General features: G+C 40.5%; 2 protein-coding genes across 2 annotated transcripts; both read right to left on the bottom strand.

Annotated features, from left to right (window-relative positions):
- Positions 1–8469: 8469 nt before the first annotated feature.
- Positions 8470–13004, bottom strand: pdrg1 (p53 and DNA-damage regulated 1). Its single transcript, XM_033626010.2, has 5 exons — positions 12887–13004; positions 12272–12347; positions 11974–12048; positions 11771–11851; positions 8470–9763 (listed from the first exon to the last, which is right to left on the bottom strand). Exons 1-5 carry the CDS (start codon positions 12968–12970, stop codon positions 9681–9683), a joined length of 399 nt encoding a protein of 132 aa, XP_033481901.1. The 5' UTR covers positions 12971–13004; the 3' UTR covers positions 8470–9680.
- Positions 13005–13495: 491 nt separating this feature from the next.
- Positions 13496–81696, bottom strand: cdk18 (cyclin dependent kinase 18). Its single transcript, XM_033627500.2, has 16 exons — positions 81371–81696; positions 46441–46576; positions 38884–39020; positions 36201–36332; positions 34583–34639; positions 33003–33117; positions 32177–32271; positions 32029–32091; positions 31321–31444; positions 30576–30696; positions 28965–29062; positions 28774–28879; positions 25743–25785; positions 25547–25637; positions 24355–24432; positions 13496–20103 (listed from the first exon to the last, which is right to left on the bottom strand). Exons 2-16 carry the CDS (start codon positions 46556–46558, stop codon positions 20069–20071), a joined length of 1413 nt encoding a protein of 470 aa, XP_033483391.2. The 5' UTR covers positions 46559–46576; positions 81371–81696; the 3' UTR covers positions 13496–20068.
- Between the last annotated feature and the right edge of the window lie 26693 nt (positions 81697–108389).

The raw sequence follows: 108389 nt of genomic DNA, 5'->3' as shown, positions 1-108389 counted from the left end.
ACCAGATTTGCCATTATTACATGTCGTCCTATGTGCCTGTATTTGATATTAATTTTTATATCAATGAAAAAAACAAATCTGTATGACTAAATTCTTACATTTTTACATGTATCTCACCATAGCAAGTTGGAAAATGACATATTCTGCCATATATGAAGAGGGGAGACTCTCTGGAATCTGGCAATATAAGAACCATGATGGTGGGACATTCTGTAACTTCACAGTTGTCCAAAACATGTGGTTTGTGCCAGGCCGACATAATTGCCAGCATTTTTTTTATTATGGCAAGAAATTCCATTGACTCATTCACAAGTCAAAAATGTGTTTTATCTGAAAGAAACATGCAATATTTACATCTAAGATCATAGAAAAATAGTCAACCAAGTGCAATGATGTCCTCCAAGATAATATTTGTTTTTCACTTTCAGTTATATATTGGGGGGACATTTTGGGCATTGGTGGGGGGGCACGTGTCCCCCTCAATGTATATGGTGACTATGGCCCTGTCAGCATGCATAATTAGGCTACAGTTGTCTGGGTGCGTAAAGGTGAAGTGCGCTTGTCTTGTCATACAAAGTTTGATGGAGTGTCAACTGGACAATATGGAGATATTTGCATCTTGAAAGCTGGACTACAAATGTGGATAGACAGGGAGAAACACACACAAGCCTAAGACGTGGTAAGATACGATATTCCTCACTATATGAAGTGACTGATAACAAGATTTGTATAATGGATTGTAAAGAAATTCGTCAGGTTTTTATTTTGTAGACAGTTGATCTGTATTTATAGCATGATGGGATGACAGCACAATGATGTGTGTGGTATCACATGAAAGCTCTGCTCCTGCGCTTTCATGTGATATGCGTGGCATTTCTGTGCGAGCCTGCATTCGCAAGTAATGCATCCAAGAGTAATGTGTGTGCAGAGCTGTATGAAAGCTCTGTTATACATAATTTTAGAGTAACTTTATCATTTTTTTTCGCTGTGAAAACATTGGACTACCGACAAGTAGTCTTGTCTTGGTCTTCTCAGAAAGCTACAATTCCGCTGTTTCACGTGATATGCGTGGCTTCTCGCTATGATGAACGGTTGCGGAGAGAATCCATAGAAAAGAACAGGTGTGAATTTGGACGCACTATGCGTCGTTCGGGCCCATAGGGTTAATGAAGCTAAGCTCCAGAAGTTAACGTTAGCTTAACTAGAGCCCTTTGGACAACAGCTAACAATGATGTACGATCACCAAAGTACAAAACTAGAACAAAATAGGCTAATGAACTCCCAGCAAACAAGGTGACATGATGAACGGAATCATCCCTATGTTTCCAGGGTTCTATGTTTCCCGGGTTCTATGTTCCCCACTTAACCCTGCAAAAAAGCTTCTATGTTCCCCGCTTACACAAAAACAGTTCTATCTTTCCCGCAGGGTTAAGCGGGGAACATAGAACCTTTTTTACAGGGTTAAGTGGGGAATATAGAACCCGGGAAACATAGAATCCTGGAAACATAGATACGCTCCCGAGTTGATGTTGTGGTCTACCGCACAACTTTATCCAAAGGACTTTTCTCGGTTGAGATGTGGTTTAGGAAAGGGTATAAAATACACCCCGCTGTCCAGCCTCTCAGGATACCTTGTGTCGGAGTTGCATGTACCCCATGCACACCGTTTGACCATTTTAAACTTCAAATCTCAGAAAAAGCTCATAAAACTGAACAAAACCGACTCTGTGTAATGCATTTCAATGAATGTCCAGGCAGAGAATGTCCGAGTATATGGGAATGGCTATACGCACTGTGATTGGCTCATTGCGTTTGAGGGCGGGGCTTAGCCATTGGTCAATTGCAAATGCCTTTAGGAGCACTATATGAGGAGTCAGGGGAACATAATTTTTATTTGCAGATCATCTTTTTATTTTTGTATTATTATGGTAGTTGTAGATTTTCCACCTTTTGAGCAAAAGTTAATGCCACAGCCTTTGTTTTCTCTGGTCACATAGCACTAATTTTAGTAAGTACAGTATTTGCATCTTTCTACTATAGCAGCCCAGATTTATGAAAAGACCATCTTTCCAGCAGTGAAATACATAAGGCTGACAACAACACCAACAACTGCTGTACATCAATTTACGTATGACATAAAAAATACACTTAAGTTATATCAGGAGATGATGACACTTACTATTGGATGAATTGAAGGAATTTACAGAAAGTGTCTCTGTGCCTTACATACACAAAATGTATATTCTTTGTACAGCATTGGATGATATCCCCAGCTGAAGGACAGCTTTGAAAGAAAGAGCTTCCAAGATTGTCACTTCATTCCTTTGCTTTTAAGCATTTTTATTCTGTAATCCTGGATCCTGGAATTGGTACCTGCCTGCCTCCACCTTTTTCCTGTTTACCTTTGTACTCTCAATGGTGCACTTTAGTTTTGACCTTATACAGTACCCAGCCATTAGGACGATGTATGTACGCCTTTTTAATGAATCCCTGGACTTTTTCTGTCTGCCTAGTCTGTCTGCGCTTGGGCTCTCCTCCCTTTGTTGCCGGAATCCTCTGGACGTGACAGTTTGGGCAGGAAGTGTTATACAAAACAGCCTTGCATCATCTCATTCTAATTAGGTGTGTACATATTTGTCTAAATGTGTTGGAAACTGCCGAAAAGGTCAGAGGGGTTAGTCAGAAACAGACTGAACCTAAAAGCTGTCTGCAAAAGAGAAAGAGAAAGAGACTTTAAAAGTCATAAGTGGGAGTGAGGGACTGTTACGGGACTGTTTCTGATTTACTCGTAACACCAGCAGTGTGGTTTTATCACAGCTGTCAAAAGCCTGCTGGGTTGCCAAAGAATGTGAAGCACCTACCACACACAGACAACACTGGCCTGAAAACAAGAAACTAATCTGACATAAATGTCAAATGAAGTTCAGCTACTTCCTGTATTAAACTGCTGTATCTGATAACACTGGCAAGTCTGATTCTGTCACATTAATTAGCCTTATCTACTAATTAAAAAATGTTATCAGGTCAGTTCCACATCACAATAGGACCGGAGTAAACTTTTCATAGTTCTAGGAACCCCCTTTTTTTCTTAGAACACTCTTTTGAGGGACTTTTTAACTCCTATTTCAGAGTACTCCCAACACAAGAGGAACCTTGAGTTAAGGAAGTGTACGGCGATTGGTTTAACACATGAGCCAATGCAGCAACCACAATTTTTAAAAACCTGTCAACCGTGTAGACAGCAGATAACAAAAAAGGCAAACAACAGCTTGACACACTGCCATGCTTACATCGCTTCAGTGTTTTTTGGTGGTGCGTATGTTAACCCCCCCAAAAAATGCCTTTGAAGGTATGTAGGCTAGTTCTCAGAGGAGCTCCCCAGTGGGCAGTTCTTGTCAGGGAATCCCCAGAACTGTTAAATTCAAAAACACTTCAAAAACAGTGACGTCTGGTGATAACTGAAAGTAATGGGAAACTGTTTCCGAAAAGAGTCAGTGTCATTTTGAGTGAATGTCATTTTTCACAAACAGAATTCACTTCCATTGTACTGAGACGGTGGCAGAAGTAGGGCTAATACGATACCATGTTTTCTGGTCAATAACAACACAAAATTATCTTTGAGACCTTTTGACAAACCCTTTTTTGTTTTTTTCATTTTGCAGAACATGTCAAACTTATCTGGTACACAAGCAGACACACAATAACCTGAATAATACAATCCAAAGTTGACAAAATATTTTTTATATGATTAAAAGCTGCATTAATCAGTTTTACTTTGGCCACGTTGTGACAGTTCTTTACCACAAGCTGAAATCACACATTAAATCCTGATAAAGTTGATATGGTGAAACCTGTAAGCAAAGATTTGCCTGTTTACACATTCAGCAGACATGGATATTAGCATCTTATGATATTTAAGTCTAAATCTCTCCTTTTAACTCTGTTTTGGTCTCCACCAACTCCTAAGATAGCTAGTTAGCTGCTAAATGCTTCACTATATTTACCAGCTACTCCCTGGCCTTGCAGGCTGTTTGGTGCCAGGCAGGTACTGTACAGCTTATCGGAAATTTTTTCACTGAAAACAGCTGCTGGGATCAAAGCTGTGACAGTGAGTGAGTGTGACCCAAACCGTCAAGCTGTGGGCCATACAACCAAATTAACACACTGAATGATGCTATAAAGCTCTACTACGAGTCACACCTTTAACATTACTCGTTCTTTTGATTAATTGTTCATAGACAAATATTGATAAGATCAGCTTCACAAATCACACACTTGTGATTAAAGTGACTATAATCAGTATTTTTTAATGTATACATGACAGTGTGGGGTTCTCGCTTTGATGAACTTACAGATGATTATAATTGTTTTATAGAGCTCTATCGTGAGTTCAGGCCATAGACTGTAAAAATAATGGACATAGCCACCGTGACGTCATCCATTGGTTTGTGGACTCCAATTTTGAAGCTTTAAGTTCAGCATTTCAGTTGTCTCCATCTTGTTTTTTGGAGCCAGAAGTGACCATATTTGGGTAAGAGGCTGGAGCTGTGGAGGAGAGAGGGGTGGATCTGACTGAGAAGCCAAGGACACTATCCGCAGACAGCCCGTCACTCAGTGTGGCCACGCAGTTAATATGCATAGCTTTAAGCCTTAATAATATGTGAATAGGTGAGTGATAAAAAAATTCACAGGAAAATTAGCTATAGAGACCAAAACCGTTTTTTCTACCAGGCTGTAAACACGTTTGTTTTGGCTGTAAAGTTGGGCATTTTAACATGGTGGTCTATGGGGATTGGCTGGCTTCTGGAGTCAGCCTCAAGTGGCCATTAGAGGAACTACAGTTTTTGATACCTCTATGTTGGACTGATTTTTGTCAGCCCTGGAGGCTGCTTCTTGGTTTGGGCTCATTATTTAGCTGTCCGACCCACAACTTACTCTACTGTTTTGGCTCACTCCCACCGCTCTCATGGTGCCGTGTTCGACCACAAGCAGCTGTTTTCAGAGGAAAAGCTTTTAAAACCTTATATAAAACCAGCTGGTGAATGCACAGACATGTAGTAGTTAGCTGCTGGTGAACATAGTGGAACATTTAGCATAAGAGACAAATATTTTGCAGAGTTGGTAAAGACCAAAAACAGCATTAAAAGACAGTTATTATTGGTCTTTCATTGATCAGGTGGTCGAAACATGACTCCAGATAGGATAATGTTAATGCTTGTTAACTGCTGGATGTGTAAAAAACAACCGTTTGCTAACAACTTTGCTATCTCAACTTTAAAGGCGATAATATGGTATGGTTACGTTCACAATTACTTTGTGACCCAAGTGGCCAAAAAAATCAGTTACTGCAGGTTTAAAGAATATGCTAAGAGAAGTGAATGAATCTGGTCAAGCAGATACCACCTTTCAATACTTGCAGCTTGATACGTATTTCTGTCTGCACCCAAAAAGTAGTAGTTGTTTGTTTGCCTCCTCACTTCTGTTTCTCATGTGTGCTAAGCTGAACTGTCAGTCAGTGACAGGCTCTGTTGTCTCCAATGCTGATTGCTGAATCGGTCAAAAAACGGCTGATGCAATTGACGAGGGCTGAAGGTGCGGAACGTACCACAAAAACTAGGGCAACAGATGCTTACTAACGGCCCACCATTGACCATTAGCTTGGTGTGACAGGGAGTGTGAGCGGAAACTTTTTTAGTTATTTGGATGGACCAACACTTCACCTGAACTGCTGAGAATTCAGACTGACATTATTGGGAGCAGCAAGAAATACAGCACTCCAGGACAAATTATTTTAACCAGCTTTCTAACTTCACACCCTCTCACTAACTAATGAGAATGAATGTCTCCAGCCAAGTCTGTCAAAATAAGCATATCTGCCCCACACATGAAATTGATCCCCTGACTTATTTCATCAAGATCTGACTCCTCATTTACATCTGCAGCTCTGTGACAGCACATATTGTGAGGTTTCTGCACGCACTCACAAACAACTTCCAGTAAATCTAGTTCTGTAAATTACAATGACAGCTAAATTAGAGCTTTTTTTTCTAGGAAACCAAAATACATTTCAGCCTCACAGCAGGAAGGAACATAGCCACACACACACTCTGCAAACATACCAAGAACTCAAAAGCCATCCAAGCGAGTAGTTAAGAACTTTACTAATTAATGCCGATAGATTTTCTCCCAGAGTGGCAGCTGTTGGATGTGTTCAATAAATACCTTGGTAATACAACTGTTGCAGCTTTATAGAAAACATGCTGGTGACTGGCCTTCATGCTGTGATTAATGTCAGCAGTGTTTAAGCACACGTTTGGCCTTTGATACATATCCACGCTGTCAAACCCACTATAATTACACATAGTTTATGGATTAATTTTTATTGCTCTTGTGTGAATAATTAGCTATTGTAGTCTAGCAGAGGCAAACATGTCTAATCAATCATCAGTGTGTACTTTCACAGGTGGGGGACAAATGCTGTGCATCAGTGAGTCATTTTCTTAACATAGCACTGTTGCGTGCCTTGTTGGGTATAATTGTCTAACAATTGAGATGATCAGCAGGTTCCCATCCTTTGACTCATAAATTCATCACTCTTAGACAGTTCCAGGTCTGAGAGCAGTGGCACGCAACCAAAGTCTGAGGAGAGAGTGAAACAAAACCACCACCACCTCCGCACACACAACACTGTGACTGCTGTTTCTTTCTCCCGTCACCCGAGGCTATCCGTGTCTTCTCATGCTCAACGGCCTGTCGGACAGGGGAATTACACGAAATACACAGGACAGCACACTGGTTGTTTATCACTCACGCTGTTTACTCAGTGTGTTTGGTATGTCTCAGTCAGAGAGAAAAAAAAAGAGAAAACAAAAACACATACTGAAGGCAAAGTGATTAACTGTGAGGTCTGAAAAATACAAATCACGCACAATCATTAACATATTGAATACATTTTTTTTTTACATTGCTTTGCTCTATACTCAATTCTGACTGATCAATTACTGTGTAGTACATTCGGTGACATCTGAATACGAGGTTTGTGACACTTTTTTATCTTAACAAATTCCACACATTTCTAGACTCAAAATCCCAAACTTCTCTGGAATTGATTTTTCAGATCATATTTGACATCTAAGCACAAATAGCTAGACTGTTTTTATGTGAATAAATGGTTTTAGAATCCAACTGTTATGTTACATGACTACACTCACCAGCCATTTTATGAGGTACACCTTGCTAGTACTTGGTTGTACTCCTTTTGCCTTCAGAACTGCCTTGATTTTTTGAGGCACAGATGCAACAAGGTGCTGGAAACATTCCTCAGAGATTTTGGTCCATATTGACATGATAGCATCACTCAGTTGCTGCAGATTTGTCAGCTGTGCATCCATGATGTGAATCTCCCGTTCCATCAATAGATCTGGGGATCTGGTGACTGTGGAGGCCATTGGAGAACAGTGAAGTGTCATGTTCAAAAGACCAGTTTGAGATGATTTGAGTTTTGTGACATGGCGCGTTATCCTGCTGGAAGTAGCCATCAGAAGATGGGTACACTGTGGTCATAAAGGGATGGACACGGTCAGCAACAATACTCAGGTAGACTGTGGCGTTTAAACCATGCTCAGTTGGTACTGAGGGGCCCAAAGTGTGCCAAGTAAATATCCCCCACACCATTACACCACCACCAGCAGCCTGAACCTGTGATACAAGGCAGGATGGATCCATGCTTTCATGTTGTTTACACCAAATTCTGACCCTACTGTCTGAATGTTGCAGCAGAAATCGAGACTCGTCGGACCAGGCACTGTTTTTACAATCTTCTATTGTCCAAGTGAGACCATATGAACTGTAGCCTCAGTTTCCTGTTCTTAGCTGACAGCAGTGGCACCTGGTGTCCAAAGCTTCGACGTGTTGTTGGCTCAGAGATGGTCTTCTGCAGACCTTGGTTGTAACCAGTGGTTATTTGAGTTACTGTTGCCTTTCTATCATCTTGAACCAGTCTGGCCATTCTCCTCTGACCTCTGGCATCAACAAGGCATTTTCACCCAGAGAACTGCTGCTCTCTGGATATTTTCTCTGTAAACCCTAGAGATGGTTGTGCATGAAAATCCCACTTGATCAGCAGTTTCTGAAATACTCAGACCAGCCTGTCTGGCACCAACAACCATGCTACATCCAAAGTCACTTAAATCACCTTTCTTCCCCATTCTGATGCTCAGTTTGAACTGCAGCAGGTCACCGATGTCCAGATTTGGTGCAGTTACAAGGCACTCAGGGTGGAGGTGTTTTGCAGGATGACGTACAGGCGTAGAAGCTGCTCTGCAAAGGACTGTGTGTAGTTGCACATCACACCTCTTGCCTTGCTTTCGACAACTGCAAGCTCGCTCAGGCCAGCACGCTCTCACAGTGTTTAACTCTTTGGCTGTGCTGCCTGCTCCAAACACCATGAAAAACACTCTGCTTGTATGATTCATTTATTTTTTTTATTTTTATTTTTTTAGAAATTCTGAATTTCATATTAAAAAACAGAATAGGGGCAATAGTCTGAAAATACAAATATTTTTACAATTCTTTTTGCAATAGTTGTTCAGACCTTGAAATGAACTAAATCAAATTCCATACTTTTCCATGCTGCACAGGAGCCCTGTGAATAGCAGACTGTTGCTATGGACGCAGTTCTGATGATAGACAGGAAGCAGAAGCAACAAAAACTTTCAAATGAATATTTTGTCTCAAATGACTGATTTGATGAGCAAGGATATAACAAGTGGGTCATTACTGCAAAATTAACACCTTCAGGGTGATAAAAGACCCCTCCTCCATCACTGTGGTGAGATTTTTTTTTTCAGAATAATGACCTGCTCACTGTACAGTGTCCCTTACTTACTCAAAGACGAGATGGTTAAGAAAGGACATAAAAAGTTAAACAACATGAAAACAAATATTTCACATTATGCATAGGTAAACACGCTGCAAAAAATCAAACTTTCAAGAACCAAGTCTGTGTTACATAGCCTTTTATACGGCAGTGCTGCATTAGTGCCGGGGTATCTGAAGGTTGGTTGTGAGGCTGGGGAGGCAGCAAGTGAAGCAAACCTCTGTCCTTCTGTTGTACACTTGCACTGCACTGCCACCTTGTGGCCATTTACCAACCACACTGCCTGAGTTCCTACTCAGACACTACAGGAGGTCATATCAAACAGTCCTTGTGTCCAATCTCACAGAACAATCTGCATTTATGTTATTACTAAAGATCGTTTAAAGGAGAGCTGTAGGTTATAACAACTTGGGTTTTATCTTCATACCACAGCCTCTGGGTAGAGGCGGTTTTAAAGCAGACAGCTCATCAAGGGGGCTGAAAAATGTCAGAGTGGAACTTAACGAGAAAAAAGAGGGAAGGGCAAAATACACTTTCTGTCTTGACTTTGCTTTTTGAAGATTTAAGACCTAGAATGCAATGTTTGGCAAGAATTTCAAAAATGCCCTTAAGGTGGGTGATGAAGATGTCCTTTACATCCATGTCGTAAATCATCCAGTGGGCTAATGTGTCATCGGGTCATCCAGAAGTTAGCATGTTACAGTACCATCTGCTGTTGCAGGCAAGGCTCTTCAGCACCTTGTCAACATGTTGTCTTTGCACTTATGTCCTTACAAGTAGTATGCAATTAGTAGATCTGATGTCATCTCTTTAAGAGGCTGTTAACAGCTTTGAGTTCATCAGTTGACAGTGGAGAAAGATTGTAGCCTCTCAGCTCAGGTTTCCCTGCAAATGAACAAAAAGACACATCATGCACACACTGCTGGGAAGACATTTAGTGTGATGGCAGACCAGCTCTCACTTCAGCTATTATGAAATTTTTTTTAAAGATATTTTTTGGGCTTTTTGGCCTTTAATTGATAGGACAGACTAGTGTGAAAGGGGGGGAGAGAGAGAGAGAGAGAGAGGGAGTGACATGCAGCAAAGGGCCACAGGCTGGAGTCGAGCCCGGGCCGCTGCAGCAACAGCCTTGTACATGGGGCGCCTGCTCTACCACTAAGCCACCGACACCCCCCTAAGGAGATAGTGTTAAAAAAATAGTAGCAACTGACACTGTTCCACTTGGATTGGATTTTAATGAAGGACTTCCCCTTTTCAACTGGTTATCAGAGGACTAATTATTGAGGGGCAATCCCTCCCTGAACCACTGGGAGACAGTCAGAGTTCAAGGACATGTCAGCATCTATGAGAGATTGAACAGAAATTACTGGAGACATTCTGCCAGAGTGTGAGTGACTGCAGACATATTTTTAGAGATCATAACATGTGTTTTCTATTTCTGTTTTCCTATAATAGTATTGCTGCCTATTAAAAGCTTTAATTAGAAGCATTTCCAAACAACATCCCTCCAGATCTTACCTCATATCCCTTCTGTTGATTTGGGCCCTAATCAGTTCATGTGCAGAGGTGCCATTAGCATATTACGAACTGTGCTCCCAACGCATTCCTGCATTTAGCTAACGAGTGCAGCCTTCACCACCAGCATCAGTGGAAGTGAACTGACTTCTAACACAGCAAAGAATAAACAACAGTGTTGTAACAGAAACACCTTTACAATATATTATGGCCTAATTTAACCCCACAAACATCTACAGCCTTCAAAATGAATCAATGCCTCTCCAACAGTCTAACCAAAAGCTAAACATGTTCAAGAAGAAGCACTTACTGTAAAGCTGTGGGACTGCAGCAGACTGTAAAGGTGTTCAGGGTGTAATATAAAAGTAGCCTACTAACATTGGCTGTTACATTATAGCTTTGCACCCCAATCCTGAACCAAATAGTTTGATATGTGGGATACACTTTCTCACAGTTTATCCATATCTGTTTTTACACCGTCGATTAGTCTGCTCAGTAGTGACAGGCGGATATGATTGAACAAATTTTTGTGAACAGCTCTTTTCAGTTTTAGACTCAAATTTCTGAGTTCTGAGTGTGAGTAACGAATAAACTAGATTTGATTCCAAACAGCCTGGCAGCTACTCTTGGTCTGACAAGACCAAATCAAAGTGGTGCATCTGTTGCTTGTCCCTAAAAAGAACAACAGATCCTTGATCAGTGACATTTCTGTAACATTGTATTGAGCTTACATAGCCTACCTACGTGCAAGTGGGATGTGGAATCGGTGCTTTAAAACTAATATTCTATTTTTATTTATTTAAATTTGATGACTTTAATGGACTGAAGAGAAGAAGTTTTGTGGGGCAGGTGGCAACAGCTGTTGAACATGCATGTAATATAACAGAGTGTCGCGGGGAAACTGGCAACATATCTTTGCAAAAAGTATCAAAACTTGAAAAGTTCAATACATTTACATTGTATCAACTTGAAGGAACTACACTGTGAAAACAACTGGTCCTCCCGTCACTACCACTGTGCAGCGTCTCTGCTGGTTGCCCGACTGCATCACAATGACAACACAGTGACAGTGACTATGGGAAGCCACCGTGTCTGGCTGCTGTTGTTGTTGTAGATGCTCCATGCAACAGCTCACAAAATCACAGTGTTGTTTTCACATAGTAAATGTACAATAAAACAGAAAGATACAATTGGTAATGAGTGGGTTTTAAATGTGCTTCCAGTCTAACGCTAAACTAACTGCTTCCTCCTCCAACATACATGAGTATCAATCTTCTCAGCAAGAAGCACACAAGTGTATTTCCCAAAATGTCAAACTATCTCTTTAAATGAGCACGTTGCAGTGGTCCAACTGATCAACTGAAATGTTCTTCATACCTTGTATCTCATTTAGACGATTGACTTTTGCTTTCAGTCCTTTGCGAAGGTCGTTTATCTCCTTGTCCAGCTGCTCTTGATCTGCAGATGACAAAGTCACAGAGTCAGAATGATCTCATATGCAGCTACAACATGTGTACAACAAATCTAGTTATATTCAAATTTATGTTGAAAATCTATCCAGTAAATTTAGATTTTATTACCTTTCTGAATCATATCTCTCGTCTTCGATTTGGGAAATTTGATGAACATGTTTCCGAAACAAACCTTAACTTTCTCTGCAAATGAGAACAGTGTTTCGTCAACAGCTTGAAGTACAACTATACACCATCTGACTCACTCCCATTATGAAATCACTGGGATAATTGTTTTCACAATCTAAGCCAATGTGTCCATGGTGTTACTGTTTGAATATCAGAGCCACGATGTGCATGAATACACTGACACTTCACATAACGAAGCCTTTTCTCTGAAAACATTCTGTCACGAGGGGTCACTCACCCGAATCTGGTATTTCATGTTTCAGTGCATTAAGTGCCTCTCTGTTCCTGTTTCTCTTTGTGTCCAGGTCCACTATCTGAAACATCAACAGAGAGAACATTCATTCTCAGCATTATACAGTAGGTGATGCTGCAACATCAATTTGGGTTTTAATTACGGAGTGTGGGGAAGTCAAAGCAAGCTAATATTAATCGTAAACTAGTGGGGACTTGAAGACTAAAACAGAATCAGAATCATAGTTGGTTATGTTGATTAGTTAAACAGAGGTTTTGTATCATAAATAGGCAATATCCTACAGTGTTTATGGGGGAGAAAATGACTGTAATACTGCCATGGGGCATTTGTCAGATGCCATTATTTTAAATGTCTGTTACTGTTGTATTGCAATGTACTGAGTGACCATCAAAATAGAAACTTTAGGTTGTTTTTTTTCTACGACAGACAATGAACTGTAAATGTAGCTGAAGCTAAACAGAATGTGAACCAGGAGTTAGCCTAGCTGCTAACAGCTAGCTAGCTTCTCAGTAGCATTAGCTGATATATGGGTCCTCCTTATGGCCCTTCTCTGCTTATTATTATCAACAGCTTATTGTTGCCATGTAATTATTTAGTTACCTGCTGTTTAGTGGTGAGAACATCCTCAGCTGCCTCCTCTACTTCTGTCAAATAATCCAAAGCACGCTGGGATTCAGCGTCCATGGTGGCTGTGTCGCTATGAAAAATACGTCCGGTCTGAAACGACGATCTGAAATGGAAAGTTCCGCTTAAATAATCCCCTATGTTTCGTGTACCCTCCGTCCAAAGATGTGTTCAGCTTTTAATAACAGTTAATCTCATCTGTAATTACTTTACATCTTAGTTTAATAGGTTTTCCCTTTAGGTCACTGCAATAAGCCTTGAACTGAGTAATGATGTAGTTACATCAACAGATAGATAGATAGATAGATAGATAGATAGATAATTTATTTATTTATGTTCTGGATATGATGTTATAACTATTGGTGCTGCTATACATTTTGTACTGCTGCCTCTATCATTTGCGATGCATCACATGAAAAAAGTGAGATGACATCCTGCACTGACACACAGTAGGCCGATAGCACCATCTTCTGTTCATCTATGTTATTGTTCATCTGTCTTTGTACTGTACCCTCCAAGAAACACATCAGATTCTCACAATGAACAATGTTAGTAGTCAGGGAAAAAAGACAGTGGGCAGGTAAGTGTATGCCATGATTTCAATAGTTTATTTATTCATTAATTAATCAGTTATTCAATCAATTTTATGCCTGTTGGCAGTCACAGTACATTCAATTTCTCATTTCATAACAGTGTAGACAAATCACACAAAATATCACATCTCATACAAAATCTAAACTTATCTTTTATAAAACATTTAGACATCTGTGGGGTTTTTTTCTTTATTTTATTTTAAATACAGTATTCTATTTTTTTAACGGCATAAAACTCACTGAGAAAGATGAAAACATCTGTTAAAATACATATATATTATTTCTTTTGTCATTACAGTATTTAAAATAGCTTCATTTACCACAACTAAATGCACAGTAATACTTCTGCCACTGAGGGAAAGAAGGGGGAGGATGGAAGAATAACATCCACAGCTATACATCCCTCTGAAGTCCCAGCAGGTTCACCCTATATTTCTCTCCTCACTGCCTTTATCTTTGCTTGTACTCAGTGATAGGTGAAAAGGGTTAAATGGTCACAACACAATTCTTCCATCAGCGTCATTCACTTTGAGAGGTAGAAAAATCTTTCAGGGGCCATTTAACTTTCACTGACATTCGTCACTTCACTCAAACACAAACTCTCGACTGCAATGGAGGGCTTTGGGGGTTCACTGTCTGGCTTACGAGCAATTTGGACGCACTCTGCTTTTGAGGTCAAATCAACAACTCTCTGGTTACTGATTAGCTTCTTTACCTCTGTTTTCCTTAAAGGAAAACTTCGGTATTTTTCAACCTGGGCTCTATTTCCCCATGTGTATGTGTGCGTATGATTCATGGGTACCACTTGTTCTAAAATTGGTTCCGTATTGAGGCACGAAACGAGCTAAAACGGTAATGGGGGCAAATGCGTCCCGTATAAAAGTGCTTTTTTTTCGTCACTGACCAGTTCAGATCGCCAGTGTTATCTCTGTAGATAGCATATTGTAGCGGCCCTGGGGCAGTGGTGACTGTGAATGAGTGGAGTCAGCTGTCAGTCAGTATTGGAGCAGAGAGGTCCCCGCTGGGTACTGTAAGTGAGTATGTGTGTGTGAAGTGTATGTTACGCTAGAAGAGTCAGAGGACGGAGTCTTTTACGTGCTACCCCCTGGAGTGTTACTGGAGTTTTTGGAGTGCTCATATGAACGGGCCTTTTTCCCGAACGCAAGAACAGGATGTCGCGCAACACCCCGTACAGCTTTCATAGGCTGCCTTTGTCGGAAGGCGAGATGCTGAAGTTGTGGCTAGTTGTGCTACAAATGGATGCTAACACTCCTCTGCAGACACTGCGCCTTGCAGACCATCGGCTCTGCAGTGCTCACTTCTCCCAAGATGACTACTGCCAGCCGAAGAAGAGAAGACATCCAATCCCGAAACACCTTCCTCAAGAAAACGGCTGTCCCACAAGTAGAGAGCTACAGACACAGTGGAGCAAAGATTGTGACATCACACAGCCCAGAGGTAAGGGAAAGGCTAACTTAGTATGCTATTTACAGAGATAGCACTGGCGATCTGAACCGGTCAGTGGCGAAAAAACACACGCTTCATACACACATACTCACTTACAGTAAGTTACCAAGTGGGGACGCCCTCCCCCTCTCTGCTCCAACACTGACTGACAGCTGACTCCACTCATTCACAGTCACCACTGCCCCAGGGCCGCTACCATATGCTATCTACAGAGATAGCACTGGCGATCTGAACCGGTCAGTGCCGAAAAAAGCACTTTTATACGGGACGCATTTGCCCCCATTACTGTTTTAGCTCGTTTCGCGCCTCAATACTGAACCAATTTTAGAACGAGTGGTACCCATGAATCATACGCACACATACACATGGGGAAATAGAGCCCAGGTTGAAAAATACTGAAGTTGTCCTTTAACAATATCAAGGCATCGTTCATCTGCTCAGTTCTGTGGATTGGATTCAGTCATCTAGGGTGCAAAACCAACGGCAACTGTAGACACACAATATATTTCTTGAAGATATTTTAGCTCTTATCTGAAAGACTTCCTCAGTTCTGACAAACTTGTTGGGAGTGCCACACATTGAACCTCTGCTGGGGTCAGAGTCTTCCTAATCTTATCAAAATCCAACCATGTTTTCTTTCTGTAAAAATGTGCTTATGTTACCAGTTATATCATGACATCCACCCATCAACAATCTGCAAGATTACGTTAGCTAGCAAAAATGTGGTACATCAGTGTGTCATTTTTTCACAAATAAAGTTTCCCCAAAAATGGTCATGGGGCCGCTGCTCTAGCATTTATTCACTCTGAGGGAGGTGGTATCTGTGACAGCTTTAGATTATGTGCAAGGCATTTTAGAGTGGACTGCTTCAGCAAAGAACATTACACAGAGCAAACGATGGACTTCGTTTCTCTCCCCCCGATGGATACTGCTATAAAATCGGCAGTACACCGTTGCAGCGTCACTGTTATGACACGCCCACTTTTCAACCATCAAGGCAAATTCCTTCCAACATTATATTCCACCTGCCTATCCTTAAATATGTCACAATACTGACACTAGATACTCTTGGAATGTTGTTTGAACTGGGCTTTAATTCAGGTCCCCAGGAAGTTGGCAGAGCTCTGAAGTAAATTATCCTAGTGGCCAAAAAATATAATTACATCTGTCGTCTGACGCTGCTATGTGGCCCATAAGACTTTTTTTACATTGATTTAAATGGCAAAGGAGATGACTATATACATTTTCTTGAGCATCACACCCCCACAAAATGACTTGTTTGATTGGTACAATAACATTTGGAAGGTCTAGAGGAAACCCATGATTAAATCACTTTATCTTTATTCAAGTTAGCTGATCCCTAACCTGGAAGTAGCTGACTTTGCAGGCATGGCTGCTCTTTAGACTGCACACAGTGGAATCAGTGCTGATCATCTGGATGATTTTATATGCAGCAGTTGAACCTTTCTGGCTTCATACGCCACTGAGCAACCTTTATTGGAAAGAAGTGAGCCCTGCCTCCAATGCTCTATCCCTTACTCTTTATACATCCATGATTTAGGTTCCCAAGTGGACCATGTGGCAACATGGCAGCCACGTGAGAGTAGTTCAGCTATCAGTATTGTCCGTGTGGCAACCATTGCCATTGCTATCTCGCTCGGAATATAGAGGGCGCTGTGGACTTCTTCAAACAAAGTAATTGACGGATCAGATCTACACCAGGGTTGCATTTGTCTGTAACTCTCCAAAGCCAACAACCTGAGAAGCATGTATGATTCACACATAAATCGACCGGATGTGCAGACATGAGAGAATACGTAAGATTTGAACTTCTCTCACTGCTCTCTTTTTCTTCACACAACTACTTTGTAATTCTTCTTTGTCTTCAAACATATATCAGAGGACAGTCTTTCCTCTGATATCCCCATTGGAACTATTATCGCATCTTTTCTCTCCCTATGACTGCACGCTACTTTTGAGTGTGGTTGTTCAGAATAGCTTTTGCCCTCAGATGTGGTTGAAGCAGTTGAAGCAGTTTGTTTCAACCTTACCCCAGACTTACTCCCCACAAGTCTGAACTGAGGAAGCATTTTAGATGGAAGACTAAACGCCTTCAAAGCCACTTCTGGATATCATATGACCTGGATGACTGAGAATATTCATAGATATACTGGGGATGGAAAGGGGGTAAAGGCAGATTAAGGAGAGACAGAGAGCAGTTTAGCCACAAGCCCCCATCACTATTGTGTCTGCACATTGTTTTATCTTCTGTAGCATACAGTAAGCATAACCTCTGGGCTCAGTCACAAGGGAACTGTGAAGGACAATAAATACGTAAGATTTCACTTCTGCAGATCTATGCTTTCTAAGTTATACTGTAGCCTATGTGCTGTAATACACTGTCTATTATGGTCCAACAGCCGAAAGCTGCTTCCTGGCAATAGGTGTAGTAGAGCTGTGCAAAATATAAGGGGTAGTGGTGAGTTCTACTGAAAGTAGTTTGCTACCAGAAAGTACTTGTAGGACATACTTTCCCAGTTTAGGGTTAAGGGGTTTGGGTACAATATAGGGTCATATTTTGGAGCCATGTAAGGTAAGAAACAAAGGGAAGGGAGCCGGCTTCAGAGGACACTTCTGGTTTGTGCAAATAGGAGACTAAGAATACACACACTCATGGTGAGTTATTTACACACACAAAGCAACTGCCTCCTAACACGTTGGCTACACTAGATCAAATATAGATTCTTCACAAGCCGAAAATATCATGCACATTTTACTAAGGCAACTTCAAAAACTGGAGTGAAAGTCAGCTCTTAACACTGTTTGGAACAAAACCCCACACTGAGTTGAAACACAGGGGCACTGTAGCAAGGCAAGCCTGTCGACATGAATTCATTTTACAACAGAGTTTTGTATGATGGAGTCAGATTTGATGGTACTTTCAATGTTTGCTTCATGTGAGTAGAATTACTGTAAATGAACAGTGTGTTGCTACTTCTCCAGTGTTCAGACTATTTGTGTATGTACAACTTCAAGACTGCAGGGTGACATAGCACACACCTAGCTGCTATATTGGTGACTCTTTTGACAGGGATCTAATAATTTCATCATGGATAAATCCTTTAAATTGTTTAAATAATGTCAGTTTCTTAGCTAGCTGGCAGATCCTGGTAGCTAGTGATTTGTTTGAAGAGAGATATCCGCACATCCAACTGTCTCAGTAGCAGGTGCGTTGGAAAATATCACTTGAGTCTTTGAACAGAAAATCCTGCACACTGCTCTTGCTCAGCTTCATAATTTATAAGTAACACTAACGTTTCGATCCTACTGGACCTTTGTCAAGAGCGTTCCTGGAAACTAACCATCATAACCTCCATCTTAAGAGCTGGCAGCCTCATGATGTCCAAAATGTCCATCCCAATTGCCAGAATACATGTTGGAATTGTATGTTTCTGCAAACCACAAATATGTTTCATTTGTCTGTATTATGTAGTGGATACAATGAAAACTATCTTTTAACAACACTGTGGTTAATGTGTGGTTAGGTTTAGACACAAAAACCACTTTGTTATAGTTAGGAAAAGTATCGTTGGCACAATCCTGGCTGGATACGCAGCTATATCCCTGTATATATCACTTTATCTTTATGCGGCACTATCCCCAATGGAAACACAGCAACAGGTTGCTAAAAATCCACCATATTTGGTGGCTAAAAAGCCACTGGAAACACAGCAATGAGTCGCTAAATAACAAGAGGTTCTGTTGTTTGTTGGTCTCGAACAGTGGTTTGCAGCTTGGCAGGTGTCTCGCCGTGTCACACCATTCCCTGTACCCTCCAGCTCCCGATGACAAAGTCATATAATACGTCATTTTAGAAACATTGATATGATACAAATGAAATGTATAAATGTAACGTATCAGTGGCTTGCAGAAACCTACAATGTCAACATTTTCTTTTGGTGACTGGGCTGACATTTTACTGCTTAAGTAGCCTGTTAACTCATTTATAGCTATCAAAGACATAAATTGTTTAAATGCTCACGCTCTTTGTTATTTAGCAAGTGCCTATCAGCATTCAAGGCCCTAGCCACCATTACCATGTTCCTTCTGTGAATTTGAAGGGTTACAGCAACCTGAGGGAACTTTTGGCATTTTATAAGCTGGTATTGTGTGTTTAAATGTGCCCAAAATAATAGAATATTTAGCATTTCTCCCACTGAGTTTTGTCCTGGCATAACCTTTGAATCACCATTTAGACTTTAAGATGAGGATACATATAGCACTACTTAACAGTTTATTGAGAAAAAAAAAAAATTGAAACCTTTTCTTTGGTTTCTGGTCATATTTTTCTAAAGAGCTGCCATGGCTGCATTTGAAGAATTTATGACCTCAGAACTTCTTAAATTTTGAGCTGGGAGGACATTTTACAATTCGGAGGTGCCACAATAAAATCAGAGAGTGTACCTTTAAGCTACATTTTGGTGTAGAGACAAGCTTAAAATTTAGTAGCACAAACATTCAGCAAAATTTGGAAACAAGTTGACGTCAGTGGACTTTACGACCTCCACTGACACCTCACCCCTTACGTCTGTACTCCTGTGATTATATTTAATGGTTCCACATATGGTAGCTACCTTAAATGGCTAGAGCCCTGGGTGTGCTCTGAATGGAAATTATACAAGTTTGCGTATATGTGTACACTACAGAAGAGCAGCTTTACTTAGGAGCCTAATGGTTGAGATCTTGGCTTGAAATGCCTGATGTTGTCAGCAGGATACTTACAAATCTCTGGTGTGTGCAGCTAAGTAATGGCAGCATGTTCAGTGTCGCTGATTGTGCAAATGTGTGCAAGCATGTACTGCATGCATGTGGAGGAAGATTATATCTCATCTCAGTCATTTCAAGTGCAGTACAAGTTTGTATCCAGGAACCCTGTGTGTCTCCATGGTCAGCTGCCTTAGAAATGAGCGTGTGCACATGAGTTTGCGTGTACATGCAGGTGTGTGCACACAGGTGAGCATGCTTGTGAGTGTGCTGAGCTGTGGTCTGAAAAGGCAGCTCCTCTTCTCTGTCTCTCTCTGATCCTCCTCTGTGACCACTAGAAGATGCTTTGTCTGCGGTTCTTTCCTCGACCTGAAGAGAGACAAATTGAGATTGTACACTTCAAATGATGATTATTCAGTGTTAACAGGCACCAACTGCAACTGATGACACAGTAATGGGAAGCAGTGACTCATGCTTTTATCTCAAAGAGGCCTTTATGCTCATTTTCAAGTCCATACTTGTATTTAAAAGGGTGCTTCACCAATTTTCAACCAGCTTTGTATCAACAATGTGACTAGTATGTGTAAATGCACTATGGAAAGCTTCCCTCCACTGAACCTAGTTCTTCCTGCTTATCTTTCAACCAAACACAATTTTCATATTGCCCACCACCCATGCGTCCACCACAGACACAAAGAGTATAGAAGTGGGTCAAGAGACAGATGTTCCTTGGAAACATATTTAGTGCCCTGTTTATCTGTAATAGCAAGAGTTTGTGAACAGGAAGTGAGCGCCATACTGTTTCCTGCACAGTATAAAACAAAGGCTGAAAAACGCGACCCCAAAGGGTAAAACTGTCCTCAATTTTAAACCAAGATTCTCTTACTGTGTAGCCTTTTTCTTTACTCAAATGTTTTCATTGACATGTTTTAGCTTACTGTGTGACTGTAATACACCATAGTTTGTTACCAGCCAGCCACCATTGTGTCAATCTGATGAGGTGACATTACGTCAACCACCAGTACGGATGTTTATTGGTCGCTCAGTGCACTCTGGTAGTTGCATGTTTTTTTTACCTCTTGGGCAAAAGCAGTGTCCTTTTTCTCCTTTTTCCACAGCCTAGTTCTATAAAAAGGCTTTCTTTCCAGTGGTGAAATACTTCTCTAAGGTTTCTACTAGAATATGTTTACATGTTAATACATCAAAACACTTTATTTTCCTCAAACTGTCTGTGCTAGCACACCTGTATTCACCCTCTGCCTGAAACGCTCTTTTTTTAGCGCCTGTCTCTTTAACCCCCCCCCACCCCAAAACCGAAAAAGCCAAGTCTGCTCTTAGTGGTCAGCATTTCCAGGTCTTCCTTATTTCACTGTCTATGCACCATCATTACAGCCAGGGCATTAGCATGTAGCCGTTAGCATGTAGCTTCATTTAGCAGTGATGGCTATGAAATGTAAACAGTCACAGTAGCATGCCTGGAGCAGATGACTATGTAACATCATGACATCATACTATAGCCTGAGTAGAAAAAACTGGTGGAAACAAGACACAGAGAAGCATAATAGGTCCCCTTTAAAAAACTTACTCTCACCTTCATCAGTTGGATGCTACTTCCTAGCATAAGTTTAGAAGTTTGGTCTTAAAGAGTTATATGAGCCTAATTAGGGGAAAATCAAGTGAAACTTCTTAGGTAAGAGCTTATCAGAGTACATACATGGGTGACAGTACTCTGCATTAAATTTATGGACAACTCAACTGTTTATTTTCATTTTATTTTCAGTTCCTCTGAGACTCTTCTCTGTGGTATTTTTATTTGTGTCACAATAAACAAAGTCAGTGAGCTGGCTTCTTACAGGGCTTTGCTAATTAGCAAAATACATCTACAGACACGTCAGTATTTCACATGATGTAGTCAGGAACAAAACAGCTGGATTTAATTCTGTTTCTTTTAGACATTTCAGGAAACTTGCAGTGATAGTGTCTAAACCACAATTATTATTAAAGTCACAAAACTTTTAATTATTATGAGTTCTGTAAAACTATTGAATATAAGAAGGAAATAAGGAAAAACAAATGTGAATACTAAGCATACTGCTGCAAACAACCTCCTGCACACTGTTTTACTTGCACAGACACTTTTATTTGCAACATATCGGTGCTACTGCTTTATCACTTTTATCACTGACCTTGACATTTGACCTTCAATCAACAAATTCTAACCAGTTTATTTTTCAGTTTAAGTTGATGTTTGTGTCAGATTTGAAGAAATCCCCTGAAGGTGTTCTTGAGATATTGTGTTCACAAGAATGAGACAAACAAGGTCACAGTGACCTTGACCTTTGACCACCAAATTCTAATCAGTTCATTGTTGAGTCCAAGTGAACATTTCCGCCAAATACGAAGAAATTCCTTCAAGGTGTTCTTGAGATATTGCGTTCAAAAGACTGAGACAGACAAGGTCACAGTGACCCTGACCTTTGACCAGCAAAATCATATCAGTTCATCCTCGAGTGAACATTTGTGCTAAGTTTGAAAAAAATTTCCATTGGGTGTTCCTGAGATATCACATTCATGAGAATGAGACAGATGAGGTCACAGTAATCTTAACCTTAGATCTTCGACCACCAAAAACTATTTAGTTCTTTGTCCAGTCCAAGTGGACATTTGTGCCAAATTTGAAGAAATTTCTTCCAGGCATTCTTGAGATATCGCGTTCACAAGAATGGGACGGACGGATGGATATACGGACAACCCGTAACCATAATGCCTCTGGCCATGGGTATCACTGGTGTGGAGGTATAAAAATGCACACAGAAAACAATGTACCGAAAATATAGAGAATATTCAACATAAGGGCTCACAAGAAAAAGTAATTCATCATTCAGTCCCTTAGGAGCCTACGTATGAAGAGTTTGAGTCCAGTACACCTGACGCTGTTTGAGTAGTTTGTTATGGTCACCACCCCTGGGTGGTTGGGTGATCTTTTCAATACCTCAGACACTTCATGAGGAGATGTCATGGGAGCTATGGGATAATCCCAATCGTTTCTGTGTATTGTGTTTTTGTGCTCACTGATCCTTTGTTTCAGTTTTCTGGATTTCTTTTTCAGGTTTTCCCACAGGTACAGTGTGTGTGGATGCACAAGTAATGACTCTGTTGATGGGAAACATTTTACCTGTGTGGGGATGGCAGAAATGATTATGTTTTCATGGTGTTATTGCACTGCCGCAGCGGTAGTTGCCCTTGGGAAGATGGTGCGATGTTCAGTCCATAACTGTGCATTTCTCGAGTGAAACTACCTCCTGGGGCCTACAGGATCTATTAATAGGGAGCTACTCAATTTAATGTATGCAGTCTTGATAGGTTAGAGGTAAATTTGATTATTGTTACTTAACACATGATGTAATGTTTGCCCACTGGAATTTTGTGCGGTATTTAGTATGAGGGTTTCTATTTATTTATTTATTGCTACTGATTTTCACTTGCTATGTAAATGTAACGCTACAGGTTCATCTACACATGTAACCTGCATATTTGAGAATGAATCTTTTTGAGAATGCAGTTTAGCCTTTGGGGGCTTTACATATATTCATTATAGGAATCCACCCCTTTAATGTAACTACTCTGGGAAACATTGTGTATGGGGTGCTTTACTTTTCAAGCTCCATGTATAATACTAGAGATGATCATAATAGTAAATTAATGTTTAGTATTTAAGGCTTCATATTGATGTGGGAATGTGATTTGCTGCAGACTTATTATCAGAAACCACTTGCCTGATGAAGGTCAAGCACTAAAACATCCAGATAAATATATTTTTGCAAGTTTGACAGTACGAGGGAATTAGTCAGATGTCTTGTCTGATGAAATAGTTTAAAGAGAGCAAATTGCTCCTCTATTCTAATGCACTGCATACACTCAGGCAACGTACCCTCATACAATGGTTCATATGAAGTTGAATCCGGCTTGCGACCCTTTCTGCATGTCATCCCCCCACTCACTCCCTCTCTTTCTCTCTGCCCATATCACCCTGTCTCTGTCCATTAAAGGCAAAAAGCCCTGAAAAAATAATCTTTAAAAAAATTAGCACTTCTTCTTGTTAGATTTAAAAAAGGAATCATGGTTGGGCATCACGTTATGTACTTAATGTAAGGTTATGTACTTAATATAACGTGACAGCGTACTTTAAAATAACATAAAGTGACTTGGTTTTATACGGGACACAAACACCCATCTCCTGGGGGAATGTCTGTGTTTGATTGACCCGTTCACCACCCCAACCTACCTCCTTGTGTGTACTTTCACTCTTTATACTACTTTCTTCTACTATCTTTTTCACCCCTGTCAGCGTATTGGTCACATGATTGCAGCCTTCATGATTACGTGAGTTATACAAATTCTGATGCATGACTTTCTGTAGGTATACATATGAACAGTGCATGAGAACAGCCTGATCCAGGATACGCATCTTGTGCACCACATTCTCGTGACCAGGTCTAAAGCTGTACCCACATCATGTGCAGAACATTCATAGCTCCCCACTATGTGGAGAAATGAATGGCATTCAGTAATGGTAGTAAAGTCACACCATGTTGTGAGATTGTGTGGCAGAAACCTTACTTAAAGGCTGAAACACTGAGCTGCGATGGCCTGGGTCCTTCTGGAGCTGCACCTCCCTGAGGGAAAACACTGAAGCAGCTAAAAAAAAGGGGGGAGAGAGAGAACGACTTAAAGGCACAGAAAAAAAGATAGATAAACAAAATATCTGTAATTGAACAGAGATTGTTTCCCCCTGCTTTCTTCATGATTGCTAGTATTTTAATAGTAATACTAGAAAAGCACTCGGAGAGCGCAGACTTCCGCCAAGCAGCTCGGATTTCCCGCCATTTTATTATTTTATCCACTTCGCTTCAACTGATCAGCACCAAAATTTTATCATCTGTTCCTTGTCCCATTTCATCAAAATCCGTTCAGAACTTTTTGAGTTATTTTGCAGACAAACAGACAAACAGACCAACGCTGGCGAAAACATAACCTCCTTGCTGGAGGTAACTACATGCAGGCTACATGCAAATTATGGGAACTTTTGAACACTTAAATAAGGCAAATAAGTAGCCACATGCAAGGTTGTAAGGGTTGTCCATGCTGGCACAATATATAGTAAGAGCAGTGGTGAGATCAGCTCTTTAATTCATTACAATCAGTGTAACCATTTCTGGACCTTTTTCTTTGTTAGGAGTGGGCACATGTTGTGCAGTTTTTGACTTAAGTGTGCAAATTGCCCAGACATTACATGATTCAACTCTGGATTTTAGAAATGCATGGCTGAGATAGCTGAGTAGCACAGTTACAGTATAAGTAAAGTGTGCTGTTCACAGCCACAGCTGCCAAAAGCTTTAGACCTAAAATACACCCAGGAAGCTTGTAAGGTGTGCTCACACTGTATGTGTGTGTGTATGTGTGTGTGTGTCTTAGGTTGCATTCACACCAAATCCGGTGTTGTAGTGACTAGCCACAGGGCTGTGTGGTGGTGTAAGAGTTACATTTAAATGGCCCATTTGTGGGGGAGTGAAGGAGTATTTTTTTCTCTAGTAACTTTGTTTGTGTTGACTTAAAAGATCTGTAGAATTCCTTTTGTAGTATCTTTACTGCCACAAAATACACATGTGCACGCATACAAAAACAAAGTGAGTGCTCTCCTTTGTAAGATAGGAGGACTTTGAACAACATACTTTGTCCAGCCCCACCGCTACAGCCTAGATACACTAGCACCATTCAAATAAAAGGTAGGACGGTGTGAATGCAGCCTTACTGTCTGACAAATTGTGTATGTTATCCCCCAGACTCAGGAAGTAGGGATGATGTAGAGCGGCTTCGGAGGAGATTCTGCTCCTGGTGTCATACTGCGAACACACCACAAAAGCAGCATGTTAGACCGTCTCTGAAATCACTGTTCCATTCTGTCTCATATCCAGATATGTGAATATCATTGTGCTGTGTTCTCATACCAGCAGCAGAGCAGACAGCAGCTCGATCCCCTCTGTGTCCAACCTGATGTAGAAAAAAAACCCATTTGTGTTATAACAAAATTGTTTGGGGAAAAATTACACACTGATACTGATAATAAAAGCAAATACAGAGGGTGTGCTTTGCTTTAATTGTTATTCTTTCTCAAATGACCCCCAATATGGTCTACATTTTTTTAGTAAAAGCAATATTCAGCATAACTGCTAATCTAAATGGAGCAGAAAACAGCTAATATTTCTCAGCTCTTTAACAGAACTGAATACAACTTAATTATCCCCCAGAATGGTAATTGGTCTCTAGCTCACCAAAACATAAAAGCGTCATTATAGCATGCAACTTAATATACAAGATTTATGGCTCAGTTTTTTTTAGCTTTTAATATAAAATGTATATTTGGTTGCTGAAGGCAACTTATAGAGCCTCTAAGTGTTAAATAAAAGCAGTGTCTGTCAGAGTGATCATTTATTTTATCTCTTGTTCTGAACATGTACATAAAATCTGGAGCTTTCAAATTATTATATCAACCATACCACGTATTCTAGATAGCTTAATACGAAGTCTACAGTTCAGGTTACCAAACCATTATGAGAATTATAATGTTAAAACACTCTCAATCACAGGTTTGTAAACTATTTGACTCACTAAATTTACAACGGTTGGGTGTCCTAAGAAGATAAAGCCATTGTGTGTAATACTGGAAAATAAACAGTTCTGAGCAGCCAATTGAGATTCTCTGAAAATACCAAGACCTTTGAAACTTTCAACAGTTTCAAGTAGGTCAGTCGGGCCAAATAGTCTGCTTCACTGTTTTTTAAAGAAGGCCAACTAAAGCCATGTCATCAGAACACTTTAACAACAGGTTTGCTCATTAATCATGAATCCATTTGTGTAGAAGTACAACAGCACAGGAAAACTAGAGACCATCTTATTTTTGGCACTCCAGGGCCTTGGTGGAGCACCAGCAATATCTTCTCACCTCAATTATTGCAACTCGCTATATTTTGGGATCATCCAGTCTGGTTAATCCTGTCTCCAACTAGTTCAAAAAGGATCCCCTCCTACACTGGCTGAAAATCCTTATGTTTGTTTGCAAGGTGTTAAATGGTTTTGTTCCATCTTACATTACATTACAGAGCTCCTGTAAGTGTTATGGGGACAAGGCCTTCTCTATATCTGCACCAAAACTATGGAATTCTCTTCCTCCCACCATCCATTTCTCCCCGACTATTGAGATCTTCAAGAGTAATCTTAAAACACACTTCGACTCATTATAATTTAACCATGCATAACTTAACAGTGTATCCTCAAACAACAGTTTATCATATCTAATGAATTAGCGCCCAATGAATAGCGTTGTCATGTTACGTACTTAGTGTACACTTACATAGGTTAGGTTTAGGCAAGCAAAGTTACATGGGCTAGGTTTAGGAAAAGAATCACAGTTGGGCATCATCACGTTAAGTACTTAACATAAAGTTAAGTATTTAGTCAAGAGTTATGTGGGTTAGATTTAGGAAAGGAAACATGATTGGGTGTCATCACTTTATGCACATAACATAAAGTTACCTATTAGCCCAGAGATACGTGGGATAGGTTTGAGAGAAGAAACATGATTGGGCAATGTTACTTTACGTACTTAATGTCAAGTTACTTAGCTAGCCTAGAGTTACGTGGGTTATGTTTAGGAAAAGAAACATGATTGGTCATTGTCAATTTACGTACCTAATGTTATGTACTTAGCTTAGATTTAAGTGGGTTAGTTTCAGGAAACTAAATAAATCCAAATGTCAGCACTCACAAATATTATATATATCAGTCTTTTAATAACGCACAGCAGTATCACATACGGATGCATTTCAGCACTTGACTTTCCTCAGTGTTAATGCACAAAGTGGGTATAACCCACATATCTAACAGACAGGACCATTTTAATTAAATTAAAATTAAAATAAATTAAAATTAAAATAATCAGATGACATCATCTGATTATTTTAATTTTAAGTTAATTGGATTGTAGGCTCAGTATACCTACTGGCCACTCTTTGTATTGTCTTTACATCTTGCTCTGTGGATCTCTGGATCCGATTGGTTGATTGACTGATTCATGCCAGCTGGAGTGATTCAGCAAGGTCCTGTCTGTTAGATATGTGGGTTATACCCACTTTGTGCATTAACGCTGAGGAAAGCCAAGTGCTGAAACGCGTCCGTTTGTGATACTGCTGTGCGTTATTCAAAGACTGATATATATAATATTTGTGAGTGCTGACATTTGGATTTATTTAGTTTGTGAATTTTGGGTCGGCACCCTGTGATTTTTCAAACGGCGAGTCGAGCACGTCAATTCTTTTGCTTTAGTTTCAGGAAAAGAATCATGTTTGGGCGTTGTCACTTTATGTACTTAATGTAAACTTACGTTGGGTAGGTTTAGAAAAAGAAACATGATTGTGCATTGTCACTTTGTGTACTTAAAGTAAAGTTATGTACTTCGTCTAGAGTTACATGGGTTAGGTTCAGGAAAAGAATCATGTTTGGGTGTTGTCACTTTACGTACTTAACGTAAACTTACGTAAGGTAGGGTTAGGAAAAGACACATGGTGGTAATCTACCTTGAAATAAATAAATTCACATGGGACATGAACACTGGTTTCCTGAGGAAAAGGGTTTTTTTTTTTTTTTACCCATCCACCACCAAAACCTGTGTCCATACACAAACGTTTGCTTTATAGAACTTCCTTCTTTACTCCTGTCAGCACATTGGTCATGTGATCACAACCTTCCCAATTACGTGGGTTATAAATTAATTGTGATGCATTATTTTCATAGATATATGTACAATCAATACATGGGAACAGCCTGAAATGAACCAGCTCAGGTATTTCCCCTGAAGTCTCCGTAGGTCTGTGTTGTTACTATGGGCTCAGTGTTACCATGTGCTTTTACACTTGGGACCGACTTTGGTATGTGTAAAGTAGCATAAATAAAGCTGAGTTGAGTTAAAACTGTTGGTGTTACCTGGGCACATGGTTGATGAGAGCTTGAGGTCTGTATTGAGGAAAGAGGTAAGAGCGAAACTCGTCATTACTGCTGATACCAGGCCAAGTCTCTTCTGTTGCAGTGCCTGGAAGACAAAGAAACAAAGAAATGTATGGCTGCCCGCTGTCACTATTCTTACTTAACATATTAATGCTGTGTTACTATCTTACCCAGAAGCCTAAAAATTAAGTGTAGCTCCTCTTTCACTGTGGCGCCAGGAAACATGGGACGACCTGTTGCCATCTCATACAAGATACAACCCACGCCCCTGGAAGAGGAGGGAGGAGATACAGTGACGACGAGCCAACAACAAAAGTCCTTCAACATTATGGAACTCTAGGTGCGGCCATGTTCAACAAACACACACACACACACACACACACACACACACTTCAAAGAGCACTGATCAGAAGTGCAAACATGTGTAGAGTGAGTGGGCACAGTGCAGCCTTTTGTTCCACCCAGGGCGTCGTGTTGAAGAGGTGCCCAGTGGTCTGATAAGAGGGCATATAGCTAGGTGATGCTAGAGAGCCACATTTATTCTTCAGTGAGTTGTGTGGGTTTTCTCACAATGGCAGACTGCTAATGAGCAAAAATACATAGGGAAAGTGAATTCTCATCTCCCGGCTAATAACCGGGGAGCTTTTAATAGACATGTATTATTCATGGTAGTCCTGGACAATTCTAAAGTAAGACATTCATCTGATTCACCAAGTAAACAGCAGTGCACAGTACCAGGGCTGACACCAGGGTCTTGGGGACATATAATATGCTTTGGGGTTCTCTGAAAGAGTTCAGCTTTGTTCAGATCCAGATCAAGGATGAGACGGCAGTCAGGTTACACAAAATATCCCAATCCAAGTAAAATTGGTGTAGTTTACAGTATTTTTTGCTTTCAGCCAATTTGGTCTTGGCGTTACTGGGTCAGATGAGGTGATTAGTAGAGTCAAAAATGTCGAATTTCTACACATATGGATTTTAAGATCTTAGTTCTCAACTTGCAAACTAATATGGTAGTACAAAAGCATCAGTATGACAGAGTAAATCCAACAATAAAAAATATTATATATGTGGCAACAATTAGCCCTGACCCGCATCACTAAGTGGCTGATAAAATCAGTAAATGGATTGTATTAAATACTGTTGAAATACAAACTCAGGACGGTAGGGCAATTTCTAAGACTTATAAAATTATACTCTCCAACCAAGAAAGTTTTCTTCTTTTGCACTGTTGATCAGCACACTGTGTTGGTAACAAGCTGCAGCCTCTAGAGCTGAAAAAATGAAGCCAACACAGAAGTGCCAAAAACTGCAGTTCCTTTACTGGCCACTTGGGGCTGACTCTAAAGGTGAGTCAATCCCCATAGACCCCCATGTTAAAATGCCCAACTTTACAGCAAAAATAAACGAAATGTTTTTGGTACCAAAAAAAATGGTTTTAGGAAATTTCCCTGTCATGGCAATTGTACAGTGGGTAAATTTATCTATAACTCACCCGTTTATATTTTAGGCTAATAGTTATGCATAATTAAGGGTGTGGCAGCTCTGAGCAACAAGCTGTCTGTGAGGCATCACCACAGTCTGAGTCAGATCCACCCCACCCTGTCCAAATTTGTTCACTTCTCCAATAATCCAAAATGGCAACAGCCAAAATGCCAAACTCAAGGTATCGAAACGTGAGTTTACAGACCAATGGGTGATGTCAAGGTGGCTATGTCAATTATTTTATACAGTCTATGGCTGGGAGGCAAGTACATAAATATCTATATTGCACTACTCACCACATATCGATGGGTGTGGAGTATTCTGTTGAGCCCAGCAGCACGTCAGGGGGTCGATACCATAGAGTTACCACCTCATTGGAGTAGGTCTTTGTGGGGACAGACTTGGCCCTCGCCAGACCTGGACAACACAGCACAGTTGGGGTTTAATGATGTGAGACCTCAGTAACAACTGTTTTTCTCAGACTATTGAAGCAAGCCTGCTTTTTGTGGAAATATTGATTCTCTGTCACATTGATAGCGCCTTTGTACTGAAATTCCCTCAAAATAACAAGTATTGTGTGTCTCCACAGGTGTAATGTGACACAGTACAATGCAGAAAGTCACATATAGCGGGGTAAAACTGTATCAGAGCATCGGTCTCTTTTGAAGTTTGGTCAGTTACAACTTATAGCATCTTAGCTCTAACATTGTGTTCTCATAAAAACTTTAGAATAGCCCCTCTGTTACTTCATGTGCTGTCTATAGTTAAAACTATTAAAAATAGTCAGGGAATCCTTGTGGCTTTTTATACTCACTTCTAGCACAAAATTGAGAAAACTCAGAGAAAGGGGCACAGTTGCTAGGATACAGCAAGTAAGAATGCTAAAGTAACCAGGACAGAAGAAGTGGCAGTAAAATATAATTGAAAAGCAATCGTGGCAGGAAACGTGCTATCTTATACCTAAGTGCTTGTGTCTTTACGACCACATTTGCATTTGTTGATGTTCATGTATGCTGTATGTGAGCGTACTGTTTTTCCTACCAAAGTCAGCCAGTTTCAGCTCGCCCTTGTCGTTGATGAGCAGGTTCTGAGGTTTTAGGTCTCTGTGGAGGATTTTCCTCTTGTGACAGTAGGACAGACCGCGCAGCAGCTGGAACATGAAGATCTGTAGGAGAAAAATTAAAATTAGGAGGATTAAAAATTAGACATCTGTTTGATAACAATGGAATATGGATCATCAGCTGCTTAGGGAATGATTGGCTGTCAGGGTTTCTATTGTTCATAAAATCACTCAGTGACTCTTCCAACCATTAGGATAGGAAAAAGTTTTTAACCAAGTTCTTATTTTTCAGGAAATCACATGCTTAGCTGTGTGACTAACAATTTGTAATACACATTAAACATTTGTTTAATGATTCTGTCAGATTTCTGCTCTGATTCTCTGAATAACTCCTCTGTTCAGACTGTGAATTAATTTCATTGTTTCAATTCCAGGCCTCCATGGCTCCATACCACAAATAATTCTGATTAATTAGTTGCTTTTTGGCTTGAAAACAAGCAGCTGCAAACCTTTAAGCTGTGTATGCATGGTGGGGCACTTGAGAATGTTTGTTATGTGAGTGAAACAGATGTATGATATGGGTTATTTTATGTATTTGTACAGATGTAAATTAATACAAGTCCCTCTCTTGGGTACGTAGTCAGTAGTGTTGCTGCTGCTGCTGAGTCATTTTCATGCATCTGGCTCACCTTGACATTATGCATGCTCATGAGATTCCCGCAGTTGTCCAGGTACTGTTTAAGGTCACTGTCCTGGAAGACACAACAGCCACAGAGTCAGATGTATCTAGGTCAACACCTTGTGAACATCTGCACGCTGAACTGTCAATGTACTCACTAGATACTCAAACACCAGAGTGAGGCAGCGGTCGGTGTGGATGATGTCGTGCAGCGTGACGATGTTGGCATGTTTCAGGTTCTTCAGCAGAGAAACTGAGTTGAAAGAAGAAGGAGAAATGAGTTGTGCTGTTTTCTGCAGGAGCCTAAAACGTGACTCCAGCTCAATGACAGCAACAGTAGACACTAATATAAAACAGTCTACTGACAGCCTGGAGCTGCTGCTCTGACAATAGCTACGACTTCAGGTTAAATACAGCTTTAAACTTGTGTTGTCTGAGAAAAATAATCACCTGCTCTCTTAAACTTATAGTTGTGTCCTCAAGAAGCTGCAGTTTAAACTGCATCTGTGGTTCAGTCTAAACTCAGCTGCTGTGTCCTGGAGAAATCACCTTACTGCCACTGGAGGTCACTGTTTCTGAGGTTGAACTTAATCCTACTGCAGATATGTCTCAATTTCACACTATACTAATCCTGTACAGTATATAATAATCTTTATGGTAGAGTCAATGTCAGAACATTGTATATTATTATACAGTGTGTAATAGCAACTGTGTAATTACATGTAAGAGGTGTCACATCTGCATAATTTGTGATTTTAGACAAAGGATTAACCATGTATTAATTAACGCAGCTCATAATGCAGCAATAATTAAGCTATATGTGAGTGAAAATTGGAGATTAAATTATGATTCACTCACTTCCTTGTAGTAGGGCTTTACCTAAAATAGAATTATTATCCACCTGAGGGCAACCCACCTAGACTGGAAAATGTGTGTGTGTGTGTGTGTGTGTGTGTGTTTGTGTTTGCTGATGTGTGTGTGTACCCTCTCTGATAGCAGTGCAAGGTGCTCCCTCCTCGTGCTCCAGCCGAATCTCCTTTAATGCCACCAGGTTCTCTGTTAGTTTGCTTCGCCCTTTGAACACTGTGGCATACGTCCCCTATTAAAACACACACACACACACACACACACACACACACACTGCTATCACAGTCCAGTCACTGATGTTGGCATTTTACATTTCTTGAAATCACAAATATGTTATATTTGTATGTTTCATACATATCACATCAAATTTTTAACTAAGTAATGTAGTTGTTTTTTAAGTGAGTCATCACTGCATTTTTTGTGTCTTTTTAAGCCACCATACATGGGAGTGTTTTAGGGACCTGTTGATATTTTTTCACTGGGAAGAGTACCGCCAAAAGTGGTTGTTCTTTAATGAGACATCTCTGCGCTTCCTGGCAGGATTGTGCCACCAATTTAGACAAATCATGATCTTTTCCTAACCACAACCAAGTGGTCTTTGTGCCTTAACCCAACCACACGTTAACCACAGTGTCTTTGAAACCTAAAGCTATGTTAAGTTTCAACGTATCCACTACATACTAACATACAAATGTAATGTATCCGCGGTGTGCACAAACATGCAATGCCAACATTTATTCTGGTGATTGGGTTGATTAGCAGCCTCAGATCATAACATGCTTGCAAGCTTCTCAAACAGGCTTTGACTTAATCCATTAATTCAGTGCTTATTTATTTCACTGAGGGCTGATAATTTCTAATTACTGACTATAACAGCTGAGGTGATTATCCTTCATATACCCTGCAGTAGCTTTTAACTGCTTAAAATCCTTCTATCATTATGCAGTTGACTGTAGGTGTCCTAATAACTACTAAGGGTGCAAAACTTTTCAGATATTAATAAAAGGAACAGCAGCAAATGACGTACTTTTATGATGGCCAAATGCGGAAACCTTTCACTGCCTGTAAACCAACCATGCCTTTGTGAATCACAAGTTATTTTAATTGACTACAAGAGCCGCTCTATTCAATCCCTCATCACTGCTGTTATCTGCTGCTGAGCCTTGTGACTGAGACTAAGGCAGACAGCTTCCGCCACTAATCATTCCTAACTCCTTCAGGCAATAACTGTTCTCAGATAAATGGTGTGGGATTTAGGTGCACTGGCCGTATCATGCAATCTGTACAGTCCTCCTCAACCAAACGTGACACTACAGAGTACCATATATCTGAGTACATGGTGGGACTGCAGTTTTAATACTTGCCAGGCTGCGCCAGCCAAGCAGTTTTTCTTGTTCAGGCATATAAACCAACCTGTATGTGTTGTACCCACTTTGAGGGGCCCTTGGGGCTTGGGGCACAACATGCCTGATAACTATAATTAAGATTCGCAGACAACTTGTGGTCAGCGTGGTCGACATTATACACTAGAGAGATGGTCCATCGTGTCTGATAAATGTCTATCTAGCTTCCAGTTATTGCTGCAGTGGGTGTAGCAGTCGTACACTCATCTCTCACAGGGCTGCATGTCAGCTGTTTCCATCAACCCTCTGAAAACTGTTCAAAGTGGAATGTGTGAGTTATTGGTAGAGACTTACCTCACCCAGTTTGCCGAGCTTCACGTATGTCTCCAGTTTCCCAAAGCCTATATCAGACTGGAGGCAAGAAGAAAAAGGCAGACTGATCTCACAGTGTTCACTGTTATGATTCTCTCCTCTGATTAAACCACGGAGCAGTCAAAAGATCATATTTCCAAACACTGCTTAATTATTTCTAAAGTTAATTAAGTACAAATCCTTTCTTACTCTGTCAACTTGGTATGAAAAACAAACACCTCTTAATGGAGAACTGGAATGGGAAATAGCAAAGAAAATAAGAGACTAATTATGGTGACACTTTATTTGATTAGTCTGCCTGCAGATATTTGTAACATGAGTATTTGTAAAATTTCAAGTTTATTAGTTGAGATTCAACAAGCTTTGTCTGTAGATGTGATAATTCATGTACAAAATCCAATAAAAAGATCCATCACAGTATGATATTAAATTGACTCTTAGATTCTCAGAATGGCATTAATGCTCTTTGCAGATGATGTGGTTCTGTTGGCTTCATCACACTGTGACTTCCAGCATGCACCAGGGCGGATTGCGGTTTGCAGCCAGAGTGCGAAATGGTTGGGATGAGAGTCAGTACCTTCAAGTCTGAGAGAGTTACTGCCTCAAGCTAAGGAATTCAAGTATCTCAGGTCTTGTTTCCGAGTGAGGGTAAAGTGGAGTGAGAGATGGATCGGTGGTTTGGCAAGGTGTCTGCAGTGATGTGCAGCGTCCTTTACCTCACCTATGGTATGAGCTTTGGGTAGTGACCGAAAGAATGAGATTGCTGATACAAGCAGCCGAAATGAGTTTCCTCCATAGGGTGGCTGGGCTCAGCCTTAGAGACAGGGTGAGGAGCTCAGACATCCAGAGGGAGCTCGGAGTAAACTTGCTGCTGCTTTGCGTCGAAAGGGGCCAGTCGAGGTGGTTCTGGCATCTGTTTAGGATGCTTCCTGGGGGCCTCCTGTTAGAGATGTTCCAGGCATGTCCAAATGGTAGAAGGCCCCGGAGCAGACCCAGAAAATGCTGCAGGGATTATATATCTTAATCTGGCCGGGGAACACCTTGGCTTCCCCCAGGAGGAGCTGGAAAGTGTCGCTGGGGAGAGGGACATTTAGAGTACTTTGCTTAGCTTGCTGCCCCCATAATCCAGCCCCGAATAAGATGAAAATGGATGAATGCACAATGATACAGCTGACATCACAAAGTCTGCTATGATACAACTTTGAGCTGTTCTACTGACAAAGTGATACAGTTGAATTGTTGAATCTCAACTAATAAGCTGTTAAAATTTTACAAATACTCTTTAACCTATCTGTAGGTGGACTATTAAAATAAAGTGTTACCTAATAATACAGAAGGACAAAAATAATAATAATAGCAGAAAAGCAAGATAAGAGGACTAGTAATTTGTGGAGAGAAAATATGCTTTGTAACATGAGCCGAGACATTCACTGGTTCAGAGAGACTATAGATTTTAAAATAAACAAGGAGCCAATATGGTTGCTAAAATGAGATTTACAGTTAGTTAGATTAGATCAACAAACAGTCTTACAGTGGTTATTTGAATATTATAATATATTTTTGATAGATCGATAAGTATGAAGTAATAAAAAGCACTAACCAGTGAAGCACGTCGAGACATGCGACTGAGAGGTTTGCAGAGCGGTGAGTTTTCACTCTCCAGCTGCAGTTTCTTGAGAAACTCTGGGGGCAGGCGGATGTCCATGGGCAGAGACATGCGCTTACTGACGTCCTGCAGGATTGTGGGTGTAGAGTTTAGCCATATTTACAAACTATACATCTCTAGATAACCAAATCATGACATATGGCCAAGAACTAGCTTTCCCCCTACATGCACATAAATACAGGTACTGACATCTTGTCTACATAGAAGGTGTTTCTGTTGCATATGTCAGTGTACGCAGGCATCTGTTGGAACACATACGCTCCTATTTTAATCAATACAGCTGTTTGCAGTAACAACTTGTGTTTTACTTTACAAGTCTTTTTTTTTCCATTTGATGTCTGCACCTACAATGTTTGTGTAATGGGTTCTGAGCACTGCCAAAATGTGAATGACCTACACTAAACACAGTGCCTGGAGGCATCTTGCATAGACACAGACTGTTCTGGTAACAAGCTGCTTTCACTACCCAGCCTGTGCAGACATTGTGTTAAAGTCCAGCTAAAATCCCTTTAGGTAATTTCTCTTTGTAGTCAAAAATAAGGGCAGTCTTTAAAAATGTATTATTACCTGTTTTTGTATTATTAAAATGAAGACAAAGGGTCTTTGAAGAAATAATCAGACATGCTCCTTTTTGTCTCAGCTGGCAATGCGGTCTCACTCCCAACTCGTCAAAAACTGATGCTTGGTCAGTGGTCCTCTGCATCTAAGACCGATGCACCGAGGCACCCTTTAGTGGTGGTATGAGATGCACCAGGTGGCAAGATCAGTTGCTTGGGCTCCAAGCAACTGGCATATTAAGAAAGTCCTCATGGAGCAGGCAGGCAGGATGGTGTATGGGTCAAACAAGCCCTGGACTTTCACCCGAAAGACCACTGTTGACACGCTGTCCATGATCATCCAAAACTGATGCAGTAGAGGTTCCTTAAGCATCATACCTTGACCTGTAGGGGCACTGACCGAGCGTTGGTATTTGACAAGTTGGTAGTAAGACTGTGTTGACATGTTAGCCTGGTTCCAGATCATAGACCCCGCCCACTCAACTGAGTAGGCTTGCATCCCTGGTCTGGCATACTGCAATGAATTTGCGATTTATCTCGTCCAAACGATCGAAGGACCAATGAACGCCGGGGGTGGGGGCAGGTCTAGCGATTAGCCAATCAGCGCCACGCTGATGTCAAGCTGTGCGTCGGTGGGTAACTGGTGAGGATAGCAACAATGGCGACTGCTACGGATCCTACAGACCACATTAACGATGCTATCGAGGTATTTCGCCACTACTCGCGTTAATGGAGGACCAAATTAAGGAAGCTGCTAAACTGGATTTAACGGCGATGCAGCTGGGTGTGCACAACGATGGAGACATTTTAAACGGGCAATACTTGCTTGTTTTCAGCACCCCCGAGGCATGGATACTAATGACGTCAGATTCTGGGTGAGTTGTTGATCTCTACTGATTGGTTAGGGAAAAATCAAATTCCCTCCACCTTGTAAATCGCCTTCAATGGAGGCGATGTCTGACTGAAGGTTCTGGGAGCTTCAGTCAGACACTCAGGCTATTGACATGTGACAATCTGTTCACACCACAGTCTGGAAATGAGGCTAGTCAGTCAAAAGTGAAATCACCTGTGTGGGTGTACCATGGATGTGCAGGGCCTTTAAATGTTAAGGAGTCATTAATTAATGAAGGGCTCTTCCATTTGCCTAATAAGTCAAGTCTGGGCTTGTAAATGTTAATGAGTTAATAAACCCATTTTGGTCTTAATGCTCTGTGGCTCTTTTCCAGAAGATAAATGGTTGAACTGTCCATTGGAAAGGTCGTCCTGATGAATTAGCAAAAGCTCTAGCTGAAGAGACAACGTTATATACACCAGCTTATGAGATTTTTCACATCCTGGCAAGCATAAAATTGTCCTTATTAATGGATTACTGATTTGCAGTAGCATAAATTAATCATACAGCTGTAGTAACAACTTGTAAACTCTTTAATAGAAAGAGGTACATACTGTACATATCCTATGCCTGCTGAATAAAGCCATCCAGATAGTCTAGCTCCCAGACCTCTCACTGTTACAACATTATTTCTGTCATCACAGTACCACGTCCTTCCTGAGCACTCACTTCCCTCTGGCATAGCTTCACTTGACTGTCTGCTACGAGCTGTGTGGAGCATGAGACAGACTCGAAGTGAATCACACTCACTCCACAGGGACTTTTTCTGAAAAGGTGGAACTGTGAACTCTCTCACATTTCCAATAAAAAGTCTGGTGCTTTGGCAAGAGAACAAAAGCCTCGGAGGTTACTCATCTCATTGAGCTGGCAGAGGTGGAAATGAAGAAATGACTCCTGGGGAAGAGTTTAAACAGAAGAACAAACTACACAGGCCACCGCTGAGATCTATGTTAAACTTTCTTTTAATGCTTTAAATGTGCAGTTGAACCATGACAGTTTCTAATTAGTGCTTAATTGGCAACACACAAATTACTGTGGAAGAAAAACTTGTCAGCATGTAACTCCAGCATGACCGAAAACCAAGGGGAACACTTAAGCTGTTAACCTGTTCATCTGTGATATTAACCTGTGTCCTCCTACAGTTGCTCCTTGAGCCTCTGCTACTTACCTCCATGGAGAAACGTCTGTGCTGGGCCTTGCTGTGGAAGTGGAGGTGGGACGGAGACTGAGCTCCCGGTGTTGTTGGCTCAGGGCTTGAAGGACTGGCATCATGAAATGGAGGGCCCAGCCTGTCTGGAGTCAGGCCTGACAGAGCAGAAACATTATCACTTAACATTTGCACATGTACAGATGGGTGACAAAGGTAAACCCAACTGTGTGTGTTCCAGAACAGCTGAAATAAACAGTAAATTTTCCCTGCAGAACACAGGAGCTGCTGGTCTACTGCTGCCTCAGTCAGTTAGTTAGGTTGTGTTATTGTGTGACTTTGGTGTTTTAAAGGGTTAGTTCAGATTCACCTAAGTCACACAATGGCTTGGCAGTGGTAGAACAGTGGCTCCCGTGGTCTGCAAGGTAAAATTGTGTTTTTTGTCAATAGCATGTGGCTTTGAAGAGAGCGAAATGACGGTTTCAGTTAGATGCTCAAAAGGGCTGTCTGACAGCAAGGTAAAGCCATGGAAATATTCTAAATATAGCATACACCTAAACTGATACAGATCTTTTTTTAGGTAGAACTTTTCTTTGATGGCTAAAATATGTTTTGCTGCATCTGTCCACACAACCCTATCTCCTGGAAATTCTGTTTGCATGTTACTAAACTGCCCCCTTAATCATTTTCTTTTGGTTGAGTAATTTCTGCCTGGATTATGTTCAGAGACAAAGTTTCTTTCAGGTAACGAAACACTAGGTTAATGTGTCGTACAGGCATTTGAAAGAGGTTGTTGGGGAGAATGGCGGGCATAAAAGTGCAGGACCTTGGCACCAGAACTTTATGTTTGTGTCCAGACTCATGTCTTAGGTTTAGGCAAGAAAAGCACTTTGTTCAAGGCTAGGAAAGATAGTACTTCTGGTGAAATATTAAAAAATAATGCCGTGGTCACTATGAGTGGATACTGTGTTGCTAGATTGCCTATTTTGGCAGAAAACAGCCGGAATTTGAACATTGAACATTTTGCTGAAATACATTACATTACTCTTTATGTCAATAGGAAATTCTCTTGACATTACATCTCCCTTATAAACGTATTTGCTGTTTCAAATTAGTTGTATATAAAGATAATTTTAGAGATAAGGAACTCATCCACAACAGTACATTGCTTAGCTTCTGTGGTGGTACTCTGCCTGCTTCTCCGAACCGGCATTGCCTGACTGACATCTAGTGTATGTAATACACTGACTATGGATAAGTACCTCATGCAACCCCACTTCAAAAGATCCAAACCAACCCCTTATGGGGTAGCCTCTGTAGTTGACATGCCCCTTTTATAAGAGACAATTACAGTACATGTAGAGCCACCTGGAGACTGCAAGAACTGTGACGGGTCAGTTTTGGCTGCATGCTTTTTTGTCTACAAAGTGCTGTTTGAGATTGCTGATTGTTGGAATGGACTTTGAGCTTCTTGTTTTCAGAGACGAGGCTCATCAAGACTATAGAGGAGATTATTGTTAAGCCAGCTGAAGCAAACATAACACACTATTATACTCTGTGAGCACACCAGCATTTCAGTGTGACAGCTATCCAGCCACTGTAATGGGAAGAATGGATTTTGATCCTCATAATACAACACTGACTGTGATGTGTGTTTGATGCCTGGTCGGCGTCTTTTGAATGCTACCTGCTGTGAGGATTCAGCTGCAGTTTGATCTCCAGTTTCAATACTGAGTGTTGGCCGCTTCACCGGTACGGCAAGTGTGGGGTGTTAAGTGGACATGTGTCCCCATTTTATTGGCAGCTTTCAGGTGTGCATATGTCTGTGTTACAACTGTTCCCTGCTGGGGTGAAGCACAAAGCTCTTTAACTCCTTGTTTCCATGGGGATGATGGCTAACAAGGGAAGCGGGTCTCAGTGTTAAGGGGTAAATCTCCTATACTGTATCTCCGTAAAGCCTCCCCCCAATAACGCACACTTTATATACATGAACATGAATATTAACTGCATGACCTCCACACACATACATGTACAATACATAACCTATAACAAGCAATGACAAAAAAATATAAAGGAAGCAGACAAATAGAGGCCAAGGGGGCTGTCAGATTTTAAAATGCTTGGATGAGTTTAACAAGGCGTTTGTAACAGCGCTACAGAGAGGCTTCTAACAGGCCACTTGGCATGAGATTGATTGACAGTCTAAATGGGCTGGGAGGATGAGATGACAACCTGTTTGCTAGTCATTTGAATATCACAGCTACAGCGCTCCTTTGATCTCCAGACGCTAATTAGGGTCAGTGAATGTGACGCTGATATGAGCTTACACACACACAGTGTCTGATTGCTGAGATATGGATGAATGCCTGTTAGACATCTTATTAGGAATAAAAAGCAATCCAATATCGTATGCGGCATGATGTTTTTGTAGCGTATCCATCTGGAGCTGTGGTTACAGGGAGCGGGAAACAGAGGTAGAGAGGACTCAGAAATAACTGTGGAATTGTGTTGGGAAATAACCTTCACAAATATTGGCAGAATTAACACCCAGTCTGTTTGAACCGACAAGCTGGTCAATGCCGTTAATGAGCCTTCGTCAAGGACAGACATTTTCCAAACACTATAAAACTCATGTTACAAACCTTGATGAAAAATCCTGAGAGTACTTAACAAGACTAGGAGTTTACAGCCATGCTACTGTGTCGCTTTGCCTGTACTGGAGTTTTTGGCTAAATGCTAACACTGGCATGCTAACAGGTTCACAACAACAATACTAACATGCTCATGTTTTATCGCGCCCGTCCCCTAGTTGTCAAATACCCACGCTTTGTCACTACCCTTGGTGTGTGGTAAAGGTGCCAAAGGCACTCTAGCATATGTATGAGATGTGCAGGGCTTTCAGCTTATCCAGTGTAAACCCATCCACAGCCATACTTGACACTGTGACCAACTGACTCAGTATAAAGAGCACAGTAAAAGCAGCAGCACATTTACATTGTGTTATATTATCGTTATGTAACAAACATATCTTAACCCAAAACATAATCTTTTTTCTACACCTTGTCAAGTAGTTTTGTTGCCTAAATCTAACCGAGACCCTTTCACAACATTAACCCAAGTTACAATGTGTTTCACCTGCGCGTCACATAGAGACACTGGAGGGTGCCCTGTGTGTCGCTATCAGACGCTGAACGCCATGACAAAGCGTCAGCATCTGACGACTTGAGAATAAGGACAGGTTAGTTTAGCTGGTGTAATGTTTACTATGATCACCACTGCAGTTTGGTGTGATAGCATGCTAACATTTGCTAATTAGCATTTAACACATAGAACAGCTGAGGGTGATGGGAAATTATTTGTAAACCAAAGTGTTAGATACAATAAGGAGACTTTAATAAAACATAAGGGATCACCAAAGTTATTTCAAAGTTAGCGACAAGCTAGTGAATGAAATGGAGTACTTAGCTGCTAAAGAGATTTTTCAGGAGTTGGTGGAGACAAAAACAGAGCTAAAAAAGATGATTGGACTTTGGATTGGATTGACCAGAAACAGGACTTCACATAAAAGCTAATTTTGATGTGTGTCTGCTGGATGTAGTCATCTGTTTGCTAACACTTTGACCATAACAGCTTTACAAGGTGCATAGTATACTGCTTATATCTTGCTACGTTGCTCACATCTGACAAAGACAAAAAAAAAAAAAAATCTGATTCATAAGAAAACTCTGTAGAGTAGCTTTAACTGAGGCACAGCTAAAACTGTCATGTGGTCAACAGGTTATGCGGTAGGTTTATGGGAACAGTAGCTAATGGTGTTTTTCCTGTAAAATCAAATGGCAGTGTGTTTTGGCCAACAGCCAGTCAACATAACCAAGATAAGAGAATCTCACCTGCTTGGTAATAAAGGTTATTTTTTCTGCCACTGTGTGCCAGAGGGTTCTATAATTTAAAATGGCTTAATGAAAACCAACAAAGTCAACACTGGTGCTACTTTTATTTAATTTAATTGTATCATTTGACTATTTTATCCACTTATGTTGTTTAACTATATTGTATATGCTTAGCTTGTATATGTTTAACTGTATTGTGTGTATGTCTTTTTACCACGTTTTTAACTATTGCAGCATACATATTGAATTAATTCATAAAATATCAGGCAAAGGAACTGCCAATAGCCTTTCAGCAAACAGGTGCATTTGTTTGAATGTCGATTAATCTACATTGTATCTTTTTTAAATAAAACATAAATTAAATCGATTCAATTGAAGACTCAACCAACCCACTGTCATGTGTTAGCGATTCAAATCAACAGACTTTAATAACTGATTTGTTATCCCTTTAATCAGGATTTGTTTCTTCTCTGCAGAGAATTTTTGGTATCAACTGTGATTAAGAAAAATCTCTCATCAGAGCGCTGATGTGTCACCGTGGCATATGTGATTACTCTCATGTTCATATTGGAGCTCAGTAAAACAGCTTAATGGACTAATATATGGAAAGCAAACAAGGGGATTGAGCCTAATGTGAAATATTAGCAGTTAGTCAGGCAGGAAGTCCTGGCTACCTCTAACACTGACTGATACACAGACGCACACACCTTCACATATACACTTTGAAGCTAGAGCAGCTTATTTTTGTGCTCATGTGTCGCTGTATCTTATGTGTGTATCTCTGTGTGCCTAAGGGAATGCCCATTAGTTCATCGGGCTCATTGATCTGAGACTGATTGACTTTCTTTGTGTGTCAGCGTCTCCCAGCTGCACGTGTTTTTAAATGTGAGAGATGATATGAGAGAATCCAGTAATCTGATGAGTGAAGTTAAAGTCACTCGAGCATGAGCTGCATATTTAATAAGATTTGTTTGCACAGTTGTGAACAATTTTCTGTAAAAGCAGGGGAAACAGGTAGCCTGGCTCAAAAATCAGCCTACCTGCCTCTCTAAAGCTCGCTAACTAACACGTTGCATGATTACCAACTCTCTGCAATCAAGCCAATTAGCATATTTCCAAAAATGTCAAATGACAGCCTGTTCTCATTCCCAGGTTGTCAAACAGCAATTCTTTGTCTCGCCCCTTGGCGTTTGATATTGACACTAAAGGCACACTTCAATCTTGATGAGACGCATCGGGTTGCAGTTAACTCCACTGTAGACTTATCCATAGCAAACACCTAATGCTGAGAGCAACCGACATAGTATAAGGAGCAAGAAAGTCTGTATAGCATGGGAGGGAGGGGAGGTGGATGGGTCAAAGAAACCAAGATGTGACCCTGGAGACTGCAGTTCATGTCCCATGTGAAACCAAAAGTCAATGTTAATGGTGTATATGTGCTCCAAATAATGCCTTTACCAAACATTAGCCTCAATATTCACTGGATCTACTGACAAAACATGCATGGACCACATGTTGTGTTCAGATCATTATATCCTTGCAAAAATGTCAGAGGATGTTTTCCATTTAAACAGCAGTATGATGTAAGCAGCATGATATAATCCCTCACATGGGACAGAAGAGTGCAAGACAGAAAAGAGAAATGAACAGGGAAAAGGTGAGTGTAAACATCAGCTGGATTTAGGTCAAATGCTCTGTCTTTCTTTGTGTCTCCTTTCTGTCTCTTCACTCAGTTGTTTACCTCCATGTCTTTGTCCTCTTCCCCCCTTTCTCTCTCTCTCTCTGCCTGTCTGTCTGTCCCTGTCTGGTTACCTCTTTCCTGACCTTCAGGAACAGACAGTGATGCAGACAGATGTACTCTGGGGGGTTAAACTACATATCCAGCTGTTTCTCTCTGCCAGGCAGCCGAATAACAGCCTCACTTTACAGAACTCTATGTTCACACAAGAGGCAGCGGCTTTAATTGCCTGATTATGATTAGTTGATGTGATAAACAAACAGGTCTGATGAAACCACAGTACATAGTGCTTACTTTAATGCTTGTGCACCGGTCTTGGCATAAAATCTAATCGTTATTTTCCAGCTTAAAGCAATTAAAGAACAATGCACAGTGATGACATCATGCAAGATGAAGCAGTTAAACATCCTAGTAACTCTGCAATCTAATGGTACATATGTATTAATGCAATTCATTCATGTTATTCCATCTCATTGTACTATCTTCACAGTCAAACTTTGCATCATAAAGCAGAGACACTCAAAGAACCTAATTCTGAGTGCACTCAGTTCCTTTGCATTATCTACTACCACTTATCCCACCATAACCCTCATTTCCCTTTGAAGCCTGCTGATCCTCTGTGACTAAGCTTCGGTGGTGGTACCAGTCGTAGCCGGAAAAACCCCAGTTAATCTGCGAGGGTCCGCTACAGACACGGAAGGAAGGGAGGCTTTTGTATTTGGCATTAAAACCCAGAATGAGATTGCAGTTGTGCTCTATTATTAGACCTGAGCTGTTCATTCACACAGGGACCAAAAGATACAAGGAAGTAGAGGAGCTCAGGGTTTAGGACTTTGAACATGCTTAATTAACCAATGGTTTATTGGTTACAAAATTGTTTTCTTAGCCACTGTGGCCAACCTGTCAAACACTGAACTCATTGAAATGGAGTTACAAAAAACATTTCTATATGGTATCCTACACAACCAAAATACCTGCAAACTGTAACAGGAGAGACATTCTGTAGGCTTAAAGGGATACTCTGCTGAATTTCAACCAGCTTTGTGTCATAATAATCTGGGTCATAAGTGTAAATGAACTGTTTCCTCTATCATGCCAGAGTCCCTATCTTTTTTCACTAATTTGGCAGCAAAAATCTGCCCGAGGACGGATTTTGCTTCACTCAGAAAATAAATAACTATATTCTGTCACAGTTACAGTTTTAATTGAAGTTTAAATTCTGAATACAATTACTGTCTTTAAAAATACTTAAAGGGATGACTTTCTTTGTTCTGTTTCACTGGTTCTAACACCGTGTCCTCACTGAATGCAACATGAGCGAGCATCAAGTTTGATTACAATGTTTTCTACTGGAATGTTCTAACTGGCTGCAAGCGACACAGCGCTGCTGGTTTGAGCTGAACTTTTGTTGCCCTGTTTCTATTTATTCCTGTTGCCAGTTTTTAAAGCTCCACAGTGGATAAAGAATTTACGCAACATCTCCTCATTTAACTACAAAAACCTAAATGAGGTGGCAACAGACTGAACAAAGATCACCAAAGAGCTGTAAATGACCAGTGCTAAGAACAACCTACTTACTGCTGGCTATATTGTTTGTCATTTCCAGTAAATCCCAATAGAAAAAGAGTCTTCTGTCTAAAAAGTGCAAATGTAAAGAGATAAAAAGCTCTCACTCTCCATTTCTATAGTCTTTGTGTCTGTGGTGACGGCAGGCATACAAAAATGAGTGAGAACAATCTATAGTTCAAGCAACAGCCCAAGTTTTAATTTAAAATTTTAACTAGACCTTAACCATTGTACTAACAACCCAACACAGTTTAATGTCAAAAACTTTAACAACAATTTGGAGGAATTTCTTTAAATTTGGGACCCACACAGTATATCATTAAGGTTACCAAGAGGTCCCCCATGGCTGAATGACACTTAAGTTAGTGACATGCAGGTTCTTACCCTGAGTGTGCTGTATGTTGAGCTGGTTTATCTGCTCAGTGAACTCATTCTCCTCAATGGTCTCAGTGCGAGGAACAGAAAAAGAAAAACGCCTCTTAAAGTTCTTCATCTTGTGCATGTTGCTGAGGAACAGACTCTGGGAGAAGAGAGAGACAAAAAGAGTGACATTCATCAAAAGGTGTACTATTAATTCTCCAATCCATCAATTCATGCAGCATATGCATCAAAACAGTCTTTGATGCTTTTCTCAAAGAAAAATATGAAAGGTGCAATATTTGTTATATATATATATATATATATATATATATATATATATATTTATACAACAGTTAGTTCCGGCCCTGCAATCTGATTGGTCGAGAGACAGTAAAACCGTGACGATATTGGAGTACAACATCACGGTTATTTCACTGTGTATGTATCACTCCGCCTCACAGCTGATTGCAATCAACAATCAAATCAAAACTGACGGTTAGTGTCAGTTAGGTCAGCAGTTGCGTTGTAGGCTAATTAATTCATCCACTGTCAAACAGCCAAAAATATGGATTTATTTCCTAAAATAAGTTTTGAATTGAACTATGAATGGTCATCAGAGGAAGATGAGGGAGAGAAGAAGCTGAGTCCATCTGAGCACACATTCAGGTTTGTCAGTGTTTCATCAGCGGAGCTCAATGACTTGGAGAAAAGCAACATACTGTCAGATCAGAAGGCAGAGTCAGCTGTGCCTGTGAAGCGACAGTCCACCATGCAGTCACCAGAGACTTATTTCACCGGCTGCACAATTAATGGAAATGTGCAGATAAATGTGTATAAAGAGTAAGTGCCTGGTGCACCATGTCTGCGTTACATAGCAACCGTGACAGCGGAGTCCTGAGGGAACTATTTTTGTTGGCGGAAGACAAATAAAACGCTTAAATTATCTATTTTGTCCTAATTTTTCAACATTTCTTAATCAGCCTTGCTTATTTAACTGTTGAACTGTTGTATAAAAGCAATATCACACTCGAGCTTGTGATGTTGTACTGTGATATCGTCACAGCTGTGATTGTCTTCGGCACTTGGCCTGCGGCCTCGTCGGCCTGCGGCCTTGTGCCTACGACCAAATCACAGCCGTGACGATATCACAGTACAACATCACTCCCTCTCGTGTGATATTGCTTAAATATATATATATATATATATATCCTGTATGCAAAGCATTCAGAAAAATACTTCTGAACTTTTCCTCATGTACAGAGCATACACCACAAATTAAAGAAACTAAAGTGTAAACACTCCCCAGTTCACTGCCTACATAACACGAGCTGCAGACCATGTTGTGCCTCTGTGATGGACCTTTATTTGCATCTTAACCAAAGACAGTCTTGTGTTTCTGATAATGAGGTAGAAAACAGCAGGAAAGCAGCTGATCAATATGCTCTCTTCCCCCAGTAGGTTACATAACGACAGCCAGCCAGTTATCATTCTACTGCACTCTTTTTCCAACTCATCTTTTTGTTCTCTTTTTCTCTGGTCTGTCTGATACAGAGGCGGGTTTCACGGGGCCTCTATGATTCTGTTACTGACACAAATTTGTGCATATGTGTGTGTGCTTCTGCTCATTATTGTGAAAGCCCGAAGAGATGTCTGTGGTTGGTTCAATTACAGCAAGACTGCACATTCCCTACTGTTATTTTTAGGCCTCAATAACCCATCAGGATATTACTATGTCTGAGCAATCCCAGTGTATTCATATCAGATGACCCTTTCTGCGGTGATACCTGCACAGTGCAAGTCAGATGGCTGCCTGAGCCCTATCAGGAACATGTCATACACGTGTCTGTGTGCAGCCTCCAGATCTGCAATGATAATCCATCCCAACGATACCCAGTAGCTCCCACTAGCGACAGTAACCTTCCAACCCACTCCATAATACAACTGGAAACATAATACAGCATTGTCAAGTAATGGGATTTTAAAATACAGCTCATGGTTTAATACACTGACGATTATTATTGTTTCCTGACACTGGATGAATCGCAAATGCAATGGTGAGAAAATGTTCAATTTCCCACAAAGGAAACCTCCCTGATATCTAACTTATAGTCACACTTCAGATAGATGTCTTAATTTGTCTGTGGTACAAAGCTGTCTAGTTCTTTTAAGGAGGACTGATTTGCAATGAATTCTGGGTAAATTAGGGCTTTTTTTTAAACTAAAATTTTTGGCATGTCAACCCAGTCAGCTCCCTTCACTGTGGCTGAAAATGTTTGCCTTGATAAATAATAAATGTTGCCTTCTAAGTACGAGATTGCAAGTACTGCACATAATTGTAACACTTATAATGTGGTACATTCCCACACACATCTATAGCGATGTAGCGTAACATTTGCTCCAGTGCAGATGATGGGAGGGCTGGACAAAACACTTCATCAGATAGATCGACTTCTGCCCTGGACAACACAACCGGCCCTCAGGAAGCGTGCCAAACTTAACATAGCCAATTTGACATAGTGGCCAAATCATGTAACTACACCATCTAGGCCAGTCTTGTGATACCATTGGGCCCCAGAGGACTTTTTCCCATAGACTTAATTTGGGAAAGACATGTCTGTAAATTAGTGGATGCATTTTTGTGAGGGCCACAACCTCCAGGAAATGACTTGTTTTATTATCAAGGTTTGATCCATTTGGTCAAAGAACATTTTGAAAGTCTAGAAGAGACGCACAATTGAACTTTTTTTGTCTCCATTCAAGTTAGCAGATCGCTAAACCTGAAGTTAGCCACTTAGCCAGTGGAAGTCTCTAGTGCGCTTGCTCTATGGGCCAAATGATTCAGAAGATCCAGGTCATTTTATATCTGGAAAGTCGAACTTTTTTGGCTTTAAACGCCACTGAGAAACTTTTGTATGAATTAATGGGGCCCCGCCTCCAATGCTGTTCTCTTTATACATTCATGCAACACGCCTGGTGCGTCTCTCCCTCTCTCTGTTAACAATGGTAATTCTAACGATCCTCAGACAGTAACATTACTAAAGCAAAGCAGCAGTCCAAAGACACGTCTCAGGCTAACTGGCTCAGAATATATCCATGACTGGAACTTAATGACGGTGAAATGAGCTGCTTGATTTGTGAATGTCCCCTGCTGCGCCTTTTACCAGCAGTTGTTACACAGTCAACTCTAGCTCACCACTCAGATGACTAAGGACAATGCTGCAGCTCAATGACATGAGGAGAAAAAGACAATAAATTGCAGTGCTGTAGAGAATCCTGAGGACAGTGACAACATGCAACCTAAAGTAAGAATAAGACAAGGTAGCAGTAAGTGCAGCACCTCAGCATGTATATGAAACATTTCTGGAATTCTCCCCCATTTTGAAAAACCAATTTCAGTCACTGAAGAGTTCACCAGTAACAAGGATCATTTACTGGGAAAATTCAGCAGGCGATGACAGTCAATATTCCCACAGACAGTTTCCTTAGGCAAACAGAGATGACTGACAGTGTCCTCACTGCTCTATATTTCCAAGGTCTCTCCCCTCTTATTGCTTGCTTCACAACCCTATTACCAAGCCACAAATCATGAGACATATCTTCCTCTTTTTTTGTCATTTGGTGCCCCTGGTCAGCAGGTGTCACTTGCTGTTGCCATGGAAGCAAGGCTCTTAGTTCAGAGTTAGCCTGGAGGTAGAGTGGCTAACTGTAGGCTTAAATAAGTCCTGCAAATCAGATATTTCTGGCCTTGTGCTTGCTATTTCGAGTGCATAAGTGCATTCACACTTTGAAATATAGCAAAATAAAGCGCATTCATAGACTATACAAATAACGGAAGTGATGTCATCTATTGGACTGCTGTTCTGAAGCATCGAGTTTGGGAATTCAGCCATGGCCATCTTGGTTTTCGGTGCCAGAATTGACCATATTTGGATGAGAGGGTGGAGCTGTTTTGGCAGTTTTTTGGCTCTTCCACATAGGCTTCTTTTTCAGCCTTGGAGGTTGCTGCTTGAATGATCAGAAAGTTGAATGTGGAACATAACACACTTCTCACCCTCAATGGTTGCCATTTTGCCTATGTCACAGAGGAAGCAAGACCATAAACCCATTTCAAACTTGTGAAATGTCGGCCAATGACCATGGACAACACTGTAGCATAGTGCAAATACATGTGTACTTTTTACTGCCACTATACTGTTCTCAGGTATAAAGCTATGTACTAATATTATATATTTGGAGACAGGACATCAGTCTGTTTATTGGGTTAATTCTGTAATAATTTGGTATCACAAAAAAAATTACACAAACGCTAACGCTAGCTTGCTATTTAGCTAATAGTGGCACATTTCTTGATCAGGCACTGACGTTACATGTGTTCTGGCGCAGGCAAAATGATCTGTGGGCATAGTGTGGTTTGGTGTTTAAGCATGTTAAATTGCAAGTGAAGATTTTAGTGTTAGATTATCATATACTATCATAAACTTGGTAGATCATCTGGGGCCTCATTTATAAAAGAGTGCTTAGGATTCATACTAAAAGTTGACGTGCGCCCAAAAGCTGAAAATGGCGTGCGCCAAAAAATAATCTGATTTATAAAACCGTGCACACGCACACTTGCACGCAATGTTCTCTTTATAAATCACAGACCTCCTGGAGTTGTGCGCACCCAGATCCGCCTCATATTCCGCCCTCTACACGCCCTAGTTCAACCATAAATGGTCATGGAAATCACCTCATGAATGCGATCTGCATATAAATAAGCCGGCATGCGAGTGTTGTGTGAGTCAAGGCGAGGGGTGAGAAACGAACCAAAAAACGGAATTTCTCTGAGACTGAGCTAGAGACCCTTTAACGGGAGGTGGAGGACTGAAGAAAGATTTTATTTGGTGGCCACAGCAGCGGGATCACATAATAAAAGAAAGCGAAAAAAAGTGGCAACACATCAATACTGCTGATGCTGTCAGCTGTGTCTGTGTGACTGCATGGACAGTGACAGAACAAAAAAAAAAGTGGTCTGATCTAAAGGTAGACCAAATATTTCTACTCCTTTACCAACATGTAGTTAGTGTTGCTTTTAAATTTGAGGATGTTTGACATTGATGTGCGACATAAAGAATCACATTTATTTAAGGTGGAGGCAAAAAGGAGTATGTGCCAGTGCCATCTTGCGCAATTACGCACGAGGGTCACCACAGTATTTATATGTTTATGGCAATTAGTCTGATCAGACTCCCGGCCTGAATTACAGCATGAACCAGTGGTATCCCTGTCCCAAAATACAACGTGTAATTTGAAATACAATTCAAAGATTAAAGTGTAATAGGCGAACACGTTTCTTCATGCCGGTTTTGTCATGAATAGCACATGTCTAAGTAGGGCTGATGAAATGAATGTAACAGTTGTGCTTAATGGCTGTATTTCGAGACATGATAAATGCACTGGAAATATTTAGCTAAATAAATAAATATATTCCATGCAGTCACGCCGTCCTCTCCCCCTCCTGCGCTCACAGAGTGGACAATGAGACGTTAGAGGCAGTGCGGATTAAATACGTATTTAGAAAGAATTTCAATTCAGGATTTGAGTTGGATTTTACAACGTTTTTATGAAACAATTATCACTCACTCCAAGCACAAAATAAGGCTGCTGGATTTAATTTCAATGATAACGTGGATCTAAGGTGGATATAGCGTGACATTAAATTTGTGTGAGACATAATAAAATCTGACTCCACTTCTCCACCTCGCTGTCTGCGTCGCCACTTCCCAGTGTCTTCCAAAATGTGTGCACACATGACTCAGAGTTTGCTTACAGGTGCGCACATTCTCCCGCCAAGTTTATTTTTATGAATCACAACCTTTGCGTGGTAAGTGGCGTACGCCACTTTCAAGCCCTGTTTTGTGTAAGCAAGCTTTATAAATGAGGCCCCTGGTGACAGAGCCAGCCAGTACAGGACATTCATAGACATAGAAACGTGCCATGAAGGCTTGTTAATTGTTAATACAATAATTTAATAAATAGGCCTACAGAGGAAGTCCAGTGAGCACACAAGCAGATACAGCAAACACAGACCGCAAACAACCTGACTGAAATTTGCCAAGCACAAGAAAAAAGTCTTTTAAATCTTGTGATCATCATTTCCGTTACGCATCAGCCTTATTTAATTTGAGACAACACTACTCTGTCAAAATCTATTTCTAGTGAACTGAGACAGTTTCAGTTTAAGCTAATAATACATTGTGACATTGTAGCTGCAAGCACATCAATGAATTTGTAACCCTTCATTTGGAAAAAACATTTTTTTAACAGAAAAGAAGTGAATGAATAGCATGAGCTGGATGAAAGGAGGGAGTCAAACAGAGTCTGGATTAAAAAAGCAAAGGGAAAAGTTTTCAAAGTTATTGTTTTAATGGCTCTGAAACTAAGTAAGACAGCAATTTGATTTGCGGTCTCCTCAGCACAGCCGGTCAGCTCTGGTTGAATGACTCTGTGTTACTTTACAACCAAAGAGCTTTACAGGTTCCCTGTGGGATGCTGAATCTCCAGTAGTCCTAAGGAGCTGTTTTTCTCTGAGTGGGTCCCCATTTTGTTTATCTCACGCACAGGATGCATATGCATGTAAGCAGCTGACGCAGTACACCATCCTGCCAATGGTTTCACACTACAGTATTTTACTGAACAATGCTGGATTTGGAATACTCAGAAACTGGCTTTGAAATGTCTTATGAGAAAGGAAAAACACTCAATGTCAAGGATACACACAGTGTGTTTTGGTGAGTAACACTGACTGTAATAACCCCATGGGACACCTTTAATCAATGAAAGGTTTTGTTACAAAACCCTTTTAGATTTTACTACAGGTGGTTTAATTGAAAAGGTTAAATAATAGTGACTTATATTACGGAACCAAATTAATTATGCACTTTTATTTCTAGAGGTGAAATCTACATATATAAAGGTGTTACATATGCACAAAGGCCCGGGAGTTCAGGGAAAATACCAAAGGCATCCTCACAGTCAGAAAAGTGTGGGTGGCAGCCATAAATTGAACAGTGAGCGGAGGAGGCAGCTCAAAAGGCAATGGTGGAAGCAAATAATCCCCAGATCAGTACAGAGAAAAGGAGGATTTCTAATTCTGAAAAGGAGAAGCCTTTAGAGATCAATCAAATTCAGCTCATGTGATTCCTCAGTGGCAGGGAAACATGCTTTTGGTAGAAAAAAGCAGCTGCTACACAACACTGCTAAAAGTGTATGGCAACCTTTTAGTGTTGTTAATAACACACAATCATGGCCCAGTAATGACCAATTTCATCCATCACGACAATAAAGGTACCGCTAACATTTATATCGACTATAAAGCTGTCTTAACAGCAATAATTTACTGCAGCATGCAGTTTTCTTTCAGCTCACTGCAGATATTCTAGTAATGATACTATGTGATAAAAGCCAGAGTGAATAGAAAAACCTGACCTCAGTTAACTGTGTCAGACAAAATATACAATATCAGTGAAGCCTATAAGTTTAGGGAACTGGTAGCCTAAAAAGCAATCAGATAAAGCAGAATTACACGTTGAGAATGGAGGAGGAAAGAGGCTTACTGTGCAGAGAGAAATCAATACTACTAGGCTGGCTAAAGTGCTGTTGTGTTTGTGGCTGATGTTTTTCCCTTTGAGAATTCGTTAGGCGGCCTTTATGACGGCAGACTTCCTAGTGTCTCAGCTGGATATTGCTATACTGTAGGAAGGGGGTACTTCCAGCACACATTTAAGAGCTGAAATGAACAATAGTACACTGCATTTGACACCGGTCTAAAACAGACATGTAATCCACTCAAGCAAATTGGCTTCTGCATTGAAAAACAACAATACAAAGACCTCTTTGTGCCGCAAGCTGAGTAACAGTGCTGGGTCCTTTTACTATTTTGGTTTGTTGTGATCTGCTGGAGGACTGTGTTTGTTATGATGAGGATGAAAAGTGACCTTTACTCTTCTGTTCCAGCATCTTTTCACCGGTGCTGTGCTTTATTTTCTATTCAGTGATCTCAGTCAAATAGGAGTTATTGAATCTGAGGGTGCTTTTGCACCTGTAGTTCGGTTCATTTGGTCGCACCAGAGGGAAAAAATGACACATTGTTGCATTTCAGTTCTGGGCCTCTTCCTATTAACGCTGACAAACAAAGTTCTGACTCTGTAATTGGACAGTTTTGGTGTTTGTCATCCTGCATCATCAGGACCCACGTGGAGAAATCATGGCGACTGACAGTCATTTATGCAGCAGCACTTTAATGGTTCTTAAGTGTTTATATTTATGTTTGGTTTCACAAAGAGTTCATAGAGAAATAACTGATTGTAAGCATTATAGGCTATCATTAGACTGTAAATCAATCGCATGTTATGAATGATGACTAAAATAGAGAAAGGATGAAAAGGAGGCGTCTTGCACAGTAATGACTCAGGTCTTAACACTGTGGGATCACTGTCACACATGTTTTAATGGACTAAATGAACAGACAAAATACACAAAGTCGGATACAATGATGGCAGCTTCAATAGCTTTTAAATCAGGGAAAATACCCTCACTGACGTGCATATGTGTTACCATGGTTACATGTGCTGTAACCAGTCAAAAGTTTGGACACACTTTTTCATTCAAGTAAATGGGAAAGTGTGTCCAAACTTACGACTGGTACAGTACTGTATGCATTGGCATAAATACTGTAGGTTATGGGATGTACGAGACCTTTATCAGGATCAATTATGAGATCATGGACAGATTTCTTATCAGCAGATGAATTTATAATCAGTGTGGCTCTGAAATCATGCTAAAATCACATATCTGCTATCATAAAATTCTGTGGTTGGTTTGTTTTCTTTCACACAACAAACAAACAAACCACACCAGAATCCATTTGGAAGCTGGCCGAGACTTACCTTTTTGAGCGATAAAGGTTTGGTTGTTTGGTCCGCACCAGGGTTCAACTGACAGCTTTCACACCAGCCAGAACCAACTGCACTAACCACACAAATGGACCTGAGTTCGGTTGAACCAAACAAGTTCAGGTGTGAAAGCACCCTGAGTTTATAATTTCATAGACACCTGTAGATGTGTAAATGACCATACCATGAAAGCTCTGTCAATGTGCAGAGCTAAGAAATCACATTGATATACTTTATCCTATTTAACAGTTAATGTTGCTAATTATCTGATATGCATAGACTAATATGGATACAGTAAACATCTGGAGTTCCACAACAATCTTGTTTTAATGTGGTAGGGATTCATTGTTCCTTAGAGAGGCTGGTTGTCCTTTTCTTTACAAAGACAAATATACAGCTTTAATTGGAAGGAGTACACTGATTGTGAGGACCACCGCATTTACTGGAAACAAGTGTACTGAAGTTTAGGGGAGACTCGTGGCTACTCGAAGAACCCATTTTCATTAGAATATCTTGAGGTGAGGGTTCAAGGGAACTCTTTCAAAAAGGTCATGACAGTTATTCACACACCAAAATTTACCCTAAGTTTGGACCATTATTCAGCCCCCTTCACCACAAGCCATGTCGACATGGTTGGTACCAATGGATGCCTTAGGTTGTCTGGTTTCAAAACACTGGTCACTGACACTAAACACCTGATGATGAGAGGAGTCTGCCATCAGACAGCACTTTTTTTGGACCCTGAAATGTATTTTGGATTTACACAGAAAAAAGATCACCACCAATTTATACTTTAACTTCATTAACAAATAATCCAGTGACAAATACAGTCAACCACAGGACTCACTGTGGTTAACAAGGGATCTTTATAAAAGCACCACTGAAACATAGGGGTGTAGTGCTATTTGTTTAAGTGATGGAGTGCACCTATGACAAACACATGGATGGCTCAGTTTAAAGCTTATGTAACCACTGTTCCTACAGTGGCAAATATACAAACATAAGTCAGCTATAACCATAAAATGAAAGGATATTTTGCTGCTTTTTCATCTTTGCTAGTAAACAGTTGGCTGGTAACAGACTGAGATAAAGACATGATATTGTGAATCATCAAACACACCTTAAATGTCAGCAACATATGCTTGAGTGATGATTGGATTTCAACCGGATAATGCAAACTGTGAATATTCTATTTCCTCACTTGGAGAAAAAAGGTGGCAGACCGTCGTTCCGGTGTGCTCCTGCAGCACTACACCCCTGCTGAGAGTTTAGTACCAAACACTGAGACTAAATGCTTAAAAAAAAAAAGCAGCAATTTTTCATGCACTTATACACTTGGTTTCGCTAAAGACAGCTGCATTAATATGGGAGAATAAGCAATAAAGCTTTCCTTGCAGCCTTGCATGAGTGCAGTGAAAACACAGGGCCTACTTGCATATCTAAAATAACTTCATTCCCAAATATTTGTCAGTCATGACTGAAAAATTACTCAAATGTAGCGACTTACAGTGTGCAGACAGTCCTTCCTGTTTACAGTTCAGACTCAAGTCATGGCCAAGAATGTAATCCACACAGAGTCTTCCAAACCTATTCTTTCTTTTTAATAGATTAGCCCAACTGTACTCAGACCTGTAAACCACATGCAACATGTCAGCTGTTTGCAGTGTGTCACCCAAGGAGAGAGACTACATTCTCTTTTTACACTGACTGTTTCCTAACTTGCTTTCTCTTCTCTCCTCTTCTCTCATCTGTCGCTCTGCTCTGGTGTTTGAAACAGGATCTAAAGTTCCTCTTTCCTAAATGCGATACAGAGAAATACAGCAGCCCTCGCTCTGATTGGGAGCCTGTCTTTATTCACTTTGCCCTCTTGAACAACTTAATTGGTAGGGTCGTGAGTGAGGAAACTGATTGCAATAGACAGCGTGTGTGTGTAAAACTGGCAGTGTGATTCATTTATCCTGTAGACAACAGACTCCTCTATTTGGAGGAGGGTGCGCTTTTACGGTCAGGATGCTTGCAGACAATTAAAGTATTTGGCATCATTCTCAGAACTACTCCGTGAAAGGAGGGAAGTTGGTCTTGGGTTGAGGGACACTGTCTGACCACACACACACACACGCACACACACACACACACATGCACAATCTCAAAAGTGCACTTAGGGACGGACTGGCAACAAAAAAGCAGCCTGGGAACTTGCTCTCAAGTGGCTCAAACTTGACAAACCAAATTTGAAGTGACACAACATGTTAGCAGGAAACTCATTAACAGGAAAAAGAAATCGATGTAATGATCACCTGACGCCTATTGTGACTTCAATTGAAAAACTGTGTTCAAACACAGAACTAAATTACAACGTGCAGACCTTACTCACAGGAGCACACTATGCTCATGCTGCATATTCACACACATCACACTTTATGTACACTGAGTATGTGTTTAACAATTCCCTTTTTTATTTTTTTAAATGTTGCTCATGGTGTCTGTGAGTGCTTGGTCGCCTGCAGGGAACCAATGAATCGCCTGCAGGGCACGTTCTAAAAATAACTGCAGTCCAGCTGGCCGTCACTCGCATCTTAGCGGTCAAATCAGTAGACATTACAACTGTAGTCCACCCATATACTGACACTCATTGTAAATGCATTCGGCCCAGATCGAGCTGACGAGGAGAGCCAGTGACAGACTTGGCGAAGTTAGCGGAAGGATACACGTGGTTTATAAAACAGGGTGATAACAAAGGATTTATAATGTCGAGGCTGAGGTCGAAGAAAGACCAGACCCCACATGACCTCACAAATTCTTGAACTTCTGGCCAGTTTGCGCCTGAACGCACTTCATGCTAATATAGTGCACGCTCTCCTCTTTTTTAAAATTGCTGTTCCTCTCTGGTCTCTGCTCGTCTTTCTCAGCTGTTATCATCTTCTCATGGGTCATCATGAGGGTTAATATCTTTTATGTTTGTGGTTTCATAAATGTTGTTGGGATGTAACTTTCATTTCTTTTTTCCTAAATTTGAGACTACAACCCTCCAAAATAGTCAGTCGACAGTGGGCCATTCATAAGCCAGTGTCTGTAATATCAGTCAATGCATACAGTCTTTTTCAAAATAAACTTACAACTGTGTTAAAACACCTCACCTTTTACCGTTATTTTTTTGTGCAACAAAAGCATGTGGTTAGGTTTAGCAAAAAACAATATGGTTTGGGTCAACATTCATAAAAAAAGCAAACATCAGGTTCCCAGGGGAAAATCTGGGGTTTGTTGGTCCCATCCATCTCCCCTACTGCCCGCCCTATAGGGACTCTCCAGCCCCTTATTTTACACTTTTACCTGCGACATTTGAAACTGACACCGTCCAGGTGGTATTACACACTGACGCCGCCCTGTGGCGTATCATACTGGCATGAAAGGTTGCTTCTGTCTGACACTGAAATCACTGACAAAGCAGCAGTATTTGACCAGTTAGGGCAGTGTGCATACCTGCAGCACAACCAACACTAATGTCATCCTCGGCCTCTCTGTAATTGGCTCAATTTGGGGCTTTTAGAAAGATTATCCTCACAAATTTCTGAGGTAACCTGCGCCACAGTTGTTTCCTCACAAGATGTTTTTGTGCCTAAAACTCAACTTGAATAGTGGTAGATCAGCAAAAATTCAAATGAAATATTTCACCCTCATATGAGTTGTTCTGGAGGGTCCATTTTGTTGTTTAGTTTGAATGTGTTAAAGTTTTTCATGGTGACATTTTTTAAAGGCCAATTCACTGTAGTGTGAAAAAGGCTTTCAAGCTGAAGACCTCATTCAGTGAAATAATCTTTAGAGCAAAAAAACTGAACAGTTCCGATGATTTTGACTTTTTACAGCTTTAATTGTCTGGGGCAAATTTTGAAGGGAGTGAGGCTGTAATGGGAGCACTGGGACTCATTACCTCTGCATTTTCAGAATCTTGGCAACAGCTCTGGCTGTTTGTCTGATGTTTGAAGTTTTGTTGGAGGCATCAGTAACTGTCTAGTGTCAAAAAACAGAGTTCGGGATCATTTAGGCATCATACACAGTACAAATGTTCAGAAATGAGATATTGTGACAATATTGTTTTGTAATAAATGAAAGCACAGTCCCACCAAACTGTTTACATGCCCTGTAAACTTAATTGGCATGGTTACTAAAAGAAATCAGTATAAGCGGGGATATGTAAGGTGTGTACATGCATTGCAGTGACCTAAGTATAAAGGGACTACACCCAGTGCGAACTGGTGAACTAATGTAGCTGGAGAGCTAACGACTAACACACTTGAAAGCCACATGCTAACGCTAGTTTGTCACAGTAGGAATCCTAATTTCTTTCCAGTTACTTTGTACTGCACCGTTTACTCCCCAATATTTTGTACTCTGACCTGTACATTTAATTAAATAAAGAGTTAGTAAAAGGGAAACATAAAGTTCTCAAAAACAAAAAGCAGCTCAGTTGCTAACCGTACAATACAGTAAGTTCCCACAGACGATTCAAGAGATGTGTAACTCCTGTCTTGTACACGTCTAAAACCCCCTTTTTAGGAGTTTATACGCCAGCAGAGAAGATTAAATAAAAGTGGACGGTGCAACACGTGCTAGTTTTCCTTCATTTTTGACTCTCTGGTTTTCTGTTCTTTCCAGGCGGTTAACTTAGCTTCGTATTAGTCAATGGAACAAACATGGTTGTTCTCATGAAGTGTTCATATGTTTTCCTATGAAAAGTAATGCACCTAAATGTGTACAAACCCTTTCTAATCATGTACCAGTATTTCCTGCATAACCCACATTCTTTTGAAGGCTGTGATCACGTGACTATTGCGCTGACGGGAGTAAACATGGAAGCAGATTTGGTCCCTCCCAATGTTGACTCCATGGCTACAGCCTTGCAGGACGCATGTTTGAAACTATGTGAACTTTAAGTCTTTTTAAGGTACATTCTCAACAGTTTTCTTTTCCTAAACCAACCTCCATGACTTAAGGTTATGTAAATTTATGCTAAGGATGTAACGCAGTTCGTGAGGTGCAAATTCGTAGGATACAAACTGTTTTGTGTGCATTTTCATAGGATATCATAAGCTACTAAGCGTTGCCAAGCGCTACAAATGTTTGCTGATGTGACTTTAACTGTTCAGCCACTGAAACTGACTCATTTGGACTTACTATGATTGATTAGTTTGAGTTTTAGTCACATTCATTATTTAACTTAATCATTATGTCACAGCATTATTTTCCTGTCTGAGTCTTTGTCAAACACACACCAGGTTTCTCATTTCTGATGTAAAAGAAGTCATATTATTGCTGAAATCCAACAGTTACATAAGTACATGTAAACACAACTTATAGCTGTTGCAGTGGGAGGAATGCTTAAAAACATGAGCTGCCCTATGCAAACAAAACATTGTCCTTTTGGCCAGTGACCAAACCCACTGGAGCAGTTCAGTGGCGGTTGCCTCTGAGGGGTGGAGGAGGAGTATGTTTGATTCAGCAAAAAGCCATATGTCATCAGTCCAGTGACCCATGCAGCTCCGGCTAAATGAATATACACAACTCCCCTCATGTGTACTCATTTAGAATGGGGCCAGCTGATGGAAGAGATGCGGGGCTTGTGTAGATGGGCTTCATTGTTTTATGCAGGTCAGTAGGCACAGTCATCAGAAAATATGACACACTCAACAATCTATCTGCATATAAGGCATACAGCACGGGCATGGGGATACACAACTGTGACTCACACTGGGTAATGAGTTCACACGTGCACATGCTCACATGTAAAACCACAGGCTTTCTCTTTCACTTTTTTTCCACCATCCAGTTAGTTGAAACTGAATGAATAAATGACCCCGAGAGCCCATTAAAGAAAAGGAAGCTATGGCACAGCGTCAGAGCAGACCATTAGCCTGCTAACAGTGAGACCACAGCTTCATCTGACTGCTGTGTTTCTCCAGTGAAACCTGGCACGGCTGCTTCCTGTTCTTGACAGTCCGATAGGCTGCCAACACAAGCTGTGATCTCTCGAAGGGTCAGGAGGGAGGGGGCAACGACAGAGATGCAGAGAGCAACTAAGGCCACATCCACACTAATATGCTTTCATTCTGAACCTGTGTTTTAAAATTATAATGACCCCCATGTACATAGGAGTGTTTTAAGAAATAATCTCTCTCCATTCTAACATGCCTGAAAACACATATCACACGACCATTCACATAGGCTACACTGCATGCCTGTGCAGATGTAAACAGGAAGCAGTTTGTCTACTCTGCCATTACACACAGTACAGTACAGTACAAGCCGGCCAAGGTGGCAGATTAGGGCTGCAACTAACCGTTATTTTCATTGTCGACTAATCTGTTGATTATTTCTTCAATTAGTCGACTAGTCGATTGCAAAATGTGTTAAAATGTTGAAAAATGTCGGTCTGTCTCTCCCAAACCCCAAAATTATGTCATCTAATGTCTTGTTTCGTACTCGCGCCAAAGGGTTTTAGTTCACCGTCATGGGAGAGTGTGTAAAGCTGCCAATATTTGAAAGCTGCAATAAGAGAATTTTGGGGTACTTTTATAGTACTTTTCTATGAAAAATGACTCAAACTGATTAGTCAGCTACTAAAATAGTCACCGATTATTTTAATAGTCGATTAGTCATCGATTAGTCGACTAATCGTTGCAGCTCTATGGCAAACAGAAATGGGAGCCGCTACAAAGCAAATGTGGCAGCATATTAGAGCAACACCGGTTACACTGTCCATTTTCCAAGTCTCATTAATAGGCCTTTTCCATCAAAATTTGCATGTGTATGTGGGTTGTTTAAACGCAGAGACACCAGCTTAAAATAGCTGATAGACTCATTTCTCATTGCCAGTAGACTAGAACCACGGACAGGGCTGTAGTCGAGGGATATGCCTTCTGTTTTTTTTGTTTTTGTTTTTTTTTACTGATGTGTCATGTTAGACATCACGGATACACAGACGGGCTGGAAAACAGGTTAGTAAACAGTAAAGCAGCATTGAGACCAGTGAAAATGCCATGGTTACTCTTTTTTAATATCGCTTACTTATTTACACACTATTTCAAACTCGGTGGCGACTAAATTTGGATAGAGTTTCGAGCACTGTTTGGCAGAGATTGACAATATTTTATGGCGGTGTGTCATTGCACCTCACTGCTAAAGATGCTAAAATTAGCGTGTCCACCCGGGTGTTGTATTCAGAGCTGGAGCTGATAAATACTGTGATTACGGCAGAGTCATTAAACCCAGGAGCGAACGCTGATTGTAACCTTTCCCATTAAATACAAAAGCCAGATGTTAGCGGTTGTTAATGTTTTTCTTTTGTGCAGTGGTAGAAGGGGCATAGTAGTAAAAACCTTAAGGCACTTACATTGGTGATTTAAATGACATTTCAGTGGGACCTAGCATCACAGTAACTCAAACTATAAAGTAACATTTTCACAATAGAGATGGATGGTTAGGCTATACTGTACCTACACAGAGACATGACGGAAGGAGGCAATACATCCAAATGTTACATGTGATAATCTTACTGCTGTTTTATGAGCAAATTGGCCTTCAGGAGATGAAAAATTAACCGAGAAGACAGACGGTGCTTCAGTTACATCACTCAGAAATTAATTCAACACAAATAATGTGAGAAAATCCCCCTGACATTGCTTTGTTCTTTCATTTTTCTCATACCTTGCCACTTTTCCATGCTGTTAGACAGAGTGTGTGTGTGTGTGTGTGTGTGTGTGTGTAGCAGAGAGAGATAGAGAAAAGCACATGCACACATCTGTGTGTGTCATCTGTGTATGTGTGCGATGGGTCATATGGGCTAAAACTGACCTTGGGCCTGAGGTTACATTACTGTGTGCTCCAGTAGTTCATGTAGACTGAAAATACAGCTGTGCTTGTACAACTGTGCACATACACACATGCAAACACACACACACATACAGGCACACAGATACATTCTCCCTAAAGGAGATGAATGGTGGTGACAGTGCTCTTCACAGAAACCAGAGTGTAAGAGAGAATCACTGTTAAACAGCTGGTGTGTTTGGTCTGTAAGGCAACTAATCCAATTTTCGCTGCCATTATCCAGCCACGTTCCAATAACAACACGCACATACGATGGAAACAAGTCTTTGCACCAGTTTAGTGTTTGCAGAAATCCATTGCATAATGGGACCTTATATTGACATGGCCTGAATTCATACAGTATTTACACATTACATCAGCAGGTGAACTGTGAATCTATAGCTGCCGTCCACCTGTTTCTGTGAGTGACTGAATAGTCTCACAGCTGTTTGAATTGTGAAGTACAAGGCTGAATTTGCATTTACCCCAGATCTTTTAACAATTCTGTCTAAACGAAACTATTTAGTACATTAAAATCAAAAATACAGTTTAAAATCTGTTTACATTAGTGAAACCTGTTCCATAAAACTACTATCTAAGTTTCTACCTCATTGACAGTAAGACAAAAGTTTCATTGCCCTTTTCTCTGTTTTCAGATATAAAGGTTGTGGGGGAACTATTTTGGGAAATGTGCTGGAAAGATTAACTTAGCATTAAGCCGAGAGGAAGGCGCTAATCAACCTAGGTGCAAACATAAACGTAAGCATGTACTTGGGGAAACATATGTGTATGTGGGAGTGGGAATATATGAATATAATGAATGGAATAATGAATAGGAAGAATTTCTAATACTAAACCAGACCCATCCAGCAAAGCTTGCCTAAATTGCATTCATACCCAAATAGAACATGCCCTACAGTTATTCACAGCTAGTACATCCATACTGTCAGTATGTGCATGCACTAATTGGTGAATAAATGGATTAAAAAAAGAGAGGCAGGAGCAAATACTTACTGGCTCTATAAAGTGTGTTTGTAAGTGAAATTTCAAGGTGCTGTTACCATTGGTCAGAGCCAGGCTGGCTGTTTCCCCTGCTTCCAGTTAAGCAAATGCTAGCTTCACACTTAATGCACAGACACCAGAGTTATATTGATTTTTTTTTTCTTGCTCTTTGCAAGAAAGTGAATAAGCCTATCTTCTAAACTTTTATGGCTAACCTGTTAGGAAACAATGTCCTATTTTAACATCCAACAGACTTGGTCAACCTGATCTCACAGAAATACGTGAAATGACCACGACCTCTTAACACCGCATTCCGTGGTGGCAGCACGTAATGGGTTGAAATTACGTGCTGCCACCACGAAAACAATGCCAATGTAAAGTCAATTAGGGTCCTCTCCCCTGGTGGACACACAGATTCCCTGATTCAATCACGTCACGTCAACCTCGTTTTCCTCAATGATATCTTTAACATTCCTGTATACACACAAAAACGCGGAAGTGTTCTTGATATTAAAACGGCAAATACATTCCCCTGTTATAATTTCCCACCAATAATAATAATAATAATGATAATAACGTGATAGTTGGGCTGTTCTAGATATTTGTTATAGCCTATTCAAATATTCAATCACAAAAACGCCGTTTCTAGAGAACTTGCTAAAATATCTGAAATGAACCATCATGCCTACTTTTTCTTAACATATTTCATCTAGGTGCAGTGTCATTACTAGTTCAGCTTTACCAGACATTTGATATACTCGGTAGATGTATCTTTTTACGACCCTGTTTTACAACAAGCCGCAAAAAACCTACCGTCCCAAAAACGCCGTTTTTAGAGTACTATCTAAAATAACTACGATTAGCCAATATCCTTGCTTTTTTTCTTAACATAGTCCATCTAGGTGCAGTGTAATAACTACTTCGGCTTTACTAGATATTAGATTTATTCAGTAGATCTAGCTTTTTACAACCCTATTTTACATGCTGCAAACGAACCTACTGTCCCAAAAACGCCGTTTCTAGTGTATTAGCTAAAATATCGAAAATTAGCGGACATCTTTACTTTTTCTTACCATAGTTCATCTAGGTGGAGTGTAATAACTAGTTCGGCTTTACTTGATATTAGATATACTCAGTAGATATATTTTTTTACAACCCTATTTAGAGCCCTACTTTGCAAATCAGAAGAACTACAACTATGTTGCTGATATGTATCAAACTGCATGGCGCGGTTCCAGGGAATTGTAGTTTTTTAAAAATCTAAGTGTTTTTCCCAGATTTGGAAGTTGTAAATATTGAATTGAGAGTACACTGTGGACTTTAAGGGGATGGTAAACACATTTGTGAAATCAGATTTTAAATATCTAATTTCTAAATGGGTGAAAATTAATTTTATACATATTTTATCCATATCTGACAGCACCCACAGTTGTTGACTACACTCACATGATAGCTGAGATCAAGAGCTCTCTATAACAGTTGTCCATGTCTGTACCCCCTTTCGTTGTTGAGTTATAAGCCCTCAAACATGCACTGAGGTCAAGGTTCAAAGGTCAATGGCTGAAAGCAGGAGCCATGTAGAATCTTCATACTGACATATGTTACTCTCCAGGTTGAGACCTTTCCAGTGATGTATTTGGTTTAGCTCTACGACGAAGTTTAGATTTTTTCATTTTTTGGACACAAGCCATGCCAGGTGTAGTTTCAGAGAGCACTTTGAAGGCCCCGTGTATAAAATGAGTTTTGTTTGTTTCTTTGCTTGTTTTTATCTTTTTTTTTACTGTAGATAGTTAGTAAAATGAGTCATCCTCAGACAATACAATACTACTAAAAAGTAAAACCAATAATAACAATAATGAAATAAGCAAAAATAATATTAAAATCATATTGAAATGTTAAAATCTATTTACAGAGTGGAATTGTAGCCTAATAGATAACTTAGATAATATTTATTATTGTTTAGACACTTTATTATTGCTTAGATACTATTTAGCCTATTATTGTATTTACTTTAGCATGTTCTACTTTTGAGTTTCCGAGAAGTTATGATAAAAAAATAAAAAATTACAGACTATAGGAGACAACCTCTTCAATGTCTCACGTCAATTAATTAACACGACTTGTCGGCTTTTTATAATGCCTTTTTTTTTTTTTTTTTGCTGCTGTCTCCAGTTGAGAGTGGTGATTTGCTAAATACATTCTACAATAATAATTAGATTAACATTTGGTCTATAATATTGTTAGCTATATTACGCATTTTAATTAAAAAAAACGGAAGAATAAAAGAAATAAACACCGAAATAATTGCTTTTTTTTTATTGATACTCCTCTCTGACACACACACACACACACACACATTGAACACGCGATTGAATGAATGAATGAATGAATGAATGAATGAATGAATGAACATTGAAAGTGGTTCAGCCGCAGTCCCGCCAGCTGGCTCACATTGAGATTACATTTGTTTTTTATTACTAACAAAATGTTTTATATTGACCGTATGAATGGTTTCGTTTTCAAATAAATATTTGGAAACGAAAATATGCTTTGGTGTACTTTTACAGAGTTTTGCAATATGTATATAGCCTACCTGTATCAAAATGTATAATTTTCAGCAGCGGTTTGTGTGACAGCTGCCACGGTCGGACGTATAACCAGCGGGGCAGCCGCTGGTTCTGTGGCGCTGGCTTGGGGTCCACTCTCCCCTGGTGGAGTGGAGGGTGGCCGGGTTGCCAGGGGCAGAAGGCTCCATGTGATGGTGTTTCCTCTCTGGTTCTTCCGTGCTCAGCCTTATTTTTATCTTCTTATTTATTTATTTATTACTGGCGTTTGGATTCAGTTACGGCAGACGGATGGCAATCTGAAATGGAATGAAGCCCACAGACGGCGGACAGCAGCTACAAAACAGTAGTGGAACGCGCCCCATCCGCCCACAGCACAATGCTCTTAAAGCCCCACGCTATCAAAAGCTGGCAAAATACATTTATTTTATTTTATGGTCTTGACATTAACCTGTCATATTGTTGAGTTATCAAGGACACTTCCGCGTTTTTGTGTGTATACAGGAATGTTAAAGATATCATTGAGGAAAACGAGGTTGACGTGACGTGATTGAATCAGGGAATCCGTGTGTCCACCACGGGAGAGGACCCTAATTGACTTTACATTGGCATTGTTTTCGTGGTGGCAGCACGTAATTTCAACCCATTACGTGCTGCCACCACAGAATGCGGTGTTAATAGGTCGTGGTCATTTCACATATTACATTAGTATTCATATTGAGACATGCCTGGACACCTGATGAATTTAAACACCAAGTGACCCTGTGTATTGATCATTTATCTGCTGTTATATGCCAAATAAATCTGTACATCAAAATCCACGTCTTACCTCTTTCTGTATAGTCTCGCCACCAGACAATCAGAGATCTCCGCCTTCTGATAGTCTGGCGACACTCCTTTCTAAAGTGTGTTTAACACACCGGCGAAAACGGCCGGCAACAAAGCAACGCCTCTTGCATTTTTGAAAAGGACACGCCTTCTCGGAAATGTACGCTCCTCCTTTTCTCGTCCACAAGGAAACAAACACACAGAGAGCTTGAAAATGGACGCAGAGAAATTTAACTCCGTTTTATCAAACGTGTGCTCATCCGTGAAGAAAATATTTTTTCCAGCGGATGTCTTAGTTACAACATTATTTAGCTAACTGGAGTAGTTTCATGTCGTATCCGACAACGGGAGGCTTTTAACAGATGACGTTCTGTTACCTTTGCTGCTGCTGTTAGCTGTCCCTGTCAGCTGCAGCCACTGATGCTTTCTAGACATCGTGATTTCCCAAAACTGAATAAATACCACACATAGCAACACAAAACTGCTTTGCTAGCTCAATCATGTTGTAACTAAGATATCCGCTGGAAAAGATATTTTTTTCACGGACCGTTTATTGAGTTATTACCTATTACAGACACTGCTAACGGCTAACAGGGCTGGGCTAACAGCTAACGGTTAGCCCAGCTAAACGTGCACACAGAAATAGTAATGTTTGTTCAATCATTGTGTTTATAGACTTTACAAACATTGGATTAGTCCAAACGGTGATACAGTGATGTGAAAAATGTGATATATAGGCTATATATATAGCTAAAAGCTCTGCTGGTTTTCTACCCGGAAGTATTTGTAAACAACAAGGCGATTCCCTCTAACGTTATAGTCCGGTCAGACGGATGAGTCATGGCCTTGTAAAGGATCATGTTTGTTTCTTTTAGTTGGCGAGAATGTGTCGCTGCAAACGCGACAAACATCCACTGAACTTTGACGGCGTTTTCTGCGAGCACGGCTGAGCCATTTTGTACTGCTACACGTGTTTCTAGTCGGACTATATTTACAAGCACAAGAGTTCAGCGAGCCACCGAAGGACCACCCTGCAGATTTACTATTAGTTCTGCAACGTAGGGAGTTTTTTAAACTCTGAAATTGTATCCGCCCATCTAAACACAAAATCAGGGAGAAAGTCATCAGTCTTTAGTTAAGCAAAGCGTCTAAAGACTGACTTGTGAGTCTACTTTCTGTAAGGTTAACAGTTTGAAGTGCTTGATCACTCATTCTGCTCTCAGGGAATCAAATGAGACTTGATCAGCTAACTAGCCACACCGGTCTTAGGAAGCCATACTTCACCGGTTGTGGGTTGTAATGGTTAACAGAGCACTATGGTGAGAGGTAGGCAGAGATGTGTGTTTGGCAAAACCTTCCTTTTCATTTCCAAAACAATGAAGCAGACAGACTGTCTGCTGATAGTCTCCTCGGCTTCTCAGTCAGATCCACCCCTCGCTCCTCCACAGCTCCAGCCTCCCACCCAGATATGATCACGTCTGGCTCTAAAAAGCCAAGATGGCGATGGCCGAAATGCTAAACTCAAAACACCAGTCCACAAACCAATGGTTGCCGTCACAGTAGCTACATCCATTGTTTTTACAGTCTATTGCTGTGTCTCAAATAACGTACTTCTGTCCTTACACTTAATATTTTGAGTTAAGCACTTACACTTAATATTTTGAGTGCATAAGTGCGTTCACACTGAGAAGTATGGACAAATGCAGTGCACTATGAGTACCCGGATGGTGCACTCAAAACGGTCAAGAAGTTGAGTGTGGAACTATGGACACTTCTTGCCCTCAATGGTCGCCATCTTGGCTACGGAGCGGAAGGGGAGGGACCACTTTTCAAACTGGAAATAGTGGCCGAGGACTGTGCGACCATGAACGTCGCTGCATTGTACAAATTGTGTTTTTGCACTAAGCACCACTATACTGTTGTCGGGTATAATCCAGCAGTATGTTTGTTGGGTTAATTTAGCAGTCTGTAATGATTTGGTACCAAGAACGATAACGCGAATGCTAATGCTAGTCTGCTAACTAGCTAATTTGCGGTCGTCATTTCCGGTGAGTGCACAACAGCCATGTTTGGTTTGAGACAACACTACCCTGTCGAAATTCGCACACTACGCCAATAAGTACATAGTGCACATAGTATACTACATAGAAGTGTACTAACGGAAGTATGTGATTTGAGACACAGCATATGACTCTACTGAAGCTCCATATTGCGCTAAACTCCAAGCTTGCCCACATTTAAGCAGTCCAATCAAATGTGAAGGGTTTGATTTAAATCCCTCTTGTAACTGTACATTGCTCAAATATTTCATTTCACTGGGAAATATGTCACAGTACAGATGCTAAAGATGCTTTAACTCCTGTTTCACTGGGACTCAGTGTTCAGTTTTCTTTTAGCTCTGTTTTGGTCAATACCAACTCCTGAGAAAAATATCTGTCTGTTAGCTGCTAAATGCTCCACTGTGTTCAACAGCTAGTTTCTAAATGTGCCTTTTTGCTGTTTGGTGCTGGGCAGGTAGTGTAGAGCAGGTAGTGTAGAGCTTTTTCTCTGAGAACAGCTGCCTATGCCTGCTGGTTGATGGCAGCAGCACCTCCCCCAGCTCTACAGACCCTTTTAGCAAAGGATGCTAAAAGGGTCTGTAGAGCTGGGGGAAACTGCAGGGTGGGGTGATAATTACATGTGAGTTTGTCACTACAAGCAACACCTTTCACATCACACATCATCGTCTGGAAGCAATCATTTTCTTCATTAGACAGGATTTTGGTGCAGGAGAGGTCATCGAAACTTAAGACCCATAAAGCCTCAGTATTAGCCGAGTCTGTGGATGATCATATCTGGGTGTAGTCCATAATACACAGAGCTTTGTGTAGCCTGCTCAGACCAACAGATTATATTCTCATGAACTCCAAACAAAGCTTGAAGAGAGACTCTGCTTTCAACAGAGCCATTGTTGCCTGAAACAACCTTGTCTGACGTAATAGGACGTTGAGATAGACTAAAGCCAGATTTGGGCTCCTTGCCTTTACTTCCTAACAAGCTGCAGTGAGCGCCAGTTTCACCCTCACCACTACTCTTAAAATGCATGTTACAGAGACTTGGCTTCAGCCCTGTCTGCAACAAGTGTGATGATTTAAGAGATAAAAGAAACCCAAAGGATTTTCTCCCTGTTGTCCCACAGTGATAGTCACCTCTGCCAGACATCTCTTTCTGTGCAGTGTTGTGGAGGAAAATGTTAAGCCTTGACAGACAGTAACAAACTTTAAGCTTGTGTCCATGTCCCTCTAATCAATTATGAAAAATCCAGCATACTTGACATCTTTGTCACACAGAGCATGCAGTCAGAAAGATGATGTCACGTTCTCCTCTTTCTCTCTTTGTGTCCTGCTGTAGCTGTAAGATGACCTTTTGTTTCCTTCCGTCCCATCTTTTTAGCGGGGCCTGGAGTCAGGCCCCGCTAGACAACAATCACTACGTTATTTGCTCTGTTGTATGGCCATACATCACACTCGGCTTTTCTCTGCCTGGCATTTTTCTTCACTTGTTTATCTCTTATTGTACTTGGCTCCTCGTCCGACTCATTTCTCCTCAGAATTTTGCTCAGAATAGTTTCAGAGAGGTGCTTGTAATGGAGCTGTCAATAGCAGAAAAATTGAGTGTTGACAATAACAATAAAACCCTCTGTCTTCCGCTCTGTGTCTGTCTGCATGTCACCCCCTGCCCCCATGGAAACAGTAGGACTAGTGTGTCCAGTGGCTCTGAGTGAATAACAACAGTGCTGGGGTCAACATCAGACTGGCCTGTTGTATCACAGGCCACCATGGTTTGTGCAACAGGCCATACATGACGTGGTGGTTGGAAAATCCACAGACATTTATACACATCTTTAGTAAGAAATTGTCCCATGTGCTTGATACATAAGAATGAATTCCAATTATCCATTCATGCATCTGTTTACTGCTACTTCTAAGGGTCTGGATTAAACCCAGAACCCCAGAATAAATGTTGGCATTGTCTCTTTATGCAAACCATGGATACAGATACATAACATTTGCATGTTTTTACCTCCCTATGACAGTCAGCTCAATAACTACATCACTTTAGAAATGTTAATATGATACATATGTTGTATTAAAAGCAAAAATGTAACATATTCATGGTTTGATAAAACATGCAATGTAAGAATTTTCTTTTGGCAACTGGACTGGACCAGACACAGCTTGGCATTAAAAATGCAAGGGACTGTATTAGTTGGAACTGGTAGCTGCTTTAAGTATACTGGTGAGATAATGAAAACCAGTTTCAGTAATACATCTTATCAGACACCAAACCATTGCATATTTTATGATATTAAGATGGAGAATGTCAGTGCTCTGGAAGGATATGACTCTTCTTCTGCTTGAGGTAAACAGTAGAAATATGGCTTTCATGTTACAAAGTAATCTACCAGGAATGTGCAGTTGCACTGGATGATGTCTCCTCACATTCCAGCAAAAGTTGAGCCAGGTTCAACATTTTCTGGACTAACCTGCTTTTATTTTGCCAGGTACCAATGCTGTTGACTATCTGCGCAGGATCACAGGAGGTATCCCAGAGATCCTTCTCCTTAGCTAATTCCTGTTTAGACTTTTTTCTTCCAACCACCATGCCCAACATCCCCAACCACAACTGTCTGTGGGTACCACACTCTCCAAACCTTGGAGGTTTTATCAATGCAAACTGGAAACAGAATCAGTGACTTGACAGAACCCTGGAGAGACCCAACACCCACTGAAAATGGATGCATATCACAATCTGGTTATATAAAAATGGCTTGTAGTGATAACCCCCGCACCGCCATTACAAGCCCCCTCACACGACCAATTAGTTCTGCGACCGAAAAGATCCACAACCTGACCAAATTTAGCTATGCAGCACAATTAAAGTGATCATTTCATTGGGACATTTCATACATGTGGAACTACCATAATACATTTTAAAGTCAAGGTAATTCATGAAATACAATATATGCTAATATTATTTGCTCTCACCTAAAGTCAGCAGTCACAGGATTAAAACTATACAGCAGTCATTTAAATTACTATTACATTCATTTTATTTGAATATATTTATTATCCAAAACCTGCATTCAAACCCACATGTACTTTATTTAACCCAGAGACCTGAACCCAGAAATAAAACAAACAAAATACCACCCGCAAATCAACTGTGTAGCAGGTCACACACCGGATACCAAACCCGATGCAGGACTTGGTGGTCATAAACCTGCATGTCCACAAAGCACATGTAGACTGGCACTCTAACCAAAGGTCTAAAACTCAACACAAAGCTCCTGTACAATTACAAGGACAAAGTCTAGATAGTATCTGTGACCCTGCAATATGTCTGTTTGGAGAAGTATAAGTAGAGATGGGTAGGACAGAAGTACAACTGTGTAATAGCATGAGCAGCAAAAGGCTGAAAAATCAGAGGGACTGACATGTATGATGAGTGCAGTGAAAAAATACCACACACATCGGTACTTATCAGGAAACATGAAGAATAAGAGAATCTTGCCTGACAGGTTGCTAACATTTCGTTGGTGTTGCCACACATATTTTTGCCTGGGTATCTGCTGCATCCACACACATCTTGCAAGTATGTCCATAAAGTGGGAGTTTTATGTGGGTATGTGTGTACTTCCATGTTTGTACTATATAGGGCCTAAACATATAAAGGCATAAGAAAAGCAGAGAAATCTAAGATGTGAGTTTTCTAGTGACAGCTGAAGCAGTCTTAAACATGCTCTGAAAATAGAGCACCTGCAGAGCTCTAAGCTCCATGGTGAAGCTTGAAACTGGGCTGACTAGTACATGTTCAGGCAGACACATTAACAGGATAAGTTGTCTAATCCATTTTACAAATAAAGAAAATGCAGTGTGTTTGACTGTTTGCTGACGCTTTGGTTTACTCACTCAGGGGCGAGACAGGATGCTAGCGCTCGGATATGTTACCACACCATGTGAGGCATGTCTCAGTTTAAAAATGTCTCTGCTGATGATTTAGCTGCCAAATAAAACTAGACACAAAAAAAGCTAATTGTTCTCACTGGGATGAGAAGAGCAGAGGTGGAAGAGGGAAAAGGTTCAGGGATGAAGGAGAAGTGAAGAAAGGGAATCAAAGAAAGGGAGTGAGCAGACAAAAAAAGAAAGAGATTGAGGGGGATTTATTTATTTATTTTGGAGAAGATAGCAGCAACACAGACGGTTATCATCCCCAGACAGGCTCAGTCTAATGGACGGCCATTGTGACTGAAAGCATGAAATTGCTTGAGCGAGGCCAAAAGGCCAAACTGTAAAATTAGATTGGAGAACTTCCTGCTGACAGAAAGAAATATTAAGTTCAGCCAGAGCTTTCTGAACTTATTCTAGAACAGTTTTAACTTTCTTCGTCGGAAACACTGAATATTAGAAGCATCTGTTTTTGTGGACTTAACCAAGGGCTTAGCAATCAGACCAGGCATGTACAACTCTTGATAATATCACTTCCTGCTAACTCACCTCTTCCCTGATATATATCAAGGCAGCCACATTAGTGCTTTAGAGGCATTCATGTGTGTTCCATTTATTCACGTCTCTTCCCCTTTCAGGCAAACTGATAAATATCTAGACACATGGTCCACATTCAGGTACAGTAAGTACAACATCAGAAATGCCCCCAGATAACTGCTGTCGCACCAACATTCAGTGATGATTAACTTTCTATACTAAGGCGGATTCATTTTTCCACTAAAATGTTGCAATTTGAAATATTAACTTCCATAAATGTCATATTTTCAATGTTACATGGTTACTTGTCCTTGGAAATAAACAAGCTCAAGGCCTCGGATATTGCCATCAACTTGTTGGAGTCTGGGCTTTGGAGGAAGTGTTAGCAGTTATTGTTAGCATTAGATGTCTTGGACTGATTTCTCCTGCTGGAAACGTTACCATCAGCGAGCATTTCAGCATCCTAAAATAGCAGCAGGGCTTGTGGTTATTTTGCAGGCTGTAAATATAATGTAATTGCAGACCATTCTCCCACATCTGAACAAAACAAAACAAATCTTTTTTACTATTAAAAATGCGTAAAATCTTGTTTTATTGTAGAGCTGAGCGCAGCTGTCCTCACCCTGCTGTCTCTCTTCCTATCTCTGTTTATCATGAGACTGTGCTGCAGAAGTGTGAGCTCCGAGTCAGGACAGTTGGTGAGAGACTGCCTGCGCACACACACAGTGACGTAGCTGACTGTTAGCATCACACAGCTAACGTTACCTAACGGTCAATAACTAGTTTGAGTTTGTTGGAACTGTTAAGCATCTTTGTGTCAGATGTTAGCTGGTGTTGCTGTGTTAGCATGTGCTAACCAGACAGATGTTAAACTGATCGGCATCTAAGAGACGGTCCTTCAGCACTGTGTCTAGCCTATGTGACGGCAGCAACAGAAAGTTGGCTGATTTTTCTTATGTTAAATTGGAATTTATGGATCAATAGGCTGGTTGTTCAATGAGTAAATTTCAAATTGCACTTGTTTTCCATTGTTGTCCAATTTACGTTCCTATTCATACATTGCATTGTTTTGTTTGTTTGTTTGTTTGTTTGTTTGTTTGTTTGTTTGCGAGTACCCATATACTGAAATTGAATGCAGGTACTCACTCAGAAACATAAATTAAAAAGCCTACCCCACATTTCTTTACAAAGTGGGTGGCATGATAAGGTGTCTGTGGTTGTGTATTTATGGAGATCTTCACAACCTTTATGTGTTGCAAACACAAACAGTACACCTGCACAAGATTTACTATATGAAGCTAACACCTGAGTGGTTGGGAGATGTTTCATTTATTTGTGTCTTAGAGATGACGATAGACCTTTACCAGTGAGGTCCTATTACTGACGTGTCTGGCTGCTGACATCCTTTGTCTTCATTCGCCAGTCCCATTACTGATCATTAGGTCTTTGTTACATGGTTATTTACTTAAACATATATTAAATAAACTCTCAGAATTACACATTAATTATTTAAGTAAGCAGACAACACAAACCTTGACCATGGAATTAGTTACACATGACTTAATAGCAGATAAAAATCTCTTTCAGTTTAATGTCAGAAATGTGCGTCAGAGTTTTAGACCTTTGCATCTGTCAGATCGCTTTACGTCACATTATGTGTGTGTGATTATTCTGATGTGTTAGTTGTTTGGACTTTTCCTTCAGGTTTTGGCTTGCGGTCCTGCCTCTGACAGGAGCAGCTCTGTGACTCACAGCTTACCTTACACCACTTGCACACAACACATTATACATTTCCCAAGGTGGCTTCTGCCTGTGTCAGTGTGTGAGCCAACCTCTAATAAGCCATCACAGCTGCAGTGCTAGACTAGCAACTTGGGAGGAAGAGGGCTGTAATTATGTAAAGCGCCTAAACACAGCCTTCAGCCCAACAGTTAAAAGAACACACTGGCTACCCTCCTGCTCAGAGACTTGAATCTTTGACTTCAGGATGCTCAACCAATCAGCAAACAGCTTCTCTCCTCCAGGGACAGTGCCTGTCACAACATTTGTGTCCATCCTGTGCTCCCTAAAAAACAACATCACTTTACAATATAAAGTAACCACAGAGAGGGTGGATGTTTTTAAATTAGCTGGATGGCTCTGCTGTGAGTACACTGCCCTCCCACCTGTGAAGAGCTTTTGAAGCGGAATGGGCGTGAGTGAGGAGAGCATGCCCAGCAACACTTTAGGCCCTTTAGATCTTTTTTTAGTAATTCAATGTGACCCTGGCAGCAGCATTGGCACAGGATGGAGTATGTGACTTCTGCATACAGAGACAGTATCCAATCATGTTCTGGTGCTTTAGCTGAAACTTGACCATGACAAACAATGTATTACATGTACCAGTGGTGAGTCCTTGTGATGTTCCATTGCTGTGACGTGACCACTGAAATTCTCCATTCTCTGAATAAACACTGTGAGATGGGGCTGAAAGCTGTATTAGGTGGTAAGCTGACCTTGAGAAAAGTGAACTTTGTTACTTATTTCTATGATCCTTTCTCAGAAAAATTATAGAAATGCCAACACAAGCATCATGCTTTAAGCATATCAGTTCAAACCTTTAAGGCCATATAGCATCTGATGTGTTGGATTTTGGCAATCACATAAAAAGCTAGCTAGAAACTCAATACTAACATGCTATTTAGCATGGCCCTGAGGAAGTCTGTCGGTCACTCCACCACTTTGATCCAGACTGAAATATCTCAAAAACTATTTGGCTGGTGTGCCATGAAATTGGGTACACACATAAGTATTAAACCTGCTAAACATCAGCTGTTGGCATAAAAAAAAAACTCAACAGGTCCATCATGCTTGCAGATGCCGGTGGAGTTGTAGTTGGCAATGATTACCATGGTTATGTCTTCCAAACGGCAGGGAGGCTCTCAGCAAGTGGCTTGGTATATAGCTCAGTGCATCAGAAAAGACATGCTACTGTTTATGTGCACAAAAGTATGCTGATATATATATATATATATATATATATATATATATATATATACATTGACTATGAAGTACCTAGACTGCGATTTTGGACACAGCAATGTTCTGCTCAGATTTTGCGACTTTCTTTATGTTCACTTGTATTATTTGTTCTCCCAGATATCTACACACTGATCTTCTGCAGTAGCTATGACATTCACTGTAAAGCACCCCTATTTAAAGGTATCCTTTAGATAGTTTTGAGTTTTGGCCACCAGTGGCGCTATGGATAGTATTTTCATTTGTGGTTCCCTGTTTTGTTTCTACCAGGTATGTGCACCGGGATACACATGCAGAAACATTCAGACTGCCACAGGTCTTATGCATCCCGCTGATCAACAGTTGGCTGTACTAACGTGCAAAGAAGTGCAGCAATGAGCTGACAAGGACAGGGAAGAAAGCTGCAAACTAATAAACCATGCAGCATTCAAGATTGGCTTTGCAAATATGTTATGAGGAAAGATCAGCATTCACACTCAGAGTGTAAACTGAATGTAAATATAACTTTGTATATTTACAAGAAAAGTCTTCAGGGCATCCTGTAAGACTGAGGAGTGTGTGCCAGTGTGTTTCAGCTGAGTTGTGTGCACATACCACTTTATCAATGTTTACTGAACTTCACTGAGTTTATTCAACTGTAAATTACCTGTGAAGTATTGTCCAATGAAAACAGAACAATAATGTAATGATATAGCTAATGTGCTTCTTTTGTTTTGCAAATAACCAGTAGAGAGTTGAAAGTAACAAGAGCGCACTGTTCCTTAGTGCTGCCGGAAATACAACATGCTGGCATCTCAAAATGGCAACAATAAGAGAAACACTGCTTCACCTAGACACTCTGTAGTGTCAGTGACCTGCAAATAGCACGCTACCCACTCGGTTCACTCTTCACATAAAAACACTAAAGTGGTGAGTGAGCCGAGTCTCTCATGTTAGTGATCTTTAAGTTGTTGCTCCGCTACTAGAATACAGCCATGCCAGTATCATTTAGACACACTAGAACCATGGAGTCTCTGGTGTTAGATTTACTTTTATGAAAGGTGCTTGCCTTCTGAAGCATTTAACCTTTCACTGTGTTTCATCACAGTAGCCGGTAGACTCGTTGTTGTGTGAAACAAGAACTGCCCTCCATTTGCTGTGTTTGACCAAATGTTTGCATGTGTTTGTTCATGTGTGAGTGGGGTTTAGTGCTGGTGCCAGGGCTATTGTTAAATATGGTAGGGTCTATCTTCACATTATCATGGCTGAGTGGGCCCAGGGCTGCGCGATGAATCAGGGACTTAATAATAAGCTGCTTATGTAAACATCACCATTGTGCTTCAGCTGCAGCATGTTAAGACAAAAAATTGCTACTTTGGACTTAAATTACAGTATCAACTTTACTCAGAGGCAAAAGGCTGACTGTTCAGAGACGTAACTGTATTATTATCATGTAAGGCAGGTACATGTAGACACTGCTTGTGTCATAAGGATAACTGGAATTATGGTTATGACCAATTTGAAAAACCAATAAATACAGAGGGCAGCCAAAGACTGACAGAATACTAAAAAGGACAGGGAAAATGTGTATTAACATTATGGCTATGTTTGGCATGTTACATTCATTTCGTATTAATCCTAAGGCATGTAGATGAGGCCAAATTCACTGATCTGCAACTTGCTCAACTTGCAGCACCAGTTAGGAAACACAACATTTGAAAGAATCAATCAATCACAGTCACTCCTTTATTTTGGAAACTACAAATTTCTGTTTGTTTTGTTCAATTTACCAACAAATTTTGCTTCACCACATTCCGTCTTTTCAGCCTTCGGCCCCTAAGTCGTGTTCCACTCACTGTCACTACACCTGGCAAACTATGCATTCAATTTTGAAAATTTGAAATAGTGGGTTTTTGATTTTAGGTGAAGTAAACAAAAACAGCATGTTGTTTTTCAGAGCAAACCAATGACTTTGGAAAAAGTAATTCTATCTCAGATGATGAGTTTGGCGAAGGTTGAAGTTAGAGCAAAACTTTGCCAAATCCAGCAAAGAGCAGAACAGAGCTACTTACGTTAGCCTAAACTCTGTTGCAGCCATACTGGCTACCACACAGGAAAAATGTTGGTCTTGAATTTTTGGTCAGCAACAAGAATTTTAGCACTGATATGTTGGTCTTGAATTTTTCGGGTGGTAATCTCCAGGGCTGAAAAGTGAAGCCAACATACCAAATACTGCAGTTCCTTGAACGGCCAGTTGAGGCTGGCTCCAAGAGCGAGTTAATCCCTATAGATCCTCATGTTGAAATGCCCAACTTTACTGCAGAAATAAACATGTTTACAGCCTGGTGCAAAAAACGGTTTTCATCTCTATAGCTAATTTCAACCATCATGACAACTGTACAGGGGGGACTTTTTATACAATTCACCCAATTACATTTTATCATTGCTTAAAGTTATGCCTATTTAGGGGTGGGGCCACTTGAGTGACAGGCTGTCCGCCTTAAAGTCAGATCTACCCCTCGCTCCTCCACAGCTCCACCCGCTTGTCCAAATATGGTCACATCTAGCTCCAAAGAACCAAGATGGCAATGGCTGAAATGCCGAACTCAAAGCTTCTAAACAGGAGTCCACAAACCAATAGGTGACATCATGGTAGCTACGTCCATTATATGTCCAGTCTATGGAATCTTTTTTGATGTAACCTGTAGTCCCACAAAATAGTAGTTAGCCAGTGATATGATACGCCATCCCTTTGGTTACTACTGTAGGCAGTAAGCTTGTTAGCAAGGTATGCTTACCTTAACTGTTTGTGCCAGGGCAGATAAAACACGCTGTTCAATCCATTCCTTATAACTTTGCTTGTGTGTTTAGATCACGGAAAGGTGAGAAAAATTGCCACAAACCTACAAACACCTTAGATACTGGATATTACTCTTATAAAGCCTTATGCACACTGCTCCAGCATGTTAAGAAGGCTAAAGCTTGACAGACCTACAATGCTTATTTATTTGCTATGTCATGACCGGACAATTGCTTTTTGGAAGAGTCATTTATCAAATGGTCAATTTAAGAATCTGCCAATGTAACTAACAAATGCCATAACTACATTATAGAAGAACTTAAGTCAAAATAAACCGGCATGCTGTAACAAGAAAAACTACCATAATATCTCCAATAGGGAATATTGATGCTTTTGAAGACCCTAAAACATGATTAAAATAATGACTTCATACATTAATTCAGTTTTGCTTGTGTGCACTTTCAACCCTAAGAGCATTTTCTTAGTAATATGTTAGATTCAGTTACTTTTGTGATAGCTGCAAAAAAGGTCCAGTCTAAACTCTGCATGATTCACCAACGCATGGCAATCATGTGGAAAAAGGAACCAGTTTTGCTTGTGTGTGCGCGCACACACACACACACCCACACACACACACACACACACACACCAGACACCCAATTCCAAACACCCACAGGCCCTTATAGGTAAACAGTGATGTGTGCACATTGGATATGGACAGTCTTCTGTTTATTTGAGTGGCTGCTCCTACATTACTACTGTTCAGAGTCGGTTTACATGTAAGTACTAATACATGAGGCTCATCAGAGAGACAAGAGGTGGATGAGTGAGTGGGTGGGTGTGTTGGTTTCAGATATCCTGAGATGTTCTTATGGCACAGGAGCAACAGTTACATTTCAAACACGTCAAATTAAGACACCAAAGGACGACTGCCTCATTCTCATCATGTACCGCACTCTTGAACTGTACAGTGTGTACTGTTATTACAAGCAACAAGTTTTAACTACAGCGTGGCCATATGTTTGTGGTTCCCTTCAGTCACAGAACTAATAGTTTTGCATGGAACAACATGTGCTGTCTCCATTAAAAGGCAACAGTGTGATACAATTTACATCCGTTTGATAATTTATACAGCAACCTAACCTTGGAATTTCATCACACACTGACTGCCATTAAAGTTGTAACTAAAGACAGAGTTTCAGACCAAGGAGAGTTAAAGTAACCAATTAGTAGACCCGAGTGAAGCGCAGGAAGCCCCCCTGAGATGTCCAGTGAGCTAATGAGGAATCCTTATAGAAAAATAATGAACAAAAGCACAAGTTCAGCCTCAAATCAGCAACATGTAGACCTGTCTCTTCCTCCCCTGACCCCTGACCCATGCTGTATGGTCAATATGTCTGAATGACAAACGTGAGTGGATGTGGCTGCGGCAGAGCTACTTACAGAGGTGCACAGGTCATCCACACACACAGGAGGGACGGAGGGGGAAAGCAGACTCCTGCCTATCCACTCAGGGCTCCCTTGCCTTCCCAGGTGTCACTCACACTGAGATAAATCCACAAAATGCAGGCAGCTCTATCAGTGTGATGGACAGACGGCTCAGCAGGAAGACCGGGAAAATGGACAGACCTGTCCACTGCTCCTCCTGACAGCTCACCCTTCCACCCTCCCTCTGTCCTCCGCACAGACTGCGAGCTGTCTCACTGGCCAGACAACACGACAGACTAAATAAAGCCGGTTACACTGGAGACAGCTCAGGAGAAGAGAAAGTGTTGCTCAGATGGCTTTTATAATCAGCCTACAGCTCCTCCCTCACAAGTCTCTAACCTGGCCCTCCCTCGTTGCTATGGCAATGACCAATCACCACTCAGCATAGCACAAGCCTCCTCCTCTCCCCTCTCCTCCTCCTCTACTTCAGCCAGCCTCTGCTGTTGACAGGATTGTCACACACCAGGGAGAACTATGAAAGCATATGTGTATGTTTGTGCATGTGACAGAGTGTGTATAAAATGTTTAGGTGAGTGTGTGTGCGCATTTCAGCATGTGTATCTGTATAAGTGTGTGCATATAATTGTGTGTATGTGTATTCTGTGAATGTGTGTGTTTGTGCATTAAGTGTGAGGACGTTCTTGCACATATGGTACTAGTGTATGTGTGAGTTTGTGTATATGCTCGTGTGTCTTTAATTAGCACTACTGCATTTCTCCATCTGTTGTATATACCTTGTGTGATATGAGTGTTCCTGTTGGTCATTCCATTAGCGTGAGTAAGTGCAAAAGTCTGATAGCATGAAATACATAAAGATAAGTTGGAGTAGCAGTGTAGGACATGCAGCCAATTCATGTCCGGCTAAATATTATGTTGTACAAAAGATCCTGGACATCAAATGCACATAGCAGCAGCACAGCAACAGGAATTTTAGTTCGAATCTGGGAATTAACACTTTTTGTTTTGCTTGATAGGGTAGCAGTTTGAGCCATTTCTATTTTTTTTTTATTTTTATTTTTTGAGGGTGGGATGACAGCAAAAGTTCTAAAGTTTGACTGTGTAGGATTTTACCGACACCCAGCTATTACCTTCACCTGCTGTCGTAGCACCACACCAGAACTACATGGATGTGTCATGCATTATTCGTACACTGATTATTCAGTATTAACCTGACAATTAGACTGAAAGTTGCTAAAATATGCAGACATATGAGATTATTATATTTCTACAAGTTAACACACAGCAACTTGTACAGCCTTATACAAGTTGCAGACTTGAATAGCCTGTAAAGCTTTGATTGGCTCAGTTGTTTTTCTAACCAGAGAAACAAAGTGTCAGTAAACACAACAAGAGTCACTGAACACTGGTTGCTAGGTCACAAAATGGTTCTTTAGCTTGTTTGCGAAGCAAAATGTAAGAAAAATACTATTATAATGAATTACAAAAACTTTCAGCAAAAACACTGTGTCTGCTCTTAATGGAGAGGGGATTACAGCTATTGGACATGAAAATAAAAACATCAGAGCTCAGTGGGGTGCTGCCTAATTCTGCCTTTGAAGAATATTAGAAAAGGTATTGCAGCAAAAAGCAAGACTGCTTCAATTAAATGCTGGCAGAAAATTACTAATTGTCTGAATTCACACATTAATTTATTTATTTTATCACTCTGTTTATTTCTAATGTGACAACTGCACATCTGTTTAATTTTTGGGCAAATCAAAATGAAATAAATTGTATTGATGGAATATTATCTGTGATAAAAACTGTTAGACTAATCAGTGTCCTATTAGCTGCAAAGTCAGCGGTGTAAAGCAGACATCAGCAAATCAGGACCAAGCATAAAAACATAATTCAGTGGTAATGTTGTGGTGTGGTTTGAGCGGATTATACCACATTTCATGTGCAAGTAAACATCGTAGGTTTCTGCATCACTAACTGTTGATGACAGGGCTTTGTTAGTAGGTGCTGCCTAGTGGACTCATTTGTTGCAGGCTGTGCTCTCGCTGTACATTATGTAGAGGTGTACGTCTCTTCATCGGAAAAGACAGACATGCATGCACATAGTTATATACCCATTGTACATGTTGCTCAGAAATATAACACATTATTGGTAATAAATACAAATAAGTAAGCAACTGTCTTTTGCATAAGAATAGCTCAATTTTGTAATAAAGCATCCAGTGACTAAACTCAGCTGTTGCAGGCAGTGATGGCGTAGCAGAAGATGGAGGGTCCATTCTGTGATTCCTTTCCCCAGCAGCAGAGTCGCTGGGCTGTGCAGTGTTAGGCTGTGGCTGTCCCACATATTTTCTAAAGGCATCTAGAAAATTATGTAATCAATAGATCTTTGCCAAAATAAGCATAAATGCATGCATATACACTAGACGCCCACAAACACTGGCTGCCTGCACAACACATTCCTATAATATCTCACAGTATATAACCATAGTGTGGTCTGTGCACGAGATGATGTCCTTTGCTAAGGAGAGAGTCAAACCGATAATACCAGCATCTCACCATGCTAGCTTAGTTATTATATTTCTTCACACTGTGACCGTGACTGAAGCAGCAACCTGCCACAGCTGCTGCAACCTGGCCCAAGGCAGACATCTGCTTGGCTGTGATGGGTTATTGGCTGCCCGCGATATGGGGCAGGTTATTAGCTACCTACTAGCTGAGCTTTAATAGCTAATGTTAGCTTTGCTTATAAATGATAATGGTGCCATTACACTTAGCCTAACTCTGTTTTTTGCCTTTTTGTCATCATCTCTCTTCTTCTGCTTTCTCCCTGTTTACCGCTTCATCATCAATAAATAAGAAGAAAAGAATAACGTAGGAATTCTGTTGATGCGACCGCTTATCTTATAGTTCAAACAAAGATGATTTGAACTGTCTCTGGTTCAAAGTTTTAGTGGCTCTGCAGACGGGGGCACCCATAATTGTAAAGTTTCTTGGTGGCGTGGCGCCCCTCCACATGTTGGCTCCCTAGGCAGCTGCCTACATCGCCTATGCTAAGAACCAGTCTTGATTGGCCAAAGGGGACAGCTACCATTAGAGGTCAATGCGATGAGGATGTCTGCATCAGTTGTGGGGATTTGCATATTAACTTTATAAAGGTTTAACTGGAGTCTAACATGAGCAGTATTTTTTCTAGGTTTGCACTTTTAATTGTGACTCATGGGTGAATTTGGAGGCTAATTGATAGGGCAGCCTTGGGCCCTAGGATTTTTGGGGGGTATTTTTACTGCCTTTACTTTTAAACTCATATCATAGTCATTATAAAGGCTACACACACGATATATCTTGTATTCAGGATCAGAAAAATATGGGCTATCCAGATTTGCCATCATTCCATGTCCTTCTATGTGTCTGTATTTTATATTAATTTTTATATCAATGAAAAAAAATCTGTGTAACTAAATTCTTACATTTTTACATGTATCTCACCATAGCAAGTTGGTAACTGACATATTCTGCCATATATGAAGAGGGGAGACTCTCTGGAATCTGGCAATATAAGAACCATGATGGTGGGACATTCTGTCACAGGCAGACATGATTGCCAGTATTTTTTCATTATTGCAAGAAATTCCATTGACTCATTCACAAGTCAAAAATATGTTTTATTTGAAAGAAACATTTACATCTAAGATCATAGAAAAATAGTAATAATATTATTCTTCACTATATGAAGTGACTGATAACAAGATCTGTATAATGGATTGTAAAAAAATTTGTCAGGTTATTTTGTAGACAATTGATCTATATTTATATCATGATGGGATGACAGCACAATAATGTGTTTGGTATAATTGGAAAGCTCCGGTCCTGCGATTCCATGTGATATGCGTGGCATTTCTGTGCGAGCCTGCATTCGCGAGTAATCCAACCAAGAGCAATGTGTGTGCAAAGCTGTATGAAAGCTCTGTTATACATCATTTTAGTGTAAATTCATCTTTTTTTTTTCATTGTGAAATCACTGGACTACCGACAAGTACTTGGTCTTGTTGGAAAGTTGCGGTTCCGCCACTGATGGACTCAGACGGGGGGTTGCCCCCCCATGTGCCGCCTCGGTTGAAAATGCCACACTAAAGTGTCCTCTTGAGTGGCAAAAATGAGAGGATGTGCCCTATCAGCTGCCCTCTTGAATGATGAAAACGAGCGGATGTGCCCTTTTGGCTGCCCTCTTGTCCCCATGTCATGTAGTAGGTGCCCTTTTTTCCTTTTCACCCCTGCCCTTCAAACATCCTGAGTCTGTCACTGGGTTCCGCTGTTTCACGTGATATGAGTGGCTTCTCGCTATGATGAACTTTTGCGGAGGTAACCCATAGAGAAGAACAGATATGAATTTGGACGCGTTTTGCATCGTTCGGGCCCATAGGGTTAATCCAGATGGTGGTAGCTAGTTTTGTGTTTTATTCATAAGGCCAGTTTAACTACCACCAGCAGATAATTTGAGGGGGGCACCATCTCTTTGTTAACCTGCCATTCCTCTCCATCCCCAGGTCACAGATGTCTTCATATCTGGACCCAGACATATACAGAAACATTATTAAGAATTATTACATTTTGATGGAGTGCATTTGTAGCGCTGGTTGGCGGACCACAGCATGCATTAAATCATCTCATGTGATTCTACTCAGCCAATCAAATCGGTGCTTTCCAATAAGCTTTGCAACTCAAGCCAGTGAGATACACACAGGGGAAAAACAACAGTCAGGGAAATAAGGGAGTCAGAGATAAATCATATTATACAGCATGTTCCACAAAGAGAGAGTAGATGGCAAAAAGAGAGCTCTGACATGTCCCATAGGTAGTTCACCTGTACCTCTCATTTTATGTTCCGAGACCATGGCAATTATTAAAAGAAGAAAACAAGTCCATAAAAAGAAGAATAAACAAAGCACTGTGATCATTTCTAGTTTGTCTTATAATTGCAGATTTAAGATTAGTCCGTCAGACAACTGTGTGGTTTGAAAAAACTAGGAAAATATGTGTATGTAAAGTAGTCAAAAAACAAGGCAGAGGCAACCAAGACCAAAAGAGCATAAGCAAGCAGACCAAAAAGGCAGGCAGTGGATCAACAAGACTAGATGGATGGTTTACTGCATGGTAGATGATAAAGATGCTGCAGATGCATGTCTCCGTCCTGGTTGAGCCTCCTATTAGCTGACTCCATCCACAAGTCAACTGCTGGCTTTGGGTCAAATGTCTCTGTAGTTGTCCTTGACAGGTAAGTATGCATCAAGTCTGAGAGATGAGCATGTGACAGACGAGATCTGTACTCGTTTGAGATGTGAGAATCCCCTCTCACATGTAATAAGTGACCATTTAACCATTTTGATAATGTTGGCGTAAGCATCTGGATAGCTTGTATTTATTATTTGGACCAAGTCATACACTGAAGAGGCTGCCAAGCATTTTTCTGCTTGCTTTTAGAGCATCCATTCTCTCAGAGTGGCATCTTTGTCAAAATGCAAGATGGCCTCATATTTCTTGAGAATGGCGCAGTGTTGTGTTGAAGGATCAAACACTAAGAAAGGATCACATGACTTAACGGAGTCATATCTGATTTCAAACTCTGCAGTTAACCTCCTGAGTAAGATTGTCTTGTCCTGGTCAGCATCAGCATTAGAAACAGTGTGTGTCCTGTGAGGACCTTCAGCATCAAGCAGAAGTGTGAACTGTCCATTTGCCACCATGAGTTCATCCTTACATTCTCCAATAGTCAACTTTTCCCTCTGAAGAGCAATAGGTGTTGTCTTTAAAAGAAATTCATGTCATCGTAAAAATATGACAACATATTTTTACAATTACATGAATTTTTGTTAGCCAGAGAGAAGATCAAAGCTAACAATGTGTCCTAAGTGTGACTGTCAGACTGTCGCCCCGCATTGCATTACATCGGATGCTCTTTGTCCACTACCGTATGGAACTCCATCACATCAGGTAAACAAACTACTTACCTAGCAGCTGTGCGCTCAGTAACCACTGAAAAAATGGATTACATACTTCCTTGTTATTTATACTACTAAGCTAGCTTGCTAGCATCACACAAAATTCTTACCTGAAATGTCATCTTCCTGACAATCTCCCTCCATCCAGATGCCAACTTATTTAGGTTTGTGGTGAAATAAGGAGGTATCCTCTAGGTAACTCCTCATTTACCTTGTGAATCAGCCATTCCTTGTCCTTTCAAAGCGCATTGCATTGCACGATGTTGCATCAATTGCGAGCAGGTAGGCCAGTTTACTACAAAATAAAATACAATCAAACTGATTTTGTTGTTGACGCTCCAGTGTCATGCTCCTTTGTTTAACTTATCTCTACAACACCACATGCCACCCCAAAGTAACTAACGTAACTTTCTGTAGTATAGAGAGACTAGCGTTAGGTCAGTACCATTGTCTGTTGTTAGAAATAGCATGTATTGTAATAGCAGTACTACATGCATTGGAAATAAAAAGGACAACTACTGTTCCTTGCCTCAACAATTTCCAATGTGATATCAGGAACTGTAATACCATCTGATCCACCAAAACTTGGTTACATCCTGGACTGCGCATTTCAAACAGTTAAATCTTTTTCTATATGCAAATCCAACAGAGCAGAAGACTCTGGAAGAGAAAGAGAGGAGACGCATGCTATATGGTGAATAAGGACTGGTGTGATAATGGGAATATGAGATACTGTCCCAGTCCTGCTGTGGGTCACTGCCATACACCATTCAAAGTTGGCTGCAGAGCAATGCAGTACTTGGCGATAAGCAACCATGCAGCCATCCTGTTGGGGTCAGGATGCATGGACGGGTAAATTATTCCACAACCAGAAGCTATGGATTACCAGAACAATCCAGAAACATGGATAATAATTACACAGCAGTCAACAATGTAAGAAGACAAAAAAAAGACAAAGACAAAATTACAGTTCACAAGTTAAAGGAGTTGAAAAGATCACATTTCACTGGAGTTGTATATTGTATAATTCATGACAAATAAATAATTGTTTGATTGATAATAAATACAAGGCGTACTTTATTGATCCACAGAAGAGGAAAACGGGTCACGTAGGCCTACCCCGATGTTGACTAAGTCTAACCGGAGATCTAATAAACAGCATCCAGCTAAGCAGAGCGGCCATCACCGTGTTTCTTTTTGTCAAGCTTGTTCAACTTAGCAACAGTAACTAAGGAGGCCAGGACATAGGATCTGTCAACTGTGGCTATAAAAGCCACCTGAGAACATTACTAAGGACCGTTTGTGCCTATTTTGTTTGAGAGCCCATTGTCCAACACTTGACTGATCAATGGTGTAACGTCAACTCACTCAGTGAGTCAGTGACAGACTTTTGTGTTTATTGCGCCAGCCCTGCTTTGCTGTCAGCCAAACACACAGAACAACAAGGCGAGAAGTTGATGAGGGTATTGGGAGCAGGTGTGCTGGTGGCATTGAGATCAGGTGATGGTGAAAGGAGAGAATACCCTGGGGACTACTGCAGGAAAAAAAGGGAACTGCATTCTTAACTGACTGGAGAGGTAAGTTACAGGTAGACTGGTAACAGTGCTAACAAGGTGAAAAGGTCACCATGACACACAAACCTGAAGTGCGAGATAAGATGGTGAGTAGAAGGGGAATTTGTAGGGATTCAATAACAATTTTTTGACCCTAGGCAGGTTTACAGGCTAATCACGTCGCTGTTATGCCTCAGCACCGACAATAGCTGTGGCCAGAGGCAATATGTTTTCGGATTGTCTGTCTGTTCGTCTATCCCCCCTTCCCTCCGTCCCTCCCATTCTCTTGAGCGAGAGGTCTCAAAAACATCTTCAAGAAATTTCTTCTACTTTGGCACAAATGTCAACTTGGACTCAACAAAAACATATTAGATATTGGTGGTCATAGGCCAAAGTTCAATCTGTCTCATTCTTGTGAATGCAATATCTCAAGAATACCATAAGGGATGTTTTTCAAATTTGGTACAAACGTTCCCTCGGACTCAAGGATCAACTGAATAGACTTTGGTGGTCAAAGGGCAAAAGTCAAGGTCAACGTGACCTTGCATCTACCTCATTCTTGTGAACAAGGTATCTCAATAACACTTTGGCACAACTTTGGCACAAACATCTGTTTGGATTCAAGGTTGAACTGATAAGACTTTGGTGGTTGAAGGTCACTGTGACCTTGCATCAGTCACCTTCTCATTTTGTGAATTTTGTGATATCTCAAGAAGGCCTTGAGAGAAATTCCTCAAATCTGACACAAACTCAACTCCATAACTCAGGAACAGCAGGAAAGATATTTGATCCGATACTGTGCTGGTCACACTAATCTTTTGTGTCCAAGATGCTGACTGTATAGATCCTCTGTGCTGCTGGGGGGCAAGATGTGTGGGAAATATCAATATTTGCACAGGCATGGATGTAAACTGTAAATGCAACTTGACAGGTTTGCGGAGGCATACAACCACAAAGTGGTAATTCTAGTTCACACTGATTTATTACAAACCATTCATGTAGGCTGACCAAACGTCCTCTTTTGCCCGGACATATCCACTTTTCACGTCCTGTCCGGGGCGTCTGGGGGGCGTTTATAAGTTGATGATAATGTCCGGTTTTCCTTGTGTGTGTGTGTGCGTAATCCCCGAGAGACTGCCTTATCGGTGGATCTCCAACACTCACAATGAGGAAGCAGCAGACACCGGTGGCGCAGCATTATTCTAAGCTTCCAAGATGTCGAAGCGCAAGTGCAGCTTTATAGATGAACTGCAGAAAAAAATCCCTACCTACGACGGACCCGGTCGGGATATATGGGAGGCTGAGTGCACCGTGTGCAAAAATGGCACATATGATTCTGTGTCTAATAAAGGTGCCGGGGAGCTCAAAGTTGGATTGTCTAATACAGAAGAGGTATTATTTAGAACATTATTTCATATTATTTATTTGTCCAGTAAGACTTGAAAAGATAGCTATTATTTTACAAGTTGATTTTTCTAATACAGAAGAGACATTATTTCTATCATTATTTCATTCCAGAGATTTTACATTTATTTAACATTTATATTTATTTTTGTACAATTGAAACTTGTAAAAAGATTATTATTTTAGGCATAATAAAAGCAAGTTGAGTAACCTCTGAGAAGCCTATCTAAATTTCTGTCTTTGAGAGATATTATTTTATAATATAACTGAATTTTCTATCCATACATATAAACTTTAAATATATTAAAATTATAAGGCATCTTTGAGTAAACTGCGAGTATCATTTAAGTAGTAAGTCTCGTGGCCAGGGCGAGTGTCCTCTTTTTTGGAAATCTAAATATGGTCACCCTAATTCACGAGTTCTGACCATGAAGTTACATGGGCTGTCATGTGAGCATTTATTGGACCGTGTTGGTGACCCAAACAAAAGGGAAAAATCAATCATGTTTTTAATGTGATTACCAACAAAGTCATGCAGCACCTCAGTGCACAGATAGACTTATTTATCTTCTCTTGTGGTCTTGATAAGCTCACAAAACTCACAAAAAGTTGATAAGAGGAGAATAGACTGCATCAGCCAAATAATATTGACATTTCACATGAAGTCTGATATTGTGATGACAGTGTCACGTTTGCCCTGTGCTGCAATGAGAAACTGCACCAGAGTTCACCTCAGTGGACCTTTCAGGTGTTGATATCACTACCTAATAGCTGGGAAGTGTTGCTTTGGGTATGACTGTGATATTTGAGTGAAATATTTCACTTGACAGAATATAGCAGCAACAACTGTAATGTTATGCACAGGAAAATTAGAAACTACAAATCACTTCTCCTCTCTCTTTTTTTTTTCTTTTAGCAAGAAAACAAGACACACACACACACACACACACACACACACACACACACACCACTTAATACACAACAATGAACAGGGTACGCCTGGCCAAGAACATTCTTCAGTGTGATTAGATTGCCCTTGCCCTTCAGTACAGGGCAAGTCCAAATCCACCCCCTCTCTCTCACACACACATGCACGCACACACTGAGGGACACAGTGTACAAGCATTACTGAAAATTAAAATCTATCCTGGGGAGCTGCTGGCACCAAGGAGGCTGTTTCATATTTGATGAGCAAACACGGAGCTCTCTCTCTCAGTCTGTCTCTGAAAGGTATTAAACATCACATCATTCATGCTGTTTTACCAAAGACATCTGAGCAGGACAGTCTTCAAAAAAGCAATTAACTGAATCTGAAAAGCATTAGTGATGAAACTTACTTTTTGGTGTCGCATGGAAACTGAAAACATCGGAAATGATCTCTACAGGAGGGAGAATGCAGACTACTGTTACCCTCTGTTGAATAATTTTCTTCTCTGAAACACATCCAAGTAATTAGTGAAGCAAAATGAGACACTGTTACAGAAATACAGCAGGTAACTAACACCCTCACATTGGAGAGTTGTATGCCTCAGGTATAACACATGGCTATGGTTGTTTCTGCATGCAATAATGAATGTGTTTTTTTGAACGTGTTTTTCATTTTTCATGTTTCATTTACTCAGTTCTTTCGGCACAGAAGCAAACCTTCAGAGTGAGGAAAAATAAATGAGTATGAAATATATGAAGAAAAATGTATACAATGATTTGTAAATACTGTAAATTTTGGTGATCACAAAGGTTAGATTCAACACTTTCACAATAACAATGGACCACATGGATAAAAGGGGTCACTCATAGTGACAAATCGTTCTGACTAGACACTGCGGTTTTCCTGTGCTCTTGTGTTTATGATGTCTTTCAGCTCATTGTTTTGGTTTTCTGGCTCGCGACTTTGCTGCTTTGGTTCAAATGTTAGCAAAGCCACATGTGAGACTGACAAAGGAATCAAATTAAGTGGTTAGAAAACAGTGAAACACCAAATCTTACAATGTGTTACTCAGTCTCTCAGCACTTTCAGTACTGCAGGTAACATCTTTTGTTATGGTATTTCATTCATTCATTCATTTTTGTGACCGCTTCATACTCTTGAGGGTCGCGGGGGGCTGGAGTCTATCCCAGCTGACATTGGGTGAGAGGCAGGGTACACTACGGACAGGTCGCCAGACTATCACAGGGCTGACACATAGAGACAGACAACCATTCACACTCACATTCACACCTATGGCCAATTTAGAGTCACCAATTAACCTTTGGACTGTGGGAGGAAGCCGGAGTACCCTGCAAATGCTTCACAGGAGGGCTCCCTCCAGGGTTTGAATCAGGAACCCTCGTTCTGTTAGGCAACAATACTAACCACTATACTGCCATTATGGTATTTATTAAATATAAATGAAATATAGCCACATATGTGCAACTCACATGTCCATCTATTTGTTTATTACTGCTTATCCTCAAGGCCTTTCACACTGGGGATGAACGAAAAACAAACCGATAATACAGAATATTCTTTGACATTTTTTGTGTTTAAACTAGGGCTGTCAAGCGATTTAACAAATAATTATTTAATCGGAAAGTCAGTAAGGTAAAATGCTTCCACTACTGCTAATTATAATTGTTAAAATTAATTGATGTAGGCTCCTGCTTATCCTATATGGTCAGGTTTTATAGTACAGGCTAGCTTTATCAATGACTCCATGTGATTTCTGACATGTATAATGTCCACAGCAGAACATCAGATAATGCACTTTAAATGACTGGTTTTCTATCTTGACAACAACATATGTTTACTCTTCTTTTGTTACTCACCATCACAAGCAAGTTCAGCAGCTTCATTTCCCCAGATGATCTCCTTATGTTCATTGTCTTTGTTATCTTCATTTTATTTGTCAAAGGGGACACTATTTTGCGAGATCAGTATCCATATTGTTGTGTGATGGTACTCTATGAAGAGAATTATGACAGTGATGTCCACGATCACATGAAAAGTTTGGGATGTCAGCTGGTTGTGATAGAAGTGTCACTATGGAAACATGCTCCACCAAGCTCCAGCTCCATATGGACATAAACTCTTGGAACTCATCTTAAGCACTTAATACTCTTTGGAAATGAAATGTAAATCAATGTGTGTGACCTTCAATAAACTGTGCTGAGTGTAGGCTATCATGTCCTGTAAAATGTCCCAACAATGTCACAGACAATACGTAAACAGTTGTGCTCTGAAAGCTAAGGCTTCTGTCTTCCCTGTTATCACGTCATGACCTTATATTACCTTACCTTACCTTACCGCTTGGGGTGCAAATGTAGTATTTTGTCGTAATTTCCCAGTAATCGCTGCCTTAGATCATTGTTTGCATAATCCATATTGATCTAATTAAAAACATAATAGCTAGAACATTCTTCTTTTTGCACCAGAAAGCTAGGCTTCTGCCTTCCATGTCATCACATTGTACACTCGTGATTGAGCTACAAAAACTTGTTGGTGCCAGTGGAACAATGCCTTTTGCACTCTGCAAATCATAAAATGAGCCTATCTCGAAAACTAATAAATACATAGTTAACATAAATTATGAAATGTTAAGATTTGTTTCTGCATTTAAATGTACTGTATTTTGGATCAATCTGTTTTGTGTTTTTTTTTAATATGCTGAAAAAAATGTCAGAGTTTTGTATTTCTTTATGTTTATTTTTTTGTGACACAAATCCAATACTTTTATCAGTTATTATTGTCGACTGGCTTTCAGAACCTTTTAGCTTAGGTTGTACAAATTTAAGGGATAGAAGGGATTTGAAGATACTCTAAGGCATGACATTACAATAAGCAACAATACCAGTGTAGGCACTGGCCAACCATTTCTACTGCAGTCACACATTGAGCCAGCAAGAGTTCCATTTTTTTCTTCTTTTACTGTCTAACATTTAACCACGTTCATTTACAATTATTATAACATGACACACCTTCTATTATAATGTAGAACATCTTATAAACACATTTTATATTAGTCTCGTACAATATATTCACAGCTACTCTTATTGCAGCCTGTGCTGTGTCTGCTGTGCCTTATAGCAGTACTCACAATGTTAGTCTTAGTATTATTTATGTTTCAAAGAAGTTGTAAGTAGTAAGTAGTACATTTTATATTCTTTTTCAGCCATGTATAAAAGTCTGTTAATTAGATTAATGACTGAAATATACACGATACAGACACATGAAATAACTTAATGTGATATGATAAAAACATTAGGTAGAAACAATATTTCACATACAGCACCAGTCTGTCAGCACATAGATAAATGTTCCAAGTATGCAACCTAAGTCAGACTCTCTCATCTGCATCTATAAATAGTGAATTATGACCATTTCAGCTCTCTTCAGTGTATGTGTCTTCAAGTCTGAACATCAGTGCAACATAAGCATGGACGTTCAGAGTTTAATAAGCAACCTGTGTGATGATAGTGTTACTGATACTGTCTCTATTGAACAGGTCAGGATGGAAGGTTCTCAAGCAGAGCTCTTGCACATTTAATATGTGAGACTGAGTCAAAATGAGCTACAGCGTCTGCTCATGGTGATAAGGGAACATGTCACCCACTGCAAGAATAGTTGTAGACAACAATGGAGGTCTGTAAGACACAAAATCTATATCAGGCTTTGGCTGCGAGGGCATTACTTAGTGGAATCACTTTATTTTTTGGTAATTATGGTCTTTTCACAGGATTTGTTGAAAATAATAATATAGATTATCACCAGCCAGCAGCTGTATGCTTTGAAAACTGGCCACTGCCAACAAACACCAAACACACAAACACAGAGTAATTCACATAGCAGACCATGGCAGAGGCAGGAGTCCATCTCAGAAGGTCTTTCAATAATTAACAGCAGAGAGCTGGGTATTCCCATCAGCTTGCTACCGTATAGGAACAGTACATTTACACACACACATACACACACACACACACACACACACACACACACACAGGTAGACATGCACATGCTACCCACCATCGCATGAAGTTCACTGGCTGCCATGCTCACTGAGGCCATGTCATTTAGCCAAATGAGATTCTCCCTGCATGGAAACAGATGGGGGAGTTTCCCCTTTGGACTGAACAGCGCAGTGAGAGATGTAGTGCTGCAGAGTAGCTGTGTTGTCAGCAGGAGGATAAATACACCTCCTCCTGCCTTTCAGCCCTGCTGAGACCTCTATTCTCTTTCAACAGGTGCACCACCTCCGATACAGACAACAGAGATATTTTCAGTAACAGTGGCTGTCTTCTGCATCTCTGGTATTTGCTTTGGCCGGGGGAGAAATTAAAGTGGCAAACGTGTAGGTAACCCTTTACTTTAACACCATGTCTAACTGCCACCTGTGAAAGGTCACAATAAAACTATATGTGTGCTGATTGCTGACTTCTGGTGTGAACAAAGACATCAGAATATGCCATGCTGGTAACACTGAGCATGCACTATGTGGAGATATTACAGGCACTATGCTAAGATCAGTTGCACCACCTTGCCTGACATAAAGCATGCTTCAGTTAACATTAGCAGAAACCTCTAAGTGGACCAAAACATTAAGCCTCAGGGATAATATGCATTGGTGTTACATCATGTAGAGACAAACAACTGTAATCAGGTGGGGATGTGTGAGAGAATAAAAGTCACCACTATGCTACCAGTCACACACCAGAATAAAATAAGAGTAGTCTGACAATCACCAAATAGACACATTTTACTTAATGGTCTACATCAAGTTTAAGTTGCTTTGAAGTGTGTATTGACTGGCCTAAAGCTGGGCATCATCTTGTTATTTGAAACTTACATTAATTATTTTTTTGGCCACTTGGGGGCAGCGCAACAATGTGAAAACACAACCTTGATATATTGTTACTTCGTAAAGTTGATTGAGTAAAGCATGAGGGGTCATCACATTGTTAACCAACTGTGTTTCTGCAAGAAGGAAGTGCTCCAACACACAGGCAATAAGATGTGTTGCATTGTGTAGGTTGACAACTGCTGCCTGTGTTCACCTTGTGCCCACATTTTATCAAATATCTGACCAGTTTTATAATCTAACATACAATGTGAAGAACTGACAAGGTTTGAAGACAGTGAGAAATATTGTTTCATGTCAGTCCACTTAACACTAATCACTGTTTACATGCAGCACTAATTAGATCACTTCTCCTGCACAGCTGTGAGGTCAGCTGGTCATGTTACTGCAGTCATGATGACTGTACAGAATGTGTTGATATCTGTGTTTTAGTATGTGTTTGTAACAACATGATGTCATGACAGATGTTGTCTGGTGACCGTTCAAAAACATGAATTCAAAAATGTGTATCAATACAGTATTTTTTCATCCGAAACACAGCCACAGTGGAGACTCACCTGATTAGTTACAAAATTATACTGCACAGAGCTGTGTAACTGTGTAACTAATTATTCCAAAGTCATATCATTAATAGAATAAATATTATATTATATAGGGGAACAGTTTTAGTTCATGTTGATAAATCAGCTTCCAGATCAACAAAGTCAAAAAACCATTAGTGAGTGGTGTTGTTCAGCCAGAGCTGGCTGTGGGAACTGACCAATATCTGAGTTTCTTGACTTGTATTTACTATAGCTAGCAATAGCAACCAAAAGCTAAGGGTGCTTTCCTAATCTAATCTTTTTGGTTTGGTTAAAATGAACCTACATCTGTTTGCCTGCTAGAACTAATCATTTGAGCTGGTGTTAAAGCTGTCAATCACACCCCGGTGCAGACCAAGCAGCAGAACGGAGAAAAGGTAAAAAGGTGGGTCTGATATCAAGTTTGTTTTTTTGGTGTGAAAGCAAAAGAAACAACCAAAAAACTGTATGACAGACATGAAGCTTTAGCATGATTTCAAAAGTTAAACTAAATCCATCCATCCATTATTAATAAGAACTGGTAACCATGGTAACACGTGTGGGTATTTTCCCTGATTAACAGGTCAAAAGCTGTCAAAACTGCAAACTGCTGTGCTTCTATTAAACTATTTTATTAGTCAGTTCATTAAGTCCATTAAAACGTGTGACAGTGATCCCACGGTAATAAGCCCAGAATCATTACTGTCTCTACCTGTTACTCATTATCTATGACATGCGGTAGATTTGTTGGTTAATAATACTAATAATGCTCATAGTCACTTATTTCTTCATGAGCTTTTTGTGACACCAAAGAACATAAAGATAAACATCAGAGACATTAAAGTGCGGCACAAGCTTCTGTTAATCAGCGGAATTTGATTTTCCCATGTTGGGCCTGATGATGCAGGATGACGAACACCAATCCTGTCAGTCTGCAGTATATAAAACTAAAGTGCAACAATATTTAATATTTTTTTTCCCTTGGTGAGGACCAAATGAACTCAACTAAAAATGTGAAAGCACCCCCAGAGACAAAACTGGAAATGTGTTGATGGTTAGCACACCAACTCTGATTTTAGTATGTTTCTGTTGACACATGAAAAGTCTATAAGTCCTAAAAACGCATTTGATACCTACATAGGCCCACATGATGAGCCACTTATGTTACCCTAATATCTGGTACAGTGATTTGTAGCCTCTGTGACTTTTACTACATTGTGCTGTAGATGTGTTAGTCCTGGATGGAGCACTATCTGACGTTACTCGTAGAAAACTCCATGCTGTAATTTAGTTAGCTAATTATATTGTAACTCTTGCCCTTCAAAGTTACACTAAGTTAGCCGGACATGCAAAACATAGCAGCTTACATTAAAGCAGACAAACACAGTTTAATCCATATCTTACACTTTGCTCTTGTTTGTTTGCACAGAGTGTCACTCTAACGCTGCTGCATGCACATCACTTCATCATGAGGAGAAATCCAAAGCTTGACTAGCCTGGTTCCAGACCATAGACCCCGCCCACTCAACTGAGTAGCCTTGCATCTCTGGTCTGGCATACTGCAATGAATTTGCGATTTATCTTGTCCAAACGATGGACGGACCAATGAACGCTGGGGGTGGGGGCGGGTCTAGCGATTAGCCAATCAGCGCCACAGTGATGTCAAGCTGTGCGTCGGTGGGTAACTGGTGAGGATAGCAACAATGGCGACCGCTACAGATCCTACAGACCACATTAACGATGCTATCGAGGTATTTGGCCACTACTCGTGTTAATGGAGGACCAAATTAAGGAAGCTGCTAAACTGGATTTAACGGCGATGCAGCTGGGCGTGCACGACGACGGAGACATTTTAAACGGGCAATGCTCGCTTGTTTTCGGCACCCCCGAGGCATGGATACTAATGATGTCAGATTCTGGGTGAGTTGTTGATCTCTACTGATTGGTTAGGGAAAAAATCAAATTCCCTCCCCCTTGTAAATCGCCTTCAGTGGAAGCCATGTCAGACTGAAGGTTCTGGGAGCTTCAGTCTGACACTCAGGCTAAAGCTTGACAGACTGGTTGTGCCTGGCTACAGTTGCTATGAGCAGACGATTTATGTTCCAGGAGGGGTTAGGAAAATAGATAGGTTAACCACTGAACCTTCTAGTTTATGCTTTTCTCTCACATCTTGACATGAGAAAATGTTTCCAACAGGTTGTTCATTCACAGTATGTATGTATTATTCACTGTCATCTTACAGTTGGGCCAATACACAATTCTGTATTATTGTTGGTCACAGTATCACCTTCCTCATCATTTCAAATGTTGCCCTTGTTGATTCAACTAAAAAGGGATTTGTAATCACTTTGTAATTGGGCGTGTGTGTGTGTGTATGTGTTTGTTTGAAAGCCCACATCATTGAAACCAAGTCAATTTTCATAATGAATAATGCAGTCCTAGCTTTTGAGACACAGAGATGAAAGAAGATTGAGTGTTGGGGTTCAGAGACATGGCTGCAAAGAGAGAAAGAACAAAGAGAGCCTAATAAATAGCTATTTAAAAAAAAAAGAAGAAAAGGCCAGTGGGTTAGGATCACTGCCGTGCACTCTTTTCACATGTTAACATGTCTGTTACATTGAGTTAGTGAGCAGATATTGAACAAGGTGTTCAATTGCAGCGCTGTCTGCCCCAGTGAATTCCAGACAGACTGACAGGTAAGCAGAAAGAGAAAGACAGATGGTGAGATAAAGTTAAGAATGCCACACAGCCAGCCAAGCACACAGCCAACTCAAAACAAACTGCACTCATGTTCTTATTCACAGGGATTTAGTTTTAGTAGTTTGGTGAGTTCTTGATGCTAAAAAGCTGCTGTATGTGAAAATGAATTGCAACAGAAAATCATATTTGAGGATTTTAATCAGCTAAATAAGGAAGAAAAAACAGACAGACATCCTTGTGGGAGATTAGCTGGAATGTCTGACAGCCAGACAGACAGACAGACAGACAGACAGAAAGCTAGGTGGGTCGTGGCACAGTAGCCAACCATAAAGACAGTGAGGGAGGGAGACAGGGTGAGGCCAGTCAGGCTGCAGAGTTTTCTCTCAGTACAACTTCTGTAATTACGCTTGCAAGTGAACTGAGTTTATTATAGAACTTTTCCCTTCCCACGGTCAGACAGTACATGAAGTACAGGTAATTATCTGTGCCACACAGACACACATGCACACACACACACACACACACACACACACACACACACACACTGACACACACACTACTCCTCTGCAATGCTAGAAATTGCACGGTATATAATATTGAAGTGGCTGCTACAGTAGGTGCTGCAATGTTCATTACACCAAACAATTCAACAGGCAATTTTCATACTCTGAGGGTTAGTGGTTTTGAAGTTTGCCTTAGTAGGGAAAAGGTCATAGGAATACAAAAATGGAGAGGGTTGATATACATTCAATGGCAATCTGCTGAGGAGCATTTTAATGTGTAGAGGTAGTCGACCTTTCTTCTTCTGGCCACCTGATGGTGTTCAGAAGGTCATCAAAATCATTAGGAATCAGCCTCTCTGAGCCATGAATATATTTTCCATATTATCTGGCCATCTGGTCATTGGCTCTAAAGATCCTGCACTGGCAAATTGTTCTGGTCTGCTGGAAGAACAACTGGACAACCTAGTCAGTGGACTAACATTACCTTTCTTAGCTTGATCACTAGCATTGAGTAAGAACCTTAAAGGTATACTATGCTGAATTTTCCTTATAAAAAAACAATGCACCCACCTTATTCCTGAGGGGGCTATTGTAGAAATGATTATGGGTGCAACTCCCATTGAGACAGCGCAAGTAGTAAGCTAGTTAATTGCAAAGACTGCCTTAGGTTAGTCCCAGTGGCTAATCTTTGTGGTTAACCACCACTGATGGTTCTTTTTGAAAGTAATTCACCTTCAATTTAGCAAATATTGCTTTGTTTTTAACAGATATTTAACTAACATTACATTAGCATTTTCTAAATGTCCTTGCAAAGCTCTGGTACCGCTTTGGCTGTCAGCGTCTCTAATGTTACTAACAAAATGTGTGGCTTTAACATCAGTTTGTTGAACATACACCCAGAACAAAAAGGGACTCTTCCTCTAACCAATGGTACAGTTTTCAATGCCTGCCTACAGAGAGGAAAAGGTTGCCACCAATCTTGTACTAGATCATCTCACATTGAAAAATAAAATGTACTGTCCCTTGCTGAATCAATATGGGGTGTGATTTGTGCTGTATTTTTATGCACACCCTACTCTGATGCATACACTACATTCACATGCTTGGAATGGCATAAATCCAGAAAAACATACTGTTATAAAACAAAGTCAGCAGCATAGGCTACCTTGAATTATGTTTCGTCATCTAGGCTGATAATATCTTAATGATTTACTGTATCTCTTTCATACCATATCAAATGAACACCTAGTTATTTATTTTACTACTACATTATTTTACTAATATTACTAAGATCTGCTGCTAAATTCAGCATTATATTTCACTCAGTAGAACATTGTTTTAATCAAAATGTGTAAACTGCGTTGATAAGTCAGACAAGTGGCAGAGCGTTAGCTGAGCAACATCATATTTATTCACTTTACATGGGGCTAAAATTAATACCTAATTATGTTAAATGTTTGCCAACTGTGTGGACACCTGTTTATGTGTCACAAGAAACTAGTCCATACCCACTGAGTGCACAGTTGCCCACGTACAATTTCACATAGTTTGGGATACAGGTCATAGGAAATTGCAGATTAAATAGTCAACTGAACCCATTAAGAAGAGCAATGTATTCAGACAGAGTTTTTGTGAATTTGATAGTACGATTGCTTTATTGAAAGTACAGTAGTACCATTGCCAATAGTGGGATAGTTAGTGAGCTAAAACTGTACATTAGTAGTTGAGGTAGGACGTTGAAAGGCAGATAGTTTAAAGAGGCAACAGATAGCATCTTTTCCTAAATATATCATTATGAAAATAATGTGGGTTGCACAGGGTAGTGGCCACAGTAAAATCAGACTATCAGCGTTTACATAGGTTACTTAGTGGCTTTGCAATCTTTGTAATAAGCTTCTGCCACCGGTGTTGAAATTTCGCAGAAAAAAATCTGCTTTACGGCAGGAAATGCGTCATGTATTGCAAAACTGGTCGGTCAGCCAATCAGGGACTGGAGCGAGTCCTTATGAGGAGTTTTTTTTTTTTTAGTTGGGCATGAGAGAGTTGAGACACGAGCACAATGGCAGACGGACAAAGTTTGGAAACAAGTGAAAAACGGCCTAGCAAAAGAAAATGAGCTCCTCTGTCTGAGGAGGCAAAGAAGAGCAAAACCGATGTCTAGCTAGCTTTCTTTCTGATGGATCAGTAAGTAACACGGCTAAATGTTAGCTAGACGAGAGAGGACTGTACTGTACTGGCTGCTAGTTAATTCCTAGCTGGCCAGCATCGCAAATCACCGCAACCAGGGACCAGCGAGTGTTGGTCGGCTGACATCCTTGTTGCCATTCTAGGCAGCCCTCGGACAGTGTTACCCCCCTCCCTTCCTTCTGTTCTCTTCTCACGGAGGCAGCTATCAACGCACATCGCCCAGCTAAGTTACGCCCACCTAAGTGAACACTGGACTTTTCACTGCAACGGCCTTAGACTGAGGAGCATCAAAATCAGTTAACGTTAGTCCACACAGCTCTCCCAAGCTGGCCTGGAGAGCAGGGAGATCATGCTGGTCACTGGCCATAAATGTGAGGGCAGCCTTCACAGCTACTGGGCACCCAGCATCTCCGACCGGGAGAAGTGGAGTAAAATCCTCTCCTCCGCTCCCGTTTGTCTGGTGAACACCTCTCCTCTGTCAATACACTCTGCCAGCAATTTAATAATATTGATGCCAGTTGTAACATTTGAATGTTTTAGTAGTAAGCCATGTTCTAAGCAGGATAATATATAGTGAGCCGGTGACTGTTGAAAAATAACTCAGCTGCGTGTCGGGGTTCCATTCCCCTGTCGGGAGTTATTTTTCAACAGTCACGGGCTCACTATACATTATCCCTTACGTGTCTACTGTTGTTTGTACTGATACTGTACATATTGGTATAATTTACTGTGAGTTGTGCTGGTACTGTGCATTCTGCTATAATTATTTGCATTACTGTTTGTTTTTTCTTCAGATAAATCTGATAATTGTTGCTCAGTCTCTTTACTCATTTATTTAGTATAGTGTCCACACACCTTCTCATTCTACATATACATAGAGGTATACTGGTGGCTTTACAGCCTACATTTTATTGATTATCTCTGATCCCCACGGTCAATTTGGTCATTGCGACAGTGCGAGCAACACCACTGAAACTAGGTGACGCCAAGCTAAAAAAAACCTGAATCCTATCTGTTACCTCTTTAAGTGTTTATATGTTGTATTGACTTAAAAGTGGGGCACACTGGTAGTTCACATGTAAAATGTGCGGCTAGCCCTTGTTGCAGCAGCATACCATACCATGACTTAGTCATACCAAAAATTAGAAAAAAAACAACAACATTTGGCCGCAGGGGGAGCCACAGCGAGTTGTGTGGTGATCGGTGAAACCCTTGAGATGTTATACACCTTTATGTGATGAGCCACGCCCTCCGCAATATTCATTGCCTTATAGAAGCTCAGTTTTAGTAAGTTTTCCAACTTTTGCCAAGAGGGAACTTTAGATATTGGTCCCTAGATTATGTTCACCGAGTTTCATGCAGATCGGTCAAACTTCCTAGGAAGAGATCGTGTTTTTCAAAAAATTCAAAATGGCGGAAAATCTATATATGGGTTATGGGTTCTTGAGGCAAATTTGTTCCTCACATGGAGAGGCATCTCTGTGCAAAGTTTCATGTCTCTACGACATACAGGGCATGAGATACGCCCATTCAAAGTTTCCTATTTCAATCGGTTGCTATAGCGCCCCCCTTTGGCCAATTGATGTAATATTGCTTCATTCGCATCCGGATAAACGTACGCAAAAGTAATCCCTCTCAATCATCACTGTGATAAAAGTGTGTTGCAGTGTATTTATCTGCAGAGACTGTGTATTGCTGATTTTCTTCTTAGTTTGCTATGTTCGTGATGTTCCTGGTCACAGCGAGCAGATGAGGTTGGGGCTTGACAAAAATGCAGCAACCAGGTGCCAGACCATAAGCAGCATGCATCTAAAAGGTAGTTATGAAAACTGTGCAGCAAAAACACATGAATACAGTAAATGAGAATGAATTTGGGGCTGGCGTTAACTTTCACTTTTGCTTGCAATATTGTTTATCAACATAACTTAGAATTCCTGCTTAGTATACCTTTAATAAAAACCCTTCTTTATTTTACGAGCATGTCCTCAGCTGGCTAGCATGATAGCAGTTAGCTCATCAGTAATTCACCGCTTAGCCCTACAAATACTCACTATGTCAAGCCTCTAGCATGGCCTACATTGTGAGGATGCAAGAATGAGCTTAAAAACTATGTTTAAAAAACCTGCCGTTCAGTCCTCGCTGTTTTAGCGCAGTGTTTTTTTTAATGTGCGGCTGAGCCATTGCCATTTGCCTGGACTCTTCTACTGAGTTGTTACTATGCAACATGTGAATGTGTAGAGCTTTGGAGAGATGGTGTTTGTAAAGGCAGCTAAAAACAGAATTATGTACGATATTGATATGTTTCTATTGTTGTTTTTGAAGTACTTTCCTTATCTAGATATGTGCAATGGAAACAGATTCAGCGAATAAATGTTGACCTTCATTCAATTAGCACGTCTTAACTTAATGAACCAACTCCCAATATTCACATAACAGTAGTGGATAGAAAAGCACATACATTTGCATTTTGTTTGCCAATTTTTCTTAATATTTGGTTAAAATCAATGCTACATTTAGATGAAAACACAACTGTTGTGCGTTTGAAAAAGGTTTTCTTACATCTGGAATCGCTGTGCCTGGTAGTCCTGGTTTCATTTTTGGTCTTGATGGATCTCAGTGATGATCCAATATGTCATGACTATAGAGGCATCAGAATGTCTGAAGAAACTTGTTACAGCAGGTCTGCAGAGTAATATACTTCTCCTGTAGATCTGTCTGCTCAGAATGTTCTTAACAAGTGTCACCTCACCAATGAATCCTTACATTATCCTGAAGCTCTGGAGTTATAGAGGAAGACATGAAAGTTGTGTGTTTAGTTATGGGGAATCTATGAATATTTCTGCAGAAGCAAACTCGCCCACCATTTTAGACTGAAAAAATACCACTTAATCCAAACATACACTAGCTGTGTGTTGCTGTTATGTAACAATTTAAGTTCTCAGGATTGGTGTTGATAATTATTTGCACCCTCTTTTACATGTTCTTTTGTCACAGCAGGATATCTATTAACCGCAGCTTCCCACTAAAGGCTCAAGTGTTTGTGTGCCGATCCAGCAGTAACAGACTGTGGATGCCTCAGGGCTCTACCTCGTCCAGGAGATTTGACATTAATTAGGCTAGCTGACGCTAATTACTCCCATCCACTGTCAGGCACGGGGAGTTCTCTGAACCTCTGGTGGGCTGCTTTGGACTCGTGCCTTTCAAGGACAGGTGCCTGCTGGAGTTGTGGGTGGGAGGGAGCACTGATTGACATTAGAGGGAGGGCCTGTTCGCCTGAGGGTGAGACAGTTATAGAGGGGGATGAAGGAGAAATGTTATGATGGAGGCAGAGAAAGATGGAGCTGGCTGGAAGGAAATGAAGACAGAGGTGGTATCATGACAAGAATAATCTAGAAATGGCCAAAGCAAATATAACGAGTGACAAAAATCAGCTACTATTAGAGAGACACTGACAAATATACTGTACTAATTTCACCAAGTCATACACACCACTCTGCTGGTCTCAGTTTGTCTGTTTTTTAACTGAAATATTACTTCAAGTCATGTCTTTTTTACCATGCTCCTGATCGATGTCAACCTAACACTGTCGTCTTTTCCACATTTGTTCACATTCAAAGCACACCTATGATGGTAAGATGCAAGACTTTAATGAGCAAATTAGAGCAGATAGTGCAGTGAGAGCTGGCTGCTGCTGCAGGAAGATTCCTGGGGGTGGACTGGAGTAAACATGGCAGACGCTGCTCAAATACAGCTGCAACTCAGCGAGAGAGAGATAAACTAGAAGGCAGAATTCTGGTCTGTTAACTGCAACCATTAGGGCTACTGTTCAAAGAAACAATCTCAGATTCTGAGAAAAGAAGATAGGTTATTACTAGTCATATATGCATGTTTTGGCATTTTCTAACAAGCTACTGTAGCCTCTAGTTGCTTTGATTTGTAAAAATGTGGACTGCATGTGGTATCTTACCTCTGACCTGTGCTTATAGACACCTTAGCTTTGTATCTCTATTCCAGGATGCTTCCCACTGAAAAGCTTGAGGATGAGGCTGTGCACTGCACTTCACTGGAGGCTGTGAGATTTATGGCTGATCAGAAGTGTTGTCTGTTAGTTTTGATTTTCCACCTCCAATGAGCAGCAGCGCACAGCTGGTTCCCTAAACTTGGTCTCATCCAGAGAGTCCGAATTGGGGTGTCAGATGGTCTGAATTAAATCTGTATTAAAGCAGACTATAGGGCAGATGTTTTTCCCTTTAATATTTTAGCTTTTGTCTAATTAAAATACAACTTAATATCATAATGTCACAACTTTTCCCTCAACATGTTACGACTTTATTGTCAACCTCTCAGAGAACACAGATATGAAGAATATGTTTTACATTTGCAGAAACATGCATTTTTGAGATATTAAAATCCAGGTGTTTATAAATAACTGACATGAATGATTTGTCATTGATGTAAATAGCTGCCACATGCACATTTAAAGGCGTTACTTCCCCTAACAAAAGATACAAAAGAGGACAGAGGGGCGAATCATACCAACACTGGTATTAATATTTGTATGTTTTGAGTTGTCACCTGACAATATAATTAAATAAATTTCCAACATAAATTGGTGCATAAAAAATTGCCAGAATGCATGAAATGCAGTGATTGATGATCAGAATTTCATAGCAATGGACCTCCAGACCCTACATACCTACAGTCAGGTCCATAATTATTTGGACAATGATACAGTTGTCATCATTTTGGCTCTGTACACCACCACAATGGGTTTTAAATGAAACAATGAATACCTGCTTAAAGTGCAGACTCTCAGCTTTCATTTAAGGCTGTTTTCAAAAATGTAGTATGAACCGTGTAGGAATGACAACCAATGACAGCAGCAGGATGAAAGCTGAAGTGTTTGGGGCACCATTATCTGCTCAGATTCATCTAAATGCTTCAAAACTCATTGGATGATGCTTCACAGTGCAGCTGGACAATGACCTGAAGCATATTGCAAAAGCAACCAAAGACATTTTTAAGGCAAAGAAGTGGAATGTTGTGCAATGGCCAAGTCATATCATCTGACCTGAATCCAACTGAGCATGCGTTTCTCTTGCTGAAGCCAAAACTGAGGGCAAAACACCCAAAACACAAGCAGGAAGTGCAGACGGCTACAGTAAAGGGCTGGCAGAGCATCACCAGGGAAGAAACCCAGCATCTGATGATGCCTATGTGTCCAACACTTGAGGCAGTCATTGACTGTAAAGGATTTGCAACCAAGTATTAAAACTGACTGTTTAATTGATGATTATGTTACTTTGTCCAAATACTTATGAGCCCTTAAAGTCGGGGGACTGTGTGAAGAAATGGTTGTCATTCCTACACGGTTCATACTACATTTTTGAAAAAAGCCTTAAATGAAAGCTGAGAGTCTGCACTTTAAGCAGGTATTCACTGTTTCATTTAAAACCCATTGTGGTGGTGTACAGAGCCAAAATGATGTCCAAATAATTATGGACCTGACTGTATGTGTCCCTCGTCCCCAGTGTTTAAACCTGTGCCCTTGGTTGTTTTATGTAGTTTGGGGAAAAATTAAAAGTGGAAGGCCTGATATGACTGCATCTCTCTCTCTCTGTCTCTCTTTCTAGCTCATTGTGTTATGTTGATCTGTTCTGTACGACATCTATTGCATGTCTGTCCATCCTGGAAAAGGGATCCCTCCTCAGTTTTTTTCCTTATCCGCTGCGAGGGTCCTAAGGACAGAGGGATGTCGTATGCTGTAAAGCCCTGTGAGGCAAATCTTGTAGGAGGCTAAGAGTGTATAAAGAAGCCCAGGAAAACATGACAGTGACCTCAGGCCACATCCTTCAACTCTTACTTTTGTTACCATGACAACATTTTATACTCATTTTGGTTCTGGCAGAGTTTATTAATGCAGTGTGTGGTATCTTTATTGCCGTAGCTTCCTCAGACTTAAGATTTGTACTGTCTTACATATGTACTTCCCAGAGCAATTTATACATATACAGTACAGGCCAAAAGTTTGGACACACCTTCTCATTCAATGTGTTTTCTTTATTTTCATGACTATTTACATTGTAGATTCTCACTGAAGGCATCAAAACTATGAATGAACACATGCGGAGTTATGTACTTAACAAAAAAAGGTGAAATAACTGAAAACATGTTTTATATTCTAGTTTCTTCAAAATAGCCACTCTTTGCTCTGATTACTGCTTTGCACACTCTTGGCATTCTCTCCATGAGCTTCAAGAGGTAGTCACCTGAAATGGT

This window comes from Epinephelus lanceolatus, chromosome 1 (genome assembly GCF_041903045.1).
Source record: "Epinephelus lanceolatus isolate andai-2023 chromosome 1, ASM4190304v1, whole genome shotgun sequence".
Taxonomy (NCBI): Eukaryota; Metazoa; Chordata; class Actinopteri; order Perciformes; family Serranidae; genus Epinephelus; species Epinephelus lanceolatus.
The sequence above is the reverse complement of the archived record's forward strand: the minus strand, read 5'-3'. Positions and strand labels throughout refer to the sequence as shown.

Coding starts and splice junctions, on each gene's coding strand:
- cdk18 (XM_033627500.2), bottom strand. CDS start 46,558: ATGCACAAGATGAAGAACTTTAAGAGGCGTTTTTCTTTTTCTGTTCCT. Junction 31,445..32,028: donor TGAGCATGCATAATGTCAAG/GTGAGCCAGATG, acceptor TTTCTCCTACAG/ATCTTCATGTTCCAGCTGCT. Junction 30,697..31,320: donor GCTGAAACTGGCTGACTTTG/GTAGGAAAAACA, acceptor TGTGTTGTCCAG/GTCTGGCGAGGGCCAAGTCT.
- pdrg1 (XM_033626010.2), bottom strand. CDS start 12,970: ATGGACGCTGAATCCCAGCGTGCTTTGGATTATTTGACAGAAGTAGAG. Junction 12,049..12,271: donor ACATGAAATACCAGATTCGG/GTGAGTGACCCC, acceptor TCTCATTTGCAG/AGAAAGTTAAGGTTTGTTTC. Junction 9,764..11,770: donor TCGTCTAAATGAGATACAAG/GTATGAAGAACA, acceptor GTTCATTTGCAG/GGAAACCTGAGCTGAGAGGC.